Below are 138,045 nucleotides of genomic sequence, written 5' to 3'. Positions count from 1 at the left end.
CATTATTATATGTTTGATTGAAAAGGAAAACATTTTTCCTTCTTCTTCTTCTTCTTCCAAGAGTGACCGAACCTATCAAGGGAAAAAGGGCCTTAAGTTTTCTTATTTTTCTTTGTTGGTTTATGCTCTTAAGATGATGTTTGATTATTTAGTATGTGGTAGAAATCTCTATCTTGTATCTTTTGTTTTTCAAACTCTTTTCCATGACTAAAGTAAGTTAAATTAGGGAAAAAGGGGAATTAATGTGATTGATGCATGATGAGGATTTAAATGTGTTAATGGGTGTGTTTAAGAACTGTTTTTCTATTCGTTTTATTTTCCATCTGTGTCTATGTTCTCCATGAAAGTTGTAGGTCTACTTCTTAGCTTTCTAACCCATCCTCTTGTGTCCAATTTGCGTACATATAGCTCAACTTATGGCTAAAACACCCAAACTGACTCTGTTATGTCAGGCCACATGCATTTTTGAATTGATTGCTCATTTTGACCACTATAATAGCAAGATTATGTCCTGAGTTCTTCATGAAAGTTGTTGCCCTATATCTTAAGACTTCATGGTTTTGCATTGGTTTAATTTGAGTGTTTGGATAAGTAGGAATTTAATAAACATTGGACTTGGTTCTGCTGAATTGGGTCTGGACTGTTGGTCTATGTTCCTAGCTTTTGTTTACCATCTTATGGATTGCTTTGGGCTATGGTCCCTTCACAACATTTGTAGAATTTTGTCTTAGATTTCTAATGAACTAAACTTCACTCAATTTGGAGGCCTATAACCCAAGTTATGTCCTAAAAACATAGCAAAGGTCAAGGTTACTAAATTGCTGAAATTTCTTGATTTAGATCATTTATTCATAAAACTCTCAAAATCTTTTCCAATTTATAAACAAACCTTAATCAAATGATTTACATATAAAATTACTCATGAAATATTGAATATTATGGGAGTAAATATTTATTTTGTACCTATTACATAAGCTATGACACTTACTTGTCTAGCATAATAATATGCTTATTTGTACTTACGAAAAAGTTATGCTATGTATATTCTTGAGTAATGTAACTTGAATATTTGTTATGATTTGGTAATTTTTCTTATGATTAAAAATGTAAGAAAATTTGGGGATTTGGCATGTTCAGGTTTAGTGAGGTGAATTGATGCTATGAACATGTTATTGAGACTAAATGCATGATGTTAGATAGGTTAGGGAGTTGTTTTGCTTATGTAAATAAAATATGAGAATTTTTCCTACTTATGCCCATGTTATACTTGAGGAATGAGAAAATTCCTATATCTTGAATTATGGAAATATTAAGAAATTGCATCAAAGTGTTTATGTTTGACCTATGGATATGCTCATATATATGTCTAAAGGATGCTTTAAATGGAATCTTTTGATTTATATATATTTTACAATGCTATAAGTGATTTTTATAATAAGAATTTATTTATGATAAATCTCATTATAACTTTAAGTAAGTTTTCAAGATAGTGAGTTTATGAGAAATTTCGTATGTTAAGTAATTATGTTTAAGTATGAGAATTTTCACGAATTACGTGATTTCTGAACTAAGTTTACATTATGATTTTGCGAAAACTAAAGAAAGAGACAAGTTTTATGAGAAGTGTTATGACTTAAGAAATAAAGCTATGTTTTTGGGCTCTAATATACTTGGTGTGAATTTGATGCATGATATGATTTATTATGTAAGATGAATATGCTCGGCATTTAATGCCATTATGATAAGAAGCTATGATCATATGCTAGGAACGTGGGTGTCTTATGTTAGGGCGGACGTGCTCTATATGTTGTGATAAGTTGCCGACTTAAGGCCATTATGAATAAGCTATGAAAACTTATCTGTTTCTCTTTCCCCTAAATGTACGCGAGCCCTTTGGAAAATATTTTTAAGGCAATTAATGAATGATATTATATCATTTTAGTAAACCTTAGTTTGGAAATAAATGATTATGTTATCAAATGAATTTTCAAAGCATGATATTTCGGTACATGGTTTTAAAATAAATAGTATGTGTATTGATATAATAAATGTCCAAGTAATGAATTTATGATTTGGAAGAAGTAAATTATTTATGTTATTAATTATAAGTTTATTTGATATTTCTTTTGCTATAAATGTAAATGTATGTTGAAGCGTTAATGATTTTATGATTGTAAATCTTTTAATGAAAATTTATGTTTTAAGTGTGTTGCCATTGCAACATTTGTAAGTTTGTCATGTTTGAGTACTACTAAGTTTTATACTCAGCGCATTGATTTTTATCATGCGCAAGTTAAAGACTGTGGTTACTACTTGAAGAGCAAAAGAGTAGCTTCAGAACATAAGAGACTATTTTAGTAGTGGTAGAATTAGTTTGATGTAATTAAGAATTATGGCATATATAATTATTACATTTTCGGGATTATATTATTTGAATTATAACTTAAGCATGTAATTATAAATTATTTTGGTGTATATATTTGGAGATAAGCATGAGATTTTATTTAATATTTGGATCTAAAATATGTTTAAGATAGTTGGTATGATTAAGAACATAAGGACTTGATATATATAATGAATGCATTTAATTGATGATCATTAAAATGCTATTGAGGATTTATATAGTTATGAAGATATAGAAGTGTTGTTATGTTGCTTAATTGTTATTGGAGTTGTTGGGATTTGGAATTTGGATTAGGAAGTGTTTTGGTATTCACATTTTTTGTGAGCTCAGTTTAAGGGAAACTCTTGCAGTTAATCTGTAGGATTTTTCCCAAATCGTTTTTCATAAATTATATAGATTTTAATGACAAAGAAAAATTACTCGCTAAACTTGTGAATACTTAATCACATATAATTTATAATCTGATTTTATGATTTATATAAGTTAGGACGGTGTCTCTGGTACCTAACGTGGCATCCACCGTCGAGTCTCTCGGGACTGGGCAGTGGATGTTACATGTATAGTATTTTTTATTCTTTTTTCTTTCCATGCATCTGCTTATTTTTCTTCTAAATTATCTGAATTATCTTTTTATTCTTTGATTATTTGCACATTGCATGAGATGTCTCTTCACCTTACTATCAACGGTAAAAATCTCAAAAGGTAACTTCTCTCTTTTTTAACTTTTCCATTTCAATTCTTACCCTGTACTTTAAGCCTCTAATTTATCTAATTTATTATTTTTATGTAGCAAGTTTTTATTCATTTCACTTTCCCTGCATCTACTTCTTCTTCATCTTAATTTATCTGATTTATCTTTGTATTCTATGATTATTAACCCATTGCATGAGTTCTCTCTTCGCGTCATTCCCAACGGCTCTATCTGAGTGGTAATGTGACATCCTACCGAGTCGAGTCTTAGCATAGAGTTGAGTAGTCGAGTTGAGTCGAGTTGAACCAAACCCGATTGGGGTAGAATGGGTTATTAAGTGGAGTTACTTGATTGAGAGAAAAAGATTAAAGCACATGGGTGAGGATTGATTTGCATTAAAAGATCAAGCTTGGGTATTAAGTTGTAGCCTGTTTATAATTGAGGTACCATTTAGAACTTTTACACACAAAGTCATGGATCTTTTAGAGCCTACCCGTGCATACCCATTTCACTTTCCCATTTTCATGTTTATCTTCATCTTCTTCCTTTCCTCTTCCACCTTCCTTTCAATTTTAATGGTAGTTAAGCCTTAACTTCAATTTTTCTTCTATCCAAGTAAGTAAACCTTCTTTAAGTTCATAATTGAATCATTTGGTGTTATTATTTTAGAATTCATAAGAATTCTTATTTATAGGTGAAGGGAGTTCTAAGACTGTAGACAAAAGAAGCTAAAGAGAAGCTCAAGCTTTTTGGAGCAAAGGTTTGATATCTCTTGTTATTTTCCATTTCTTTGCATGAGAATTGTGTGGTGTGTTGCTAGTGAGACAATATATTGCTTCATGTTGAGTGGGAGGACTGGTAATGGTGAGAAACAGGGGAGAACAGGGGAGGTATTGAATAAATGAAGTGAATAGTGAGTTTATGTTGAAACAGGTTTTGCTGGAAATTTTACCAGTAACTTCATCTTGATTTTGACCCCATTTAATGATGGAATTAGGAAGTTTCATAGAAGAGTTATTTGTTCCTCTATGTGTTAGCATTACATGGGTTTTTGAATCATCCAAATCGGAGTTGTATATTGAGAGATATGACCAAAAGAGTACAGACAGTGCAGGCTAGAAGCGCGCGCGCGAATTGCATGACGAGTTCGCGTTGCCTTCTCGCGCTCGCGAATTTGAACTACGCGCTTGCGACTTTCACCTGAAACTCTCTGACTCTTATTTGGCACATCTCGCGCTCGCGACTTCCAAGTGCGCGCTCGCAACTTGTGCTCGCAAACTCTCTGACTTTCATTTGGCACATCTCGCGCTCGCGACTTTGAAGTGCGCGCTCGCGTACTTGGCCCTTGGCCTGTAAGCGCTCGCGACCTTCATCGCGCGCTCGCGAATTTGGCTTGGGAACTTACTGTCTCTCATTTGGCACTTCTCGCGCTCGCGACTTTCAAGTACGCGCTCGCGACTTGTGCCCGATAACTCACTGTCTCTCATTTTGCATTCTACGCGCTCGCGACTTGTGTTTTCATGCACTTTTGGACTTCTTTTTCAATGCAATTGTATTCCTTTGCTTCACTTATATGCCTCCAATCATTTTAACATCAAATACAACATTAGAACATGTATCAAAACAACATTCAAGCATGCAAATGATGTGAAATCAAATAAACATTATGAATTATGACGTTATGACCTATTAATATGATGTTGTGTTATATTATTGACATACCAACATTATGCTCCATTGAGGTTAGGTAGAAACCATGTAGATAAGGCTAAGTCGCGACATAGGATAGCAGATCTGCACCTCATACAGTTTGACACTCCGGCTACAGGCCGTTGAGTGGATATGATTTTATGGGCCATAGCAGCCAAGCATACAGTATTCATCCAGTTTCATACAGTTTTTCTTATCACTTCGGTTTCACTATAACCTTATGGAGCCATACAGATATCTTGACATAACATTTCATGAATTATACAGTATATAAACAGTACAAAAGATAAGTAAGGTATCATGAAAGTATCATGATGTGTGTGCTTATATGTGTTTGCATGGTTCTTTCTATACATGTATGTGCTTAATTGTTTCTTTATATGTTGAGATATCCACTGAGCATTATTTGCTCAGCGAGTTACCTGTTTAACTCGCAGGTTTTGAGTTTGGACCATAGAGAGTCGGCTTACAACTGCTGCAGTTCATCTGTAGAAGACTCAGTCTTCAGGGTAGCTACTCATTTTAATATGTATCTTTGTCTACCCTTTTTATGGCATGTACAGGGCACTCAGTTGGGCCCATTTCATTTTGACACTAGTATCATGTTTTGTAAATATAAATTACATTTTTTTTTTGTATACAGCATCAGCATGCTATTATATTCAATATACATTATGACTTCAGCACGTCAGACCATACAGTCAACCAGTTTGTAGCTTCTCGACTCGGTTTATTCGGGTTTACTGGTGGACCGGGAAGGGATGTTACAAATTTTGGTATCAGAGCCCTAGGTTTAGTTTCCCCGGGCTTGTATTCATAAGTTAGTATAGTGTACATGCCATGTCTACCCTGATGAACTAAGCAGTTGTTATTCTTTTAGGAGGATGTCACAGGAAGGTGAGAGTGAGTCACACGCCTCCAGGCTAGTGGAGGGTGAGGCTCCAATAGCATCAGGTCAAGAGGTGTTGTTAAAGCAACTTGCAGATACTTTTCGACAGATTGCAGGGGTGATACCTCAAGCACCAATAGTAGTCGAAAGAGAAAGAAAGCCCCCACTAGAGAAGCTTCGGAAATATGGGGCGAAAGAATTCAGTGCTAACAAGGATGATAGTCCAGAAAGAGCTGAGTATTGGTTAGATGGGACATCGAGAGTTCTGGAACAATTACAATGTACACCAGAGGACAAGTTGATTTGTGCCACATCATTGCTCATAGATGAGGCATATACATGGTGGACTACTGTTCAGTAGCGGGTATCAGCAGAGCAGCGTACATGGCAATTCTTCTTGGATGAATTCAAGAAAAAGTTCATCACAAAGGCTTACTTAGATGCGAGAAGGAAAGAATTCTTATACCTGAGGCAGAACAGAATGTCAGTTGCCGAATATGAGCGAGAATTCACCAGACTCAGCAGGTGTGGTAAGGGGATAGTGGCTACAGAAGCCGAGAGGTGTAAAAAGTTTCAGGAAGGCCTGAACGATGAGATTCAGATGGGAGTGGTAGCTTCCAGATTCAGAGAGTTCTCAGCTTTGGTAGAGGCAGCTCAGGAGATAGAGCAAATTCAGGCCAGTCAGCGTACCAGACGCCAGCGGTCTCAGCAGAGGAGAGACCAAACACAGAGTGCACCCAGTACCTATCAGTCAGAAAGCAAAAGATTCAGAGGTGCTAGTAGTTCAGCTAGTGCTAGACCTTCCTTTAGCCAAGGCACAGCTAGGGGTGCTAACGCGCCAGCAGTGTCAGTTGTGGCTAGTTCTGCCGGTGGTAGTCGAGGTTCAGGCAGAGGAATTGGTAGAGGCACCAGTAGAGGTGCAGAGTCAGCCGGTTATACTTTTCCACCTTGTGAGCATTGTGGCAGACGGCATGGTGGAGATTGTTGGTTGGTGACTGGTAAATGTTGGATATGCGGAGCATCAGACCATCAGAAGAAGGATTGTCCGAAGAGGGCAAAAGTTCCTACACAGTTCATAACAGGCAGAGGAAGAGGTGAGAGCTTCGGAGGGTAGAGACAGCAGTCAGAGACTGTGGACAGACCTGATACTAGAGGTCCAGCCAGGGTCTATGCTATGCGAGCCAGAGAAGATGAGGAAGCCCCAGATGTAATAGTTGGTGAGTTTTCCTTATGTGATTATACAGTTTATGCTTTAATTGATCCTGGCTCATCTCATTCATACATTAGTGTACCTAAACCTTGGGTTAAAGGGTTAGAAGTTGCATATGTGAGTCAGGGTATGTTGGTTACTAATCCATTAGGAGATGTAGTAAAAACTCATACAGTGGTCGAAGGATGTCCAATTGTTATTCATGGAAAAGAGTTTCCAGGAGATCTTATGGAGTTGCCATTTAGAGAATTTGATGTTATTTTGGGTATGGATTGGCTATCCAGACATCAGGCTATAGTTGATTGTGCAAAGAAAAGGGTAACATTATATACAACAGTAGGGGAAGAGATTACAGTAGTCGGGAAGCGGCGAGAGTTTCTGGGTAATGTGATATCAGCCATGGCAGCAAAGAGATTAATTCAGAAGGGTTGTGAAGCATACTTGGTATGTGCATTATAAGCAGAGAAAGAACAGTCAGAAGTGCAAGATATACCAACAGTGTGTGATTATCCAGATGTATTTCCAGAACAGTTACCAGGGTTACCACCAAGGAGGGAAGTGGAGTTTACCATAGATGTCTATCCTAGAGCAGCACCAGTATCAATTGCACCTTACAGAATGGCACCAGCAAAGCTAAAAGAGTTAAAGATTCAGCTACAGGAGTTATTGGATAAAGGCTTTATCAGACCCAGTGTATCACCTTGGGGAGCACCGGTGTTATTTGTAAAGAAGAAAGATGGATCATTCAGATTGTGCATTGACTACAGACAACTGAACAAACTGACAATCAAGAATAAGTATCCATTGCCTCGAATCGATGATTTGTTTGATCAGTTAAAAGGTGCAGGTATGTTTTCTAAGATCGACCTTAGGTCGGGATACCATCAGTTGCGGATAAAGGAAGAAGATATCGGTAAGACTGCATTCAGGACCCGATATGGTCACTATGAATTTTTAGTCATGCCATTCGGTCTCACAAATGCACCAGCGGTTTTCATGGATCTCATGAACCGCGTGTTTCATTCATATCTGGATCAGTTTGTGGTGGTGTTTATAGATGACATTTTGGTCTACTCCAGAGATAAGGTCGAACATGATAAACATTTGCGGATTGTACTTCAGACACTGAGGGATAAACAGCTGTATGCCAAGCTCAGTAAGTGTGAGTTTTGGCTGGAAGAAGTTTCTTTCTTAGGACATGTGGTGTCATCGGAGGGTATCAGAGTGGATCCTAAGAAGATTGAAGCTATTGTTGATTGGAGACCACCCAGAAATGTCACAGAAGTTCAAAGTTTTCTGGGTTTAGCCGGTTATTACAGAAGGTTCGTAAAGGGATTCTCCATCATTGCATCACCTTTAACAAGATTGTTGAAGAAAGAGATTGTATTCCAATGGGATGATAGATGTCAGCAGAGTTTTGACACTTTGAAGAAAAAGTTGACTGAAGCACCAGTGTTGACTCAGCCAGTGTCAGGTAAAGACTTTGAGATTTACAGTGATGCCTCTCATATTGGGTTAGGATGTGTACTCATGCAAGACAGGAAAGTGGTAGCTTATGTCTCCAGACAATTGAAGCCACATGAATTGAATTATCCAACCCATGATTTAGAATTGGCAGCCATTGTTCTAGCATTCAAAGTATGGCGGCATTATCTGTACGGTGAAAAGTGTTACATTTACACAGATCATCAAAGTTTAAAGTATTTACCGACACAGAAAGATTTGAATTCAAGACAACGGAAGTGGATGCAGGTTCTGGCTAATTATGATTATGTCATTAATTACCATCCGGGCAAAGCTAATGTGGTAGCTGATGCCCTTAGCCGAAAATCATTGTTTGCTTTGAAAGCAATGAGAATTAGCATGGAGTTGCAACAGCAGGGAGTTATTCTAGCACAGATGCAAGTACAGCCATCTTGGGTTCAGGAAGTTGCAGAGGCACAGAAGAAAGATGCACAAACAGTACTATGGGTGAAACAGGTACATGAAGATCATGGTGGGAAATTCAGATTGGATAACAGTGGAGTCTTATTCTATGAAGACAGAGTTGTTGTATCACAGATAGGGGAGTTTAGACAAAAGATTCTGCATGAAGCTCATAACAGTCCATATACAATGCATCCAGGTAGTACCAAGATGTATCAAGATTTAAAGAAAGGCTATTGGTGGCCAGGCATGAAGAAAGATATCGGAAATGTTGTAACAAGATGTTTAACATGTCAACAAGTAAAAGCAGAACATCAACTGCCATCTGGGTTACTTCATCCAATAACAGTGCCAACATGGAAGTGGGATCAGATCACAATGGATTTTGTTACTGGATTACCTCAGACGCAGCGGAAGCATGATGCAGTATGGGTGATCGTGGACAGATTAACTAAGTCCGCACACTTTCTACCAGTTCGGATGGACTATTCTCTAGACAAGTTAGCAGACATGTATGTGAGCGAAATAGTTCGACTACATGGAGTTCCATCATCCATTATATCTGATCGTGATCCAAGGTTTACATCGAAGTTTTGGGGTAAACTGCAGGAAGCATTAGGGATGAAATGGCATTTCAGCACGACATTTCATCCTCAGATAGATGGCCAATCAGAGAGAGTCATTCAGATCCTGGAAGACATGATGAGATCATGTGTGATAGAATTTGAAGGCAGTTGGGACAGATATATACCTCTCATGGAGTTTGCCTACAACAACAGCTACCAATCGAGCATTAAGATGGCACCATATGAAGCATTGTATAGTCGACCATGTCGGACACCTGTGTGTTGGACAGAACTGAATGAGAAGAAGATTTTGGGTCCAGATTTGGTTAGAGAAACAGAAGAGAAAGTGGAAATCATCAGAAAACGGCTGAAAGAAGCAAGTGATCGACAGAAGTCTTATGCTGATTTAAAGAGAAAGGATATTGAGTACTCGGTTGGTGATAAAGTATTTCTGAAAGTTTCACCATGGAAAAAGATCCTAAGGTTTGGACGAAAGGGTAAGCTTAGCCCTAGGTTCATTGGTCCATACGAGATTGTTGAACGTGTAGGACCATTAGCCTATCGCCTAGCGTTACCTTCAACCTTAGATCGAATTCATAATGTCTTTCACGTATCAATGTTAAGGAGATACAGATCAGACCCATCACATGTGTTATCAGATCTTAGCCAGAGAACTCAAAGAATTGCGGAACAAGAAGATAGCATTGGTAAAAGTTCTTTGGAGGAATCATAAGACAGAAGAAGCAACTTGGGAATCTGAAGACACCATGCGACAACAGTATCCGCAGTTGTTCACAACAGGTAAACTTCGGGACGAAGTTTTTATTTAGGAGGGGAGAATTGTGACATCCTACCGAGTCGAGTCTTAGCATAGAGTTGAGTAGTCGAGTTGAGTCGAGTTGAACCAAACCCGGTTGGGGTAGAATGGGTTATTAAGTGGAGTTACTTGATTGAGAGAAAAAGATTAAAGCACATGGGTGAGGATTGATTTGCATTAAAAGATCAAGCTTGGGTATTAAGTTGTAGCCTGTTTATAATTGAGGTACCATTTAGAACTTTTACACACAAAGTCATGGATCTTTTAGAGCCTACCCGTGCATACCCATTTCACTTTCCCATTTTCATGTTTATCTTCATCTTCTTCCTTTCCTCTTCCACCTTCCTTTCAATTTTAATGGTAGTTAAGCCTTAACTTCAATTTTTCTTCTATCCAAGTAAGTAAACCTTCTTTAAGTTCATACTTGAATCATTTGGTGTTATTATTTTAGAATTCATAAGAATTCTTATTTATAGGTGAAGGGAGTTCTAAGAGTGTAGACAAAAGAAGCTAAAGAGAAGCTCAAGCTTTTTGGAGCAAAGGTTTGATATCTCTTGTTATTTTCCATTTCTTTGCATGAGAATTGTGTGGTGTGTTGCTAGTGAGACAATATATTGCTTCATGTTGAGTGGGAGGACTGGTAATGGTGAGAAACAGGGGAGAACAGGGGAGGTATTGAATAAATGAAGTGAATAGTGAGTTTATGTTGAAACAGGTTTTGCTGGAAATTTTACCAGTAACTTCATCTTGATTTTGACCCCATTTAATGATGGAATTAGGAAGTATCATAGAAGAGTTATTTGTTCCTCTATGTGTTAGATTTACATGGGTTTTGAATCATCCAAATCGGAGTTGTATATTGAGAGATATGACCAAAAGAGTACAGACAGTGCAGGCTGGAAGCGCGCGCGCGAATTGCATGACGAGTTCGCGTTGCCTTCTCGCGCTCGCGAATTTGAACTACGCGCTCGCGACTTTCACCTAAAACTCTCTGACTCTTATTTGGCACATCTCGCGCTCGCGACTTCCAAGTGCGCGCTCGCGACTTGTGCTCGCAAACTCTCTGACTTTCATTTGGCACATCTCGCGCTCGCGACTTTGAAGTGCGCGCTCGCGTTCTTGGCCCTTGGCCTGTAAGCGCTCACGACCTTCATTGCGTGCTTGCGAATTTGGCCTGGGAACTTACTGTCTCTCATTTGGCACTTCTCGCGCTCGCGACTTTCAAGTACGCGCTCGCGACTTGTGCCCGATAACTCACTGTCTCTCATTTTGCATTCTACGCGCTCGCGACTTTGAAGTATGCGCTCGCGACTTGTGTTTTCATGCACTTTTGGACTTCTTTTTCAATGCAATTGTATTCCTTTGCTTCACTTATATGCCTCCAATCATTTTAACATCAAATACAACATTAGAACATGTATCAAAACAACATTCAAGCATGCAAATGATGTGAAATCAAATAAACATTATGAATTATGACGTTATGACCTATTAATATGATGTTGTGTTATATTATTGACATACCAACATTATGCTCCATTGAGGTTAGGTAGAAACCATGTAGATAAGGCTAAGTCGCGACATAGGATAGCAGATCTGCACCTCATACAGTTTGATACTCCGGCTACAGGCCGTTGAGTGGATATGATTTTATGGGCCATAGCAGCCAAGCATACAGTATTCATCCAGTTTCATACAGTTTTTCTTATCACTTGGGTTTCACTATAACCTTATGGAGCCATACAGATATCTTGACATAACATTTCATGAATTATACAATATTATAAACAGTACAAAAGATAAGTAAGGTATCATGAAAGTATCATGATGTGTGTGCTTATATGTGTTTGCATGGTTCTTTCTATACATGTATGTGCTTAATTGTTTCTTTATATGTTGAGATATCCACTGAGCATTATTTGCTCAGCGAGTTACCTGTTTAACTCGCAGGTTTTGAGTTTGGACCATAGAGAGTCGGCTTACAACTGCTGCAGTTCATCTGTAGAAGACTCAGTCTTCAGGGTAGCTACTCATTTTAATATGTATCTTTGTCTACCCTTTTTATGGCATGTACAGGGCACTCAGTTGGGCCCATTTCATTTTGACACTAGTATCATGTTTTGTAAATATAAATTACATTTTTTTTTTTGTATACAGCATCAGCATGCTATTATATTCAATATACATTATGACTTCAGCACGTCAGACCATACAGTCAACCAGTTTGTAGCGTCTCGACTCGGTTTATTCGGGTTTACTGGTGGACCAGGAAGGGATGTTACAGGTAACCTCTCTCTTTTTTCTTTTCTTGCATCTACAACTGCTTCTTTTTCATAATCAATTTTATCTTTCCGTTTCAATTCTATCCCTATATATAAAGTCCTTGAGTTATGCGATTCAAACTCAACTCCTCTTTACATGTATTCATTTTCTTCTTAATCCAGTTTTCTTGAATACCAAATAGAAATTTTTTTTAAAAAAAAAAATTAAAATTTCAATTATTGGGTTGGATATAAAATGGTTTTTTTTTTTAGTCATGCTACTATCTTTCACACAGTTTGATTATATTTATAATGGGTTATTTTACACTATGGGGAGTGGGGATCCAAGAATAGAAATTAATGATATTATGATACTAGAATGAAAATGAACAAAACCTCATAGTACTGTAGTTCTATGATTCAATGCATGAAGTATTCCACAATATGAAAAAAAAAAAATTTCCTTCATCCCTTAAGTGTCAAAAATCCTTACACAGAATTTTAAGGAAAATTTCTAAAATATTAATTATGATTAGATGCTTAGGGATGTCTATTGTTAAGGAAGATTAGAAAACTAGTTGTATATCTTAGAGTCCTATTAGGCATTAGATTCCTAATTAATTTGTATATCTTGTATGTGTGTGTGTGTGTGTGTGTGTGTGTGTGTGTGTGTATATATATATATATATATATATTATTTCCCTATTGATGAAATACAAGAATTATAATATTTTCCTTAATTGATTTACATCTAGTACCATGAACTTGGCCTTCTCAGTCCTAGTGTGTTCTCCATCTCTGAGCTCCAGTGATATCTCTCTGCTACCTTCCATGGACACCTATCTTCCAGTTAACCCTACTAGGTTTGTTCATACGGGTTTGAGCTTTGTGACGTCGTGTTTGAGAGCTTTGAAGACTTCTTATCAAATTGACCAAGGTACCATCATCCACTAAGATCCTTCGGTATTTATAGCCTCCATCACGCCCTCGACCACTAAGGTATAGGAATGCGGAAAGTGTACAACCTCGACATCCTCTTCAAAGATGGTGATAGGCTTACATAATGCCTTTGTCATATGTTTGATGTGAACTTTGTAAATCCCCTAGCATGTCATTTTCTTGCCGAGCTACTATCTTTTCCCTACGACGCCACCAAAGATCATGTTAATCGTACCAAGAATTTTGAATCTTACCAGCTATTTGCCTACTTTCTTGGATGATTCGGCTAAAGGCTCAATAGCACCTTCTAGGTTTCCATCTCTTGTGACAAATTTCTTTAACACTCTTCTTTGGATTAGGTGTTCGATTTCCTTCTTCATCTGCCAGCAATGATCGGTGCATGGCCCACATCTTTGTGGAACTCACAGTATTTGCTTTTGTTCCTTAGTGCTGTTGATTCTTCTCTTAACTTCTTTGGGTAATTAAAGTGAACTTCTTCTTTATTCTCCTTTAGCCATTGCAGGATGTCTGCTATGCTCTTTACTAAGGGAGTGAAGTCTTCTTCCCATATGATTGAGTTGTTGCTTCCAGTATAGGTGAGCTACTTGAATAGCTCGGTTTAGACCGGCTCGATATGTTAAATCTTACTGGGGAGTACCTTCTATATCTATTAGGCCTCTTTCGGGATTCAGCGTCCTTGGTTTGTGCTTGTTGTGCCTTCCATGCTTCATCTAGTCTCGCAAAGTTATTGGCTCGAGCCATCATCTCTACAAAAGAATAAGGCATGTCAATGTTTAATAAGTTAAGGAGTGTTCATACTTATAGTTTTTAGCGGTGGCACTTATGGCAACTTCGGTGTTGAGGTCTTCTATTAGCATAACAAGTTTTTGGAACTTAGTGATGTAGTCTCGGAGCAACTCGTCCTCCGTTCTCTTCATGTCTATCATGTCCAAGGATAATTTCTTACTCGGAATGCATATGATGATCGAGCCTTGAACGAGGCTGTGAGCTGGGTGAAGTTATTGATGGAACCTGCCTTAAGCATTTGGAACCATTATTGAGTAGATCCTTTCAGGGTGATGGGGAATGCTCAGCACAGTAAAGTATCTATTGTCGTTTGGATGTGCATTATCATTTAGAAATTTGCAAGGTGACTCCAGGGATCCATGGTTCCATCGTAAGTCTCGAACCTTAGCATCTTAAACTTGTCAAGGAAATTCACCAGCATGATCTCAGGACTCAAAGGCGAGTCGTTTCTTAAGCTAAAGTCGATGTTGTCTCCTGCCTCTTGAAATTCTTTCAGGACTTATAGTGTTTTCGCTTGAACTTCTTCTTCATCATTGTGACATATGTTTCCGAGCAAGGGTGTAGATTGCACCTGCGCGTTAGTCCTATTCTGGGTGTCTATGTGTGTAACGCCCTAATTTTTCTGTGTCTAAAATAATAGTTTTACCGGTCTGTGAATAGTACCACCGGTCCGGGAGTCAATATTATTTTTGTCCAGAAAAATTACTATCTATGTTTCATATTTTATTTAATATTTTTGGAGTAAGCATACATGATTTTTATGGGTAGAAAATAAGTAATGAATATTTTTGGAGAATTTAGATAATTAGTGAATAGTGAATTATGGTGTTGTATTAAGTAAGGAAATTTGAGAAATTATTTTTAAGGATTAAATTGGAGAATTTTATGGAGATAAATAATATTTTGAAGGAATTTACTTGGAGATTATTTGTAGCCATTAGATGAGATTACTTCACTTAATCCTAGCCATCCAATTAGGGGAAAAGACTAAAATACCCTTGTTGCTTTATATAAGTCAACCATCAATTATTGTGCAACCATTTTTCTTTCTTCTTCTTTTCCCTTACACGTCTCCTCCTCCTCCTCCTTCTTCTTCTTCTTCTTCTTCTTCTTCTTCATTTTCTTCAATTCTTCCTTACTAAACACATCAAATTCACCCCTACCAACTTGATTTAAGTTATTAATCCTAGAGATTAAAGCTTGGGAAGTGATTTTTGATGAATTATTTCAAGAAATTTGGAGATTCTCTACTTGAGCCAAAGGTTGGAGAAACCTCTACCATGGAGTAAAGGCAAAGTGAGAGCTTAGAAAGTTTTAATTTAAGCTTGCTAAAGCTTATTTTTAAGGTTAGTGTTCATAAACACACTTGCCTTACTCAAATTTTTGATTTTGTGCCTTTATGCTCTTATGTGGATATTTTGGGATTTTGTATGAAATGATTGATTTGTTGAATTTCGTTGCAATTACATGCTCTTGGGTGATATGTGATGAGTATTTATGTTGTGGTAGACATTTCTACCTTGTATCTTTGTTGTTCATGTTCCTTTCATGGTTAAAGTAAGCTGAATTTGGGAAAAACGGGTTATTGAGTGAGATTAAGGACCATTTTTCGATCCTTTCTAGTTTCCATTTGTGTCTGAGTCCTTCATAAAAGTTGTAGGTCTCTCTCTTAGCTTTCCAACCCATCCTCTTGTGTCCAATTTGGAGATATATACCTCAACTTATGGCTGAAACACCCAAACTGACTGTGTTATGACGGGCCACATGCATCACTGAATTGATTGCCCATTTTGACCACTATAATGGCAAGATTATGTTATGAGTTCTTCATGAGAGTTGTTTCCCTATGTCTTGAGACTTCTTTGGTTTTGGATTGAATTAATTTGAGTGTTTGGTTAAGGAGTAATTCAATAAACATTGGACTTGGTTCTGCTGAATCAGGTCTGGACTGTTGGTCTGTGTTCCTAGCTTTTGTTTGCTACCTTGCAGATTGATCTGGGCTATGATCCCTTCATAACATTTGTAGCATTTTGTCTTAGCTTTCTAATGAATCTAATTTCGTTCCATTGGGAGACCTATAACTCAAGTTATGTCTTAAAAACTCTGCAAAGGTCAAGGTTATATTAATGCTGGAAATTTCCTATGCCTTGAATCATGGGTTTATTTGGATCAATGTATGTATGAATCATGTGTGATGAGGTTCTCTTGATTATTTGTATGTGTGAGGATTTATTTGACAAAAATAAGATATAAGGTTGAAAAGTGTTATTGTGGATATGTTTAAATGGACATAAATGGGAAAAATTGTTGGAAATTTTGGGATAAAGTGTGGAATTAGTTTAGATAATGCATGATGAGGATAGAAATGGATACCTTGGTGCATAAGAGTTATGTTAGTATGCTTGGTTGGAGAAGGAAATTCCTCCCCTTGGTTTTCATTAAGAGGCCAAACCACTCTAGGGTGGTAAGGCTTACTTAATTATTATTTTTTGTATGGTATGCTATCTATATATCTATGACATCAGTATGATTATTTTGATAACTTTCATATGTTTAGAGTTTTAAAAAAAAAATGGGTATTTAAGATGTATGTGCTTTGAATTTTGAATAAGGAAAGTATGATTTTATATGATAAGAAGTTTCTTATGATAAATTTCATTATGACTTCAAGAACGTTTTAAAAGAAAAGGAATTTATAAGAAATTTCCTATATTAAGCAATTATGTTTAAGTATGAAGTTTTCATGAGTCACTTAAGTTCAAAAGTAAGCTTACATGTATGATTTCATATGATAAGAAATTTTCTATGTTAATTTTCATGAGTTACTTGTGTTCTAAAGTAAGCTTACATTATGAATTTAAGAATACTAAAGAATAAGACAAGTTTTACGAGAAGTATTATGAATTAAGAATTAAAACAAGGATTTTGGGCTCTAATATACTTGATGTGAGATTTGATTTTATTATGTATGATGAGATGCTCGGCATTTGATGCTATTATGATTCGAAGCTATGATCATATGCTAGGCACGTAGGTGTCTTATGTTAGAGTGGACGCGCTCTATATGTTATGAAAAGGTTGGCGACCTAAGGCTATTATGAATAAGTTATGAAAACCTATCTGCTTCTCTTTCTCCTAAGTGTATGCGAGCCCTTGAAAAATATTTTTAAGGCACTTAAATGAATAAGATTATATTATTTCAGTAAACCTTAGTTTAGAAATAAATGATTATGTTCTCAAATTAATTTTCAAGGCATGATATTTCGATACATGGTTTTAAAATAAATAGTATGTGTATTGGTATAATAAATTTCCAAATAATGAATTTGTGATTTGGAAGAATTAAATTATTTATGTTATTAATTATAAGTTTATTTGATATTTCTTTTGCTATAAATGTAAATGTATGTTCTTTTGATGAAATTTATATTTTAAGTGTGTTGCCAGTGCAACATTGGTAAGTTTGTCATTTATGAGCAACACTGAGTTTTATACTCAGCGCGTTGATTTTTATCGCGCGCAGGTTGAAGTTCATGGTTGCTACTTGAAGATCAGAAGGGTAGCTTCAGACCAGAAGCAACTATTTCAGTAATGGTAGAATTAGTTTGATGTACTTAAGAATCATGGCATGTATAATTATTACATTTTCGGATATTATGTTATTTGAATTATAACTTAAGCATGTAATGATAAATTAGTTTGGTGTATATATTTGGAGATAAGCATGAGATTTTATTTAATGTTTGGATATAAAATATGTTTAAGATAGTTGGTATGATTAAGAACATAAGGACTTGATGTATATATATAATGAATGCATTTAATTGATGATCATTAAAATGCTATTGAGGGTTTCTATAGTTATGAAGGTGTAGAAGTGTTGTTGTGTTGCTATGGTGATTACTGGAGTTTGCTGGGGGTTTAGAGTTTAAAATTGGGAGTGTTTTGTATTCACATGTTTGGCGAGCTCGGTTTTTAAAGGGAAACTCTTGCAGTTTTGTTGTAGGATTTTTCCTAAATTGTTTTCATAAGTTATATATATATATATACTTCAAAAACAAATTGAAAAAAATTACTCGCTAAACTTGTCAATACTTAATCACTTCTAATTCATAATCTGATTTTATGATTTATATGTTATGTTAGGACGGTGTCTCCGGCACCGAATGTGGCATCCGCCGTCGGGTCTCTTGGGGCTGGGCGGCGGGTGTTACAATGTGCTAAGAGGATTCACCATCTTACATCCCGTCACCTGCTTGCCTATCGGCGGTGCCTCCTTCTTCTATCGTGCATTACCTCGCCGCTTGCTGCTAGGAAGTATCCGAGATATGTTGTTCCTTGATTTTGCCATTATTCTTTCTAGCACGGTTGTGAAATTATTATAGGCTTGGGTCAGTAGTGCTGCTGCTTGAAGATCTAGAGCAGACACATCAGGGGATGTGGGGATTATCTATCTTCTCCACTGAGTTCCCTACTCTGTCTATCTACCCAATTCCTACAGCAGGTATCTTTTCCATTTGTTGTGAGGATCTAACGTGTTGTTCAACAGTTAAGTGTGAGCATTCTTCATTATGAATCTAAAGGCGTGAAAATGGTTTTCAATCTATGCTCACTGCACCAATTTGATAGTCTCAAAGTAAAATATTAACAGTGATGAATGATGATTGCAAATGTATATTGAAATATAGAAAAGCATTAACCCTTTCCCTTGGGGAACTTGGGCCCTATATACATGGTTGAGATATGGTTAGCTACATGAGGGATTTGGGGGAGAGATATTAGGGGTATTATCTCGTAATTTCAAGCCCATATCTACCTATTTACAGATTGGTCATGTATTGGTAGTTTAATTCCCTTTTAGTAGAATATTGTTATTGTCTATCAGTTATTTTCATGTTTGATATGTGGTCAGCGTGTTCATTGGATTCTTTATTGTATTTGCCTTTACAAGCATAATCTTGATAAAAATTTAACTATCTTTTTCAATTTATGGCGAGTATTTTGCTCATTTAGATATCACAGTTAGAAGAAAAAGTGTCCTTATATTTTTGAATTTAATACAAATGAAGCTTTCAAAAGAAAATAATATGAAGTAAAATCATAAAATCACCAGCCATTGTCTTTCTACTACTACTGATAAGCTTAAGGCCTCTAGTGTTCCTACTTCACTTCTTAAAATTGGAAATCAAAATGTTTGTGCTCAAGTGATAATTTATAGCTAAATTCTCATATTATTTTTTTAAAATTTTAAAATATTAATTGATTTTCATAAAGAAAAATAGTATAAGTCAAGATATAATGGGAATTTGGTGCGAAAATGTAATTTTGCAAAAGCTTGCTTGATGGTGGTGTTAAGAATAAGATTCAAATTCAGTGGTTGGATGTTGTGGCTATCAGGGATACTTTCCTTGATGATGGACTTGAAAGTTTGGGTCTTATGGTTTTTCTTTTTGTCTCTAGAATAGATCTTTCTCACAAAGACTAATCTTAAATACTATGATGATATAAAAATGTTTTCCTAGCTATAGTTGGCTAGCAGCCTTTTTGTGTAAGGAGAGCAACCCTCATCCTAGGAAGCACACTTTGTGGCATGTAACTTCAGATTTATCGGTGGACAGGCCGACAAAGACATGTATTATTATTTATTTTTGTGAACTTTTTATTTGCTAAATCTTTGGGTATTTTTCCAAATAAAACTTGGATTAAATTCAACCATATATCTTTGGTTGTGACTTGCTTTCACTTTTATATGTTAGAAGTTATGGATTTAAGGATTAATTTCTATAATTTTTAGTTAATAACTTTTTATATACTACAGTTAATTACTTTCACTTTCTATTTTTCTTTTTCTTAATTTTATAAATTTCTTTAATTATGATTTATTATTGCCTTATATAAGCATGGTTCCGAATCATTTATTTGATGAGTATTTTTGAAATTTTTGCAAAATTATCAATTTTTTGATTAGTTATCTTTGTATTTTTTTTTTTTTTTGTAAGATAAACATATTATGAGTTATCTTTGCACTTTTCGCAATATAATTATTTTTTGGAATGCTCTTTATTAGCTTAACTAGATGTCGGTTTCTTTAGCTTTTTTTTTTCCCTCCTCTCTCTATATTTTCCTTCATTTCCTATATTTTTTTCTAATTTGAAATATGTTGTTCTTTCAACAAGGCCGGCAACCCTTTGAGACTGATATTGTAAATGGATTTGATGCTTCCTCCAGACGCTTTGTGTTAGATTTAATTTTGAAAGACATAACAATAGAGGTAGAAATTCAAAAAAAAAAAAAAAAAAGGCTTAAAGGTGATAACTTTTTTTAAAGTAGAGTTCATACTATTGAAATGAGCATTTTTGCACTCTTTTTAGGTATTTGTCAAATAGATGTAGAACATTCAAAATTTTAGAAAAAAAATAATTTTTTAATGATGAGAGATCTTATTATTGCAATTAAAAACATTGAGAATAAGACTAAAAATTCATGTTATACATCCCATATTCAGGTTTCATCTTTGTGAATAAAAAGGATACACACAAATTTATAAATATGATAGGAAAGATGCTTGGCATTTAGGAACATTAAGCTTTATAGAAAAACTGAAAATGAAAAGATAGCAAATATGTCCAAATAGCCATTTTTTTCATTAATTCAAACTTTTATAGCCTATTTTTCAATAAGATTTCATTACACTAAGAAAGGAAAAAAAAATTTATATGATATTAGTCAAATATTATTATTTCATAATTCCATTATTTTTGCTAAATTAGAATTATAAATAATTTTAAAATACAATAATGTGCAAATAGTCCAAATAAATGTACACCATTATCTCCAAAGAAAATCAAAGAGAAAAAATATATTTAAAAATTTTATTTTTATTTCATTGTGTTTAACTAATAGAGTATGATAGTAAAGTGTTTACTACCATTTTTTAAAAAATTAAGAATATAATTAATTAAAATTTTTTAAATTTTATTTCAATATGTAAATTAAGATTTTCGATTTAACTCCTATAAGGCAATATCACATGAGACCTTATAATTAAAAATATTGAAATATATTAATTATAAAAATAATTACACAGTAATGATGCAAAATCAAATAAAAAAATGTATATAAATATTTTCTCCGATTAAAATGCATAAAAGATACTCAAAGGATAAATGGTATTTTTTTTTTCTCCAATTAAAAGGCATAAAAAAATATACAATTAAAAGGATTTTCAAAATGATAAATGAGCATATTTTCTCCAATTAAAATGCATAAAAAATCTAACTAAATGGATATATTAGGATTTAAAAATTAATCTAAGGCTATTATAGAAAATCTCATTATTCTCTCGTTCCCACGTTTATACATAATACTAGTCTTTTTATGACGTGCATTGCACGCTAACTATATTCGTTATTCGTACTTGTTTAATTTTTTATGTCATTGCTCACTTTTATTTGTTATTTATACTTGTTTTTATTTTTTAATATTAAATATTGATTGTAATTTTTGTCTTATATTATTTAGATTTTAAAATATTAAAACAAAATTTCATATAAAATTATTGTGAATATAATGATTAATTACTAAAATAGCACCACATTTCAGTTTAATTTGTATCGTCATTTATCTAAAATTCATTATAACTTACCATTCTACAGTATCATCCAATAAATATGTCTCAATATATATATATATATAGATATAACAATAAAATATTATATATTTTTTTGAAATTAAAATTTTCAAAATTGTCATTCCAAACAGACATATATTCATTTTTTTAAAAACTAAAAATTTAAAAATTTTGAAAGAATTAATTATGTATATTCTATTTGAAAATTTAATTTTTTTTTTTAAAATAATCAATCAAATTATACAAGCACAAAGAAAAAAGAATATTATGAAAAAAAACTTTTTTTTCTTTTGTTATATCTCTCTCCTAAATAAAATATTTTAAATTATATAAAAATAGAATCAAATATTTAAAAAATAAATTTGAAAAATAAAATATAAAATATCTCATTATCATATATATTTATTAAAAATAAATTTAAAAAATAAACTTAAAATTTTGAAATAATTAATTATCTATATATATTTATTTTAAAAATAATTTTAATAAATTATATCTAATCAACTAATAAAATATAATTTTCTAATTGGTCATGTCAAAAGTTATTTTAGAATATTTAAATTTTATTAAAGGCACTATCGAAAATCTTATTATTCCTTCATATTCTCATATTTATATATAATATAGACCGATAGATACTATTACTTATTTTTGCTATAAAAATTTATATAAATTTAATTTTTATTAATAATTATAAAAAATAAAAATAAATAAAAGTGCAGTTGAACCGAAATGACTGGTTTATTCACAACTCAATTATCAAGAGAGATATTGGCTTCAAATTGGAGCTGAATCAAAATTGAATCGATCAAAACGGATACCAAATTATATCAACTGTTTCAAGTTTTAAACCGTAACCAAAACTATGTATTTGCAGTTTGATTTTGGTTCTTCATTTTTTTGTGTAAACCACTTGTGTCCGGATCCTACTCTCAGGGACCACTTAATCCGGTTCGGGACATAGTCACAGTTAAGGCTTTTCACCCCTCCCTACAGGTGCATTTAGTGGGATCGAACTCGAAAGCTCTTTCCACATACTCAGCCTACAGATGCATTTGGTTCTTCATTTTTTGAAATAGAAATAGATAATTTTAGTTTAAATCAGTGGTTCCAGTTTAAAATCGTGAAAAATATTTTCAAAGAAAATTTCAATTTATTTTTGTTTCATTATAATTTTCTAAAATAAATTTTTAACTTTTATTAAATTAGTTTAGCCTTTTTAAATATTACAATTTATTGTTATTTTTTTATTCAAGCTACAAAATTTAAAAAAAAAAAAAAGGAGAGAGAAATTTAACAAACTTGAAAACACTATCCAATTTCGATTCTAAACCAAAATGAACCGTAATCCAACAATTCTAAAATCGTACGGTAAAACCACATAAAATAAGGAAAAATTACTATTTTGTCCCTGTATAATTGAAAATACAACTAATTCATCCCTCTATTTCATGAAATACATTTTGTAGCCCCTTACTTTTATTTCCGTCGTATGATTGAGTCCTTCCATTCTAAATTACCCATCTATTGTCGTTTATTCAAAGATAGACTAGTCAGAGGAGTGATAATAAAAAAATATCAAAGTACCCTTCCCCACACTTCGTGATATATAAAAGGGCGTGTTATATAATTGTTTTACCTCTAATTGAAATTTACAACTCTGTCTCATAAAGAAGAGAGATGCTAGGGTTTGAAGGAAGAAGATGGCTTCTTCAAGTGGTGGAGATAGTGCCTGGGAAGGCAGGTTCTTCAATACCATTTACAAATGTGAGAGCAAGACTAGCATTTGGATCTTAGATACTAGCAAGAACAAGAACCGATTATACTACTATTGAGTGAATAATGAATATGGTACATTTTTGGGATGGTGCAAGCCAGTTGAGACATTTTCTAAGGCAAGCATTAGGGGTGTTATTGTGGATTCCCACCCCATAGTTAGAGATATTTTGTAAGTTAAAAGGGAGGTCTACACCATAAAGGATGCGAACAGGTGACTTTTGGGAAAATTGGAAGGGATGGATGGGGTTGAAAGGCATATAAAGCTACTGAATGTGATATGCATGTGTTGTATATTTGTGCTTTTTGTTGTGTTTGCTGTTTAAGTAGAGGTTGTAAGGTTACTTTAAATAGTTGTAATTGATTGGGGTATAATAAAGGCAATGGTTGGGTGATGTTGTAATGAGTATTAGTGGGTAGTTAGGTATGTAATGAATGGTTGGGGCATTTTGTTAGATGCTTGTTGTTAGTGTTGGCCTTTGCACCCATTGTGAAGCAACTTTTTGTATGAGCAATGAATGATAAATATTCAAGGTTTCCTAATATGAAGAGTTAAAAGTAGTTTGACATACAAAATTGCAAAAAGAACTTATATTTTGCATTAATATTGGTAATTTGTATCAAAATATTAAGAGTACCTGTAAATCAATAATGGTGAGATTTACAAGTAGGCACAATCAACTATTAAATACCACTATTTGTATGACATTGACATCCCATCCTCACTGAAGTAAAAGAAAACAAAAAAAGAACAAAAAAGAAGTTGCATGTGCCATTTACCAAAAAAATATCCCAAAATATCCCTATAATCACTATACTATCACTCCCTAACTAGAGAGGTCACTGTTGTTTATACAGGCCTAGTGCAAGAAATTCTAGACTGAGGTTCCTCCTAATATTACCTTTGATATTGCCTCTGAGATTGCCCCTGAGCTTCCCCTTGAGACTGCCCTTAGATTGCACCTAAGATTGCCCCTTATTGTTCCTCCTTCTCTAGCTTGATATAGGAAAAAATATAGAAAAGTTAGACCAATTGATAACACTATTTAGAAGAAAGGACAAAAAATGGATAGTAAGTACATAGTCACAGATATGTAGATCAACAAGCAGAAACACAGTCACAGTAAACCAAAACCAAAAATGCAGAAAATTGACAGATGCATATCATCAAGACCAAAAATAAGTCAGCTGCAACAAAAAATTTATGTACACCAAACATGCATGTCACCCAACCAAAGAATGCAGAAACTCAGACCTGCACTTTTTATTGCCAGAAAACACCCAATACAAACCACAATGAACACTCTTGTCAAAAATCAAAAATTCAATAAACCAAAACAAAACACATAACAAACCATAAAACAACAAAAACATAAATTTATACTAAGCACAAATTGAGAGCTGCTGAATCACCAAAAACATAATCCAGCGACCATAACAAATCATAAATTAGCAAAAACATAAATTTATTCCAAAAGCAAATTGAGAGCTGCCGAATCTCCAAGAACATAAACCAACTAACACCAATTAAAACAGGAAATACCTAAGTTTGCAATGGTGGCTGAGATTGGCATGTTCTCTTGTTATGTCCCAATTGAGAGCGTTGTTTGCATCTAACAGCGGTTGACTCGTGCTCTTGGTCATAGCTGGTCCTTCACCCTCTTGTCTATTTCTTCTATTTTTAGGCTTGCCCACTCTTCTCTTCACTTTAGGTGGCCTAATCATTTCACTCTCAAATTGCTTGGAACTCAGTTTCAAGTATTGGATGAACGACACCCCTATAACACTCAGTATATCTCTCAACTGTGTAAAAGTCATGGCAAAAGTCTTCAATTTTAAGCCTCTTGTAACCAATTACAAAGATAGCATGTTTACATGGCAAGCCTGTAATCTCCCACCATGAACAACTACAAGTCTTCTTGCATAAGGATGAAATGCATGTCTTCTCCACTGATTGATAGGTATATTCATTAGCCATGCATGTGATTTTCCATTTAGCTTTTCAGATATTTCTTTCATATGCAATTTGAATTCATCACTATATGTGGATTTTGCATTAGCCCAAAATTCATTCCTGAGAGCTAAACTAGAAAACTCCTTAAAGTTCATCTCAATATGCCTACAACAGAACCTATGTAATGCATCGGAAAATCAAGTCTTGACTGCATCTATTAAGCCATGTTAAGCATGCCATTAAAAAAAATAAACATTCACACAAAGTTAAATGATAGTGGCAGACAGATATTCCACATGCTATATAAACATAATAAATTAAAGTGCATAAAGTTAAAGTGAATAAAGTTAAAATGCTTAAAGTAAAGATTCTAACATTTTGCCTATCAGACATAAATTTCCATGGCTTGTCTGTTTTTAAGTGACCAATGCATTGGTATAGACAATCTAAAAAGAACCCTCAAGACTCTTTACACTTAGACTCAACTATTGCAAAAGTAATGGGAAATACCCCTCTATTTGCATGTAAGGTCACAGCGGGCAAAAAACCTCTCCAAAAGGGCATTTTAGGTGCACCGATCCAATCCTATAAAAGGCCTACAAGCCTTGATGAGTCCATCTCTCAATGTCTTGAAGCATACAAATAACCTCCCAAATACAATAGGGTCAGCTTCCGAGTTTCTTGGTTTTGGTCTAAATTTTACAAAGGTACCTGGATTGTACCTTTGTAAAGCTATAATGTATCTTCTTAAATGATTATAGCTATCAGCATGAGAACCATGTATGTATGTTTTGGCTTGGGCTCTTGCCTTATACAACTGCCAACCTTCAACTTGAATCCCGTTTTTCTTTTAAAGTTCACCTTGCATTAACTCATAGCTCATGTTTGAATCTGAGTGAAGTTGATCTTGCAGCTTCTTCTTAACCCATCTAGTGGTGGCATTGAGATTCTTATTCCTAATTGGTCTTACACATAAATGTTCATCTTGTAAGGTCTTTACCATAAAAGCCATGTTGTCATTCATCTTTGATGCATGAAATCTCCAACTGTAACCTCCTGAATTGCATGACACAGTTACTCTCAGTATCATTCTTGTGTCATTTAATGATATATTTACCCTTCACAGCACAACCTCTCAAGGCCTCCCTCACTTCATATACACTAGAAAACACTTAACCACCCCTAAATGTGATATCCCCATCAACTAGTGCGACAAATAGATCATCATACATACTTCTAAATGGATCATCAGCACTATCATTCTTCTGCCTTTCATCAGCTTCAGAATCAATACTTCTTGAACCATCATCGGAGTCATTAATATCTTCATCAACAACACTAGAATCCCTAAGATTTACCTCCTCACCAACATTTTCAAATGATGGATTACCTCTCACAGGTGGTTCACGAATGATAAAATCATCATCCAATTCAAATTCATCTTCTTCATCATTTATGAAGCTAACACCATCATAGTCGCTATCACTACTATCACTGTGATTCACTTCATCCTCTACACTAAATCCCTCATTTCGAATACTTCTTTGCCTCCTTAGTTTGTAACTCTTAGTTTGACTTGCAGTGTCCACCTTTTCTTTCCCTTTTCTACTCTTCTCATTTGCTGGTCTTTGCACTTGTACATCTTTAGCAGTAGAAGTAGGAATCTGAGTTCTAGTAGCACGACCCTTCCTCTGCCTATGGACCTTCCCCTGCCCCTATCGATCCCTCTCTCAGATGACTCCTATATGTCTAAGACCCCATCCCAGATTTGAGCACTAGAAACATAACTTTTCCTCCCTTGATCTTGAACTTGTACCTATATTTTTTTTCAACCTCCACCTCATTTTGATAAGGAACTTCACCCGGATCCGCTGATGTGTATTCATTAGCCCCTACCTCAATATATGGTTCATTACCTCCTAGTTCAATATCCCCAACCTATTACCCCCTACTTCAGTACCCACAACCTCATTACTCCCTACTTTAGAACCCCCAACCTCATTACCCCCTACTTCAATACCCCGAACCTCATTACCCCCTATTTCAGTACCCCTAACCTCACAACCCCCTATTTCAGTAGCCCCAACATCATTACCCCAATTTCACTACCCCTAACCTCATTAACACCAAAATCAGTATCCCCAACTCTATTAGCATCAAAATCAGTGCCCTCAACTCCATTAGCATCAAAATCAGTACCCTCAACTCCATTAGCACCACAATCAGTACCTCCAACTTCATTAGTAGGCTCATTAGTAGACTCAATTACATTAGGCTCAATAAATTTAGATTGAACTTCATTTTCATTTACTTCATTACTCACACCTCTGCCCTATCATTAGGACAATCAATGATCATCACTTCATTTGGATTAGGAGGAGCAGCAGCTTCAACTACTATAGGTTGCACATTATTTATTGTAACATAAAGTTCAGCTTGACCAGTTTGCTTAAACATCTCAAACATGTGCATCAACTCCCTATCAGATTCTATTAAAAGGTTTCCTCCATATCTTATGTCAATGAATGTTGAATCAATATCAAACATTTTATATATATCATTCACCAAATCAAAGTAACAATACTATAAGGGTCAAAGCAATAGTATTAACAACTCCATCAAGATGGATGAAAAGATAATAGTATAATGGGATATCCATTCTAAAAAAAAAAAAAAAAAAAAAAAAAAAAAAAACACAAAAAACAAATCATTGAAAAAACTTAGTTTCATTCTCACTATAAAAATGCTAACTGTGTTTGAGTTCAACTGCAGCCTACTGAAGGGGAAAATATCAACCATTTGTGAACCAAACATGCCAAAATCTTTAATAAATTCACATACTTTATATGTAGTTTAGTTATTGTCGAAACATACTTTTTCTAGTTCAAACCCGGGCTTCGTTCCTTCAAATAGATTTCTGCCGAAGCTTTGCCCACCGATACAACCTAACTAGTGCAACGAAGTGGTTTTTGTAAGGTTTTTCCTGACTGAGTGCTATCCTGTGGTTTCCCTTAGCTTCAGTCTACGACAGTTGAAAGTAAGAGAGAGAGGAAAGGGAGGGAGAATGCTTGGCTTTTTTTTTTTTTTTTTTTTTTTTTTGTCCTAAGCTTTGTTTTTGTCATTTTTATTATAAGGTTATTTAGGTCTTTTCGCTTTGAATAAACGACAAAAATAGGTAATTTAGGATGAAAGGACACTGTCATATGACGGAAATAAAAATAAGAGACTAAAAAATGCATTTCATGAAAAAAATAAACTAGTTGTTTTTCCAATTATACATGAATGAAATAGTAATTTTCCCTAAAAACAATTTGATTCTGATTTCATCATCTTAAGGAACCGGGGTTATATCAAGCGGTTCCGCTGTGCTGTTTAAAAATGTTGTATAAAAGCCTTAATCGGTAGGGGAAGCACCGAAAGGAACAGATACGCAAAGTCAATTGCATTCGTATACAAAGCTTGAAAGAAAAGTAAAACAGGGTCTGAATTAATAATCAAGGCTGGGATTCTAGGAAAATGGCGTTGCAGTGGATGATACTCACTTACGCCGTGGCAGTGGAGGCGGTTCTAGCTGCAGTTTTAACCCTGCCCTCGCCGAAGCTGTTGAAATATCGATTGGTGTCTCTCGTCTCCCTCCTTCTCCAACCTGCTCTCTTCATCGTCCCTTTCGCTGGGTTTCAGCTCCTGGGTTTTCCTCTTTTTCTGTTTTTTCTTTGTTAATAGGAAATTTGAGTTTTTGGACATGTGATATGGAGGTGGGGTTCTCATCATTTTGGGGTTTTGGATTTATCAATGTGTGCAGATATCTACTGGAAGAATGAACATCGGTTGATGTGCACCTCTGAGATCTGCACTGCCGCAGAAAGGGATCGCTATGAGAAATCTGTGAGTCTTCCTTTCTTATTTAATTTATAACTATGATTTTGATGAGAAATTTGAAGGTGGAAATGTTTTTCAAAATTAAGCTTAAAATTCTGTTGAAAGTGATGAATAAAATTAGTAGTGATTGTCTGATTGGTGTTAACTTGTCCTTTGATTCCCAATTTGATATTAATGATATTGTGAGTGTAATTAGACTAACTAAATTGGATGCGTGGAAAATGTCTCCTGTTTTAAGCTTACTATTGCTGGATCTTACCAGAGAAATGAAATAGTATTTGAGTGTTTTCTGAAACCTGAAAGTTCATATCCCAACGAATAAGTACAAAAGCATGTAGGATGTAATCTTCAAATGCAGATCTGATAGTTCCGCAAAAGACACTACAGGCTGAATTAGATATGGTAACAGAAGAAGAATAAAATTATCTAAATTTTTTATGGTATTGTCCTTTATTCTTCTATTGTTCTTTCTTTTTGGTTCTAAAGCGTGCGGTGGTACCAACTGGAATGCTCTATAGGAGTCATCTTTTGTCCTTAATTCCTGGTAGAACCCTAAGAACATTAATAGCATGCTCTTTATTCTTTGTATTAGACATAGATAGGGAGCTGAGTTTTTATATTTCCGAGCATTTTGGTGTAGCATTGCACTATTTGTTGGATGACATGCTTGCACCTTAAACCCCATAAAAGGTGGTAGTTTTACTGAAGTGCAGGGCTGGCAATTATAGAAGCAGAAGACAAATCTTTGCTACTTCTTCATTTAAGAACAAATAGGAAAGGGGAAATAACAAATTATGACAACTGATTAGGGGCAAACCATGTCTCCAATCCTCCCTAATATTTTAGGATGGTTACCATATAGTTACAAACTTCAATCTTCCTCTAGACAATCAATTGATTAGGCAAAATCATGTCTCTAATCTTTGGATGACTGCTATATATGTATATAATGCAATATATATCTAGCCTATCAACCAATTAAGGGTTGTCATGTCCAAAATCTTAGGATGTTTACCATTTACACACATTGTACACTTTCTCTTAGTCAACAAATTAATAAGGGTGAATCATGTCTCCTATCGTCTCCCAAATCCCAAGATGGTTGCAATATATGTGCAGTTATAGACCTTTTCATTTCTATGACAACATGTATATCAATTCAACATTAAATTAGTAATGCAATTCACAATTTATTCTCTCTTTTATTTTTAGTGTTCTTAGTTTTGCTAAATTTCTAACCGTCATCCCTGTGATCAATCAAGAGGGCTTAATGAACAAAAAAAGCCTAATCTTTGATTTTCTTTTTAATTTTGGTTAATACTTTTAATTTTGTCAATAATACCCTAAACTTATTTTTCTTGGTCAAGTTTGACCTTCATCCAGATTCTGTTAGAAAGTAGCTTATGTTGTCATTAGTGGGCCCTAGGAAGCCACCTCACGCCATGTCATTGTATCAAAAGGGCTCAACCTGACATTTTTTTTTTCAATTTTGGTGAATACTTCTAATTTTGTTCATTAGTGGACCTCACACCAAAATAATTTTGAGAAAATAGGGAGATGATAGTAAAAAGAAATTGTCTTCAACAAAATGAAATATAAATTAAATTTCAAAATGAACCAATTTTGAATAAACCAATAGTTTTAAAATTTAGTGAAAATATATAATTTTTTTATAAAAAGATAAATATACTCATAAATTTTGAAGAACTAGAATTATTAATTTTCATACAATAAAAATAAGTGTATAATTTTTTTTCTCTCCCTTTATATACAGTATATATTATTGCCTTTTCTTCAATGAGCCAACTTTGACACTCCATGTCCTCACACCCGTGCATCTTCATTCATTCAAATTCCCATTTTATCACCGTTATTCACTTGCTAGTTTCTTATGGACTCTAGACAGAGGTCGAAATTGATAGGGAAAAATAAGTTCGAGATACTGATTGAAAAATTAAAAGTATTGGTTAAAATCGAAAGAAAAAAGCTAAAGTTCAGGTTTTTTTGGTCATCAAGTCTTTTTGATACAATAACTTGGCGTGTCCATGTGGCACTGAGGTTACAATATGTGGGTCCCACTAACGGTGACACCTGTTAGTTTCTAACAGAATCTGGACAGAAGCCAAATTGAAAAGGAAAGATAAGTTTGGGATATTATTGACAAAATTAAAAGTGTTGGCCAAGATTTGAAAAAGTGCCAAAGTTCGAGGGTTTTTTTGATGGTTAAGCCATCAAGAAACCACAAAATGCATCCTCAATTCCAGTTGTTTCCTAACTCAATTCTTCTACTCCAATAGCTTTATAGGTTATTCAAGTGTAGTGGAATATAGGATTATGCGCAATACTTTATACCATCATTTTTATTTTTGTTTTGATTTCAAAACCATTGATGCTAGAATTTGGAGCTTTTTATGTCAGTATTACAAACACTGTTCTTATGTAGGATTAGGCATCTTCTTTTATACTAGAGTCCCTTTCCAGCTTAATAGGCCTTATTCTAGGATCCTGTTGCAGCTTGATAGTCCTTACACCTATAATAACTATTATCATTAAATGGATTAGAGTTATGGGTGCATGTGTCTGTTTTATGACTTTTGAAATATGTTAAGAAGTTTGTGATTTTTTCATTCTTACAACTTCGAATGGGAAACAGTGAAACCTTGTGATAACTTTGATTGGGGATTATTGAATTATGAAATGGATACAAAGCAATGTATTAAATATACCCCCCTCTAGCGCAGGGCCATGCATGGGGTAAAAATAAGGCTTACCCAAGTTTGATTTTAGCTTGTTAATGACAGACATTGACAAATTAGATGTTTCGTGCGAGACTATGCCTCCAAGTACATGCCTATACTTTCAACCAAGTAACAACCATACTTTAATTTTCTTTGTTTCTCATGCTATGATACCTAAAATGCTCTCTTTTTGATTTAATCAAATCCTGAAGATCCTCTTGATCACTTTCTTCATTACATATATGAAGATTGATTTTGATCCCATTATCAAGTTTAAATAACTTATTGCTTTTTCCAAATTTTGGCTGTGGGGGTAAAATTGCAATTGAACAAATGAATTGGGATGCAATTGTAACAAGCAACAAAGTTTGGGGTAAATGAATAATGAAGCCATTTTTTAATGGTAAACGGTAATTATACGTATAACTTTTTTCCCCTCTAATCTGAAAAGCTTTCTATTATTTCCTCTCTCTCTCTTTTCTCCCTTGTCTTAGTTTTCTTCACTAAACCCTAAGCTAGCATTCTTTTTCTCTTTCAATCTTAAAATTCTTGAAAACTCAATCCATAATCAGCAATAACAAGCAAATTAGAGCCACAAAAGCTGTACATCATAATAATGATGAAGCTACTGCGAAGGTTACTAACTTAGATATAAGAAATTACTTGAAATCTTTGTGTATTCACCCTGAATTGAATTGTTTGGGATTCTTAAGTGAAAGAATGATTTTCTTTTCAACTAAGAGCAACCTCTATGAACTGTGTCCTAGCCTGTTATGGGTTACTTATGCTATACCATTCTCTAATTCAACACTGAGGTGAATTTAACTATGAATATCCTGAATTTTGCTCTCTGTTGCCCTAGCGGGCTCCTTTCAATTCTCTTGTGATTGTGCTGATTTATAGGATTTACAGCAAAAGCAAGTTGTCATGTTCTGTTTCAAGACCGAATCCTGGTAGAGTTTTTTTTTCTAGATGGAGCCTCCTTTGGAGGTCCAAAGAGAGTAGTGGGATGGAATTATGGTACATGATTTGTAGATGAAGAAGAAAGGATGTCTAAAACAAATAGAAATCGATCTAATGAAGGCCAAAGAGAAGAGTGTGAATATAGTTAAAGATGAATGCTCTTTTATAGGTATATGAGAATGAAGATTTGTCCATTTTGAATTTGCTTAGCCTTGATCGAATGTGGTCAAGATGAGACATTTGCTTCCTTTGGAAGATTCTTGAGTAAAAATGTGGGAATGATAGATGAAGAAGAAAGGATTAATAGAAGAAACAAATAGAAATCATCCCAATAAAGGCCAAAGAGGGGTGTAATATAGCTAAAGATGAATGCTCTTTTGTAGGTATATTAGAATGAAGATTTATCCACTTTGAATTTACTTTGCTTGATTGAATGTGGTAAAGATGAGACATTTGCTTCATTTGGGACATTCTTAGCAAGGATCCAATTTTACCTGACTCGGTAGGTACCCAATCCGGTCTGACCCAATTTCGGTTATATTTAATATTGACATTATATTTTTATTAAGTCAAAATATAATTTTCTAATATTTACGTATTTTTATTTTTAAAAATATCAAAATGAAGAACATATATTTAATGTTAAACGGGTATTTAAATGGGTAATTGTAATAGGTTTCGGGATGGATTCAAGTAATAAAAGTAAATTTCCAAACGGGTTGAACACCTAATGTATAATCGGGTTTGGGTTCGGGTTCTACATTTTAAGCGGGTACCCAACCCATTGCCAACCCTATTCTTGGGTGAAAATGTGGGGATGATATTTTTGAAGATTTATTTTATTGATTGATTGGTCATATAGGATTTGCATGGAGATTGATATTGGTGCAGTTGGTGGTGAGGAAGATGATAAGGAAGAATGCATTCCATGATGAGATAAAAAAACAAGAGACTTATGTGGTTTAACTTTTATTAAAAAAAATATTATTAAATTTCAGTATAGAGTCCCAATCAACATTCCAAGTTATCTTTGGCTGGAATGTAATGTTACAACTTAAATAGATGTTCAATCATTTTCATGTCACAAGTTAAAATTTGAGGTGATGATGTTCATAAGTGATAATTTGAGGTATCATTGGTGAAATTGAGCCTTTATCTACTAGCACATAGGGATGAGCATTATTCCGTTAATATTGAATAACCAAACTGACCTGATGCTATTTTGTCTATTCGGTTTGTTAAATATAAAATTTGGTTTGGTTTAGATTTTAATATTGAGAGTTTCGATTTTTGATTTTCGGTTTGGCTTTGAGTTCTCAAGATTGTAGAAACTTTGTAAACTGAACAACTTCAAATAAATCAAGACAACATGAGTGGATGTGTTTAATTCAGATGTATATGATGTGAACTTAATTATAGCTTCTAGATTGAATCCCGAGCAGTATAATCAGCTTGCTGCTATTGTATATGCTTCCTAATTTTTCTCAGAATATTTAAGCAGCTTTCATAATTGTATGAAATATGATAAACGTGCTTGATAAAATTAATATTTTTCGAGGTCACCTTGAAGTTTCCACAGTTTGATTTGAAATGGGAAATGGGAAAATTTAAAAGGGTTTTACTTTTAGTTTTATTATTGTTGTTTTTTTCTGCTCATTCCCTATGCTCTCACCTGACAATCCCTCAGTAGAACGTTCTCATAAATCAAGTAATGCACATATATAACATATGCAATCCTGAATTTATTAAATGTGGAGTACTTCTGTTTTTAGTTGGGATGGAAGCACATGTAGGCATAGCATAGCTGTAAGTGAATATATGACTCAAGGCATACCTAGGTTTGATTTCCTCCTTCCCCAGAATCAAGAAAATAAAAGGCCTAGGATGAAAGACTGATTTTCAGCCATTTCAGTCCCTTCTATTGAGGAGTCTGTGATGATGGTGTATATATATCTTTTGGATAATTAAGATGGGAGACTGAGTTTTATTGACTTTGGTCGCATCCATAGAGACTATGTGATAATGGAGATTATATCTTTGGCCAAATGAATAAAATTGCTCTTGAACTTTAAAGTTTAGTCCCTGAAGCACCCTGAAGATTTTGAGACTCATCATATGCCCCATTGAAGTTCCAATTTTTGTTATAAACAAGTACCTTCAAGGGCACACAATAGTCTCCAAAAATTTTTACTAAAAATTGGATCCATCAACCCTAAGGTGCAAGATTGTTACTGAAAATTGCAACTTTAGGGACATGATAGATATCTCAAGAACTTGGAGTGTCACAAGAGTAAATTACTAGGCCATTTTGTCTTACTGCAAACTTCCAGTTAATTATTTTGTGTTGATGAGCTTTACCGTTGTGCAGATTTACAAATCCCAAAGGAATGTGATCTTATGTGCTTCAGCTTGCTTGCTCTACTGGTATGGGGCAATTAACTTGGCATATATACTTTACAGTTTAGAATTTTACTTGAAAGTCTAAACTTGTGTGTATATGATCATAGGTGTATCTATCGTATATGCAAATATCATAAAGAGATTCAGAGTTTGGAGGAGGTGGAGAAGAGGTACAAGGACCAGTAGTTCAGTTCTCTGTCCCACTTCAGCATTGGGAGCACACAACAAATTATACTTCTTGTTGTCAGTGTTTTGTTATGAACTTGGATTTGTGAATTCATGCCCTTTGCATGTTTTTGTAATTGAATCAAAAAGTCATATGCTGGGTTGAACGTAACTACTATTTTGGTTCTGTAATCGAGCTAGAATCACTCTGTATTTGGATTGTATTGAACTGAACCAAATGACAATCTATTAATTTTTTTTAAAAAAATTAGTATATAAACAATCATATTTTATTATTAAAATATACTTTTTAAAAAAACTTGGATATATCAGATAGTCTGCAACAATCATATTTTACTATTGAGAAAACATTTGACGATTAATTAGTTGAAACAATTCATTGCATTATAACTAATATTTTAATAATATGGCAATTCATAAATGTATAAATTTATATTATATACAATCTCAAATATATTTAGATCATGATAATATATTTTAATCACATATATTTAGAATGCTAAATGTAAATAAAACAATACCAACGCCAGTTATTCATTTGTAATAAAAAAAAAAAAAAACAATACCAACGCCAGTTATTCATTTGAAATCTAAGTTGATATTAACTGGGAAAAAATAATATGGTTATAAAGGATGTTAGATGAAAAAGTTTGTGTTTTGATTTGTATTATTCTAGTTTGTGTTAATGTCATCGAAATACTTGGAATATATTGAACACGATATTAAATGGTGAAAGTTGGTGTTTTTAAATTTCAAAGTGTTGCTTAAGGAAAGTCGTTGTAAATTGAATTTCTCTAAAATCTAATGGAACATTTTGAGTTATCTTGACATAAACTTGATTCTCCATGAATAATGATATTGTGGAATAATCTAAATGATTTGAATTTGAGGACATTGGATTGTATTTAATTAAAGCATTAATTATAGTTTATATATTTTAGTGAGATTTACATGGATTTTGGTTAATGGGACTTGTTATAACTACAAAAGGCAAACACTTCCTTTTTGATGAATTGAATAAATTACTTAAATAAATTGAATAAAGTTTGAATGATACATGGTTTTGTGTGGTTCACATTGACTATGAGAAATGACTACCTTCCATGAGAAATGACCTTAGGTAGTGTAAAGACTTAACATTTATAAGTTATATGGGTATCCAACACTAATAATATTGTCCATTCTCTACCAACCTTTAATGGACAACCATAAATCTTGTAATATATGTAACTGCAATTATGTAAATAAACAGTAATGAAGTCCCATTTATATGTATTCTCACTTTATTCTTATAGAAAATCTAACTTCAAAGAAAAATTGATCTACAAAAGCCAATTACAGGTTTTGTAGAAAATCCAATTATATGAACCTATTTATCTATAAGCAAATAATACAACCAAATTCATCTACAACATGTTGAATGAACTAAATGGTTCCTGCTGAAAGGGGTCCAACATAGACTTCGCTAGAACATTTCACTAAAAGTGGAATTGAACGCTATGAGGAATTTACTGCTATAATTGGGTGACCATTACTTTCAACAATGCAGGTGGGGATCAAGTAAAATTTTCAGTTCTTTACTAGCACAGTCCCAAATCATTTATTGACTTATAATATCCAATTTAACAATTGCATTCTAATAGAACAGTTTACCTTTTATAACGATTTACCTTTCCTTTCCATTGGGTTCTCTCTTGCAGCATGGAACTGAATTAAATCTACACCTACAACGATTAATGAATACGTTGACTGAAATAACCCCTGCTAAACATACCCGTGTGAGATAACATTACTTTATATTTAAATTGATAACATAAAATTTTGCATATATTGGTATAAGTAATATTAAATGTTTTCGGTCTTAACTAGCACTTAAATTGTTTCCCATATTTGCTACTTCACAGTTCTCGCATTCCTTCCGCTTTATAGATGATGTAGATTTTTTCAAACTATAATCATCACCTGTAGAAGATTCCTGGTTCAATTTACATACTTTAACTTGTTCCCATTTCGTCTCATCAACCTCTAAAGGATGGGGCTTGCCATATCTAATTGGCAACACCTAACAATCGTAAAACAAATACTAGAGAAGATTATTCTACTCAAACACAGTACTTATAAGTATAACCTCTCTTCAGCCATAGCCACCAGCACTTTGCATACCAGAAGCATTAACATCCTGTATATCACCCTTATCCCAAACGCAAAGCCTTGGGAAAACATTCCACTTCATTGACCTACTTAAAATCAAGATGATCAAGATAGAAAATCTACCGAGAGTAACAGTACCAATTTTATCAAATAATATGAAAATCTACCGAGAGTAACAGTACCAATTTTATCAAATAATATAGTCATATTTATATTACAATCACTTTCATACAAAAAAACCATAAATATTTTGATTCAGAAGTTAGGTAATTAGATATCATACCTTTAAGAACAATACACAATCTCCTAGGTCGCTAGCCTTTCCAGACTTCTGCATTGACTCCTTAAACTATTCAATGCTTCTAACTAACTGTAGCAACACAAATTCAGCCCAATTAAATTCCTTTATAGCTTCTACATTAGTAACAACATCCATTAATTGCATGCTAAACCTACTGCATTTTGTTGGACATGGAAACACACCAAGTGTGTACAACAAGAAGTGTTGTTGGAACTGCAGTTTTCGCATACTATTCCTTATTCTCTTCATCGCCTCCGCCTCCATCACTGCTTTACATCCACCATACTCAGCTGTGATGCGTCTAAGTAGTTCTTCATGACCAATTTTTGGCCCAAAACCAAAATGACCACTTCTTCCAGATGGGATGCCCAATACCTAACCCACATGATTAGAACAATGTCCAAATTGATACTCCATTTGGTAGACTAATGCACACTTTCTCTGTGTTGAATTTCTCATACAACCAATAGCAGAACTTCGATTTATAACTATTTCTTGCATTTTCAATAGGACTTCAAACCCCAAATCCTTTCACAGCTCTTCGAACCCCCAAATCCTTCACCCACTTCTTTAGTTTTTCTGTCAACTCACTAAGCAGTGCTCTTAGTGCCATTGGCCTACATCTTATGTTTAGGCTCCGTATTGAGACAAATATATTATCATGTCCTTTATACTTATAGCTGCCTAACATACTTAAATAAAAGAAACCTATAATAATGCAACATGGCCTCAAGAGAACACACACCATATTATTTTTCTTTGTTCTCACATATGACCCATAACGGTTCTTGCAACATTCATCCGACTCGATCGGCACAACTACACAACTATGCCTATCATTATTATGGATGCTTAAATTTTGCCCTGGCAATGTTACTCAGCATTGATAACCTTTTTTGCTCTAAAATAAGATCGGGTCATCTGATAGACTTGATTCTTTGACCGTGATCTGAGTTTAAAAAATTGAGTTGTCAGGCTATTTTTGCATTTTAGGGTTTCCTGGGGTTTCACATCGAAACAAGGCCTGGGAAGCGCCTCGGGTTTGCCCGGGAAGCATCCTGATACACTGTCTTGTTTTGCATGCCATCCAAACCATTTTTGCAGCCTGGTTTTGGGATGTACCATGTAGACCCCAAAATTAAGGCCACCTAATCACACCATTTACCTATAAATAGGCCAAAGGTTAAAGGTTAGGGGTTGAAAATTTTTCTAAGGGAGAATTCTTGCATAATATTTTCTAAGCTTTAAGATTTGAGATATAAACAAGTTTTGTATTCTCTAATCTCACAAGCTATGCATTTTTCATCAAACTTCCCTTGGATTTCATGTTTGTTTTCCATAAATACTCATCTAAATCACTGTAAATCGGATTAATCACCAAGCATCAAGGACTTTGGGTGTTCTCAACAATTTTCATTCAAATCTTGGTTTTTTCTTCAAGGCAAGGTAAATCTGAGAGTCTGATTTCATTTTCTTCATCCTTTTCTTTTCCTTGGTGATTAAAATCACCTTTTAGAAGCCTGGTTCTGAGGGAAGCCCATGATCAACCAAACAGAAGTCTATCTGCACAGAAGTGGCGTGCCTTATAGCTAAGTGGCGCACGCCACTTCCCTATAGCCAAACACTCCGATATTTCCTTTTCTGTGTTCTGGTTTGGGTAAGCCCCGTATGCCACAAGAGTTATGGCACATGCCATAACGTATAGTGCATGTGGCTTCATTTCGGAAACTCAGATTTAATTTTCATGCAGCCTAACTCTAATATGTGGGCCTTTTTGAATCTAACACTAAGCGTTAATGCTTATTATAATGCCATAACGTATAGTGCATGTGGCTTCATTTCGAAAACTCAGATTTAATTTTCATGCAGCCTAACTCTAATATGTGGGCCTTTTTGAATCTAACACTAAGGGTTAATGCTTATTATAATATTCTCAATTCATTCTGACCTTAATAAACAACAATAATCAATAAATAGATTGCGATAGTCATATTTTTTCATCATCCATGATGAACATCAAATTATTGAATCTAAATCTTATTTTAAATTGAATCTAAATCTTATTTTAAATTGAATCTAAATCTTTTTATCTTACTATCCTTTATATTTCTGCACTTTAAATTCCCATCATTTAAGGTTCAAGCATTTTATTTTTATGCTTTATTTATTATTAACTAACCCATTAGCTTTTAATTTAGTCTTTAATTATTTTGTCATTTAAATATTGTTCATACTTCCTTTTGTTATTAATTATTATTGTGATCTATGATTCTATGATTATCTATAATTAGTTTGTTTGTGTATGGTTTGATATCATTTAATGCTTTGTTATTATATTGAGTATAATGTAAAGAGTTCATAATGAGCTCTAATTAATTGCAAATTATAATAGATAGGGGGTTTGAGAAATGTTAATGGGATTGAAAATGTATTTTAGGATTTGGTTTGTAATTATTTTCAACTTCCCCTTTCTTTACATGGTTTTGGTTTGATGTTTTGCTTTATGATTAATTGCTAATAATGCATTTGAGTGTCATGTTTTATAAAAATGCATTAAAATCATTTTTAGCATCTCAATTAGAGTTATACCGATATTGTGTTGTGAATAATTGGACAAATGATGGAGGTCAGTTTATGGCTGGGCAATCTGGGTGCCTAACATCTTCCTGAGATTATACCTAACTTCTGGTTAAAACTGATTCGATTATTTCAAATGAAATGGTCGATTCGGGATTTTCCTTAAAGAAGGTGGCAACTACAAAAATAAATTCTTACCAAAGTAAGAGCCTTCTTTCTCAAAACTCCCATTTTCAAAATAAAGACGCATTTCTAAAGGTGAAACGGGTTTAATAAAAAAAATCGATTTTATAATTAAAATAAATATAACCCTGTTCCCCATCCCAAAAGACGCATATCCAATTATCTTCTTTGTTTCCTTCCTCTCTGCATGTGAAAACAAACATAAATTCTATCTAATTCCTTTCATTGAATTATTAAGTTATTCCTACACATTCACATTGATATGTCTCACACATTCACATTCAATATAATCCTCTTCATTATAATTCCTTTATAATCACATTACGATGTTCTAATTCCATGAACAATCATTTCTAATTACATCAAATTTAAAACTAAACTTTACAAAGTTAAAGACCCAAGGCTCATGTACTCTAAGCCACCATAGTCACCTATAATCAAAAGTTTAGCTACAAACAAAATAATTCATATTGATTATACTCGGCCTCGCGAATTTGCAGTTGACACTAACCCAACTCATATAAAATCTCACAGTTGAATAATGAAGTGCTTACCTCGACATGCCTATTTGTTCCACTTGCTTGCTCCTTTGCTCAATCATTCAACTTAATCAAGTTCTCTCTTTTGATTTCTAGGGTTTCTTCATCCATGGTTCCCTGCTCATTGAGCCTTGAAGATACAATAACCCCTCTTTTGCATATTCTGTTTACTCGCAATACAACTGCTTACTTTTACTTTGTACCCTTAATATTTAATACGTTCATACGCTCTACACGTAAATATCCTTTATTGTACACTACAAACTTAGACCCCACTTTGTAATTTTTCTTCTTTAAAATGTCACCGTGTCATGGCCCGAGTCGTGTCATCTATCACCACCCTTTCACAAATACAGGTTTGGCAGTTTTGACTCTAAAACTATAAACCAACCAAAATTTTGGTTTATAAAATTTTCAAGTTAAACCAAATCAAACTATCATTTTTCTAAAACTATGGTTTTAAGTCGGTTTGGTTTGATTTGAATATATTTAAACGTTTTGAGCTGTTGGATATACCAACATACATGGTTGTGCCATCATGACAGGAATAAAAATGACAAATCAGCAGCCAAGGATGAACGGTATCTTCAAGTGATTTTTGAATTTGTTTTGAGTAAGAAAAGTGAACTTGAGGGTTTTAGAGTAGTGTGCAAAAGAATTTGTGTAATAGTAAAGCGAATTTTAGGGTGTATTACTTTATCGTACTAAAGTTTTAATTTGTCACCTAAAAACACTTTAAATTCTATTTGTGTAATAGTAAAAGAAATCTAATTATAATCTAGTAGAAACTATACTAAAATGCTGATATTTACTATCCAATGAGTAATGAAATCAATTTTTAAAACAAACTAAATAAATACGAACAAATTAGGAAGTAAAGAAATATACGATTACAACTCAAAATGGGAATAACAAAAATTATAATAATTAAAATAAGAAATAAATCGAAAACTTCCAAAACTAATGAGCTTAACATGACACAGCCACACCAGGTCATGTCCAACTTCTTTGTGCTGGAAAAGGTGTAGTGCATAAATTTCACTATGTATTTTCAGCAAGTATTTTTGTTGCACTTGAACTTTGCGAAGAACACATCATGATTCTGTATTTTTACATTTCAATAATAACTGTGACTCTCAATAAAATGAAATGTAAAAGTATAAGGTTATGATTGAACCCTTGCAAAGACATTTCATTTTGGTAAGGGATATAGTTATTACTAAAATATAAAAGTGTAGGATCATGATTTAACCCTCGCAAAATTCAGAGGTCACAAAGATATTCAGTCGATGTTCATGCTCAAATTTATACATTAACCCTGTTTGATCCTCTATAATAACATCTCATTACGTTTGATGTCTAAATATTGATTCTACTGCTCAGGAGTTATGGCCACTTTGTTGACTGCCTTAGGCCAAGCTCTAATGTCGTGGGCTGAGGACCATAAAACTATAATCATGCAGGAATGAGGTAGCGTCTGCCATCAGTGCTTAGGGTGGTCATGTGCCCTGTAAGGGTGTCTTAAATCGAAATATCAACACTTGACTGATAGCCTGAGCCAACGGAGACAGTGATTAATACACTTAGTAGTCATTTTTTTTCTATTTATTAGAAAATTGTATTTAATGATAACTTTTAAAAGCATATTTATGCTTGAAAAATAAAAATATTAATGAGTTGACTTGTCCTGAATTCTGGACCTTGATTTGATTGAATTAATGCAGCTGTCTTTCTGGCAAGCAGATAGAGTAATCAAAAAACAAATATTTGACCCTTTTTGTTTTGAACTGATCAAACCATATGAAGTCCGTGGTATATGTAATTCCTTAAATCAACAGGTTTGAAGAGAGACTTATTCCTCATTTCAATTGCTGGGACTAGACTTGGTAAACCTAACTTTGATTCTTCATTAATTTACTCAAACAGCAATTATTTAATGGCCTTGGCAGATGCTATGTAGAGTGGTGGGAACCATAATTGAAACCTAGAACACCAAAAAAAATTCAAAATTTAGAAAAGTCTATATACGTGAAAAAAATCACTATTTTAACAAATAAAATTTAAAATTTCACTATTTTAAGGAAAAAAAATATATATATAAATATTTGGACTAGGGCCACATCCAGCTACTCATGTTCGGGCCACCACGCGCGCGCGCGCGCGCGTAGTATATTTGAAAATGTGTTAGCAAATGGTTGCATGTGTACACAAGTTGGCACACATTTTACATGTACAACATGTTTTCCCGGTTTATATATCCAATTATATAACTTTTTTTTTTTTTTCTGGTAAATGTAAAAGCAAATGCTTTGCTCACTTTGTGAATCTGGGAATTAACTCTATTAAGTGCTAAGAATCAAATTCAAATAAATATAATATTTAAGAATAAATAAGTCAACCCTAAGATATTTGCTCAAACATTATTTTATATATTATTACTTCTAGGGATAATTTTAAGGGCATAGTTATATTTAGCTATAAATATGCATACTTGGTAATTTAGCTAGATACATCCAATTGTCGAGCACCGGATTTCATACTTGGGATAGTTTTAAGGGCATAGTTCCCTGCATGAGCGTGGTGTATTCAATTTTGCACAGGACTGACACACACAGAGCCTGACCTTGGTCCCCAATATTAAAAAAAAAAAAAATTCAATTTTTAGTATTAAAAAATTAAAATAATATATTTTAGTTTGACCTCTCATTAATCAAAATTATGATTTGGCCCCTGATTCTTTAGGTTGGATCGGCGCCTCATTATGCAAGCTTGTTTCATGGAATATTTTATAGGTCACAAGTTTTGGTACTAATTAATAGCTAAAATTAGGCTGACTGAACAAATTTAAGAAAACAAATGGCTATATATAAACTATATTATATTCTCCAAAAATTGAAATGGCTACAATTTTAACCAAATGTGCACATATATATATATATATATATATATATATATATATATATATATATATATAAAGAACTGAATATAATTGTTAATTCAAAATGATCGTTTTAAATTCTTGAAATCTAGAGAGTCGATGCATTCCGATCCATCCCTGTAAGGATTCATGACTTTCAAAAGCTCAGTTGCTTTCTCTTTTGTGTCATCACTACAGCCAACCTGCAAAAGCAAGACTAGCTTTTGAAAAGCACCAACTTGAAGACACTCAACCAGAACTCTCTCTTGTCTTCCACATTTATGGAGCTTCCAAATGGATGAAACAGAATACTCCGTGGCCAGTTGCGAAACTCTCAAGATTTTCTTCACTAGTACTGGCCATGTCAGGGCATTACCGTAAGCCTCTTCTCTTCCCTGTTTCCAATCACAAAGTTTATCAAAAACCCCTAAAGCTTTCTCGCACGTGCTCCTCTCCGAGTCTATGATGATTTCTATCAGTAAAGAGACCAAACCCATCTCCACCAATGCAGATTTGATCTTGTCGCTTGATGATGAATGGGTTGAAAGTAGATAGAAAATAACCATGAGAGACGCTTTGGTCATTGTAGGAGAAATCGGCTCTTTAATGAACCTACACAACACCTCAATATTTACTCCTTCAATGGATGCTAGAGCTTCTGCATACTGTTGATCTGAAGAAAGAATCTTTTTAAGTGCACTAATGGAGTTATGCTTGGAGGAAATTCGGTCTCTGCTTTCTAATAGCCAAAACATGCAACGTAGAGAATTGTTTGAACCTAAATAAAATTGTGTTTCCATATCAAGTGGAAACGTTAATGAATTCATTGTAGATAATATTTCCTCAAAAACTTTAGCATTTGTTTCAAAGGAATTGTGAGTTGCAAATGCATCAAAAGTTGCAGCCAATGAAGCACTTGCTCCATTGGCTACAATGCAACTCTTGTTTCGGTGACTCTCATTGGCCCAACTGTTGATCTTTTGAATCAAATCAAGACATTCGAATTGATCCAAGCGCTTTGTTGCGGCTTCAAGACTTGAAAGAACATCAGAGATTTGAATTGGAGAAACAGGAACTCTAGGAGTTGGGATGCGTTGGATACCGTAGTTTTGATTGTCCACACACCAATTTTGAATCATTTTCCTAAGAGAATGATTAGGAATTTGATCGAAACTCCTCAAGATTTGATTGGTTACTGGGCAAGTAAAATTGCCAGCCTCAAGCCATGCCTCTATGTTTTCTCGATCATAAGTTATCCCGGAAGATAAAGTTACAGGATCTTTCATAAGTTGAAGAGATATCGGACAAATAAAATCATTTGGGATGACCAACTCCTCCAAATTATTCGACTTGCCAGCCTCTTGCTTCTTCTTCTTCTTGCCACCATTGTTTCTATTTCTTCTCCACCCAAAAATCATTTCTGGAAATGAAGCAAAACTTTGTATTTTTTTATCTCTTTCTCTTAGTCTACTTGAAATATATAATACAAAAGAGAATTGATTTTATATATATATATATATATATATCTATATATATATATATAGAGAGAGAGAGAGAGAGAGAGATGGGTTATGCTCAAAGTGCGGCTTTCCAGAGTTCTCACACACGGCATTCAAATTAAGTTAAGACCTTAGCACAGACGCTGAAAGAATTCAATGAAGAAACGTTCAAATTAGAGAGTTTTCTTTCTTTTTCTGGTTTTTTATTCTTTGTGTTTAGTGTGGGGTTTTGAATATTTGAATGTTGAACGTTTGAAAGGTTAATATAAATATAATTAACGTCGAAGGAGACAGAGGGAACGAAAGACGTGATTTTGGCGCGTTGACTAATTGTTGATATACAGTCAAAACAATTAATTGTTTTCAAACCCCGCAACTTCTTCAATTTTATGGTATCAGCCCCTTATGCAGTTATGCTTTTTTAATCGCTTGTGCAAACAGTTCGCACATATCAACATACATTTTGTTGCATTATCCCTAATTCAATAATTTGATACCTTTTAGTAAGTCTATGAGCATATAGTTAATTTTATGGGTTTTTTTTTAAAAAAAAAATCTTTAACTCTATCATTTGCTAATATAATGAGTTATATCATAATTTTATATTATATATATATATATATATATATTTCTAGGGAGTTTTTTTTTTTTTTTTTTTAAGTTTTGGGGAAGAGAAGAGAGATTCCAATCTGAATCTATTGTTAGATCGTAATACATTTACCACTAAATTATATCTTGATGTGCATTTCTAGTGAGTTTTATTTTCTATTTTATATCAAAAAATACTCCATCCGTCCTATTTTATTTGCTTGTTATTTTCTTTTTGGATGTCCCAAAATATTTATAAGGTTTCTAAAAATGTACATTTAAATAATTATTTTTTCCATTACAACCTTTATGATTATTCATTAAATGAATGATTTTTATTAATATCTTAATGAGAGGTGAAAAAGGGTAAAATAATTTTTGTTGACTAAATTCTTAATATGCGTATTTTGTCGAACCATGCAAACAAAATGGACGGAGGAAGTATATTTTTTCTATATACATTTTTTATTAATGTCACGATCCATTTCCATGGGCCAGACCGTCACTAGGGCCCAAGTAAGCTTAAGGCCTCCGAGGCTTGTAGTAAGCCAAATCACTAAAATTTCACTTTCTCAATATAAATTTCAAACATTCAGCCCATATAACTATGCAAAACAAATTTCATAATTATATTATATCTCGACCTAAATTTTACATCTTAAACATTTCACATATCGAGCCAATTTACAATACATCTCTTTTATAATATAGGCTCACAGAATTATTTCTTCTATATTAATACACGACTAAAAGTTTATAAATTCTACAACTGCGGAGTTCACAAGCAGATAGATTCTTGTACATATAGCTACATAATTTAAATAATTGCTAACTCTAAAATTTATTTTCTAACTCTGCGAGGAAAGAGACAGAGTTTTAACTGGGTTTAGAAAAATCTACTTCCTGAAAGGTTAAACAGAAGACATGTGAGTTTATTAATGAATAATAGTTATTGCACAACACATGCATTCACACAAATGTGCAAATGTTTCAATCTAGTCATTCTACTAGTTATATGCTCACGCAGACAGCCACACAAATGGCATCACAACAGCACTCACAATTATTAACATCTTCACATAATCACATCACGTGAAAATTAGTCAGTGGCATCACCGAAACCCCCAATGAGCTGTCCTCCCACATGCCCGTCCTCTTATGATGTGTGCAGGAGGGAGCCGATCCCCCATACATGGCCGACCGGTCTAATCCTCACTTGACTAGCCCTCTCATTGTTTTTCCATTCTCTCTTTTCTTTTCTGTACCAACAGGAGGCCATCCTCTGGTTTATCCATATTATCCATATCATATCATCAGGTGCACATTGGGGCGCCGATCTCCCATACGACCAACGGTCTCGTAGACCGCCCTCACAAATCCATAGTAACCCACTTCATCCCAACTCCACACAAACAAAGCATATCATTATCACATCACAATTAATCAAACACTGCAATTAAATATAAGCATAACAAATAAGTAAATATCATGATGCAAGTGCACAATTAGACATTTACATTCAATTACAATTAAGTAAAGGAGTAGTAATTTAACAATATAATATAATAATTGATTCTTGGAATAAATAAATAAATAATAAAATAGAGAACTTTATTTTTTATATATCAAGTTCAAGAATTAATCTAAATAAACCTGATAACTTAATTATTAATTATGACTAGCCTAGATTCTATCGAAATTCCAGCAGAACATCCCCTAAAATTTGACTAAACCACAATTCAACAATATAATATCAAAGCTCATCCGTCGGGCAATTCACATCAACTCATCCCGTCCGCCATAACCTTATTTATCAATCATTCGATTATTCAATTCACATAGCCCATTCATCGGGCAGTCAATTCAACCAACCCATTCGCTTTGGGCTACATCGTCATCCATCGCACAAACACACATATGCACTTAATAACTCCCAACCAACTAATTAATAAGTCATATTAGCCTTCGAGCATATTTCAATGATATTAATAAGTGTACTATATCTGATTACCAAATAACTAAACATTTATAATAAAATTTGATTCGCCAAGTTAAATACAGGTACTCTCATTGATAATTTCTATATTATACTTACTCGTCTAAGTCTTAGATTTTAATTTCTCCCTAACATTATTTTAATAAAATTCCTAGGTTAACCAACATAAACATTAGCTAAAAATTCTCATTTCAATATCAAATCTTCTAATAATAACTAATATTCATGAAATATAATCAACAATATTCAAAATAAATTGCTTCTTACAATACGCCCCTGACTAATTCCTAGCAAGAATTATATCTAACTAATTATTTGTTCGAATTCAATTTATTCAACTATAAATTTTAAATTTGGAATTTATACTGAAAATAGGAAAATAGGTCTTAAGGCGTACCGCTTGAGAATCAGACTACAATTCCACGATCCGCGCGAAGAGGAGGTCATTCTGCGTCTTGAAGCTTCGCCGGAGCCTCATCAGACCGCCGTCGTGCACGGTGGTCGGAAAATCGTGGCTTTGCTGGATTTGAGGGGTGCTTATACCCCCAGACTCGAAAATTCACCAGGAATTCGAATCCATGCTTCGTTTGTGCATTTGGTGAGCTGATCGGTCGGAATCAAGCTTGATAGCCGCTCCACCACTGCCTTCAATGGCAAAATTCCACCATACGGGCTCCATCTTCAAAGTTAATAGAGGGAAAACATTTTGGAGGTAACTAGGAGTCGATTGGGACCCTTCCCGGCATTTGAGATCGACGGAACGGCGGGATTTCACCGGAAAATCAAAGGAGAGGGTGCTGTCGATGGAAGCTGTACCAATTCACGCCGATCGAAGCTCGTTCCGCGTGCCAGGCGACCGGCAAAGGGACTACCGACTCTAGGAGGGTCGACCGCCGCCTTGCTCTCGTCGGGCGGTGGCCGGAAACGCAGTGCAACGAGGGAGGGGGGTGTCACGCGACGCAGGAGAGGAATAACAGAGAGGAGAGAAAATGGGGCCAATGATAATTTGGCAATATTCTAAGGGCTTCTAGATCATTCCGGTTCGATTCGAACCGGTTTGGTTCAAATTAGCGATTCGACTCGATTTTTATTTGGTTTTCGAGTTCTTCACTTGGTTTTCAGAAATTTTAAGCCGATTTACGATTTTGGTTTGACAACGATTAAATATTTACCGTATATTCTCATTTTATTCTTACGGTCAATTTATTTAATTGATTTAATCAAATTTTATACCTTTCTTCAATTTATTCACAATAGTTGCATTATAATAATATTAGAGTTTAAGATCATCAAGTCAAGTAGTAAATCTAATTTTTATTGTTATTTTGAGTGATTTAATATAAATTTTTAAGAAGTTTAGATTGTTTCTAACTAGAAGTTCCAATATTATGTTTTGGGCTTGAGCCCAACCCCGTAAACTTGGGTTCGGATCGAAATTATATGGTATTTGCAGCCATACAGTCAAAATTTTTGATTTTTTATTTAATAAAAAATTTAAAAGTTTTGAAAATAAAATTACGGGGTGTTTCAATTAATTGAGAGGGTTATAATTTTACACAGAAAATATTTAAATTTAAAATTTCTCATTATTCACAGAAACGATAATATCAATTAGCCACAAATTTACTTAATTGACTGCGCCTTTTTTAATTGATTATAACATTAGAGTCAAATTCTTATAACATTAGCCTCAATTTATGCCGTTCATCTGCAAAGAAAAAAAGTTCCCATCATGTTCATACGCCATAGAAAACCCTTCTATTTTATGCTTTCAAATTCTTCCTCAGTTTATTTGGCATTAAAGTTATATAAATTGAAAAAAGGAAAAAAAAAAATACAAAAGACAAGTTCAAAGTCTTTATCTTTATTAATTTCCCTTGAAACTAATCAAATTAATTTCAAGGTAATGGTTACATTTTACTAATTATTGGTTAGCTTCAATGGCGAATCAAGGACAACCACAAACAGGATTTTGACATTTGCAATTTTCATTTGAACACAAGTCGCCGCATTTACCATCACAATCTTTTTCTTTGCTACAATGGAATGAAACCACAGGCCCACGTTTTTCACCAACTCCTATTTCACCAGCTTCCACTTGCACATCTGCATTTTTTTTTTTTTTTTTTTGCCAACATCAATATATTAAAATTTATGAAGATTATTTAACAAAATTACTAACTTGAATACTGCATGAATAAAATTACTGTAGAAACCTATAAGGAACACTTTAAGTGTAAGACGCACTTGATTTTGGTGGACTGTTTATGTAAGATAACGGGTTTGATCTATGAAGAAAATATATATGAAGAAAAACAACCGTGGAACCTCAAAATGTTTAATAATCGCATATCTAAAGAGTTTGTTTGGATATGGAAAACTCATAGTAATAAAATTATTATAGAACATAAATGTAAAATACAAAACAATAATTCAAAATAAATAATCATAATACTAAAATCATATATATTGAGTGAGAGAAGAGAGATACTAACAAGAAGCAACGAACAAGAAAGCAAGTAAGAAAGCTAGCTTCAATGATAAGTTAGCGATCTCTATATTGTATTGATATGCTACCAGCTGCTTGACCTAGGGAGAGAATAGTGTATGGGCTCCTTCAGGGGATTGTTCATGTATAGATGAAGTTGTGTGACTTATAAAGTAAGAAAATCAAACGAATTTTAGGGATTCACTTTTAAGTTTCTGCTTGTTATACTTAACAATAGTAATTGATTGGAGATTCATTTTTCTATTAAAAAATCTCGCCTTACTTACAACATGATTTTGGTTCTATTTGGCAATTCTTTCTACTTCTCGGGGTATAATGACAGACCGAGAAGTTCGACTAAAAAGAATTGGTGGAGAAATCTTGTGTTATATATGGTAATCTGTGTCGAGTGACGATTGCTCCATCTATTAAGAACTATTAAGAAAGGACGCAGGGGGGCCTGTCTTATTATAAAGGGGGGTACTCTCTTCTCTGATGTGCAAATATTAGTTATTTTGTGGTTGTTAGTTGTTGTAGTAATTATTAGTTGTTCTATTAATGGTCAACTATTTAATTAGTAGTTTAACTTAAAATTTCAAAAAAAATGATATTAGCACTTTAATTAGTTGTATTCAGGGGAAAAATAATAATTGGTATGATTATCAAAAAAAATTAATTAATCTCTATGAAATGTCAAACATTAGAATGTTTAACATTTCATCAAAAACTCTCTTATTCTATTAAAACTATATTACTGAACGCTATAATTAATAGAAATAACATTTTTAGTTGGTCAAATTGTTATAAGCTAGCTCAAAATCTATTGCCGTACAAGGCCTTTTAAGAAATTATTGAATGTAATTTGGTGAAATTTATTTCTTCAATTATTCAAAATATTTTAAGATTCATTCCTAATTGAAAATATTGACTTAGTTATTTATTTTGCTTTGAGATTTAAAGACATTTCAACTTGAATTAAATAGATTATCTTTATTTTTAACAAGATAATTGTTATACTAATCAAAAGTATTTTTTGCCTTATGAACATTTTTATTGTATTTATATTTTATTGGATGTGTAAGTTTAGTAAATGGTGTTAAGTGTTATCTCATATAAAATGGAAATGAAAAATACAAAGGGATGATTAGTCATTTTTATTAATTCAAAATTATAACCAATGGCCCAAAAAAATATATACTTTTATGAGTAATATTATAAAATATATTCTTTTTGAGAGTAATATCAATATGTAACATAAGGATTAAGTGTTGGAGTTGTAGTGATGAAGAAAAAAAAACACTATTTTAAATATTGGGGCAAGAGATTTTATATTTAATGAGATTTAAAAATAAAATCATTTTTAAATAGTTTCATCTCTTCTCTGCCACTAACTAAAGTATATTAATATCTGTTTTAATATTTTAGTGTCAATTTTGAAATTACTCTCATGAAATTAAAATTCATGCATGCTCTTTAAAATATTAATCAATTTTATTTGTTCTTTAATTATTATTTAAATTGTCGCCACCTAGGTTATTAGATTTTTATGTTTAAATTAATGAATGTCGGAGGAAAAAAAATCATCACTCTTACTTAGAATGGTGGACAGCATATCTAGTCTATGTATATATATTAGTTTTCTGCATGTTATTTATACTCTTTAATTTTTGTTTATTGCAAGTAAATATAATTTAATATATATTTATAATTTTTTGTTATTAATTTTTTGTTATAAACTATAATATTATAAATAGTTTATATTACTAAAAAAAAATTAAAATATTCACAAAATAAAAAAAGAATATTTTATAAAATAATAAAATAAAAAATAACAAATTTTCCAAAACTGAGGATTAGCTTGACTAATATTTTGAAGTATTTTCAACTTTCGACTTAAAATGTATTTTTAATCAATTTAAAAATAGGTAATTAAAGTGTTTGGGAAGGACATGTTCAGTAAAAATAATTGTCCTAGTAGTAACTCTGTTTTAATAGTTGTCGGCTGCTAAGTACTATTTCTGTAAGCAATTGTATATGATCGCAAGAAAATTAATGTTATTGGATATCCATGGAAATATATATAGATATAAGAAAACTAGGTATTTAATGATGTGGTGAAATTCTGGGAACTTAATTTTATGAGGTTGAGATAAACTTTTTTATTTTCTTTTTAAGAAAATTCATTTAACACAAAATAATTAGCAGTAACATTGACAACTCAATTACCTGTCATCTATTAAGTAGTATTTTTATAATCAATTATATAAAATTGTAAGAAAATTAATGTTATTGAATATCCATGTGAATCATTATGAATATATAAAAACTACCTATTCAATGATGTGGCCAAATTTCGGAACTTAATTTACTAAGGGTGGGATCAACTTTTTTTTTTTTTCTTTTTAAGAAAATTCATTTAATACAAAATAATTATTAGTAATTTTGACAACTCAATTACCTTTTATGTCATTAATTAATATAGTACAAAAATTAAGGAAGTGTTTGATTTAGTTACTTTCAATATTCAACTTAAAATGTATTATTAATTTATATGTCAATTTAAAAATAAGTAATTAAAATATCTAATAAGAACATATTCGGCAAAATTAATTGTCTTAGTAGCTGTCAGCGGTTTAAGTAACATTTTATCAAATGGTAAATGAAATGTTGTTTCATTATCCATTCTCTCAAATTCACTCTCTCAAATTCTAAAGATTAGTATAAATGCTACACTGCAAGCACTATGGGCCTATTTGATAAAATTAGTTATTTTGGTAGTCGTTAGTTGTTTTACTAACTTTTCATAAAACGCTAAAAGTTAAACAGGAATTAACATTTTGTAATCATAACTATACCTATTTGTATAATCAATATTTTTATTAGTATAATAATCCCTAATATATAATATTTATATAAATATAATACTATTATAACAAATAGCTCCAATAGTAATATGATTAGCTGGCCATTCGAACAATATTTAGTATTTCAGATATCTTATGTCCTGTAATTATAACAAATTACTAAGCAATTTGTATTTATTTAATAAAATGCTAAAGTATGTTTAAATTTAAACGACACCATATAAGGCATCACTAGTTTTTTTTTTTTTTTTTTTTTTTTTTGGCATATTGAAGAAGGAGATTCACACCTAAATCTATTATGAGATTGTATATGCACTTATCACTAGGCCACGCCTTGGTGTGCATCATCAGCCAAATTTTTAGTATAAATAAAAAATAGATAGTGTTATTTTCAAAGCATAAAATGTAAATACTGAAGCAAAATTTATTGTTTAAATAAAATTTCGCTTTACAAATATCGAATTTTTGATAGAAAATTTAATAAATTTTAAATTGAAACTATCAATTTTCTCCCATCAACTAAAATATCCCGTAATTTTATTTTCAAAAATATCAAATTTTAATTAAATAAAACATGGACTTTTAATCTCATGTGCTCTAATTGCCGAATAATTTTGTTTTAAGCCTGAGTTCAATTCAAGCCCATAGATATATTGCCGAAACTCTAAGGCTAAGAGCTCAATAAATTATTCCAAAATAAACAATAAACATTAAAATTTATTATTAAAAATATTACTAATATTTAATTTATTTATTCCAACTCAAATTATTATTTGAATAATAAAATCTTCCAATGAAATCTTAAAATTTAAGGATGGAAGACTCTAGAATGTGTTAAACCAAAATAATTGAACGTGAACCATTGAACATCAAGAGAAAACCAATTGATTCCCTGTCGAACCAAACCAAATCAAAATTGAATCAAACCGGGTGTATAAAATTCAAGCACGAGAGAAAAAATAAAGAATTTTCTCCTCCTTCTTCCTTATCAACGCCGTCAGTCCCCTCCCCTTTTCCGTCCTGTTTTCCGGCCAAATGGCCATTTTTCCCGGTGAATGAAGGCTCTAAACTCTAGAGCTCGGCTAGACGAACACATTGTTGGCCTCTGTTCGCCCAATAAAAGCCGGACTAAGAGAAACCATGAATAAGTAGTGTGATACCGTAACATCACATTTTCCGGTGATTCCCGCTGTCACCGGCGAAGACAATCATCAAGGAGGCTTTTGATGACGCGCCATCACCTCACGAATGATTTCCTTCCATCAATTCTGGCGATGAAGCTTGGATGGCAAAACCACCAAGAATGGCGGTGGTACAACGACTATCGGACCTATTTCAGCAAATTGAAGCGGTGACTCAAAAAATTGACATCAGAATTGGGTTCCCTATGAAATTCCGAGCCAGGAGATGTAAAAATGGCTCGGTTCCGGTGAGGCCCGGTTTTCCGACGCTCCGGCAAGGACCCAAGGGACAGAATTTTTCCCTTTTTGCGGTAATCGCGAATCTTCAATCCAATTTTTAATCGGTAAGCCCTAAGTCCCTACACTGTATTTTCTTGTAAAATTTAATTAGAATTGGTTAGTTCAAGTTAGTCAAGTTTAGAACTTAGTAAGTTAAATTAGAGTAAGATAAGGAATGTCTAAGAAATCTGGATCCAAAATGGTTAATGAATAATATAGATTTTTTATATTTAAAATATGATTTACAAACTTATTAGGTAGAAACTAGAAATTCTTAAAATTTAAAGTTAAGTTAGTCAAGATTAGTTAAATTAAAAGCACTTATAGGATTATGGAATGCGAGCACTAATTACCTTAAGAGATTTATTTAGTTAATCCAGTTAAACTCTAATTTATTTTAGTTCAATCTAGTCATATTAGACGATAGGACTGCCATGTTATCTAGTTCAACTTTAATGATGCAATTTACTAATGTATAAGTGTAGCACTCGTTGACTCGGATGTTAACACTGAATAACTCGAGAAAGGAATTATTTACATAAACTGTATAGTGAATTGGAGTACTGATGGTGAAGTGAATATATGATTAAAGTCTAAGGGCATGAATTGATTAGTGATATATAACCATAAACACGTATAAGTATAAATATAGAAGTATATATATATATATATATATATATATATATATATATAAAATTGAATGTGCATAATTGTGATGTAACTGTAATTAACAAATAATAAAGGTGATTGTTCATTTTGAAATGCTGGAGGATGGGCTTGTATTAAGTGATTTTGCCTGATGGATGGGCTGTGTTTATGCTGATTATTTGTGATTATAAAATAGGTGGGATGTTTAGATTACAAGGTAGATGCTTCTGGATTTTTAGTAGAATAATTAGAATAAAAACAAAATAAATCTAACAAGTTATAATTGTAACACCCTCCACCCAGTCCCGTGAGGCCCGACGGTGGATGCTACATTTAGTACCGGAGATATCATCTTAACTTAATATATAAATCATAAAATTAGATTATGAATTAGAAGTAATTGAGTATTCACAAGTTTAGCGTGTAACATTTTTTTTTTTTTTTTTATAGATAATCATTTCATTTCGTTTTCATCTCTTTTTTTTTTTTGAAAAATAAATTGGGAAAAATCTTACAAAAATACTGTAAGAATTTTTCTTTAAAAACTGAGCTCGCCAAACATGTGAATACAAAAAACTTCCAATTAAACTTCAAACTCCCAGTATCTCCAAATAATCATCATAACACAACAACACTTCTATATTTTCATAACTATATAAATCCTCAATAGCATTTTAATATTCATTAATTAATTGCATTCATTACATATATCAAGTCTTAATAAACTAATTATACGAACTCTCTTCAAATATTTTATATTCAATCATTTAATGAATCTTATGCTTATCTCCAAATATATACACCAACATAATTGATAATTACATACTTAAGTTATAATTCAAATAACATAATCTCTGAAATATAATAATTATACATGCCATAATTCTTAATTACAAAAATCTCAATCTACTGCTATCACAATAGTCTCTTCTGCTCTGATGCTACTCTTCTAGTCTTCAAGCAGCAACCACAGTCTTTAACCTGCGCGTGATAAAAATCAATGCGCTGAGTATAAAACTCAGTGGTGCTCATAATTCACGTACTTACTAAAGTTGCGATAACAACTTACTTAAAACACATATTACATAAATCATTAAATTTCAACATACATTTACATTTATAGTAAAAGAAATATCAAATAAACTATTAATTAATAACATAAATAATTTAATCCTTTATACCATAAATCCTTTACTTAAACATTTAATCACCATAAATATATTAGTTCTTTACTTAGAATATCAAATAAACTTATAATTAATGACATAAATAATTTAATTCTTTCAACTCATAAATTCATTACTTGCACATTTATTTTATCAATACATATACTATTTATTTTTAAAATCATGTACTGAAATATCATGCTTTGAAAATTCATTTCATAACATAATCATTAATTTCCAAACTAAGGATTACTAAAATAATATGATCTCATTCGTTTAATTGCCTTACAAATATTTTCCAAGGGGCTTGCATACACTTAGGAGAAAGAGAAGCAGATAGGTTCTCATAACTTATTCATAATGGCCTTAGGTCGCCAACCGTTTCATAATGACCTTAGGTCGCCATCTTATTCATAACATATAGAGCGCGTTCGTCCTAACATAAGACACTTTCGTGCCTAGCATATGATCATAGCTTCTTATCATAATGACATCAAATGCCGAGCATGCTCACCATACATAATAAAATCAAATCTCGCATCAAATTCACACCAAGTATATTAGAGCTCAAAATCCTTGTTTTAATTCTTAATTTATAACACTTATCATAAAATTTGTCTTATTCTTTAGTCTTCTTAAATTTATAATGTAAACTTACTTTAGAACGTATGTAACTCATGAAAGCTTCATACTTAGCCATAATTTCTTAACATAGAAAATTTCTTATCATATGAAATCATATATGTAAGCTTACTTTATAACTTAAGTGACTCATGAAAAATTTATATTTAAACATAATTATTTAATACAGAAAATTTCTTATAAATTCCTTTTCTTTTAAAACTTTCTTAAAGTCATAATGAAATTTATCATAAGAAATTTCTTATCATATAAAATCATACTTTTCTTATTCAAAATTCAAAGCACATATACCTTAAATACCTATTTTTTTAAAACTCTAAACATATGAAAGTTGTCAAAATAATCATACTTATGTCATATATATATATATATATATATATATATATATATATATATAGCATAACATAAAAAAATAATTAAGTACGTCTTACCACCCTAAAGTGGTTCGGCCTCTTAATGAAAACCAAGGGTAGGGATTTCCTTCTCCAATCAAGCATGCTAACATAACTTTTATGCACCAAAGTATCCACTTCAACCCTCATCATGCATTATCTAAACCAATTCCACATTTTTTCCCGAAATTTCTAACAATTTTTCCCATTTATATCCATTTAAACATATCCACAATAAAACTTTTCAAACTTGTCTTATTTTTTTTTATGAAATAAATCCTAAAAAATACAAATAATCAAGAGAAACTTCCTCACACCTGATTCTTACATACTTTTATCTAAATAAACTTATGTTTCAAGACATAGAAATTTTCCAGCGTTAAAATAAACTTGACTTTTGCTGTGTTCTTAAGACATAACTTGAGCTATAGGTCTCCAAATTGAGTGAAGTTAAATTCACTAGAAAGCTAAGACAAAATACTACAAATGTTATGAAGGGATCACATCCCATATCAATTTGTAAGATGGTAAACAAAGGCTAGGACCACAGACCAACAGTCCAAGCTTGATTCAGCAGAATCAAATCTAATGTTTATTAAATTTCTACTTATCCAAACACTCAAATTAAACCAATCCAAAATCAGGGAAGTCTTAACATACAAGGCAATAACTTTCATGAAGAACTCAAAACATAATCTTGCCATCATAGTGGTCAAAATGGGCACTCAATTCAAAGATGCATATGGCCCGACATAACAGAGTCAGTTTGAGTTTTTCAGCCATAAGTTGAGCTATATATATCCAAATTGGACACAAGAGGATGGGTTGGAAAGCTAAGAAGTAGATCGACAACTTTCATGAAGAGCTCAGACACAAATGGAACACAAAAAGGATCAAACAATAGTCCTTAAGCTCACCCAATAACACATTTTCCCCAAATTCAGCTTACTTTAACCATGAAAGAACATGAAAGACAAAGTTACATGGTAGAGATTTCTACCACATACTAAATACTCATCAAACATCACCCAAGAGCATGTTGTTGCAACCAAAGTTCAATAAATCAATCATTTCATACAAAATCCCAAAAAATATACATGATAGCATAATGCACAAAATAAAAAATTAAAGTAAGATAAGTGTATTTATGAACACTAACTTTCAAAACACACTTGGATTAAAGTTTCCTAAGCCTTTGCTTTGCCTTACACCTTGGTAGAAGGTTTTCCCAACCTTTGCTTCAAGTGGAGAATCTCCAAATTTCTTGAAATAATTCACCAAAAATCACTTCTCAAGCTTTAATCTTTAGGATTAATTACTTAAATCAAGTTGGATGGAAAAGATTTGGTGGATTTAGTGAGTAGGAAGTGAAGAAAAACAAAGAGAAGAAGGAGAGGAAGTTGGCGTTGAAGAGAAGAAGAAGAAGAGAAAAGTGGTTGCTCAATTATTGGATTTGACCTTTATAAAGCAACTCAGGGATATTTTGGTCTTTTCTGAAAATTGGATGGCTAGGATTGAGTCAATAGTAATCTAATCTAATGACTACAAATATTTTCCAATTAAATTCCTTCAAAATATTATTTATCGTCACAAAATTCTCAAATTTACTCTATAAAAATGATTCCTCAAATTTCCTTAATTAATGTAACACCATAATTCACTATTCACTAATTATCTAAATTCTTCAAAAATATTCATTACTTACTTTCTACCCATAAAAATTATGTATGCATACTCCAAAAATATTAAATAAAACATAAAACATAGATAGTAATTTTTCCGGGCCAAAATAATATCGATTTCCGGACCGATAGTACTATTGATAGATCGGTGGTACTATGTATAGACCGGTAAATCACTATCCATCCATAGTTAATCATACTCAATATCTTCCTCCAGTCTAAATAAAATATTATCCCCCTCTCTGCAGCACCATTCATGACCCGATAAAATAATACTATTGTAATATGTGAAAATTTTGGAGCGTTACAATAATGGTTAAAATAAATTAAATAATCAAAGTAGTTCAAATAAATCATGCTAATTTGGATAAATTAGAAACTTAACATTAAAGGTTAAATGTTTAGAAATTATTGTTTAAAGTTTCCTTTTATATAATTCTCTATAAGGGGGGGGGGGGGGAGGGGAAGCATTTCAATAACCAATAGCATGTTAGATAATTCACATCATCCACTTGCATTTTTGCAGTTATGCATGCACGACTAAATTTTATACATGCATTACTTGATATATTGCTATTTGTACTGCACTCGTTGCTATTGAATATTATTTGATTAATTGTGGCATGCTACTTACATGTTTGTTTGTGTGGAATTGGAATGGTGTGGGTCACGGTTGGGTTTGTGAGGACGGTGCTACTTACATGTTTGTTTGTGTGGAATTGGAATGGTGTGGGTCACGGTTGGGTTTGTGAGGACGGTTTTTGATACTGTCAGCCATGCATGGGAGATCAGTGCCCTTTTATGTATATGATAAAATACGATATGGATGATATGGAAAACTACAAGGTGGCCTTTTGTTGGTATGGAAAAGAAAAGAGAGGTATAAAAAAATGAGAGGTTAGTCAAGTGAGGTGGAGACCGATTGACCATGTAAAATGGATTGGCTCCCTGGTGCACATGTGATGAGAGAATGGGCTATGTGTGAGGACCGCTCGTCGGGGGTTTTGGTGGCACCATTGACCAATCTCCACTTGATGTGATTATGTGAATGTGCTAATATTTGTTATTGTTGTTGATATGCCATTTGTGTGATCAACTGCATGATCATATAATTAGTTAGATGACAAGATTGGCTTATATACTCATTGAGTGATTGTGTAGGGTGAGAGGGTTATCTAACCTTACTCACTGAGTTTAGACGCTCATCCTTGCCTTAATATTTTTTTCAGGTTACTGGTATTCCAATAACACGTTATCCTCTATCACCGGATGCTTAGAAGAAACCTCGATAAATATTTTGAGATTGTTCCGCAATTACGATACTCATGAACAGTAGATTTAGAAATTATCAATGTATGACTTATTAAAGTTTTTACCATGTAATATATTGATTTATTATTGAACATGATGATACATGCCAAGCGAGCCCAACACTTATGATATGTGAATGATGATGATATTGGGCCTAAGGCCAATTCTATTGAACATGAAGTTTGTTTGTTATATTTTTGGCTTACTATGGGCTTTGGTGGCTTTAAGTCTACCCAAGTTCTAGTGCCAATCTGGCCTAAAGTAATGGGTAGTGACATCAACATTTAAGATAAACAGTTTGAATAATATTGTTTACACAAATTTGAAGTCTTATTTAGCTTCAAATTAAATATTAAGGAAAATAATGAGATATTTGTAAATATTTCTCTTTCACTATAACGATTTTCATAACAAGGATACAATCATACAATCTTAATTATGGTTGTGTTCGGTAATAGCTTTTTAAATAATTTTTAGTATTTTGACCATTAAAATGTTAAATGTTATTTTTTATAGTGTTCTGTAACATAGCATTTAAATTAACTTTTAGATGTTAAGGTAGCGTTTTATAAAAAGTTAATCCATGTAATGTTTAGCTTTTAGTTTTTTATGAAAAAATACTCAAACAATTTTTCTAAAAAATGGAAAAGATTTAAACTGGAGACTTTTTATTATCCACATAAATAATAATATCAACCAGACACAAATTTATTTGATTGATTGTGTTTTTTCTGTAGTGATTATAACATTAGCATCAAATTCTTATTCATGAACAACAAGGAAAAATTTATGTCATTCACCTGCAAAGAAAAAAGTTCCCATAATGTTCATGAGCCCTAGAAAGGCCTTTGTATTTTACGCTTTCCAAATTCTTTCTTAGTTTGCTTTGGCATTAAAGTGATGTAAATTGACTGACAAAAGGGGAAAAGCCAAAAAAAAAGAAAAGACAAGTTTAAAGTCTTTTATCTTTATTAATTTCCCTTGAAACTAATCAGATTAATTTCATGGTAATGGTTAAATTTTACTAATTATTGACTGACTTCAACAGACAATGAAATCCAAAAGCCTGGTTACAATAATGTTATATTATTTGCTACTTAAATCAACTCAACTAAATAGTTACAAGTTTAATCTTGTCGATTAACTATATGCTATCCTATTAAATCAAATAATTGGCCATATTGAATAAACAATACGATAATAATGGAGATAAAATTTCTCATTATATGTAGAAAATACACAAATACTGATGATATTAAACAAGAAAATAAATATATTAAGATCTCACAATCATAGAAGAAATTTTACTTTGAATTCAACCTTTGATTGAAAAGAAAAACTTAGCTACACATGGTCATAGAGAAAACTCAAAGAATAATAAATCCTAAAAACAATTGTTGTTGAAAAGAATTAAAGATCCCCTACTCAATAGACTTAAAGTTCTATTTACAGGAGAGGGAAAAATTCTAAACTAGGAAAATAAATCTCAAATTAATTATAAATATAAAGTATTGGAATCTAAGTATCTTCCTAATTTCCTAATTAGTTGTCTAGTTCCTTTAGAAGAGTTTCTAGAGTAAGCCCGAAGTAATCCCAACTAGCAAATATTTTAATCTTGATCAGCTTTGGACGCGCCTCCCTTAGCCTTGCCCAAGGCTAAATTGCCAACTTCCATGAGGTTTTAGTAATTTCTTGTAATTCAGCTTCAACTTAGCATATTTGTCCAAAACTTTGAGAATTGACGTCATAAGCTCGTTGCCCAATGAATTTAGCATAATCTAAGAAAATATATGAAAACCAAGTGAAAGTTCTCATTTTACAACAAAAATATCCACAAATAATATTCAAATATGGAGCATATTATGCTAAAACTCTCATATTCCCTCACACTTATCCCATGCTTGTTCTCAAGCATGACTAAAACTCACAATCGACCTTAGATAAAAGTTCACTTCATCCTATCACAATATTTTTTTAGCAAAAGATTGAAAAATTGAGAGGAAAGATGACGCGGAACCCTATGGAAATTTATTCCAAGAACTCTATGACAAGATTTGGAATAGATCAAAGATCAAACTAAACCCTCCCTATGGCACTCCTCATTTATAAAGAAACGGAAACACCAATAGTAGAGTAAAAGAATAAGATAAACGCCACAAGTAAATTGATAAGTTTACCTTGATTCTTGATGCAATAAGAGGAATGCAATCTCATATTCTCTCCAAAGCAAGGAACACGCCTAAGCATGAAAGAAGAATTTCTATTTCATTGATTGATTGAATAAAAATACAATATAACAAGCTATTTATACTAGTTCTAAGAGGTCCTGATCCTTAAAGGATTTAGAATAGTTAGTCTAAATCAGCTAAGGATTAGGTTTTAGTAAATCTAAACCAACTACGGATAAGACTAGTAAATCTAAACAACTTTAGGATTTGGTTAACTAATCCAAATCAACTAAAGATTGACCAAATCTAAACAAATCAAGGAAAATCACCAAGGGGGGGCCGAAATATTGGAGGCCCAACCCATTAACATTGTTAAAACTCAAAATAAACTAACTAATCTAAGTAGAGGCAGAGGCGGGCGCGGTCTGGGGCGTGCTAGTTGGCACGGGCGTGCTCCAAGGCAAGTGTTTCCTCGCGAGAGTCAGAGGCTTGCATGGTCTGGGGCGTGCTAGTTGGCACGGGTGTGCTTCAAGATAAGTGTTTCCTTGCGAGAGTCAGGGGCTGGCACGGCCTGGGGCGTGCCACCTTGCACGGGCATGCTAACCTAACACGGTCTGGGGCATGCCATATGTTGAAATTCAGATTCAACATGTGCTTCCATTAATGTGAGAAACTTAGGTGTTCCTTCAAGTTCTTCATAGCACTTGTTGAAAGCAAGGTCATGGAGCTCTTGTGTGACTTGTTCTTGAATTTATAAGGACATGGTTGCTCCATATTTCTTTGCACGTCTCCTTGTAATTGGTCCACTAGGAAGTACTAATGGATTGCCATTGTTGTGGTCCTTGTTCCTTTGAGCCCCATAGGTGATTGGTGATAGTGGATCCGTATCATCCCCCCCTTCTTTAAAAAGATTTGTCCTCAAATCTGCATCCATGTCAAAGGGAGACAAATCACTAATATTGAAAGTAGCAGAAACACCATACTCACCTGGCAAGTCTATTTTGTAGGCATTGTCATTGATGCGCTCTAAGACTTGGAATGGACCATCTCCACATGCATCGAGCTTATTCTTCCTTTGGTTGGGAAACCTTTCCTTGCGAAAGTGTACCCAAACCCAATCACCTGGCATAAGCACCAACTTCTTCCTGCCCTTGTTTGCTCTTTCAGCATATTGTTTGTTCCTCTTCTCTATGTGGGCTCTAGCTTTCTCATGTAAAGATTTCACCAATTCTGCCTTTTGAGTACCATCTAAATTAGAAAGTTCATTCAAAGGTAAAGGAACAAGATCTAATACAGTTAGTGGGTTAAAGCCATAAACAAGTTCAAATGGGCTAAAACCTGAAGTAGAATGTATGCTACAATTATATGCAAATTCAATGAATGGCAAACAATCTTCCCAAGTTTTTAAGTTTTTACCATAATGGTACGAAGCAATGTTCCTAAAGTTCTATTCACAACTTCAGTTTGTCCATCTGTTTGAGGATGACAAGTTGTAGAATAAAGTAATTTAGTTCCAAGCTTACCCCACAAAACTCTCCAAAAGTGTGAAAGAAACTTTGCATCCCTATCAGAAACTATAGTTCGTGGTACCCCATGTAGTCTTACCACTTCTCTAAAGAATAGATCAGCAATATTATTGGCATCATCAGTTTTATGACAAGGAATGAAATGAGCCATCTTGCTAAACCTATCAAAAACAACAAATATGCTGTCCTTACCTCGCTTAGTCCTAGGTAAACTAAGTACAAAGTCCATGGATATATCAGTCCAAGGTGAACTAGGAACAGGTAAAGTGTAACAGACTGATTTTTCTTTTAGTGTCGGTAATAGTGATTTACCGGTCTGTGAATAGTACCATCGGTCCGGGACTTGGTATTATTTTAGTCCGGAAAAATTACTATGCATAGTTAATATTTTATTTACTATTTTTGGAGCATGTTTGCATGATTTAGGTGGGCAGAAAATATTTAATGAATATTTTTGGAAAGTTTATGTATTAAATGCATAATATTTCTAGTGTGGTATATTAAGAAATAAATGAGGAATTATTTTAGTGGAGTTCATTTAATTAATTGGTGGAGTTAAATAAGAAGTAGAAGAGATTTATTTGAGGAATATTTAGAGCCATTGGATGAGATTACTTAGGACTTGATCTTAGCCACACATTTGACATGAAATTTGGAAGTCAAATTTGACTTTGGCACTTAAAGTAACACCACAACACTTTTTGTTTTCTTCTCTTCTCTTCTCCACGCCATTTCCATCTTCTTCCTTCTTCTTTCATTTTCTTCATTTTCTTACCTCCAAATTTACCACCAAACTACCTAATTAAACCATAGATTAGTACTTAATCCTTAAGAATTAAGAAGTAGAAGTTGAGTTTGGTGATTAAAAGCAAAGAGAAGTGAAGTTACCATTGAAGCAAGTAAGTTGTGGTTTTTGAGTTTTGTGAATTGTTAAGTAGAATTCATGGTTTAGACATGTTATTGATGCATTAAATCATGCTCCAACTATTTCTTTTGTCAAGTTTTGCTTGTAATGTTGATTTTTCATGCTTTGAAGAGGTTGGAGAACCATCCTCAAAGGGGAAAGAGAAAGCCAAGGAGTAAGGCTTTCCAAGCTTATTCAAGCTTGTTAATAAGGTTAGTGCAATCATAATTTCACTTGTTTAAGTTGTTTTTACATGGTTAGGGTTTTGAATATATTTTGGGAACTTTGTATGTTTTGTTGAAATTGCTGAATTTTAATGTGAGATGTGTTCTGCCGTGGGATTGGAACTCATTTTCGACCCCTTTATCCTTCCCATCTGTTTCTGACTTCTTCATGAAAGTTGTAGCTCTATTTCTCAGCTTTCCAAAACATATTCTTATGTCTAATTCCAATACTTGTAGCTCAACTTATGATTTAAATACCAAAACTGGTTCTGTTATGATGTCTTACCTGTCTATCCGAAATGATTGTCCATTTTGACCACTCAAATGGAAAAATAACGTTTTATGTTCTTCATAAAAGTTATAGCTTTACTTCGTATCTTTCCAACCCATCCTCTTGTGTCCAAATTGGATATACATAGCTCAACTTATGGCTGAAACACCCAAACTGACTCTGTTGTGTCGGGCCACATGCATTACTAAATTGAGTGCCCATTTTGACCACTATACTGACAAGATTAGGTTCTGAGTTCTTCATAAAAGTTGTTGCCCTGTGTCTTGAGAATTCTCTCGTTCTGGATTGGTTTCATTTGAGTGTTTGGTGAAGTAGGAATTCAAGAAACATTGGACTTGGTTCTGCTGAATCAGGTCTGATCTGTTGGTCTGTGTTCTGAGCTTTTGTTTGCTATCTTACTCTGTGATCTGGGCTGTGGTCCCTTCTGAACATTTGTATAATTTTGTCTTAGCTTTCTAATGAACCTGATTTCATTCAATTTGGAGACCCATAAGTCAACTTATGTGTTAAAAACCCTGCAAAGGTCAAGTTTATGAAAATGCTGAAAAGTTCTTGATTTATGTACTTTTATACTATCTTAAGTATATATACATCTATAGTGTTTTGAGTAAAAATTTTGAACTAATGAGTACTAAATGAAGAGGTTTTGACTAATAATTATTGCTTTTGTGAAAGAATGATTTTGATTTGGGCTCTACTATGCATGATTGAGACGTGGTATGATGAGATGGATTTTCTTATTGTGAAGCTATGATCATATGCTAGGGTTATCAGCCCTTATAAATAGGCGGACGCGCTTATTTGTGTGATAGGGTGGTGCTTTCATAGGCCACGGTGGTGCTTTCATAGGCCACGATTGTGTGATGGGGGTGGTGCTTTCATAGGCCACGGTGGTGCTTTCATAGGCCACGAGTATGTGATGGGGGTGGCGCTAATATAGGCCACGATCAAATCTGCTTATGTTCATTCTGCATGAGTACGAGCCTCAACAAAAAATGAAATTTTATTGTTGCTATAAAAGAATGAAGACATATTTGTATTTATAATCTTCTCATTGCTTTCAAAGTATTTGAATTAAATGAATGCGATTTCGGTATTTACATAGTTGAGTAATTTCATATTTGACTTGGCTTTTCTATTTAATTTAATTGTTGGTTATTTAGCACCACTGAGTCTTCCACTCAGCGCGTTGATTTTTATCACGCGCAGGTTAGGAGCGGAGGGTGTTCTTCAAGACCAGAGGACAAGCATCAGAGTAGAGATCACATTTTGGGTAGGATATTTTGTAAATGGTGATTTTTGGCATGTATATAAAGATTGTATTATGGAGGTTGTATATAATAAGTTTATAATGTATTAAGAGTTATGATTATTGAAGGAAATAACATCTTATTATATTTTTGGTGTATAATGATTATATATTCCTTGAAAGGAATGTGTTTAGACTATGATGCGTATGTTGATGGATATTTAGAAGTGCTTGTGGTATGTTATGTTGAATTGGAGTTTTGGGGTTTGGAGAAAATTGGAAGTGTGTATATTTTCTTTGTGTGGCAAGTTAATTTTTAGGGGAAACTCTTGCGAAATTTTCGTAGGAATTTCCTTAAATATTATTTTCGTTAACAAAAAAAAAAAAAAAACAAAATGTTAATTACTTGCCTCCTTATGAAAATTTAACCACTTCTAATTTGTGATCTAGCTTTAATAAGTGACATAAGACGGTGCTCCGGCACCGATTGTGGCATCCGCCGTCTGGTTCTCCGGGATTGGCCGGTGGGTGTTACATAAAGGCATATATAATCCATGAGGCATAGACTTAGATTTGGCCTGTTTGCAAGCAATACAAGAATTACAAACTCTTTCTACATCTTTATGCATATAAGGCCAGTAAAAATGTTCATTCAACATATCATAAGTCTTATGTATCCCAAAGTGTCCCATCAATCCCCCACAATGAGATTCAAGTACAAGCAATTCATGCATAGAACATTTAGGCACACAAAGTTTGCTGCCCTTAAACAAATATCCATCATGTCTATAGAACTTATCAAATGCTCCATGCTCACATGCCACATATATGTTGCCAAAGTCAGAATCATTCACATATAAGTCTTTAACATACTCAAATCCAAGCAGTTTAGAACTAAGAGCAGCAATTGGAGTATATCTTCTTGACAATGCATCAGTAACAACATTATCTTTTCCATGCTTGTATTTAATCACATATAGAAATTGTTCAATAAATTCAACCCACTTACCATGCCTTTTGTTAAGCTTACCTTGACCCTTCAAGTGTTTTAGGGCCTCATGGTCTGTGTGGATAACAAACTCCTTAGGTAGTAAGTAGTGTTGCCAAACATTTAGAGTTCTTACCAAGGCATACAACTCTTTGTCATAGGTTGAATAGTTGAGTTGTGCTCCATTCAATTTCTTATTAAAGTAGGCAATTGGTTTCTTTTCTTGCATTAGGACAGCCCTAATTCCCACACCAGAAGCATCACACTCAATTTCAAAAGTATTTTCAAAGTTGGGTAAAGAAAGTATAGGTGCAGATGTTAACTTTCCTTTAAGTGTTTCAAACGCCCCTTGTTGTTCTTCTCCCCACTTGAATCCAACTTCGTTTTTGATAATTTCTGTTAGTGGTGCTGCAATTGAAGAGAAATCTTTTACAAATCTCCTATAAAAGCTTGCCAACCCATGAAAGCTCCTAACTTCAGAAACTGATTTGGGAGTTGGCCATTCTTTGATAACTTTTACTTTCTCCTCATCTACTTCAATACCCTGTGCACTCATAATAAATCCAAGAAATATAAGTCTATCTATACAGAATGTGCATTTGTTAAGCTCAGCATACAATTTTTCAGATCTCAAAGTTTGTAATACTATCCTAACATGCTCAACATGATCATTAAGAGACTTGCTATAAATGAGTATATCATCAAAGTATACAACCACAAACTTTCCTAAGAAGGCACGCAATACATGGTTCATGAGCCTCATAAATGTACTAGGTACATTAGATAGTCCAAAAGGCATAACTAACTATTTATACAAACCATACTTAGTTTTAAAAGCAGTTTTCCATTCATCACCTGGTTGCATTCTAATTTCATGGTAACCACTCATTAAATCAATTTTAGTAAAGTAAGTTGCCCCATGCAATTCATCTAACATATCATCAAGTCTAGGGATAGGGTGTCTATACTTTACAGTGATTTTGTTGATCGCTCTACAATCAAGACACATGCGCCATGTTCCATCCTTTTTAGGTACTAGAAGCACGGGAACGGCACACGGGCTCATGCTCTCTCGCACCAAACCTTTTTCCATAAGCTCATCAACTTGCCTTTGCAACTCCTTTGTCTCCATTGGATTGCTTCTATAGGCAGGTCTATTTGGAATGGTGGATCCAGGAATGAAGTCAATTTGATGTTCTATTCCCCTTAAAGGTGGTAAACCACTAGGTAATTCACTAGGAAAGACATCATCAAATTCCTGCAATATAGAAGGTAAACTTTCAAGGTTAGTGTTAGTTTCAACAAATAAAACCTCCTTATACCTAAGAAGCAACACGGGCTTCTCCAAGGCAATAGCACACTTAACCTCCCTAGCTCTTGCATAAAAGGTTTGTTTCTTTTTTTCCTCTCTCTGTTTTTCACTCACAATTAGGCCATTAATTTGTTTTGTTATTTTTGTGGCCTCTTTTCCTTCATCCTTACTCTTTTCTCTCTTTTGTTCTTTTGAATTCTCACTCTCATTCTTCCTCAAGGCCGAAACCTCTCTCTCTCTCTCAACTATCTTCCTTTGATCTTCATATACTTCTTGAGGTGATAATGGTACAAGAACCACCTTTTTACCCTTATGAACCAAAGAGTATCGACTGTGGAATCCATCATGAAGTGCTCTTCTATCATATTGCCATGGTCTTCCCAACAATAAATGGCCTGCCTGCATAGGTACTATATCACATAAATTTCATCTCCGTACCATCCAATAGAGAATGGCACAAGTACCTGTCGAGTCACCTTCACTTCCCCACAATCATTCAACCATTGCAACCTATAAGGCTTAGGATGCTTGAGACATGTTAAGTTCAGTTTGTTTACCATATTTACACTACCAACATTAGTGCAACTACCCCCATCAATAATAAGAGTACATACTTTTCCACTAATCAAACACCTAGTGTGAAATATGTTCTCACGTTGCTCAAGGCTTTCCTCCTTGACATGCATATTCAAAGCACGCCTAGCAACCAAAGCTTCACCATGTTCAGGAAGTATTAAGTTATCTGAATCATCATCATCATCATTAATTAAATTAGGCATATCATCATAATCACTACATTCAGATTCAGAACTAATGTTTCCATCATCTTTAGTAATCATAACTCTTTTATTAGGACATTGAGATGCATAATGCCCTTTCCCCAAACATTTAAAGCATTTAATTTCTCTAGAAGGGGTTGTAGAGTTAGAAGTACCTTTGTTGCTTTTAATTGGAGTTTGGATAGCTTCTTTACCTTTTGAAGTTGATTCTGTCCTTTGGAAATTGGAACCCTTAAAATCCTTCTTTTCACCTTCTTTGGGCCATTTAGATCCCCATGTGTTGTTAGAATATTTGTTGGTGGATCTCCCCTTTTTCTGCCTTTCAAGTTTCATTGCCATATCTATCATCTCCTCCAAGGTATCATAGCGATACATCTCTAAAGCATCAGCAATGTCTTTATTTAGACCTCCAAGGAATCGTGACATGGTGACTTGCTCATCTTCCTCAATCTTGGCTCTAGCCATGCAAATCTCCATCTCTTTGTAGTACTCTTCCACACTCTTCCCTCCTTGAACCATTCTAGCTAATTTATTGTGTAAATCCCTAAAGTAATGAGTAGGGACAAATTTTTGGTGCATTAGCTCCTTCATGATCTCCCATGGTGGTACAGGTCGCAATCCCTTTCTTCTTCTTTTCAATAGCAATTGTTCCCACCAAAACATAGCATAACCTTTGAATTCAATAGCAGCAAGATGGGATTTCTTTTCTTGAGAATAATTATGGCATTCAAAGATTTGTTCTACCTTTCTCTCCCATTCAAGGTACTCTTCAGTATTGTTGTTACCTTTGAATTCTGGAATCCTCATCTTAATTGATCCCAAGTCTCCATCAATTCTATTAAGATTGGTCTCTTCAGTCTCTTCATCATCATGGTCTTGAAATCTAGCTTGTGGACGAGCTCTTGTTGTATTAGAGTTTTGTGAAACTTTTATCTCTTGCAATTCTTCCCTCATGTCTTGGACAAGATTATTGAAGGTTCTAAATTGTCCTTGAATTGCTTCCATGAAAAGTTTCAATTGAGGGTCTTTAATTGGAATTTCATCCCCGTTACCATCTCCAAATTTGCTTAAACTCATTGTTAAGAAAGAAACAAAAAAAAAAAAAAAAAAAAAGAATAGATTTGAGTTAATAATAAACACTCCCTCGCGTGTTTAACACTCTTATAATCACTCCTTGCAATTCCTCCAATTGTACTTCAGAATCTTAGGTGAACAAACCAACTCAAAAGCACGTTTAGAAACAAGGAATAAATCTTAACAATAAAAGCAAGCACAACTTCTAGAAAGAAGACTCAAAAACGAGTTGGATAGCAGCACAAGAACAAAAACAATGCACTACTTAATTATCAATTAGAGTGTAGTAAACAAGCAAACACACCCTAACAATGTAATAGAAGCAAAAGAAAGCTCAAACAAGAATAAAGAAACTAGAATTTAAAAGACAATTTCAGGATATAATGTATGAATTTAGCTTACTACAAAGCAAACCAAATATGGACCTAATTAATTCTAACCAAAACAAAGCAAGCAATCAAAGAATTTTTTTTTAATATGGTCAGAACCGAGCACAGGCGTGCTAGATGGAAGCACGGGCGTGTGCGTATAACTTGATCCGACAATTGAGAGTCAGAACCGAGCACGGGCGTGCTTATGGTGAAGCACAGGCGTGCTGCCTTGTATCCTTCCCTTATCCTTTCAATGTAACCCAATTTAGGTAGGATTTAGATTTTGACAAAGATTGTAGTGGATATGCTTAAGCTCAAAAGATATGGACAATTAATTCTTGTTATCTTATGCACAAAGTAGTTAAGATTAGATTTTATCAAGAGAAATATGGTCAAATCCCTAAGAATTAGGAAAAATCCCTATGAATTAGGACAAAATCCCTAAGAATTAGGAACAAAATCCACACAACACAATCAAGCTTCTTTAATGGTGGACGAATTTTTTTTTTCTTACTCTTTTTGTTTTTTTTTTTTTTTTTTGCAATTCTAATCAACAAGATCTAAGATCACAACTTCCAGAATTTTTTTTTTTTTATCAAGAACGAATTCAATAAACACAATTGATGAAAATTCTAAATTAAAACTAACAAACAAGAAGACAAACACGAAAACAAGAAGAAACAAGAAAACAAATAATCACAAACCCTAGAACTAAGATAAATAAGAATTTACCTTAATCTTTGGCTCTGATACCAAACTGACGCGGAACCCTATGGAAATTTATTCCAAGAACTCTATGACAAGATTTGGAATAGATCAAAGATCAAACTAAACCCTCCCCTATGGCACCCCTCGTTTATAAAGAAACAGAAACACCAATAATAGAGTAAAAGAATAAGATAAACGCCACAAGTAAATTGATAAGTTTACCTTGATTCTTGATGCAATAAGAGGAATGCAATCTCACACTCTCTCCAAAGCAAAGAACACGCCTAAGCATGAAAGAAAAATTTCTATTTCATTGATTGATTGAATAAAAATACAATATAACAAACTATTTATACTAGTTCTAAGAGGTCCTGATTCTTAAAGGATTTAGAATAGTTAGTCTAACTCAGCTAAGGATTATGATTTAGTAAATCTAAACCAACTAAGGATAAGACTAGTAAATCTAAACAACTTTAGGATTTGGTTAACTAATCCAAATCAACTAAAGATTGACCAAATCTAAACAAATAAAGGAAAATCACCAAGGGGGGCCGAAATATAGGAGGCCCAACCCATTAACATTGTTAAAACTCAAAATAAACTAACTAATCTAAGTAGAGGCAGAGGCGGGCACGGTCTGGGGCGTGCTAGTTGGCACGGGCGTGCTCCAAGGCAAGTGTTTCCTCGCGGGAGTCAGAGGCTTGCACGGTCTGGGGCGTGCTAGTTGGCACAAGCGTGCTTCAAGATAAGTGTTTCCTCGCAAGAGTTAGGGGCTTGCACGGCCTGGGGCGTGCCACCTTGCACGGGCGTGCTAACCTAGCACGGTCTGGGGCGTGCCATATGTTGAAATTCAGATTCAACATGTGCTTCCATTAATGTGAGAAACTTAGGTGTTCCTTCAAGTTCTTCATAGCACTTGTTGGAAGCAAGGTCATGGAGCTCTTGTGTAACTTGTTCTTGAATGTATAAGGACATGGTTGCTCCATATTTCTTTGCACGGCTCCTTGTACTTGGTCCACTAGGAAGTACTAATGGATTGCCATTGTTGTGGTCCTTGTTCCCTTGAGCCCCATAGGTGATTAGTGATAGTGGATCCGTATCAAAAGACAAAGAAGATAATAACCATTCATAATATAATCCCTCACATACTAGTGTATAGCAACCTCAAGCCACCCTTTTAAGCACAAAACATAAAGACTTGGAATATTTTCGGCATGCAATAGATTAAGCTCCATAGAAACTTAAGTTGTCGCACATCTCAACATAAGGCTAACTTGTTAAGGCCAATACTCTAGGATTTGGTGCAAACATTCGAAAGGAAAGAAAGAGCATTTCTCTCTCTCTCTCTCCTTTTTTTTTTTCTTTTGCAAACTTTGGAGAACTCATGTGCATTACCACTTTTTTTGTTCTCCTTTATTCTTCCTTTTTTCTTTTTTCTTTTTTTTTTTTTTTGAGAACACATGTGCATTACCGCTTTTTTCATTCTCTTCTATTCCTCACTCTGTGTATTACCATTTTCCTGATTTGCGTCTTTCAATCCCCAATACATGCAGCCAAGAGTAGTGCCTCAAATAGGTTAAACAAAATTGTGAAATATGCACAAAGTGAATTAACACAAACAAATTGATGATTTCACCTCTTAACTCAAGCCTAAATAAAGAATGATTAAGGAATACCATCCACAATATGGAGAAGAGGGAAATCTATTATTAAGGTTACTATTACCTTACCTAAAATCTCAGAAATTCAGAAGATAGCCTTGAAAAGGTTACTCTATGCATAGAAGAAAATATTGCTTGTAATGATTTAAGGACTTGGTTCTCTTTACTCTACAGAAGGAAGCAAAGGGTTAAACCAAGATTCTGCTTTTCTTCATCAGGTTAGTTAGTATTTAACAGGTTGTCTTATCTTTTCTCTTGTAGAAGTTTTACTGATTGAAACTTCTTTTCTTTTTCTGTTTTTTCTTTTAAAAAAAGGATTATGGAGTAGAAGATGGAGTTTTGTGTGGAGTTTCTTATGGTCATGGAAAGAATGGTCATATAGTGAGAAAGATTGTAAGAAACAGATTGCCATCACTGTTAATAAATCAAAAGAATGTCTTGGCTAAGACAAGGCCAGTTGAAGATGGCAAAAATAAGAAAGTTGAAGATGATTTAATACCAAGCAGAAATTTTTACATCTAGAAAGAGGTTTGTATTAATGCTTTCAAGGCTATGGACGAGGAAGTCAAGCTTCAAGAGAACTTAGATTGCTCTTTACAGTGGAACCACAGCAGTTGTTATAAGACAACTAATCATGAAGTTTGGAAAAAAAATTGTGCAATTTATGATAAACTTATGTTTATGTTATTTCTTATCTTTTTGTGTTGGATTTAAATTTTTTTTTTTTTTTAAAAGGGTGAAGATCTTATCATAGCTAATCTTGGAGACTCAAGAGCAGTGTTGGGTAAAATAAATAAGAATAAAATTATGCCAGTTCAATTAACCACAGATTTGAAGCCCAATGTACCAAGTAAGAAATTTCTCTCTAATTAATTAGAAGAGATTATTGGTTTCTAGCAAAGTTGAAAACTCATTTAATACCTCCAACTTCAAATGTCTTGCTTAAATTTAATAAAACAAATGTGGCTGAGAATATTTATAGATTTATGCTAAATATATTTGGATGTGCTGGGAACTTCAACTAATAACACAAAGTGTGCTAATAATTAAAAGATCTCAAGAGTAGAGTAGTAGCGCAATGTTTATTATATGAAGTGGGAACTTTATTACATGAACTGCAGTATTTTTGTTCTATTTTGGGTGTTCTATGCTTTATTTTGAATTTTCTTTTGGTATTGCATTGCGGGAAGGAATTTAAATATGATTTCAAGTCTAGCTCAAAAGCAAAAACAATTTCTGCTTCTGAAATTGGACACCGCAAATCTAATCGGAATGCATTTGTTTACAATGCGTTCTGTAGTGGTTGTAGGTAATTAGTTGTTGTTATTATTATTTTTAAAAAAATGAGGTCATTAAGTAGTTTAAAGAAGTAATTATTTTTCCAAGGTGTTCTCTTAGAATATATGCTCTGATAATGAAAAAAGGGTTAAAATTGGTATCGGAACTCATGAAAAGAAAGTATCTTGAGAAGCTATTCAAAAAGGAAATTGAGAAGCTAAGAAAGAGGTAAACTTTATCGTGTTTAATTTGTTTACAACTATGTATTCAGATGCATGCATTTCTTAATAGGGGTAGACTAAAAAGTGCCTGACTACAATACGACATTGATAGTATGTTTTAATTCTTTGTAAAAGATTAGATATTTTATTGTAAATGTAGTCTATAAATGCATTGTATAAACTACTGTAAATGTTTTGTTTATTGTGCGGGCATAGACAATAGCTTTGATGCAAGTTCTATTCGGATATTAAGAAACATTGATACACATGACCAAAAGTGAGGCGTGCACTTAAGGTTTTCTTTTCTTACAATTAAATAACAAACTATTATAAACGTATATTTTTCTTTGAATGATTTTGATTGAGGTCAAAACTCGAATGGTCATAAGTTGTCCATGCAGGTATAATGATGTGAATGTATGAAGGCTAAATGACTTTATGATCAAGGCATATATATTTTTTTGGATTTTACATTAAAATTTTCTTTTGCTTCCAGTTTTATTTATAGAGGCCATAAATCATAGACAACCTTGAAGACAAAATTTCATTCTTTCTTGACGAAGATTTTCATCCCTCTGATCCTTCCTTTGATTGTGAGGATGATGGTGATGATTTGCAGCACTCCATGGAAAGAATCTTATATTGGGAATCACAGAAAGCCTTCCTTTAGGTACATTTTTTTTTTTACAATGCATTTTGTAATGGTTGTAGGTAATTAGTTGTTATTATTAATATTATTTAAAAAATGAAGGTCATTAAGTTGTTTAAAGAAGTAATTGTTTTTCCAAGGTGTCTCTTAGTATACATGCTCTGATAATGAACAAAGGGTTAAAATTAGCATCGGAGCTCCTGCAAAGAGAGTATCTGGAGAAGCTATTCAAAGAGGTTTAGAAGCTAAGCAAGAGGTAAACTTTATCGTGTTTAATATGTTTACAACTGTGTCTTCAAATGCATGCATTTCTTAACAGGGGTAGACTAAAAAATGCTTGAACGCTTAATTCTTTGTAAAAGATTAGATATTCCATTGTAAATGTATTCCATAAATGCATTGTATAAACTATTATAAATATATGTTTTCTTTGAATGATTTTTAGAAGTCAAATAAAAAATGAGTAATAAGTTGCCTATACATTAGACATTCAGGTTCAAGATATACGTGCTCGGTTGCTGATTGACATGGTTTGATTTACCTGGCGAGTGTGTAAATATAATTTAGTAATTTTACAAATGTACCATGTAAATTATTATAAATTTAATGTAAGAATATACTACATAAATTATTGTAAATTTATAAAATTATTTATTATATAAATTTACTCAATGCAAAAGCAACATTGCGCAGTATCCATAAATCTTAGTATTACTATAAGAGAGAATAAAATATTTCTGTTAATACTACTTGAGCGTGCGCATGCGCACATATATATATATGTATATAAACGCAATAACCGAGTTCAAGTTCAAGCAGATTTTTTGAATTCTTACAAGTTGTCAAACTCCAACATATTTTGGTGCCTACAAATAATCCTCCCACAATTTAGAAGAAATCTAGACAAATGATTATAAACCCAACTTTATTAGTGATGAACAAGGTAAGCTATACAGATGGATAAATTAAGGAAAAAAGAACCACAAAATCTCCCCACATTTTATTGAGCTTGTTTATAAATCAATCTCTACTCTAACCACCAAAATCACACAGCAGCACCATCATTGAGAATCAATTATGTCAACTTTTCTCACCCTACTCACACAAAATCTCATCAATTTTTCAATCACTGGAGATTTCAGATTCTTGAGCAAATGTCAATAATCTCCCAGTTGACAACACCGGCTTGCCAGAACCAGGAAAGGGTTAGGGGGTTTACAGCCTTACATGAGGAGAGGAGCTCATTTCCGTACTGTAAAATGAATCATCCCCGGTGATTCCATAAATGTTTTCATCCTTTTCTTCATCCCACTTAAGGACCTCCCTTATGTACTTGAATGCCTCATCAACTGAGGTGCGCTCCAGAGCTCTGCTCTGCCACACAAACAACTTGCGGCCACTGATTGAGAAGTATAGCTCCTTGAATTTTACTGCCACATAGTAGTAAGCTTGGTGAGCCAGAGTCTGATTATTGTGATGGGCTTTCAATGGGCTAAAGTCCCTGAACCACTCACAACTGGACAAAGGAACTTGGTTGATTTTGTCCTCAAAGGCATCATATTTACTCAGCAAAAGCACAAAAGGCGTGTTCCTAAAACAGGGGTGCCTCGCCAAGCTCTCAAACATGTTTCTGCTAGCCAGCATTTTATTACAAGACTGACCTGAACCATACGCCCATATTTGATCATAGTCACTCAATGCAACAGAAAAGATAACCGCTCTCACATCTTCAAACATTTCCAGCCATTTGCAACCATCACGCAGTCCCTTGGAATTTATGCGAATTAGTTGGTACCTGAGGCAATATGAAATTCAACACAACACGCAAGATTGAATACCTACTAGCAGCACCACTGTAAGTACAATATTAGAAGAATGAATGAAACCTTACTTGGCCAGAGGAGGCAGGCAGTCAAAGTCTTCATTATATATCTCAGACATGGGGCTTCTATCATCAAATGAGAATTCCATAAAGGCCAGGCCATTACTCGGAGTGACTCCTTCAGCATATAAGATGTCCTTCTCTGAAGGTTCATACTCATTGCTTGATATTTCAATGGCCTGAATGAAATGATAACCATATCAGCCAACGGCATAATTTTGTCAAGAAGTAACCTAATAAAATATAAAGTTCTGATAAAAATTTCCTACAGTTAAAACAAGCAAAAAGCAATCCACACATTGGTGCGGAAGTATTAAGTGCTATTTTATAAATTTATTGTCAACATACAACAATTTCAAGATATTTAATGAAATGAGATTAGCAATAATTAATAATTAATAATATTATAAATGAAATTAATTTCACTAATGATTTATTGCTTAAATCATAGTTTAAAGACAATTAATATTAGTAATTAGCAAAAAGATAAATGCATGAAATAATATAGATATTAAGCAACATTAATTTCTTTTTTTCTATATCAAGTGACATTTACATTTAGATAGTAAGGTCAAATTTAGTTTCAAACCTATTATATATGGAAAAACATACCTACACCTGGTGTATGACTCACCTATAAACTAAACTAATTACAAACAATATTTTGATTCAAATGAGGATATTTTTTATCCAATGCTGGGGAAAAAAGGACAAAACAGTAATACTTAAAAAAAAATTCCTTTTATTGGCTTAGTGTATGGGACCATCCATCATCGGGCGTAAGCAAGAAATTTCCATTATATATAACATAAAAAGGCTAACTTTTTTTTATTATCTCCTTCTTCAAAATATTTGATACAACTAAAAGTCTTTAAAAATTTATGTTGATACTTAATTGAAAAACTAATGATAAAGTCGGAGTTTAAGATATTCAAAACTAAAATGACGAAGGTTTTAGTTTCATTTATATGGTCATTATACTTGATCTTTTTAATCATTTGTAAGCTGGAGTTTGCCTGCTCATGTTTCATTATACAGTTAAGACAGGTATCCAAAACAACCATATAGCTCAGCATATAGCTCAACATAAAATATCCTCAGAACTCATCAGAATCTTCTATAAGCCCTCATCACTTTCAGCTCAACCATCTAAGTAAGTTTACCACCTCCTGTTTTGTCTCGAGTGGCCGAACCTCAACCCCTTTAAAAATAGGTCGTGAAGTTCAGGGACTTGTACTGGCCCTTGACTAGGTTGACTGCTCTTGATTTTCAAGAGTTCCTACTAGTTTTCCTAACACCATATGCACAGCACCTCCTTGTTAAGACACTATTATGATCACATACAAATTATTTCTGTTTGGCAACAGATTTTGCTGGAAAAGCAGTTGAGACACAGAATCATTTGGAAATCAAGCTTTAGCATCGCAAAGTGTGAAAAACAGATTTGCTGACAGTGTTACCAAGGCACTACCTAAGGAAGTTTGAGAAGTTTCAAGAATAATGCTTTGCACATAGAAGATAATTCTCAAGAAATGTTACTGTTGAAATCTTTGTAATTAAAGTAAATATTATCTTTCCTAGTTTAGGTTTATTTCCTATTTAAATTTCTTCCTATAAAGGAACGATTTTTGTATACATAAAGAATAGAGTAGAGATTATGTATTCATAACACAATATAGAGAAATAATAACTCTCTTCTTCAAAACTAGATGGTATCAAAGTCGTTGCCGTGATTTTTTTGGCATCGGATTGGGTCTGCGCAGCTCTGAGATACACGTAGCGTTGCCAGGAGTTGAAGTTGGTCATCACCACCCACCTCAAAAGGAAGAGCAACCGCTGATCAGCCCTCCGTCGCCATCCGACCACACACGTATGCACACGCGCCACAGACATTTCTAGCCTTTCTTTACGTGCCGGCACGTGCGGTGTTTTCTGGTGACCTCTGCCGATGATTCTTGTTCCGGTGGTCTCGTTTTGGTGCTGCGACTCAGAACCACTGGTCCCTCAGCCCCAAATTTGACTTTGATTTTGTCCCTTTTTGATTACATCCCACGTACTGCTTGTGTGATTTCCTATTTCCAATTTCCAAATTTGAACCAGCTATCAATTTTCCTTTAGTTTGACAGTATAGTTGACGAAAAAAAGGTAGAGGTAGCTTTTTCACTTGGAGAGTGCTTCACTTCAAATTAGTCCATTGAAGTTAGATGACACAAATTACCTGGCTTGGTCTCGGTCCTATTTATTATTCATTGAGCTAGAGGTTTGTAGGGATACCTTGACGGTGGAGCGCAAAAACCAGATTCGGCACATCCGACTTTTAACAAGTGGAAATCAGAGAACTCTCTTACTATGTCTTGACTAATAAATTCTATGCAGCCAACCATTTCACGAGGGTATTTACATTTTGATAAAGCTGAGAAGATATTGGATGCCGCTTCATAGACTTATTCACAAACTGGAAACTATGCTCAAAGATATGAATTGCGACAAAAAGTTCATGAGACCAAACAGGGGGAGATCTGACTATCGGTCCGTATTTTGCTGAACTCAGTGGGTTGTGGCAAGAACTGGATTATTACCAAGATTTTCAAGAAAAATGTACTAATGATGCAACTCAAGTTCAAAAGTTGATTGAAGTAGAACGTATGTACGATTTTCTTGCTGGCCTAAATAAAGAGTATAATTAGATTTGAGTTCAAGTTCTTGGAAGGGACATTTTTCCATCCTTGTGACAAGCATACTCATTTGTACAAGAGGAGACTAGGAGTGCCATGGGTCACAGATCTAGAATTGATAAGGTAGGGTTGATTGCTAATTCTGCTAGAGAACAAATACAGGTTCCGAAGAGTGGTTCTTCGGATAGAGACCAATTATTTTGTGACTATTGCGGTAAGAACAATCACGCTAAGGAGTTCTGCTGGAAATTACATGGACGCCCAACTAAGAGGCGCAGAGGGAAACAGCTTAGTTCTTCTACACCACAAGTACACATCCGATGGTGGAGCTTTATCTGAGAAACCATCTATTGCTGGTAGCTTTTCTGATAAGGAAATTTAGTCCTTGAAACGACTGTTGTCACGGCTTGATTCTTCCTCAACTCAGACTACAGCCTCTAATTTTGTTACTTTCCTTACCTCTCTTGCCAAAATTGCAAAATCATCTTGGGTTATAGATTTAGGAGCAAACAGACATATAACAGGCTCCATAAAACATTTCCTCACATATTCTAAGTATCAAGGCACAGACAAAATCCGCATTGCGGATGGCTCCTTGGTACCGATTGCTGGCACAGGTTCTATTGATTGTACTTTCAATCTTAAACTCTCCTCCGTTCTTCATGTTCCTAGATTTCCCATTAATCTCTTATCTGTTAGCTTAATCACAAAAGCGCTTAATTGCAAAGTAATCTTTTATCCTACTCGTATATTTCAAAAACTGAACTTAGAGAGAATGATTGGCAGTGGTAGCTTGCGCGATGGACTGTATCTGTGGGATGACGTTTGTCATTTTGCAAATCTGAGTACTAGTCAAGCTTTGTTAGGAATATCTAGAAATCCTTCCCATGAAGTTATATCAATGGCATATGAGATTAGGACATCCTTCTTTTTCTGTTTTAGGACATTTATTTCCCACTTTGTTTACTAAGTGTGATTTTGATTTATATGTGATGCTTGTAAACTTGCCAAACACACTAGGCATTCTTATTCTCCAATTAATAATAAAAGTTAGGTACTTTTTGCTACTATTCATTCTGATGTATGGGGTCCCACTAAAATTGTCTCTATTTCTGGTTATAGATGGTTTGTGACCTTTATAGATTGTTGCACTAGATTGACTTGGGTTTATTTGATGAAAGCAAAAAATGAAATTTTTTCGTATTTTCAGAACCTTCCATAAAAGGATTTGTGCTCAGTTTGATGTGCATGTTAAAATACTAAGAATTGATAATGGCACTGAATACATGAATGCATATTTTCGTACCTATTTAGATTCTATTGGTATCATACATCAAACTAGTTGTGTTAATACTAGTGCTTAAAATGAAGTAGCTGAAAGGAAAAATAGGCATTTACTGGAAGTAGCTATGTCTCCTATGTTTACTATGAATCTTCCTAAACCATATTGGGAGATGCTATTTTGACTGTTGCTTACCTTATCAATCGTATGCCTCTTCGTATTTTAAACTTTAAAACTCCATTAGAGGCTCTTCAATGAAAAAACTCTTATATTGTACTCCCTCAGTTCTTTTTATATAGGAACAACTAATTTTTCACCAAGATTAAGAAAGTAGTTTAACCAATTTTTTTTGTCATTTTTTTCCTAATTTTCCTAATATCTCTTTTATTCCTCCTTTAATATCAATGCATGTCTTAAATTATTTGCAATCTTCAATGAGATTTTAAATGTTTAGTTAGAATGAAAGGAATACAAACAATTGCAAAAATGAAGTTAATGCTCTGACATGCAGAGAAAAATTCATTTTTTGTCCTTTATTTGGAAAAGCTGTGCGGAAATATGAAAATTTGTATTCATTTAATCTTCCGACCGCCTTTGATTATTGTAAACGTACTTTAAATATTGCACAATTTTTTAAATATTCGGCAAAGTCCATAAGAATTTGTTTCAATGTGGTTATTTTGCTTCAATATTCGGCGAAGTCCATAAGAATTTGTTTGCGACTATCTTGAAAATCTCCCACACTAAAAGCTTCACAAAGGACTAAAACAAGAGTAAGATAGACTTTTTACATTGGCATGGTTCTCAAAGATATCAAATTAGGCAAAATTTCGTATATAAGAAGCACACCCGACATGGAAACTTTTCCTATATAAAAAGAACAGAGGGAGTACCTCCTAAAGTCTTTGGATGTGTTTGTTTTGTTCATCAGAATGATCTAGGCAAATCAGATCCTAGAGTTTTGAAGTGTGTTTATTGGCTACTCTAATACTCAAATGTTATTGTAATCCTAGAAAATACTTTGTGAGCATGAATGTTACCTTTAGAGAATCTGAGTCTTATTTTCCTTCCCAGTCACCTCTTCAAGAGGAGAAATATCATATGGAAGAGGTGATGGATAACTCTATGGATATTCCTTTCCAGAAGAGGATTCCTGTAGACATAGATAATAAAAGAGACCAACCACCCAAATCTCTAGGAAGAATGGATAGACCTGATTTGAAAACCTACATACAGCGGAGTAATACAAATACAACCATGGAGCATGAAACCTCTGATCAATCGTCCTCTCCAATTTCAAGCCCTAAAAATACAGAAGAACAAGAACCTGGTGAGTCCTCTTTAATCCCTGTTGATTCTGATCCTAATATTGATTCTAAGCCTTCTAATAATGACCTTGATAGTCTTATTTTTCTTGGAAAAGGAGTTAGAACATTCACTAAACATCCTATCTCCCATTTTTTCTCCTCTAATGCTCTGTCCCCTTCTTATACTTTGTTTTGTTTCTTTCTTCTGTTTCTATACCGCAGGGCAAGAGGCATTACAGGACTCAAGATGGAAGGCTATATAATGGTTGAGGAGATGAGGGCTTTCGCAAAAAACGAGACATGGGATCTTCTAATTGCTTCACCGGGAAAGCAGCCAGTCGAATGTAAATGGGTGTTCACAGTTAAACATAGGGCAGATGGTTCAATGTAGAGGTACAAGGCTAGAGCGGTAGCCAAAGGGTTCAGTCAGACCTATGGAGTTTATTACCACGAAATGTTTGCCCCCGTAGCCAAGATGAACACAATTAGAATTTTGTTCTCTTGTGCAGCCAACCTGGACTAGGAGTTACATCAATTTGATGGTTAAAACACCTTTCTATATGGTGATTTGAAAGAAGAGGTGTATATGGAGATTCCTCCTAGATTTGATGATGACAAGACCAGAGGAAAAGTTTACAAGCTGAAAGAAGTCATTATATGGGCTAAAGTAAAGCCATGTTTTCTTTCATGTACATTCAGAGCGATGCTTTTAATCAATTCCAATTTTGTTTTTCACCAAAATGCTGGTCAACTTTACCAATGCAATATACCAAAGTGGAGGGAAGAGAATTTTAAAGCGCATCAAAGTTCAAGAATTCATATATTTTTTTTTGTTTGTTTTTCTTTTAATAAGTTTATATTACTTTGCAACTTCAACAGAATTAACGTCTTTTGCTTAGTTTTTAAATTAGTATATATTATTTTGGAGTTTCTATTATATTTTATTATTTGAAATTGATATGTCATGTGTAAACCGTTTTAACAACCAAACTAAACCGCATTATTTCAGTTCAATTTAGTTCTACCTATAATTTAAAACGGTATAGTTTCAGTTTGGAAAATTCACAAGCCGCAATTTTCAATTTGGTTAGCAAATTCCTTCAAACTGCCTTAAACTAGACCGTGTATACCCCTAGTACCTCATTATATAGCCGGCAAGCAGAATTCAAGCTCATGTATCAGAGCTCCTATATGTTTCTACAAGCTACCACAAACACCTAAACAACACAACAGTCGGTACATATTCGTATAGGTTTCTCCTGCAGATTCCTTACTTCAACTATTCACGATCTGCTCATGCTAGAAACTCAAGCCTTTGCTAGAAACTCAAGCCTTGCTCCTTCAAACCTTTTTATTAGAAGGTCATCTAGATCCATTATATATCCAGGTATGGGAAAATACCTCGGGACGTGCTTCAAAGTTTATAGTATAGATGTTGAGTTATATATTTCTATGCCAGCAACAAAAACAATTAAGCAAACCAATTTCTTCAGCAAAGCATACAGTAGAAAATGTTTAAAGAAATCAATTGATGAAATATCCACACTCAGTTTATTCCATGCCTCTCCATCAAAGATTCAGTCATTTAGAAGAGATTCCTCCTCCATTTCTTGTTATATAACATATACTTTTTGAAATTCTATCTGTATGAAAAATGAACGCTCAAAGCAAAATAATCAGATAGATAATTCTAGTTGGTTGTTCTAGTTGTATGAATTCTACATCTCCTGAAATATCAATAATTCATTGAAGTAAACAAGAACAACCAGAGATAGGTATAGGTAATACTTAAGATAGTAATAAACAACCCAAACTAAAGCCAGTTAATGCATACCTTATCTAGAAAATATTTGGCAACATCAGGAAGATGCAGTTCATCTCTTCTCTTGTATGTCTCCTGAATGGCAGGATCCTTCCATATCTCATCAACAATAGGAGCATACTCTCTTGTTGCGGCAGGAAAAAATGCATCTAAGTCTCCTCTAGCCATGATATCCAGTAACCAGTCAGAAAAATGCTTGGATCTTTGGTTGATCGAATAGATGCTGGGCTGACTTGCTTCATGTTCTGTATCACCTGAAATTATTCCCTCAACCAGTTAATATAGCTTACTGAATCCATCAAGTAAAACTACCTTTGTACATATTTATTTCTTTAGGGTCATGGATCCTCCTAAAAAGGGTTGTTTTAACATGTGCAGTTTTTCAAGAGTAAAGAGTCAACTTTTTTGTCGCACTGAAAAAGAGCCCACAACTTGGAAGAAAATTATCTTCTTTTTCACAGTGAGCAAGAATAATATTTTTATTCTATCAATCTTATTAGTGTTAAGTAGTTGTTCATGAAAGGAAAATTATCATATAAGACTAGTATATCCACTGATTTTAACAATAGTAACTGGGAATGGATGATTACTTTTGAATTTCCCAGCTACAATGTATAAAAAGAAGAAGAATGTTTGCAAGTTGGCCCCTCTATTGAAAATAGTATTGAGTTATGTTAAGGAGAGTTAGAAGTCTTTTGTATATAGAGTCCTATTAAGAGTTAGAATCCTAATTATTTTGTAGTGTCTGGTGTGTGTATATATATACGTGTTCCTAATTGATGAAATACAACAGATATATTTTTCCTTAACTGAGTTTACATGGTATCAAAGCCTTCGGCTCATTAGCATTCTGCGATTGCTCTGTTTTTTTGCTGGTTTCTGTGATTGCGCTGTTTTTTGCTGGTTTCGGTATTGACAGTCTAGGTCACCTACCTAGACTGTGTTTTTTGTCTCACCGCCACCCAAGGAAGCAAGGCGACCAGACTTAGTTCTCCGGCGTCGATTTGCTGTCAGTAGTCTACTCCAGTGGGTATTTTCTGTTCCGGAAACATTCAGTAGGTGCCTTCTCAGTTTTTTGCTGCTGTTAGTTTGCTGGCTTTCTCGGTTTCTTTTGCTACTATTCTGTTGGGATTCATGCTATCATTTGGTGTTTCTATCTCTGAGTTTCTGTTGGGCATCTAGTTTTATTAATTATGGGTACTAAAACTAAAGCTGCTATTACTGTATTGATTCCAGCAATGACTAAAATCACAGAACATAAATTGAATGAGAATAATTATTTAGATTGGAGCAAGACAATTAAAATTTATTTGAGAGTTGAAAAAGATGATCATCTAATAATTAATGATCCACCAACTGGTGACACTAGGTAGAGTTGGCTAGGGAAAGATGCTAAGTTATTTCTATAGGTTCGAAATTCTATTGACAATGAAGTGGTTGGTTTAATTAATCATTGCGAATTTGTTAAAGAATTAATGGAATATCTTGAATTTTTGTACTCGGGAAAAGGTAATCTGTCTCATATGTATGAAGTCTGCAAAGGATTTTATCGGGCCGACCATCAAGATAAGCCTCTTACAGCTTATTTCATGGAATTTAAGAAGATTTATGAGGAACTTAATGTTTTATTGGCTTTCAACCCCGATGTCAAGGTTCAACAGACTCAGTGAGAACAAATGGCTGTGATGAGTTTTCTTGCAAGCCTTGCTCCGGTTTTTTAAACTGCCAAATCACAGGTTCTTTCAGGCAGTGACATTACCTCTCTTCAGGAGACTTTCATTACATTACTGCATACTGAAGGATCTCATACCCCTTCACCTTCTGAAAATAGTGTCCTTGTGAGTCGTAATCAGGTAACTAGGCAGCCAGAAAATAGAGGAAGAGGAAATAACCATAGTAATGGAGCAATTAATCGAGAGGTGAGCATTATTATCTACCATTATTGCTATGAACCTGGGCACACTAAACGGTATTGTAAGAAACTGATAAATAAGCCGCCAAAGGCAAATATGGCCACTCAAGATTCTGCAGTTGCTTCTTCTGACAGCACTGCAACAATTTGCGCTGTGGAGTATGTTGAGCTCTCCAGATACCGATCTCCTAAGTCTGCTGATTTCTCAATTGCTACTGCTGCCAATTCAGGTACTCCTAATACATGTCTTATGTCTACCTCAAGAATGGGTCATTGATTCTGGTTGCACAGATCACATGACAGTTAACCCTAGTCTCTTATCCTCATTAAAAGAACTTGAACAATTTAATCGTCATGTTAGTCTAGCTGATGGGTCCACATCTTCTGTCAAGTGTATTGGCACCGCTAATCCCATCCCATCTCTTCCATTGTCTTCTATTTTTTATTTGCCTCGTTTTTTGTTGAATCTAGTCTGTTAGTAAAATTACTCGTATACTGAACTATGTGTCAAATTTTATCCTACTTATTGTGTATTTCAGGATCTTTTGACGAAGCAGATTATTGGTAGAGGATGTGAATTTAGTGGCCTTTATCTTCTGGATGAACAAGTTTCGTTATCTCTGGCTTGTGTTGGTGCTCTATCTCCTCTTGAGGTTCATTGTTGTTTGAGCCATCCTTCATTGTCTACTTTAAAGTAGTTGTGTCCGCAGTTTCAGTCTTCATCAGTTTTAGAATGTGAATCTTGTCAATTTGTCAAACATCATCGTTACCTTTAGTCCCTCAAGTCAATAAATGGGCTTCATCCCCTTTTGAGTTATAGTTCATTCTAATGTTTGGGATCCATGTCCTCTTATTTCTAAAACTCGATTTAGGTATTTTGTTACTTTTGTGGATGATTATTCTCGTGTTACGTGGTTATTTTTAATGAAAGCTCGTCCTGAGATATTCTCTATTTTTTGTTCCTTTTGTGCTTAAAACTCAATTTAATACTTCTGTTTGCATACTGCCAAGTGATAATCCTAAGAATATCTATCTAGTTCCTTCCAATCTTATATGTCACAGAATGGTATTCTTCATCAAACATCTTTTGTTGATACTCCTCAAAATGGTGTTGCAAAAAGAAAAAATCGACACCTTCTTGATGTTGTTAAGGCACTTCTATTCTAAATGGAGGTCCCTAAACACTTTTGAGCTAATGCGATTTCTACTGCATGTTTTTTTGATCAATCACATGCCTTCTTCTGTGATTAATGGTGAAATTACATATAGTGTCTTGTTTCCTTCTAAGCTTCTATTTCCCATTAAACATCGTATTTTTGGTTGTACTTGTTTTGTTCGTGATGTTCGTCCACAGGTCCCTTCGTTGCATTTTCCTTGGGTATTCTCGACATCAAAAAAGGTATCGTTGTTTCTCTCCCGATCTTAACCGTTATCTTGCTTCTGTAGATGTCACATTCTTTGAGAATACTCCATTTTTCCTTCTATATATAAGAGTGAAGGGGAGGATGATGAGCTTTTAGTCTACACTATCCAACAACTTCCTAGCTCTCCTGCTCCTCCTATTCTTGTTCCTGCTCCTGCTACAGCATCTGCTGCTCTTGTTCCTATTCCTGCACCAGCATCTGCTCGCCCTCATGTTGAACAAGTTTATTCCAGAAGACCAAAGACTCTTGACTCACTTCCCCCACCTACCGGTTCAACAGAAGATTTGGTCCCTTCTGTTGTTATGATCATCTCAGTCAGACCTTGACCTTCGAAAAGGTAAACGCAAGTTTACCTATCCTATTTCTTCTTTTGTCAGTTATGATCATCTTTCTTCTTCATCTCGTTGTTTTGTAAATAACCTAGACTCTATTTCTACTCCTAAAACTGTTGTTCAAGCTTTCTCCCATCCTGGTTGGTGTGCAACAATAAAAGAGGAGATGGCTACCTTAGATACTAATGGTACTTGGGATCTTGTGCCTCTCCCTGTAGGTAAGAAAGCTATTGGTTTTAAGTGGGTTTTCACCGTTAAAGTGAATCCTGATGGGTCTGTCGCTCGTCTCAAGGCTCGTTTAGTTGCTAAGGGCTATTCTCAGATTTATGGACTTGATTACTCTTAACACTTTTTCTCCTGTAGCCAAATTGTCTTCTGTTCATTTGTTTATTTCTTTGGAAGCTACCTTAGATTGGCCTTTACATCAGCTGGATGTTAAGAATGCCTTTCTTCATGGGGACCTTTAGGAAGAAGTTTACATGGAGCAACCGCCAGGCTTTGTTGCGCAGGGGGAGTCGGGCAAAGTGTGTAAACTTCGCAAATCTCTTTATGGTCTAAAACAGAGTCCTCGAGCTTGGTTTGGTAGATTTTACAAGGTGGTACACCAATTTGGCACGCAGAAAAGCACTTCTGATCATTCTGTATTTTTCATAAGTACTAAGATTGGTTTGACTCTACTTGTGGTTTCTGTCGATGACATTGTTATTACAAGTAATTCAGCCAGCATTATATCACTCAAGTCCTTCCTCCAGACTCAGTTCCAAACAAAAGACTTAGGTTCATTAAAGTATTTTTTGGGTATTGAAGTGTCCAAGTGTAAGAGATGCATCTTCTTATCTCAGAGGAAGTATATCCTTGACTTACTTAAGGAAACTGGAAACTTAGGTGACAAGCCATGCAGTGCTCCAATGATTCCTATTTTGCAACTTATAGCTGATGGTGAGTTATTTGATTATCTTGAGATGTATAGAAGATCGGCGGGAAAAATTAATTATCTTACGGTAACACGTCCAGATATTGCTTATTCTGTGAGTGTCTTAAGCTACTTTATGTCGTCTCCTACGGTTATCCATTGGGAAGCTTTAGGACAAATATTGTGCTACTTGAAAGGTAATCTAGGTCGTGGCCTCCTTCATAGTAATCATGGGCATTTGGACATTGAGTATTTTTCAGATGCAGATTGGCATATTCGAAGGTTGATAGAAGATCAACTTCAGGGTATTGTATCTTTGTGGGTGGAAACTTGATATCATGGAGGAGAAAGAAACAAAATGTTGTCTCTTGACTCAGTGCTAAATTAGAATATCGAGCTATAGCACAGTCTACTTATGAAATAATTTGGATTCGCCAGTTGTTAGAGGAAATTAGTTTCAAGACGTCTTTGCCTGCAAAGTTATCGTGTGATAATCAAGTTGCTCTTCACATTGCATCAAATCCGGTATTCCACGAACGAACGAAACATATTGAGATTGATTGTTATTTTATTCATGAAAAAATACAACAAGGTGTTAACTCTACAGGGCACATCAAGACAAGTGAATAGCTAGGAGATATTTTCACAAAAATTTAAATGGACCTCAGGTGGACTATTTGTAACAAGTTTGGCATGATTAACATCTATGATCCAACTTGAGAGGGTGTGTGTGTGTGTGTGTGTGTGTGTGTGTGTGTGTGTGTGTGTCTGTCTATATATATATATATATATATATATATATATCCCACTTGATGAAATACAACGGGTATATTTTTCCTCAACCGAGTTTATAGGTTACAAGACTCCAAGCTTCACCTTGGGGGAGGCAAATTGCATTAGGGATTTGGAATTACAGAATGATCAATAAATGCATGTAGAAAAGTTGGTACATCCTTTCATTTTTGGATGATAGGGAAATTCAATTGTTTTCTAATTTTGTTTTCACAACTTTTGAGTCTTTTTCCCAAATGTGCATCTGTTTAGCTCCCTGTTAACAAATACTATATTGATAAAGCATAAAAAGAAGTTGGCAAAATTTAAAAAACAATTATTAAATTAAATAATTAAATAGAAGAAAGAACTAAATTAAACCGAAATAAGAGACATTGACAACATAAATAAGAAAATTTGGAGGTTGGAATACAATGCCTACTTGGAAAGTGGTAGTTTAGTTTATATAAACCACAGGAAAATAATGTACATTATCAAAAAGAATTAGCAACGGGGTTAAGCTCCAAATTAGTAGATTACTTTTCTATCATTAAGTTATGATCCAAGCCATAGAGGGATGAATTGAATTGAAACAGTATGGTAACCCTTCATTGCATGACTAAGGATTTTTAAACTCGAGTATTTTCATTTTATTGTCTGATACAAGAAATGTCTAGGTTTATTTCCTCTTTTTAGTTTAGAGTGGTGCCTTTTAGGAGTATATTAGTTCAAATCTTAATCAACACGTTCAATCTTACTATGCTCAGAATCTGCACAACCATTAATGTTCTTAGTTTAATCAAACATTAGGTTAATGATGATACCTTTAATTATTCTCAAGAGATTTTTTGGAGGAGATATTTTATGTTATATTTCCCCATCATCTATAAAATATCTACTCTTGATGATGCATAACCAATTCATTTTTCTTAACCAATTCATTTTTTTTGCTTTTTAAATTTTCTTTGTTCTAGAACCTCAGTGATCAAAATTTAGGAAATGAGATATTTTACTAGGTCACTTAATCAATTTGGATCTTTCAACTTTCTGCTATATTTCTAGAAAATGCTTATAGAATTGGATAACAAAATGAGGAGGTTAGGATCCTAGTTGCAAGACAAGGTATAGGACTCGTCTTGGATCCCTCATTGGAAATATGGGACCTCAATGTGGGGTTTATATGAACTTGCCTCTCCAACATTAAAATCTAGCTTTTGAGCTATTGTTCCTCCAAGGTCATAACCATTGGAATTAGTGCCAACCACCGCTTCTCCAAATTGCAATTGAGCGGCATGGATGGTGACGTCAAAACTGTAGTGTTCGCTCAGGCTAAAAAAAAAAACTAGTGTACAGCCACCCTAGCAAAGCCAACCCGTCGTGGGCGCCGAGACTGGTGGAGCATAGTGGGATGTTTAGGATCCTAGTTGCAAGACAAGGTATAGGACTTGTCTTGGATACTACATTGAAAGTATGGGATTTCAATAGTAGGGTTTATATGAATTTGTACTCTCCAACCTCATCGACTTACTTTTGGAGTATGGTTCTCCCAAGGTCATAACAGTGAAAAGCTGAAGTTTTCTATCTAATGTTTAAATATTTAGTTGTACTGCAATTATATCTAGAGTTAATACTTGTTCACTTTAGCTAATATGTCTAGACCTAATAACACTGTCTCCATATGCATTATAAAGATTATGAGGTATATCGCCATTTTTTACTCATTTTACTGTTTTATGCTCTTTTTGGAGTGAGCATTTCAGCATCTTTTGCAAGATAAGGTATATCAAGAGCTTCAAAAGGGATTAGCACAAGTTCAATTTAGCAGTTTTGCTACTACTTGTACTTGCTTTAGGGTCTAAATTAAAAGGGACATGGAATACTAAATGTTATGAAATTGCAGTACATTTGCAATTTTTTTGAACATACAGTCAAAGAGGAACTCTAGGATTTGAAGAAACAAAACTGCCCATGTGATCAATTTGAGATAAAAGAATATTTTTCCTTAGCCGATATTCCACATGAATATGCAACTGAAAGACATTATTGTGATAGTTGTTTCCAGTTTCTTCAATTTTCTTGCTACCTCTTTGAACTTTTATCCTCCACTTTGTATTTCCATACGTTTCATTAATAAATCTTTTAAATGAAAAAAAATCATAAATGAGATAAAAAAAAAAAAAGGTGAAATTACTAGCAGTGAAACCTGAAGCAGATTCTTCAGTATTTACTGCAGTGGATATAGTTTCCATCAAAGCTTCCTCTTCAAACCTCTCTCGTCCTTCAAGTAATATGCTAAGATATTTGTACATGTTACTTTGTATCATAAGCTTGATATTCTGCAACTCTTCTGGAGTGAACTTATTCCCATATAAAAATTTTGCCTGTTCCAGAGGGGATAAGAAATATACAACAGTCATTCAGTGAAACATGACAAGACACTAAAGTACAATATTGTTGCCATGCAAAGAAATAAAGCTATTGACGCGTTGTCCTTTCAATTAACATGTTTGAAAAAGAAGCATGTACAGAAAAAGACAGACACCACAAGGGAAACATTTTCCAACCACTAATTAAACGGCAATGCAAAAAATTGCAGACTAGGGTGAGGATAATGTAATAAACCCAAAAACAAAAACTGTTTCAGGAAAGCACTGGCAGTATCAAGCTTACCTAATATGTTACCAAATACCAATGACTAACCTACACCAATATCTTTAGAAATTAAGCAAATAAATAGATCTGGTCTCAGGCCTCAAGCCTCAACCAAGCTTAAAAGCAAGGAATAGGGTCTTAGTGACATAAGAGGAGCACACAGTGACGGATGTACATTAAGAAAAGAGGTGTCAATTGACCCCTCTTTCTTTATAAATTTCCCTTAAATACCTATGAATTTTTTAAAATTGACCCCTCATAAAATTAAAATAAAACTCTTTTCATAATATTTTATTTGCATATTGACCCCAGAAATTTTTTTCCTAGATTCGCCACTGAGAGCACATTAGACAACATAAAACAATTAACCGATTTACTTTGATAATAGAATTTAAAAAAATAGTAAATAAGTCAAACAAAATAAATGCTTGTGTTATGAACCAATTTCCAGGTCAGCCCAGAGCCTATTTCAGGAAGAAAAAGATTGAAAAGAAAAATTCCAGCCAATTAGCAGCAAAGGATCAGGATCAGGAAGATAAGCATCAGTGATTAGAGAGTTGTACTATAAGAAAACAGTTGTTAGAGACTTTTACTAGGAGACAACAGCTGATCGTTTTAAGTGATAAGTAAGATAAATCCTATAAATAGGGGAAAAGAGAGAAATAAGGTATCAACAGTTTTTTTTTTTTCTCTAGTAATCTGACTATAGAGGCTGTGAGCAGTGACTGGCATCCTGCTAGTTGGCTGGAATTTTTCTTCTCAAGTTTTTTCTTCCTGTAATAGACTCTGAGCTGACCTGGGCTCTGGTTCATAACAGCTTTTTACATATATGTGAAATGAACCAAGGAAGAAGCTCTGAGATATGAGTGGACCTGCTTAAAAATGGTACTTGTTCCAGATCCTTCCAACCCCAATAAAAGAAGTTTCTGGACTCTTCCCTGTTCCAAATACTCAGGCACTGACCTACCTGAAAAAGTAGTTGGATCTTCTTTTGGCCCAAAAGGACTTCCAGGTGGTACAGGCAGTGAAAATAATGAACAGATGAAACGAGTTGATGCCTGCCTACCAAAAATCAAATGCCAACTGTATAAAATTCAATTCCAAACCATTGGTTGAATTTGGAACTTAAATATAAAAAATTAATATCCGAAGATTATGAGACAACCTTCCCCCATATATTTCCTTTTATCTTGTTTTGGCCTTCTTCTTCATAGGATCCATCGTCATACACCCAAAAATGTGTATCTCGTGGGCACTGTACCTTCGCTAGCTGAAATGAATTACAATATGAATTTAAGTCAAGCCTCATCCCCTGAATCAACAGAACTATCATGAAATAATGCAGTTACCAATATACAAACCTATCATCTAAGTTTGTGCAACAGAAGAGTAAAGATATTCCATTTAAGACATTAAAACAATCAGTTTGAGTGGTATTGTTACTTCCACAAACAAATGAAAACCAGAACAACTAAAATTTCGTGGCTATATGTAATCAAGTTAGCAGATCATAAGTAAAGCGCCAAAAAAACTTAAATAAACCTAAAAAAGAAAAAAATTAGATAATGCACAACTGTATAGCACAAATCCTCAAAGTTATTTGTAAGATACAAGGTGATACGATGTATATTCATTAAAAACAAGATGCAATACATGTTCCTGAAGCAATCATTAGTTTTAATATCATAAACTGCAAACCTTAACTTCATGCATCAGTGGACAAAATTATAATGTAATATGAAGATCTTAAAATGTATATCAAGAACCACAAAACTGACATTACGAATGCACAGAGTAGCAATCCTCTGTTGTTCAGGCCTCAAGATATGTTACTAGTGAAAAAATATATATCCAAAAGATATAAAAGAAAGATTAGAAAAAAACAAAAAACAAAACACAAAAAGAAAAGGCTCTAAAGGGGAATATTTAGCTTTATATTAACAGTGAAATCAACTAATTTTTTAGCACAGAATACCAGTTCAACAGAGAAATTTTAGTATTGACTAGAGTTACTTCATTTTATGATATTACGTATTTGCATTAGCTTCCTATTCTAAATTTGCATAATACTTCCTATCAAGGTTTATGCTTGTATATAAATACTGCTTTGTACAGATTATATAAGTGTGAAATAAGCATCAAGTTTTTTCCTCAAAACACTAAAACAACATGGTATCAAAGCCAAATCAGGCCTGACTTCCCTATTTCAATTTTTTACATCTGTTTACAGTTCTGAAAAAGCAAAGCATCGCTGTGATTTTTTCCTCTTTTCTGTTTTGAAAAACAGAGTATTGGTGCAAACTGAAGTTGTTGGATCTGTAGAGGTGCGTTGATGACACCACCCAGCCAAAAGCGCGTTGCTGGAACCCTCTCCTCTCACCTTCGAGTACACTCAACTGTCTAGATGCTTAGTACACACGCCAGCAAATGAACAGTTTTTTCAGCCAGCTCTCTTGCCAGAACCTACACCAGACAGGTCACACAAGGCCAGCAATCTTCCTCAGGTACAGTTGTTAGCCTGGGTCTCATATGAATAGTCTTTTGTGTTTATTTTATGCATGAGAATGTAGGTAAGCTAAAACCTAGAGCCTTTTAATGTGTGTTTTTGGGTAGTTTACTACTCAAAAGAGGTATAGGTTTTATCATCCTCCATCTAGAAAGTATATTGTCAGTATGGTGAATCTCCTTTAACTTCTGATGATTTTAATTCTACTTCTATTACTAATGATTCTGATGTTCTTATTGCTATCAAAAAAGAGTTAGAGCTTGCTCTAGACATCCTATTTCTAACTTTGTTTTCTACAGCTCTATCTCCTTCCTATAGAGCCTTCCTATTGTTTGTTGCTTCAGTTTCTATTCCACAGATTTGGCAAGAAGCATCTTGTGATCCAAAATGGAAAGAAGAAATGGTTGAAGAGATGAAAGTTTTGGCAAAAAATGAGACATGGAAAATTGTTACTCCATTAAGCAAGAAATCAATTGGATGCAAATGGGTGTTTACAATAAAACACAAGGCAGATAGTTCAATTGAGAGGTACAAAGCTAGATTGATTGCAAAGGGCTTCACTCAGACATATTGAGGGACTATCAAGAGATTTTTGATCCTGTTGCAAAAATGAATACTACTAAAAATGAAGATTTCTCATCTTACCTCAGAAAAACAATTAGTTGATGTGTTGACCAAGGGTCTTAATAGCAAATCATTTCACACTTTAATTTGCAAGTTGGGCATGGGTGATACCTATGCACCAAGTTGAAGGGAAGTGTTCACTAGAGTTACTTCCTATTTTATGAAATTCCATATTCCTATTAGCCTCCGATAATAGGTTGGCATAATACTTCCTATTCTAGGGTTATATTTATACATAAATACTTGCTTTGTATAGATTATCATAAGTATGATAATTAGGAAGAGAAGAAGTCTTTGAAGCACATTGCCTGATTATTCCCTCAAGCTCTTGGGGATTAAATAGTATGAAGAATGATATAAGGAAGGAAATCAATACAAACAAAATACAATCCTTAATTACAGCCCTAATCAAATCATATCTAATCATATAATAGATCATAGCAAATCATAACACTCCCCCTCAAGCTGGAGCGTACATGTTGTATGCTCCTAGCTTGCCACAAATGTGTTTCAATTCAAGGCCCTCTTAGAGATTTAGTAAGAATATCCGCCAACTGACCATTTGAATTGATGAAGGAGGTAGCTATGCATCCGGACTCAATCTTCTGTCTAATGAAATGAAAATCTATCTTTATATGTTTCATTCTTTCATGAACTATTGGATTCGAAGCGATATATGGTGCTGCTTGATTGTCACATATTAGTGTCATTTGTTTCACTTCTCCACATTTCAATTCCTGAAGAAGTTGCTTTAGCCGGATAAGTTGACAAGTAACTAATGCCATAGCTCGATATTTTGCTTCTACACTTGATCTAGCCATAGCATATTGCTTTTTTACATCTCCAAGATATCAAATGCCCTCCAATTATAACAATATGCTGAAGTGGATCACCTATCAAAAGGAGAAGTTTCCCGGTCAGCATCAGAATAGCCAACCACTTGTTTGTGACCTCTGTCTTCATATAGCAATCCTTGTCCAGGAGCTCCTTTGATGTACTGAAGAATGTGTACAATAGTATGCCAATTGCCATCACAAGGACATTGAAGAAATTGGCTAATCACATTTACTGATAGTTTAAAGGACCTCATCATCTAACTAAATACTATGATTAGCTTTCTATTAGAAAAAATTCTTCCCTATCATATTCCAAACCAACTTTATGTTGAAACTTTGCTCTAACCAAATTCCCTACTACCATTTTACCTTGCTATTCAATGTTATCAGTCATATAAACAAATATTTTTTTCATTCCATTGTTTTAGCTCTCTGTGTGCAGAAATTTTGCGTTTCAGATATAATAAAAAAAAACTTCAAAAAATGAAGGAAACTTGTCATAACTAGTAGTGAGGAAGTGTTAGGATCCTAGTTGCAAGACATGGTATGGGACTTGTCTTGGACCCACATTGGAAGTATGGGATTTCATTGCGAGATTTACATGAACTTTGGCTCTCCAACCTCAACAGCTAGCTTTTGAGGTGTGGTTCTCCCAAGGTCATAACAATTAGTATCAAGCCAACCATTACTTCTCTGAGTCATGATCGAGCAGCACGGGTGGTGACACTAGAATTGAGTGTTCGCCTAGGCTAGGAGGTGACGCGGAATTGTAGTTCTCGCTCATGGCTAGTAAAAAGAAGGAAAAAGAATAGCACACAGCCACCTAGCACAAATCCAACCATGATGGACGCAGGGACTGCGGTGTGCGGTGGGACATTAGAATCCTAGTTGCAAGACAAGGCATGGGACTTGTCTTGAATGCCACATTGGAAGTACAGGATTTTAATGTAGGTTTATATGAACTTAGGCCTTCTAACCTCAACAGCTAGCTTTTGAGGTATGGTTCTACCAAGATCATGACAGAAAGCACTAAAGCAAAAAATTTCTGAAAAATGGGAAGATTTTAAAAGTCTTGATACAGCATTAAAAACAACTAAAAAACAGCTAAATTCAATTTTGGTGAATATTTGAGGTGCGCAATTGTGCGCTCAGCCCAAACTAGTTGGAGTCAGCCATAGCTAATAGTGCTGTATAGTTACTTGGATGCAAGATCTAGTAAATTCAATTTCCCTTTCCAAAATAAAAATATTTGAGGTGTGCAATTGTGCGTTCAGCAAAAATTCCATTAATATAAGAATGAAAAGCATGGACAAAGGCGTCTTAATACCTTCAGAACTCTGAGCTCAATCTTGGTGATTTCGCGGCCATTGATGTAAACCTTTGTGGTTCCATGGCTGGCATCCAGCTGAAGCTTACCCCCAACATTAAGTTTGGAACTAATAATCCTATCAGGCTTCTCTCCCTCCTGAAATCCAACAAGCAAATTGGTATATATTTTTTTAAAAAATAACATCAACTCTGAACCAGATAAATATTTTTCTTGTAAAAAAATAATTCACCTTTCCCCATAGCCCTGAATCCTTGTCATACCAATACTTTCCAGGCTTCAAATTCTGAGGTGGGATTGGACATCCTAAAACCTCAGCCAATTCCTCTTGCCTAAGTGGCCTTCCGTTCACAATCAACTGCTCGGGTCTCAACTGATTAGCTGGACATTCTTTCTCCGCTTTCATTATCTGTCTAACCTCCAACGGACTGCACACTTTGGACAAGACTCTGGAACATTTACCAAGAGCAGACCTCTTAGACTCATCTATTGGATGCCCAATGCAGCTAACACATTTCCTCCCTTCAGGCATTGATCCCATGGCCTTAAGCAAGCAATTGCTACAGTACTTGGCATCGCATACCAAACATGCCTCTCTTTCTTTCAATCTATTTCTTTTCCCACACCTACTGCACACTCCTCTCTTCCTAGACCCTTTTGGGGGCCCTACAGCATCATTTGCAGCAGTTGACTGCGTAGACGAATATCCATCGTCATCCTCCGTTTCGGAGTCTCTCGGAGTATTAAATGTCACTACATTCGCACGCTTTCCCTCATCTCTCCCAAATGATGTAGTTTCGTCTTCTGATTCTGCCTCCTTTCCTGTATTTACTCCTGTTTCAATTGGCGGTCTCGAACTGCCCGACTCTTTAACTAAATTATTTGCATTTACTCCATTCCTAAATCGACTGAATTTGGAAATATTTTTAGCACTGATCGGAGCAGCCAAGGGAACAGAAAGATCCTTCTCATCGGAGACCGAGACTAGAGAAGAAGTGCGAACGGAGAGAGAATCGAGGTTGAGTGGATCAACACGCGGGACATCGTAAGGAACTGGAGGGCCTTCATATTCCACTGCTATCGAGTAATCGAGCTGCTCTTCGTCTGGCAATGGTGCACCCGCTGGTAACATCTTCCTCAATACTTCCTCCCATGTGTTTTCTTCTTCTTCTGTCTCTGCAGTTGCCATTTGCAACAGATGACTAGGTGGGTTTGAACGAAGGTAAAATATGGTTAAAGTACTTAGGTAGGAGTTGGCTGGAAGGGAGCAGACGGAATTTGAGTTACGGAAGACTTATCATTAACGGACCTCAGTCATGTGATTCCGTTTAAAAATTTAGCTAGGTTCGACGTGACATCCATTTACAAAATTAAGATATTTTAAAAAAATCTATATCTATCTAGATATATATATAATTTTGAAGTAAAAAATAATTTTAAAAAAAATAAGTTGGTACTATGTGTGAAACACCCTTAATTTTTATTTTCGAAACTTTTGAATTTTTATTAAAACAAAAATCTGAATTTTCGACTGTCTGGACTACAAATACTGTTTAATTCTAATTCGAGCCCAAGTTTACGGAGTTGGGCTCAAGCCCAAATCATATTATTAAATATTTGTCGAGTGGAGAACCTTTAGAAATTTTTAAGAGTAACTAAGGAGCATTAATTATTAAGTTATTAAAAATATATATGTATATGTGTGTAATTACTATATAAATTAATTAATATAAAAATCTATTAGTATTCTTATTATTATTTAGTAAATTGAGGAAATGTTCTAGAACCTAACTAAAAGAATCAAAATAAATCAAATCGGATTAGAAAACCAAGCAAATCGAGCCGAATCATTGAATTAGACCAAACCGGTTTGAATCGAACCGGAATGGTCTAGAAGCTCCACGATTTCTCTTTTTCTTTTCTTTTCTTTTTTCTTTTTTTTTCTTTTTCTCCTTTTTCTTCTTCTCCTTCCTGGCGCCAGTACCGGCGCGACCCCTCCTCCTCCTTCCCTCCCCATTCCAGCCACCGGAGCCGATCTAGTTAGCCTCCTCAACGCAGCGGATTCCGGCAACCCTTCTCTCCTTTCTTTCGTTTCTGGCGTACGCAGAAGGCGCAGGAGAGCCGCGACATCCTTCGATCGGAAAGTCGCGTTGAGCCTCCTGCTCCTTGATTTTCCGGCGACACCAGCCTCTCTCTTTCGACGACGAAGCTTGGGTCTCCCTTTTTGCTCCCTCCTTTCCCGTTCCGGCTGACACAGCAAGCTAGCGGAGCTGCGATCATGGTTTGCGATCTGGACAAGCGCTATCTGCTTTCCTTTTTGAATTTCCGGCAAGTAGAGTAAGTTATTTTCAACCCTTTCAATACATTTCATGAATTTTGATCCTGAATAGGAGAAGTGATATAAAAATAGAATTTCTTAGCTACTGTTATGATGATTAACTAAGAAATTTTGATAAATAAAAATATAAATGGAAGCTATAAATTGAATTTACATATAAAATAGTTAGATTATTGAATCTATTATGAGTTTTTGTAAGGAAATGATGATTCGTTATTGTAGGTATTATTGGTCGTTGGTTGAATCATTGGTATGTTATGAAAGAAACCTTGATTGTACCATTTAAGTTGAACTATAAAATGAAATGGCGAAAGAATTGAGAAACTTGAAATTGCAGCATGCCATTTTAATTAATTAGCTTGAACAATTATTGCGGTATAATGCAAAAGAAGTTATATATTAAGTTCTCGGTGGGAAATGGGTTAAGTAGCATATGATGCATGAGAATGACAGCAGTAAGCTTCAATCCAAGCTATTATATATATATTTTTTTATATATATATAAATGAAGGACTTAGTTTATAGAACTTGAGGGGTTGAGTAAGAACCTAATTTTTTTATGATAGTCCATTATTAAATGTTCCTATAAATTTTTGTAATGATTTGATGAAAATAAGTTGCATATTAATTCTATAATAAGAATGAAGTAAGTAGTGTATAAATCATAAGTGTAAGTGGAAAACTTGAAGAGTTCTCATGGTGGCAGCAGCTGTGAACTAATAGTTAGCTAACTTTTCTGTAATAAATAGTAGAATTCTAGAATCGTCTAAATGGTTGCCGAATTATTCAGCTCTCTAAATTGTAATATGCTTAGAGACTATTTAAGATTGTAAGTTGATGTTTAATTTGATGGGAACAAAGATATGATGTCTAGCTAAGGATTTTGATAATATATTAAATTATGAGCTTAAACTTTTCTTAGGTATAGATTTGGCAAATAATGAGTTTAAGTTTTTTGAAAGTGAGTTGTTGAGCAAAGAGTAACAAATAATAATTGTTAATTATTGGTATTGCTATGTAAAGGAGGATGGGCATTTGATTGATTGATTGCCCGACGGATGGGCTGTGTGCATTGATTGATAATTATATATAATATTGTGATATTTGAGCAGGTAGATAGTCCAATTTTTAGGGGAGGTGCTGCCGAAATTTCGATAGAACTTAGACTAGTTTAAGTAATGACACAATTAATAAGTCTATTTAGACTAATTCTATAACTTAATAAATATTAAATAGAGTGCTCTAACTATTTAATTATTTTCATTATTATTCATCGAATTATTCAATTATTTATTTATTTATTTATTTATTTCATCATTGTTGTTCATTGTTAATTTTTATTTATTTATTAAGATATTTGCATTGAGAATGGATGTCTAATTGTGCATTTCATTTACGATGTTCAACTGATCAATATGTCTGCATTTGATTGCAATGTTTGATTAATTGTGTTGTGAAAATGCTATGCTTTGTTTGTGTGGAATTGGGATGAAGTGGACCACCATGGGTTTGTGAGGACGGTCTGTGATATGGATCCTGAGTACGATATGATACTTGACCGTCGGCCGGGAAAATGGGAGATCGGCGCCCCCTTGTGCACCTGATGATATAGATTATATGGAAATTCACAGGATGGCTTCTTGTTGTTGCGCACCTGATAATCTAGATTTGATTGTAGCCCGCAGGGTGGCCTCCTGTTGTGAGCACTTGATGATCTAGATTGGATGGAGACCACCGGGTTGCCTCCTGTTGGTATGGAAAAGAAAAGAGAGAATGGAAAAATAATGAGAGGACTGGTCAGTGAGGATTAGACCAGTTGGCCGTATGGGGGATCGGCTCCCTGGTGCACATGTACGAGAGGGCGAGCCATGTGTGAGGACGGCTCGTTGGGGTTTCAGGTGGTGCCACTGACTAATTTCCACGTGATGTGATTATTTGAAGGTGATATTGTTTGTGAGTGCTGGTGACATGCCATTTGTGTGACTGGCTGTGTGAGCATATAACTAGTCGGATGACTAGATTGATATATATATTTATACATTTGTGTGAATGTCTGTGTTGTGCAATAATAATTACTCCTTAGAAAGCTCACATATCTTGTTTAATTTTTCAGGAAATAAGTTTCTCTTTAATTCGGTTAAGCTATGTTCTTTCGTCGCAGAGCTAAAAAGAAAATTTTCCTAGACCAATAAATATTTTGCTATGTATCTAGATGTATAAAAATCTATGTATATCTATGAGTTAGTGAATCCGCAGTTGTAGAATTTACTTACATTTAGTCGTGTATTATCGTAGACGAAATGAATTTGTGAGCCCATATTAGAATTGTGATGTATTGTAAATTGGCCCGAACTGTGGAATTTTGTAGAAGATAGATTTGGGCCGAGATGTAATAAAATCTTAAGGTTTATTTTTTTGTAATATGGGCCGAATATTTAAAATTTATATTGAGATAGCTAATTTTAGTGTTTCAGGCTTACTACGGGCCTCAGGGGCCTTAAGCTTACCTGGGCCCTAGTGCCGGTCCGGCCCATGGAATCGGGTCGTGACAATGTGCTTTTAGTATTTTCTTTTTCTATTTTTTACAAATTTTCTAAATTTTTGATATACTTCCTTCAAATTTTTCCTTTTATTTAATAAAATTTTATTTTTATAATTTGATTGAATTAGTTATAAAATTTTATCTGTTACCTTTAACAAAACAGTTTTTTGAAAATTAAATTTAAGAGCTGAAACTCATCTATGGAACTCATTTATCTCTTTCTGTTCTTATTCAATCACAAAAATTATTCTTTTAGTGCATACTTAGATTTATCATTTCTAAGTGTAAATGAATTTTCTGTTCATTTCCTAAAATTTTGTCCCTTTCAATGAAGTTGGAGATTTCAGTGTCTTGTGAGATTAAGTTTATCATTTCCAAGTGTAAATGAACAATGGAGTTGCAAACTTTGATTTTAAGCTTTATCAAATATAGAGTTGGAGATTCCTGGGTTTGATACTTTTACTTTGGTATTTTCTATTTAGTATAATTACTATAATTTTGATATATGTACATCTCTCTTTATCCACTATATATATATATATATATATATATATATATATGTTGCACTTGAATTTATTTATGAATTAGTAAAGCATAATTTATCTGTTGCTCACCTCTTTATTTTTAGTTTTTTATGACTTACTTTATCATTTAATTTGAATTTTCCACTTTTTATTGTTAGTTAATGAGATAATTCTCTTTTTTTTTTTTTTTTTTTTTTTGTCTTTTCATCAACTTTTGTCAATTTGATATAATGATATGCCTAGTTAAAAATTTTATATGCTTAAATTAAATGAAAAAAATATTTGGTGTTCAGTTCAATTTTTAGCCTATTTGCTATGATTTACCTCAATTTTGATCTTTGTTTTGTTTATTGTTAAATTAACATATTAAAGCCAAAAAATAAATAAATAAATAAATAAAAGGCCTTATAAGCTTGATATGCCAAACTAAAGTTTTTTTTCTAATCCTTTTAGAATTTTTAATTTTTTAATTTTGTTGTGTTTTATCACATGTTCAATAAGTAAAAATGAATAGTTTAATAATAAAATCCTTCACAAGCTAAAACGAAAGCAATGAAAGATATAGAAGTTGGACCTTTGAAGAAGCTAAGATTGTCAAGAAAGAAATGTGGTTAATTCGCGAACATGTATAAAATCTCGAAATCTCAAAAAGTCACTGGCTATCAAATTTTAACTAAAAAAAATAGATAGGGGACAATGAAGTTAATAAGCACTTATTTGAATTTCAAAAAAGAATCTCAACTTATAATTGTAGTCGGCAATATAATTTATTGTTTAATAATAATTAACTACTTCAACGCACGCAATGCGCAGCTTTTACTTAGTTGATAATAATAAATCGCGTATAAATTCCACAAAATCTAGTTCCTTTGAACTTTAAAATAAATAAATTCATTTCAAGGGGTTTGGTTTGTTCAATATTCTATTTTTTTCTTTTTTTAGAAAAATTTTAAAATTTTTTATTTTTCTATATTTTGATTGGATAATTTTTCAATTTAATATTGTTTATATAATACTGATATTTTTTTTTCAATTTAATACTCAAAAGTTTTTAAATCTCAAATAATTTGATTTCTGAACACTTAAATAAATAAGAATTAAATATTATTGAAAATCAAAACTTTAAATAAAATATTTTCAGTTATTTTTATTCATAAATCAAAAACTTTTTACAAATAATAACTTTTCAGTTATTTTTATTCATAAATCAAAAACTTTTTACAAATAATCACACCGCGCACTAAACGCGGAATAACGACAAGTTTTATAAAAAAAGGTAATTATCGACAGTTCGATGCGCCCCCAGTTTCGGCTAATATAAAATAAATATAAAGCATGGTAGGTCTCTAAAAATATACAACTGTATGATACTACATAAAGAGGTATAAGACGCACATGTATAAAAATGAAAAGGGCAAACTGGTAAAAGAGAGTTTTCCCCTACAGAAAAACTGCAAGAGTTTTCCCCTAAAAGCTGAGTTCAAAACACTCTCAATTTTAAACTCCAAACCCCTATCAAGCTCCAGTAATCAACACAGCATAAACATCACTTCTGTAACTTCATAATCATGTAATTCCTCATTAGTATTATAATAATCATTAACTAAATGCTTTTATTTATATATCAAGTCCTAATAATCCAACCATGCCAACTAACTTTAGAAAATATTTTATATCCAATCATTTAATAAGTTCCACACTTAACTTCAAATATATATACCAAAATAATTTATAATAACATGCTTAAGTTATATAACTCGAATAACATAATCTCCAAATAGATAATAATTATACATGTCATAATTCTTAATTGCATAAAATTAATTCTACCACTACCAAAATAATCTCTTCTGCTCTGATCCTACTCCTCTAGTCTTCGAGCAATAACCACGGTCTTCAACCTATGCGTGATAAAAATTAACGCTCTGAGTATAAAACTTAGTGGTACTCATAAAACACATGCTTAACAATATTGTGATGGCAACATGCTTAAAACAACAATAATTTAAAAGAGTCTCATTTTCTATAATAATAATAATTAAAACACCTGGATAACAAAACATGATTTCACATTCATAGCACATAATTTCATATTTTACTCACAAATCATTAGCAATCATAATTACAATCATATCACATCATATATTCATTACTCTTGACGTTTATTTCACCCTTAAACATGCTTTTCATTTTAATTAATAACATATTCACACATATTCCAAAAAGAAAGATCATAAGATAAACTAAGATTAAATATATATAACATAATCTTTTTAATTAATTTAATTTCCTTAAAAACATTTTTCTTAAGGGGCTCTGATACACTTAGGAGAAGATGGAGCGGATAAGATTTCATAACTTATTCATAATGGCCTTATATGCCAATAAAATCATAGGGGCTTCAAGAGACTATCATAACATATGGAGTGTGTCTGCTCTAACATAAGGCACCCACGTGCCTAGCATATAATAATATCTTCATATCAAATGGCATCAATGCCGAGCATGCTCATCTTATGTAATAAATCAAATCACAAATCAAATTCACAACAAGTATATTAGAGCCCAAAAACATAATTTTATTTCTTAATTCATAACACTTCTCATAAAACTTATTTTTCTTTAGTCTTCTTGAAAGCATAATGTAAGCTTAGTTTAAAATTTAAGTAGTTCATGAAAATTCCATACTTAAGCACAATTACTTAACATAGAAAATTCTTATCGTAAAAATGACTTAGTTTAAACATATATCAATCAAACGATTCCATTTAAAGCATCCTTTATATACATGTGAGCATATCCATAGGTCAAACATGCACACTTTGATGCAAAAATTCTCAATATTTTAATAATTAAAGACATACAAAATTTCTCATTAAACTCAATTTTCTTTTAAACTTTCTTAAAATCATAAAAAGATTTATCATAAATAAAATCTTATCATATGAGTCATACTTTCCTTATGCAATTCAAGGCATATATACTTTAAACACCAATTTCTCATAAACTTTAAACATAGGAAAATTATCAAATTATCATACCTACGCAAAGCAAGTTACCATTACTCAAAACATATATTTAGCATAACTTAGAAAACCCAAGCATCAATTAAAAAGAAATAAAAGTAAGCCTTACCACCCTAGGTGGTTCGGCCAATATGTGTAAAAAAGAGGAAAATGAGTTTTCTTTTTGTTTTAACATGCTAACATCTCTAATTAATATTCAATAGCATAACTATATAGTCACGTTCCCTAATTACATACATGGAGTCGAGGATTCCAAATTCTGCTAAGTTTAAGACATAGGAATTTTACCAAAAGTCCACATTCATGTAAACCAGCTTTATCAATACTTAAATACATTTATAGCATGACATTTAGAAGCATAAATATGAACCAAAGAAACTAGAACATAAAGCTCCACCATCCATGATGGTTCATCCTTTCTCCTTCATGCATTTAATTATACTCATAGCTTATAAATTCACCCAAGAGCACAATTATTTAGTCAAATTCCAACAATCAAAGCAATTCATACAAAATCTCCAATTTTTACATAATAGCATAAATTCTCAGAATCAAGAATTGTAAAGGGGAAAATGTATCTATGAACACTAACCTTAAAAACAAGCTTTAATAAGCGTAGATTAAAGATCTCTTCGCTTTAGCTTTGCCTTTATCTTTGGTAGAAGGTTTCCCAACCTCTACATAAATAGAAAATCAAGAATCAAAACCAAGAAGTTAAAATTGGATGGTTAAGCTTAAGTCCATGGTATTCTAATCCAATGGCTAAAAATATTCTTCAATTAAATTCCCTCAAATTATTATTTATCTCTAAAGAATTCTTAAATTTACTCCATAAAAATAATTTCTAAAATTTCCTTAATTAATAAAACACCATAATTCACTATTCACTAATTATCTAAATTCTCTAAACAAATTCATTATCTATTTTCTACCCATAAAAATCATGTATGCATGCTCCAAAATATTAAATAAAATATTAAATATAAATAGTAATTTTTCGGACCGAAATAATATCGATTCTCAATCTGGTGGTACTATTCACAGACCGGTAAACTACTATTTCAGACACAGAAAAATAGGGCATTACAGTCCTGGACTCGGACAAGCAACCAGTCAAACCACTTACCAGCTGCATAGGCATTACCGCTGGATTTTTTGCACTTTGCACTCTTCTGCAAAATAAACCACTAAAGTATATTAACAAATCATTGCAAGGTACAAATTTATACATTTTGGTGCAGGAAATCGACAAAAATGACAAAAAGTAAGTGTTTCACAACCATTGTGGTGCACGCCATTGAGTAGTGGCGCAAGGCACTACTTAAGTGGCGTGCGCCACTACTGCTGTGGAGCACGCCATAGTGTAGCAGACTGGTTAAATAGTAAGCAAAATGGCGCGCACCACAGCTACTATGGCTCACGCCACAACGGCCTGGCACAGCCTGAAAGGTAAATATTTACCTAGTTTTTGATTTTTGACGAATTTGCATGTTTCTAGTATTCGTAATTCTCCTTGTTCTCGATTCAGACTCATGGCTGCTGAGAATGCTACTGAGTAGCTTCCCGGAGGCACAATAACCGATCTCGTGACTCGACCTGTGAGCCATGACATGAAGTTGCAGGAGTTTATCCCCAATGGAGGGAATTCTATTAGCCTGCGACACGATTTACCAGCCACTCTCATGGGGCATATCTAAGGTAATTCGAAACTCTTTTTCTTGGTACTCAGTGACAAATGAATGTCACTTTCACCTATTTATAAGGCTGAGTGGGCCTATGGGCCCAATCTGGGTCTTTTGGGCTCAAAACACCCTGACAACCCACTTGTTGCAACCAACTCTCATGCTTTAGCCGACAACCGGCCAACGGCTGGCCGACGAAGCAGGGGCAACACACCACTAGCTGTAGGTAACTTTTAGCGTAATAAGTAAGTTTCCTTATTTTGCGTGCCATGGCACAGTTTTGAATAAATTCAAACAAAAATACACAAACTCACATAAATTCACACAAAATTATGCATTTTTATGCGCATTCAATTTTATGCAAAATTGCGCTTCTCTAGGCCTACTCATGGATATTTGATTTTAACCACCGACCAAGGTCTGTTTTCCTTATAAGTAAAATTACTTTTGCAGGTACCTCCCCAAGTGGAGCATCTTAGAGAAGTCCTCCAGAAGACACCCATCCAAAGAACAACCTCCCCAAGTAGAGCACTTTAGAAAAGTCCTTCAAAAGGCACCTAAAGTCCTCCAGAAAGCACCCGTCCAAAGGACAACCTCCCACAGTGGAGCATTTCAAAACCAAGTCGTCCTAAGTGGCACACCTAAGCCTTTCAAAGAAGGCACACAACCATTGAAGCTGACGACAATCATCATGTTGCAGTTCATCCACATTCTATATCCTTAGCGACAAACCTCCCAAGTCATCAATCGACACCTGCAAAATAAGACAGGGGCAGGGGGAGACAATAAGCAAGCGGAATAATAAAAAGAGACAGATATAAAAATAAAGGATAGAAGTTACTCACATGAGTGCAACCAAGCGGTGACATCTGGTACGGACTTATAAGATGCATCTCTAGCATGCCTTAGGTAGTTTGACTTTTGCGGTCTAGAATAAAGGAGAAAGAGGCATCTGGCCCATGCTTTGGCCTGCCGACAGCAACAACTGTATCCGGAGCTCTAGGCTTGGAACCTCTCCTCACACGCTTGCCGCGTTGTTGTTACTACAAGAATAAGACACTAGGGCAAAGCCAACAACAGAATTGCAAAAGGATATACACTCACCTGTATTGGGGCAACGCCCTAACCTCTGTCTAGCTCCTTCTCCTCAACGAAAGGATCAAACTCAGTTGGAGAAGGGACGTGAACTAGGAGCTGAGTTTGTGCAAATATAGCATAAGCGCCGGCCATAAAAGCTGCTAGATGTTTTGTAGAAGCTAACCCTCTCTGAGTAGTTGCAATGTCCTACGCTAGCTGGATGGATGTCATGGATAACATATAATACGGGACATCGTGAGGGACTCCCCTCCGATCTGGGCCAAGCTTCCATTTGTATACCCTCTCACCGAGGTAATACATATCGTAGAATAGTCCCGGAAGGAAGAGACGTCTATGCTGATAGTCGACAGCTACTTGAACAAAATCAGAAAAGATAGTTAACTACCTCACACCATGGATATCTCTCTATCTGAAAAAACAAAAAGAAGAAAGGAAAAATCATCAGAAAGAAAAAAGAAAGAAAAAAAAAAGGAAAAAAGAGAAAAGGAAAAAAGGAAACAGAAAAATAAAGAAAAGAAATGTGATATACGAAGGGAGGTAGTGACTTAACCGATTGTAGTTCAAGCCATTCAACAGCTATTGGAACACCCTAGTGTCCGAGGCGGTATGAGAATACCTCCTGCTGTAGCGCCATGCTCAACCTCGAGGTAGAGTCATCACATTTACCCCATCCTTGAAGCCAAACAAGCCGGACATGGGGAGGACTTGTGTTCAAAAACCTAGATCTACAACAAAGCAAGAAAGAAATCAGTGAATAAGAGGAAAAGCAAGAGTAAAAGCAAAAGAACAGACAATAACCAGAAGATGGGATTTTGTACCTCAATAGCCCGTTTATAACGTATCTTCAAGTGAGCTCCTCGGACACACAGGTCCATGCTATAGTACGGATAAGATAGGGCAGTAGCTCCCTAGTTAAACTGCCTAGTAGCATCCAGATCCTAGGGTGGAGGTAGCAGTGCCAAATCTGCATCATTACCATGGTTTATGAACAAAGCGGTCGATAGCAAATAGAATAAGTAGGCTTGAGCCACTACATCCACGTCCATCTCCATCACCTGTTCCTGAGGTAGCTCCAGATAATGAGAATATATACTCTCGTATCTAACCCTCTTATCAGAAATGGTGGGCTCCATGTCAATAGTAGCCCGGAGACTCACCCGTAAGCCCAGACGGTCCAATGTCCTCATCCTGTCATCAAAGACCATTGACCGTCCTCCAAACGGCAATCTAGTGATAGTGGCAAAATATATTGGTGTGATAGTCATCTCGCCGAATGGCAGATAGAATGTACGTGTGGAGTCTATGCAAAGCTCCATCAGTGCCAGAATGTTCGATGGCAAGGTCCGCTACCCGGGGTAAAGTATCCATAAAGCGACCGAAGCCTGCCTCTTGGATGCGCTTTTGTACTCGCTCAGTTAGGCGATCAAACCACTCATTGGCTGCAAAGGTGTTACCACCAAATTTCTCGTGCCTCGCGCCCTTCTATAAAAAATAAAACCGCTGTAAGTATACTAATGTGAATACCCAATTTTTGAGGCTCAAAGAGCCAATTTTCTCGGACTGCAAACAGTCCAGCCGGACGGGAGGCCATTCGGAAAATTTATCGGAAGTATGCCAATATGGTACTTAAAACGTCCGGGACGTCGCGAGGATCGCGGAACTGGTCCCGGAATATATTTTGGAGGTCCAGAACTCCCGAAAAAGCCTCTGGAATGGAAAATTAGCAAACCCACAGGCCCCGGTGGCTCAGGCCGCCGGACGCGGCGGCCCCGGCCGCCTGACCCGGTGGCTCAGGACGCCGGCCACGGTGGCTCTGGCTTCTGGCCCCCGGCGGCCCAGGCCGCCGATCATGGCGACTCAAGCCGCCCGGACCCGGTGGCCCGGGCCGCCGGACCCGGCGGCTCAGGCCGCCCGGACACGGCGGATCAGGCCGCCGGACCCGGCAGCAGAGGCCGCCCTACAGTCCGATTTTGCCTATAAATATTGTCCCCGGCACTCAGTTTGAGGCACTCAGTCTGTGTTGACGGACGCTCCTTCTCCCCTACGCTCCATGCGATTCTTTACTGCTTTTCTGCATTTTTTAGTTAGCTTTATTGCTTTGTTATTTGGTCATTAAAATTGAATCAATTAATATTCCCTTAACGAGGAGCTTAACCTGGATTTAAGAAGTGGCCGTCGATTAAATCAGGTACATAAACTAAACTCTGCCTATTTAATTTTAGCACTTCATGCATGCTTCTCTTCTACTCTTAATTCTACAACTGCATAAATGCATTCACGTCATCAATTTGGCAAATAATTGCCTCAAATAATTAAGTTCAGGCTAAGATGCCCGGTTAATCAATAATCGTGGTATTAAAGCCTAAAATCCGACAATATTGGCTAGAGAACCTATTTAATTAATAACTACGGTTTAATCGCCTTTATTTCGAACAATCCGGCTTAAGTCCAATTAATCAATAATTGTGGCTAAATAGCCTTCATTACACACGTTTTTTTCTTGGCAATCGATTGCCTACATTGCAAATCAATTGATCTCTTTTGGCAAACAAATTGCCTATAAGTAGATTAATCTTTTTTTAAGCGACAAATCGCTTAAATCGAAATTTTGGCTAAAAAGCCTTTAATTAATCAACCTTTTGGCTAAAAGCCTTAAAACCAACCAATTTTGGCGACAATCGCCCAATCAACATTTTTTGGCAATAAATTGCCTAAATCAACTCATTTTGGCTAAAAGCCTTCAAATAATCAATTTTGGCGACAATCGCCTAAATCACATCAATTTTTGGCAACAATTGCCTAAATCATTCTTTTTGGCTAAAAGCCTTAAATCAACACTTTTGGCATCAAATGCCTAAAAATCAATTTTTAGGCAAAATGCCTAAACAAAATGCACAAAGCATACACACACTCATGCATTAAGCATACCCATTCAAAGCCCTTTAAAAAAGGCCTATCGAACTACGTTGACTTTGATCTTCCATTCAGACGGAAGTACGTAGGCACGTTTGGGATTTAACCCCGAGCGGCAAGTCGAAATCATTCAAACATTTCATTTGGTCCAATCGCATCAAATTACCTTGCAAAGCATTCATTCATTGGTTAGTTAATCAACATGACATAGTCTCGGGATCCACCTCGGGTTCATAGACCATGCCTTAAACATTGGGATAATTAATCTAATAATTAGGTTAATTAAAATCGGAGTCAACTCAGGGTTTTTTCCTAGTTTACCCTAAAAAAATTAAACAAGGTGGCGACTCACACATTCACGTGCATTTCTGCCCTTTAGTCATATTCATCATATGCACTAGTTTTCGGGGGAGGGGTTCACAGTTTGGCGACTCTGCTGGGGACACAGGTAATCATTTTGCATGAAGAGGACTACAATTGTTGTGTAAACTAACTTGCCATTCTTTAGGGTATTATTTTACTATGCTTTGTATTGCAGGGTACCCCAACAAAGATTAAGCATTCTTTCTTTAAGAATGCTTAATAAAAAGAATTTGGACCTAATTGAAATTTATTTTAAATCATTCAAATTTGTTTATTTATTTGCACGATTGAGAATCTTTTTCTCCATTGCATAAAAAATGAATTTCTTCTCTTCTGTTCAAGCTTCTGAGTCTGGATAGCAAGTAGCGCTGATCGGCAGGTCTCTTTGATTATGTCGACGGACAGCCAAAGCGTCCTCCCTGTTACTGCAAACCGTCCCTAATCCTTTTGGGGGTGGCCCATGAGTATGCATACTGTCGGACCCACGCGAAACTCCTTGTTTCACATGTGGTTAGGTATATCCATGCTCAAGGTTCAAGGGTCCCTTAATAAGCCAATCCTTTATTTGTGTCATAGCCTATAGAACCTATCCTTTAGGGCTGTATGCACCCAATGATGCTGAATCATTCCATTAAAAATGAATTATGTTGTGATGTTGTGCGCATTCACACATTCATCCCATACTTCACAAAAAAAAGGGGTCTGGAAAATGATAAAAAAAGAGAATCTTAAAAAAAAAAACATTCCATTTCAAAGCTGAAAAATCACATTTTGGTCCCTGAGACCTAAAAAATCACATTTTGGTCCCTGAGACCTGAAAAATCACATTTTGGTCCCTGAGACTTGGAAAATTACATTTTGGTCCTTAGGCCCAAAAATTCACATTTTGGCCCCTAAGGCCCAAAAAAAAAATTTCTTTGAGAACTTAAGGCCTTTCGAAAAGTCGAGGTGTCCAGCCCTAAGCACTCTACCTTACATATCACATCCTATTGGGTCCTATCCTAGGTGTCCTAGCATACCAACATTACCCTACCACACAGGGTCAAACCGTCCCATCTCATAGGGTCAAGTCCAAATACCTTACCCATACACTACCCTACCTCACACTATCTCACATACCCTATGAAAACACCTTATATAGGATAGTCTAATCGTTTTGACTATGTCCTTTCACAGGTACCCCTCCAAAGACCACCTGTACCCAAAACACCGACTGAGCTCTCACCCACAAGTCCAGCAACCCCGATTGCACCAATGGCATCACTGTCTGACATCCAAAGTCTCATGGAACAACTCGAAGCCAGAATAAAGACTAGAATGAATGAGGCATTAGCTGCCCAGAGAACTGCCCTAATAGCTGAACTAGGTAGTGGTAATGGAAATGGGGCTTCAGCTGGGGGAGATGATCCTGCTGCCTCCAATCAGGGACCCGGTACTGCACCGACGTCCTCAAACCCTGCCCTAGATGACATGCCCTCTAGAACTGCTTCTGAGCTGGAAGCTCAGAAAATGAGAGAGAAGCTGGAATTGTTGGAAAGGTCTATTACTGCCCTCAAGACACACAAGGAAGTGGTGGACATGGACTCCTTGTCCTTATTCCCCGAAGCAAGATTACCTACAAAATTCAAGATGCCTAACATGGACAAGTTTGACGGAACCACTTGTCCCACAACGCATCTGAAAATGTATGTGGGTGCCCTCAACCCATTTGGCCTGAACAGCGAGCTCCTTGCTCGGTTGTTTCAGCAATCATTGACTGGTGCTGCATTAAGATGGTTTGTAAGCTTGGATCGTTCCAAAATGAAGAATTGGGAGGACATATGCAATGCTTTCAACACGTAGTACCATTATAATATCGAAGTGGATGTTACCCGGAGGGAGCTGGAAACCACTAAACAAAAGAACAATGAGCCCTTCTCCTCGTTCCTTTCGAGGTGGAGAGCCAAAGCTGCTCAAATGATCAACCGACCCTCTGAACAGGAACAAGTTGACATAGTAATCAAGAATTTACTGCCTGTCTACCAGTCACAGCTTCAAACACAGTACTTGCCTACGTTTCAATCACTCATTGCAACTGCAACTAAGGTGGAAGACTTAATCCAATTGGGTCAACTCAAAGAAGACTCATACAAGAAGCAGAATCATGCTGGGTCCAGTGAGACAAATGAAATAGCCAGTATAATCCCCACGAATCCTTTACGTGTCGGGAATTTGGGAAACAATCAGCCAAGGAGGCAATATACTGATCTCGGCATGCCAATCCTTTTGGTTTTCCGAGAAGTAGTGAAAGCAAATTTACTGAAGCCCTTAGAAGCAAGGCCATTGCCAAACCCCCTGCCCCGGAATTTCAAAGCCAATGAATACTATGAGTACCATCAAGGACATGGGCATAAGACCGAATCATGCTGGACTTTGAAAAACCGTCTACAAGACCTGGTTGACAATGGGTCCATCATCCCCAAGAGCAAGCTGAACATCAACCAATCCCTTGCCTAACCATGGGATTAATGCAAAAAAATTGCTGAACAAGAATCGTTCGATCCTTTCAAACTTTTCTTAGAAATGAATGAAGTTTGTGTCTGAGAAGGTTGACATCAAACCTCCAAAAGAACAAAGGAATTGTTCAAGACCAATAACAACCTGTCTGATCGATTTAAGCATCGAGAAGAACAAAGTCACTACAGTCAATCCAATCCTAGTCCATCACAGTCCACCTAGAGTCTATCTTTTAGGGTCTAGTTTTTTCTTTTCATTTTCATTTCCATTCAAGTTTTCATTCAATTCAAATTTGTAAATCTAAGTGTCTTTTGTACACAAATTTTGTCTTATCAATAAAAAGGGATCAGTTTACGTTCCAATCCTGTTTATACTCTTTCCCTATCCTTTCCTGTGAAAGCACAAAAAAAAAAAAATCGAAAAAAAATAATAAAAAATTAAAAAAAAATGATGATAAAAAAAAAGGATAATAAAAATTGGCAAAGAAAAATGCATTCATTTGCTCTGCATCAATCGAAGCTGGGGGCATCCTAAGAAGCACCATCAAAGGGGAAGTTTTGAAGGGTAATCATGGAAAGGATCCAGCAAAGGGTACGCAAGATTTCAAACAGTACCGAGGCAAAGCCGATTGAAGGGGTTAGGGCCAGAATGGTTTCTCCGAAAACCCAGGAATGGAAGATGCTCCGACAGAGAGGTGTTTGAATTTTGAGCTTAAAAGCGACAGAATAAAGAAGTTATATTTGGAATTGGGTTGGGTCTGCACGAAGTCGCAATGCTATCCATACACTACTCAAGTCATCTCAGAATCAAGTTGCCTCGAAATTCTTTATGGAGAGGCTGCTTCTAAGCAAGCAAAAGGAAAAATGGGACAAAAGGAACCCCTGGTCAAAAGGAAGCAAACAAGCAAAAGAAAAAAAAAAAGGGTCAAAAGGAACTTCTGCACAAAAGAAAGAAATCAAGGACAAAGCTACAGGAAATCAAGTTGTCAAAAACGGGTCAACTGCAAGCTCTCCGTTAAATTCAAGCCCATCAAGGGTAGATGACAAATCATTTCAGCCATAAGGACAAAGACCAAGCGGCTGCTCACATTTTGAAAAAACAAGTTAAAAGAAGCAGTCATTTCCACAAATTGGATGACAACAAACACCTTGAAAATCAAGCGCCAAGCATGGCACAAGTACAAGTGTCCTTATAAACAAGGATCATTTCTCAAAACAAGGAAAAGGAAGAGTCTCCTCAAAATTCCTTATGGAGAGGAGAACCATTGAGGAAATAAGTTTCAAATTCAGAGGAAGATAAAGTTCAAGAAAAGGAATCAAATTAACCTCAAGAATTCAAACATGGCGAAGCCACAAACTCAAAGCATAAAAGCTTCTTCAACACTCAAGCCACTCAAGTTACAACCACAATGTGGGTATTCAAAACTCTTTGTGATGAATACAAGTCATATTTCAGTCAACCAGTGGTAAACCACTACAACAACAAAGTCAGATTCGCCTAGGGTCATCACTATCATACGAGCTCAAGTCAATAAGTTGATTCAACATCATCAAAGTCGGGAATGAATCCCGTAAAGACATCATGCCGGGAAGAAATCCCGCGAAGAAATCAAGTCAGAAATGAATTCTGCATCAACATCAAGTCGGGAAGGAATCCCGCAAAGACATCAAGCCAGGAAGGAATCCCGCGAAGAAATCAAGTCAGAAATAAATTCTGCATCAACATCAAGTTGGGAAGGAATCCCGCAAAGACATCCAGTCAGGAAGGAATCCCGCAAAGACATCAAGCCGGGAAGAAATCCCGTGAAAAAATCAGGTCAGAAATGAATTCTGTATTAATATCAAGTCGGGAAGGAATCCCGAAGAAATCAAATCGGAAATGAATTCCACAATCAGCATTAAGTCGGAATTGAATTTTGCCCCAACAGCAAGTCGAAAATAAATTCCGCACCAAGACGGAAAGGAATTTCGCACTAACATCAAGTCGGAGATGAATTCCGCACCAGCCGAGAACGAAGTTCGCATCCCGGAAGGAACTACGAAAGACCTGATTCTCCCCATTCCCCGAAGAGTTCTTGGAGATACGTAGGCAGCCGCAAAGGCACGGTCACAAACATAAGTTGGCATCATAAAAAGCATTTTCTCTTTGCCAATATAAAAAATAAAAAAAAATGAGAAAAAAAGAGAAGAAAAGAAAAATAAAAGCTGGAGTTGAAAACCCGAAAGGACGGCTTCAGGCAAGAATTGAACTCGCTAGGCTGAAAACCCGAAAGGGCGGTCTAGGCAAAAGTTAGGGCAAAAAGCCTGCTAGGGTCGAAAACCCGAAAGAGCGGCTACTACGCAAAAGTTAAGGCAAAAAAAAAAAAAAAAAAAAAAAAAAACAAACAAAAAGTGCTTCCATGAATTCTTTTAGAGAGTCCATTTTTGTAGGATAAACAACAAAGTATGTCCTTAAAAAAAAAAATCCCTTTCAAAGGTCTCCTTGGGAGTATATAAATCATTTTTTCCAGGAATCACTGAGTTCCTTCGAGTCAAAATTCACTACAAGAAAAATTTGAGTCTCTAAATCGAGTCTCCAATGAGTCTCTAAAATCAAGTCTCCATCACCAGTGGTCATTCCACAACGAGTCACAAAAATCGAGTCATTCTCAAAAGTTCGTTTTGAAAGCGTCACTCTTTGAGTCATTCCTCGAAAAAAAGAGAGAGAGAGGAAAATGTCAATTCAATCCCCGGGGTTTCCAAAACAACCCTAAAAAATGTCAAACATAATCGTTGAGAGGTAATTCTTTAATACCTCGTCTCCACTCGGACCATCGTTTCTTCAATCCTTTCAGACGAGCAATGTCATCCACATTGTCCGTTTCCTCGAGTCATATAAGTGGCTTTGTTCTCTTTGATTCCTCAATCGATTGGACAAGTACAACACCAATGTTTTGAAGTATTCCATGGTCAGCACCATTCTGGGGGGCAAGAAGTGATGAGAACCTTCACCATTCTCCCATCACAGAAATAATCACGGAATTTTTAGTCTTTCATTAAGAAGAAATTTTATTTCAGCTAATAAGGGTATCAATTCTCTCAAGCAGGGGGCAAAATCCTCCAAGTTGGATTCAGGGGCAAGTGTTATAAAAAAGAAAAACATACACAACCTAGGGTGAAACCCAACCATCGTCAATCTCTTTTACACAAACCCAAGGTAGAACCCGGTTAATGGTTAACCTTTTTTTTACATGAAACCTAAGTTGAAACCCCAACCAATAACCAACCATTTTTCATCCAAAACCAAGCCATTTGATCATTTCGACTTTAGGTGGACTCTTGGTTCTCAAAGAAAAAAACAAAAATAAAACAAATCTCTTTTCAAGCCCTCATTAAGAGGCAAAATATCTTTTCAAGTCCTCTAAGAGGCAAAATCTCTTTTCAAGCCCTTATTAAGAGGCAAAACATCTTTTCAAGTCCTCTAAGAGGCAAAACATCTTTTCAAGTCCTCTAAGAGGCAAAATCTCTTTTCAAGCCCTCATTAAGAGGAATCTCTTTTCAAGCCCTCATTAAGAGGAATCTCTTTTCAAGCCCTCATTAAGAGGCAAAACATCTTTCCAAGTCCTCTAAGAGGCAAAATCTCTTTTCAAGCCCTCATTAAGAGGCAAAACATCTTTTCAAGTCCTCTAAGAGGCAAAATTTCTTTTTAAGTCCTCAAAGAGGCAAAAACATCTTTAAGTTGCAAACATAAATCCATGCATTTGATCATTTCATTTCAAAAAAAAAAAAAAAAAAAAAAAACCAACGGCGGGGTTTCCTCCTCTGCCCATCCTCAAAATTTGCTTCTTCAGACAGCCACTGGCTCTCATAAATCATTTTTATGATAGCTAGTGGGGGGCAACTGTGAATACCCAATTTTTGAGGCTCAAAGAGCCAGTTTTCCCGGACTGCAAACAGTCCGGCCGGACTGGAGGCCATTCGAAAAATTTACCTGAAGTATTCCAATATGGTACTTAAAACGTCCGGGACGTCGCGAGGATCGCGGAACTGGTCCCGGAATATTTTTTGGAGGTCCGAAACTCCCGAAAAAGCCTCCGGAATGGAAAATTAGCAAACCCACAGGCCCCGGTGGCTCAGGCTGCCGGACGCGTCGGCCCCGGCGGCCCAGGATGCCGGACGCGTCGGCCCCGGCCGTCGGCTCAAGCCGCATGACCCGGCGGCCCGGGCCGCCGGACCCAGCGGCTCAGGCTACCCGGACCCGGCTGTCCGGGCCGCCGGACACGGCGGATCAGGCCGCCGGACCCGGCGGCAGAGGCCCCCCTACAGTCCGATTTTGCCTATAAATGTTGTCCCCGGCACTCAGTTTGAGGCACTCAGTCTGTGTTGACGGACGCTCCTTCTCCCCTACGCTCCATGCGATTCTTTACTGCTTTTCTGCATTTTTTAGTTAGCTTTATTGCTTTCTTGCTTTGTTATTTGGTCATTAAAATTGAATCAATTAATATTCCCTTAACGAGGAGCTTAACCTGGAGTTAAAAAGTGGCCATCGATTAAATCAGGTACATAAACTAAACTCTGCCTATTTAATTTTAGCACTTCATGCATGCTTCTCTTCTACTCCTAATTCTACAACTGCATAAATGCATTCATGTCATCAATTTGACAAATAATTGCCTCAAATAATTAAGTTCAGGCTAAGATGCCCGGTTAATCAATAATCGTGGTATTAAAGCCTAAAATCCGACAATATTGGCTAGAGAACCTATTTAATTAATAACTATGGTTTAATCGCCTTTATTTCGAACAATCCGGCTTAAGTCCAATTAATCAATAATTGTGGCTAAATAGCCTTCATTAAACACATTTTTTTCTTGTCAATCAATTGCCTACATTGCAAATCAATTGATCTCTTTTGGCAAACAAATTGCCTATAAGTAGATTAATCTTTTTTTAAGCGACAAATCGCTTAAATCGAAATTTTGGCTAAAAAGCCTTTAATTAATCAACCTTTTGGCTAAAAGCCTTAAAACCAACCAATTTTGGCGACAATCGCCCAATCAACATTTTTTAGCAATAAATTGCCTAAATCAACTCATTTTGGCTAAAAGCCTTCAAATAATCAATTTTGGCGACAATCGCCTAAATCACATCAATTTTTGGCAACAATTGCCTAAATCATTCTTTTTGGCTAAAAGCCTTAAATCAACACTTTTGGCATCAAATGCCTAAAAATCAATTTTCCGGCAAAATGCCTAAACAAAATGCACAAAGCATACACACACTCATGCATTAAGCATACCCATTCAAAGCCCTTTAAAAAAGGCCTATCGAACTACGTTGACTTTGATCTTCCATTCAGACGGAAGTAAGTAGGCACGTTTGGGATTTAACCCCGAGCGGCAAGTCGAAATCATTCAAACATTTCATTTGGTCCAATCGCATCAAATTACCTTGCAAAGCATTCATTCATTGGTTAGTTAATCAGCATGACATAGTCTTGGGATCCACCTCGGGTTCGTAGACCATGCCTTAAACATTGGGATAATTAATCTAATAATTAGGTTAATTAAAATCGGAGTCAACTCAGGGTTTTTTCCTAGTTTACCCTAAAAAAATTAAACAAGGTGGCAACTCAGACATTTACGTGCATTTCTGCCCTTTAGTCATATTCATCATATGCACTAGTTTTCGGGGGAGGGGTTCACAACTAACAAAGTGCAAAGGCACATCTTCCTGTGTTTTGACACAGGTAAGCAAGGAAAGCTGACAAAAGTCACAAAAACAAGGCATAACACAAGTACTGTGGTGTGAGCCACAGAGAAGCGGTGCATGCCACAAGCCCTATGGAGCACGCTGCAGGCTTGTAGCAAGCCAAACAGCACCAAAGTGGCACACACCACACGCAACGGGGCACGCCATAATGATCCTTCACAGGCTTAGAATACCCAAATCATCCAGTGAAACCTAACCTAATTTTTGGTTTCTAACTTCATATTTGCATGTTTCTAGTACTAATAATACAAGCATTACAAAGAAAAGGTTTCGAAATACCTCCATTGTGCCTAGCAAAGGTGACTGGGCAAATGTACCACAAACTAATTGAAGTTCCCGTATCCGAAATGAACTCCCGTAGCTTCATGCCATGGCTCACAGGATGTGTCACGGGGTCGATCACCGTATGACTCAGAAGCCAGTCCATGGCATTATCGATGGCCATGAGTTTCAGTTGTAAGAAGCAAAGAGAGTGTTTGAGGGAAAAGATGTTTCAAAGTTAGGTTAAAAGTAACAAATGGATGTCATTTTCACCTTTTATAAAGAATAATGGGCCTATTTGCCCAAATTAAGACTTCGGGCCTGATTTTGCCCAAAGGCCCACTTATTGTGTCTAGCTCTCATACTTAGCTGGCAACCCATCAATAGTTAGGGGAACACACCACTGGCCACAGGCAAGTCATCTTATTTTGCGTGCCACGGCACAATTCTCAATAACACACACAAGCACACACAAATCCACGAGTAATCAAATACATGCAAACTCTCACACAAATTCATGCATTTTTATTAGAATCACATGACAAATGCACATGCTTTTCTAGGCCTAATCACGAAAATTTCAAATCATAACCGTTTAAAGTGTTACTTCCCTTGTGTTGCAAGAATTATTTTGCAGGAACTCCTAAAGCGGAGCATTCCAGTTTAAGTCATCCGAAGTGGCGCACCTCTCGAAGTGGAGCATCTCAATTTAAGAAGTCTGAAGTAGCGCACCTCTTGAAGTGGAGCATCCTAATTTAAGCACTCGAAGTGTCACCCCTCCCAAAGTGGATCAGCCCAGTTTAAGCCGTCTGAAGTGACGCTCCTCCCGAAGTGGAGTAGCCTAATTTAAATCGTCCAAAGTGATGCCCGTCTCAAAATGGAGAAGTCCAGTTAAAGCTATCAGTAGGCGCAAGATAGCCGTAGAAGCCTCTGACAATCACCATTGCGCAATCTGTCCGCCCGTCAAATGCTGTAATGGCACTGGGTCGGTCGAAGTATCACACCCATTCATCCGTTGAAGCCGTTCAAAGTGGAGCACCCAAGAAGCCGCTCGTGTGGTGCATTTCATTCTGCTTTTCACTAATCGGGTTGGTCAAAGTATCGCACCCATTTATCCGTTGAAGCCATCCTAGTGGCGTGTTGCGTCTCTTTTAAGTTCCCGCAAGTATACGGATCGCAACGTAGTAATAAAAGATCGATCCCACGAGGAACGGGTTGAGTCCACTTGCTACTTTATTCTTAATGATGTGTTTACAGAAATACGAATACAGAAGTGATTGATTTCTATTTATGCTAAGGCTAATGTTTAATTAAATTAAAAGACAAGTGCATAGTCAAATACTTAGAATAATTAATCACAAAGACAAGTGTGTAGTAAAATACTTAGAATAATTAATCATGCACATGATTTTCTCTTTTCTATTCAAAAGCTTGTAATATGCAATAAAGAATTTTTTAACCACATATGGTAAGTTGTAATTCAACTTCTCAGTATAGAATTATATTATCTATTATATGTATTCCTACATATAATAAAAACCTTATCTTGTTAAATATTAAACCTAATTCTTATTCTTTGATTATTTCAATAAGACAGATTTAATCTCAACAGAAATAAGTGAAATGTGCATATGTAAACTCAATTCAATGAATTAAATCTCTTTGATCTTTACTAAACTATTTCCTTCTGAGAATATAATCTAGTAACTTTGATTAAACAAAGACCAAAAGATAACTTAAGGAATTTTTATTGAATACTACCAATTAAAAATTGTTGCTTTGCATAGAAGATTTATGAAGAACAACAAACAACAAGTCTATAAAACAAGAGAAAGAAGTAATCTAACTCAAGCCTCCGGAGGGCGTCACACCTCGAGGAACTTCTTGGTGTTCTTGGCACAATCAATAACAAGTGACTTTCGTCAATCTTGCTCTAAGTACTACTAACACACTTCTCCTAATACAATCTAAGTGTTTTGTGAATCTAACTCTGAATAAGAATCAATTCTATATCTTTTTTGCTTCACTTTGATTGCTATTTATAGAGGAGGAGAGTGATGGTAGTTTTGGTAGTGATTGGTTAGCCAAAAGGTGCTTGAGGTGACTTCTCTTGGGAAGAGTCCCGACCCTTGCATGGAAAGATATGATTTTCTGATGAAAATGTAGCAATTACGTCTCTTGGAAATCTCGACTCACGCTCGCGCTTGTAAAGGTCGCGCTCGCGACTTCTGCGCCAAGTGCTTCTGCCTCTCAAAAGTTCTTTTCGCGCTCGCGCATATGGAAGTCGCGCTCGCGCTTGTCGCTGGCAAACCTTCTGCCTTAACAACGTGCTTTCTCGCGCCCGTGCAGATGGAAGGTGCGCTCGTGACTTTTGCTCCAATTGCTTCTGACTCTCAGATCTGCTTGTCGTGCCCGCGTATGTGAATGTCGCGCTCGCGACTTGCTTTTTTTGGGTGTAGGTTGCACGCGCGTCCTCTGGTAGCGCTCGCGACTTGGGCTTTTTTCTTTGTTGCGACTTGCTTCGTGGCGCGAGGGCTGGATCAAGGAATTCTTCCATTTTTTCAACTTGTTTTGGCCCTATTTTTGTATAGCACAATTCTTTACTCCAACTGTGTTCCTAAAAATTACTTTGAAACAAAACAACACGAACAAACGTAAAATGTACAAAAACAATCATGCATTCATGCAATTTATATCAAAATAACATAACAAGATTTGCCCGCTTTGCGAGGCTATCATGGCGTAACCCTCAAGTCATCCCGTATAGCGCATCTCATTTCGCCTCTATCATTCGAAGGGCAACCTATTGAAGTGAAGCATTCTTAATTCAAAGTTTCATCAACTAGTGCAAGATAGCTGCAGAAGTCACCGACAATCACCATGGCGCAATCCATCTGCCTCTCAGACGTCGTAATGGTACCGTAAGTCCTCAAGGGTAGGTTTTCAAATCCACATCAACAAAGCCGCCAGAATGGCACACTTCATCCATCAAAGCTGCGCGTGCACGCAAATCAGGAAAGTATTTTCTTGCTTACGCGTCTACTTTACACTTTGATGACATTCCACTTGAAAAGCAAATATTATCAAAGTGGGGGCAAACTGTAGACGCTTAAATTTTGCCCGTAAAAGGTTCAGTGATGATACACCATTTTTCACATAGAATTGGATAGGGATTCCCGATCGCCCTGGTTTTTGGACCGATGGTCCGTGGCTGAAATTATCTATGTATTTAGCCATTTTTACTTTTTCGGGTTACTAGGCGTTTTACGATGAAACCAGGCCTGAGAAGCTTGTCGGGTCCGCCAAACGCACTTCCCAGTGCACTACCTTATTTTACGTGCCACAGGAACTGATTTTATAAAAGTGGACCCCATCCATTGCAAGGCCTGACAGTGGCATTTTTACCACATCAGCCCTAAATTGGGACCACCCTCCCTCATTTGCCTATAAATAAGCATTGGAGGTGTGCCATAGGGGATTTATTAGGGGTAAAACTAGGAGAGACTCTTGCATTTTTAAAACTCAACCTTAAAATCCTAAGGCAACTTGTGTTTACCTTGGATTCAAGTTGAGATCTATCATTGAATCAATCATAAAACCCCCTGTGATCAACCTGAAATCTTAGAAAGGCTAACTTTAATCTAAAAACTTGGATCATTGGATTGAGGACTAAGAAGTTGGGTTCTTCATCCATTTTTTATTCAATCTTCAAGGGAAACCATCAAAGGTAGTTTATAGGAACCTTTAATCCATCTTTTCATCTTTTTCTTTTCTTTTTTGATGTTTAAAACACCTTCTTTGGGTCTGGTTGTGAGGGAAACCTAGGATCAACCAGACAGGGAGTTCTACACCTCTATGGTGCGAGGTTAACAAGAGTGGCATGCGCCACTTATAGTGCCTCACGCCATTATTGCCCAGATCCTTGTTTATACCCAATAAACACCAAAAGCTTTCCTAATCCGGGAAAGGCCCTGCGTCACTGCGTGTTGCGTGTGCTCTAAGCATGAGGCGCATGCCATAGTCCCCTATGGCACAAGGCCTTTCAATTCAGTGGCTCTGAATGAATAAAAATCTAATAGATGTCCTGATTCGGAGGTCTAGTGGCTAAGCTCTGACCTTAAATGGTTCATGATGCGTATTAGGTCATAAATGGATCAGATAAACAAATAAAACAAGATTAAGAGCCATGAATCGTGGATTTGTTCATCCATATAGGATGAACATCAAGACCATGAGCTTAAATCATATTAAAACCTTTAAATTGGTGTCCTTTAATTACTGTCTTTTACTTTACAAGCACTTTACTATTACGGTTCCTTAATTATTTTTGTCTTTTAATATTTTGCCCTTTAGTTTAATGCTTTATGCTTATTACTGTACCAACTCTATTATTCATTAATCTTGCATTATTAAACATTCATCATTATCATAGTTATTGAATGATTGTGTGATATTTGCTTCTGTGAATGATTGTTATTATTTATGCTTGTTGTTTCCTTATGTTTGGGGTTGTGATATAATTCTTATTACAAAATGTAAGGGGTCCTTAATGGGATTCCTATTATTGCTTGTTGTAATAGCTAATTAGGTTTGGAAAATTTGGAGGGTTTAAGGTTAGATTGTATTTTAAGGGATGGATTGTAATCTTTTCTCCCCCCTCTTTCTTTGTGGATGCCTATTTTATCTTCTATGCTTGCAATAACTTGTATGAATGATATGGTTTTCTAAAAACTGCATTAAACCATTTTACACCTTAATTTTTAATTAATCGCATTATTAGATTATTGCGAATGTTTGGACAACATGGAGGCTAGTCTAACCGGATGAAATGGGTGCCTAACACCTTCCCATTTCGCACTTAACTCTCGATTTCGTCTCTAGTTAAAAACCGGGTTATTTGATCCCAAAGAATCGATTAATTCGAGAATTTTTCCTAATAAGGATGGCGACTCCAAAATAAATAAAACCCTTACCAAAGTAAGGGAACCATTTTCCGAGGATTAAATGGGTTTAATAAAAGAAAGCCATTTTTAAGTGAAGTAAATCAAGCCCATTCGATTCAGTTTTTCCAAATCATTCTTGGGAAAACCTTACGTCCTCAAAGGGGACACACAATCCCAAACCGTCGGATACCTCTAAAAGACGTGGCGAATGATACTCAGATCCTTCAGGGCCCCTCTAGAATAGAGGGTCGCCTAAAACAGGCACCACAATGCAAAAGTGTTATATGTGGTAGAACTAACAAATCATGCAGGAAGACAATAAGTGAGCACGCTAATCACGAAATAATAAACTCAAAACAGGGTCTCTAGACCAACTACCAAGGTATCTAGGTCATCGATAGGGTTTCCAAACTAACTACAGTGTAATCAGCCTTAGAACAGTATTTTCTAACCAACTCCAGACAAGAAATAGGGTTTTCAGACCAACTACTGGATAATCAACCTAAGAACCGGGTCTCTAGACCAACTCCAAACAAGAAACAGGCTTTCTAGACCAACTACGGGATAATCAGTCTTAGAACAGGGTCTCTAGACTAACTCCACACAAGAAATACGATCTTTAGACCAGCTATCGGGGTAACTAGGCTCGAAACAGGGTTTTAGACTGACTCCAGATAAGAAACAAGGTTTCCAAACCAACTACAAGATAGTCAGCCTCAAAACAGGGTTTTCAGGCCAAGTCCAAATCAGACTGAGAATAGGGTTTCAAGACCAACTACAAGATAATTAGTCTCAAAATAGGGTTTTCAGACCAAGTCCAAATCAAAAATAGGGTTTCCAGTCTGACTGCAGAGTAATCAGACTTAGAACAGGGTTTTCAGACCAAGTCCAAATCAGAAACAGGGTTCCTAGGCCAACTACAGAGTAATAATATCAGAACATGGTTTTTAGATCAACTCCATACAAGAAACAGGAATTCCAAACCAACTATAGGATAATCAACCTCGTAACAGGATTTTCAAACCAACTCCAAACAAGAAATAGGGTTTTCAAACCAACTACAAGATAGTCAGTCTCAAAATAAGGTTTTCAGGCAAGTCAAAATTAAACTTAGAATAGGGTTTCCAGACTAACTACAAGATAATAAGTCTCAAAATAAGATTTTTAGACCAGCTTCAGACAAGAAACAAAGTTTCCAAACCAACTATAAGATAGTTAGCCTCAAAATGGGGTTTTCAAGCCAAGTCCAAATTAGACTTAGAATAGGATTTTCAAACCAAGTCCAAATCAGAAATAGAATTTTCAGACCAACTCTAGAGTAATCAGATCAAAATAGGATTTTTAGACAATCTTAGATAATCAGAGTCCTACCGGGACTGGCAACAGGTCTAAGGTGGTTACAACTTCGATCAGAGCTGAAAATAGGCCACCACGGTAAAAGAACAGTTTTCTCGATAACCAAGCATAAAACAGTAATTTTCAAATAATCAAACTCCTGTTGGGATAGCCAACAAGGTCTAAGGAGGTTAAAGCTTTGATCGGAGCTGAAAAATGCCACTAGGGCAAAAGACTAGTTTTTCTCGGTAACCAAGGATAAAATAGTAATTTTCAAATAATCAGACTCCTATCGGGACTTCCTACAGGGTCTAAAGGAGGTTATAGCTTTGATCAAATTTGAAAATAGGCCACCATGGCAAAAGGCCAGTTTTCCCGACAACCAGGGGTAAAAAACGGTAATTTTTAGACAATCAGACTCCTACCAAGACTACCTATAGGATCAAAGGAGGTCATCATCATCCTATGACTACTTATAGGGTCAAAGGAGGTCACCATCAGACAATCAGACTCCTAATAATACTACCTATAGAGTCTAAGGAGGTCACAAGGCCACGGAAATCAGCCGAATCGGATTAGCTCTAGAAAAATATTCTCAGAATCAGATAAGGCTTTCACTGGATGTTCCAAATGTTGCCACGACCTGCTAGTGTGAACCTCTCCCCCAAAAATAGGCATATAATGAATATGACTAAGGGCAGAAATGCATGTGAATGTGTGAGTCGCCACCTTGTTTAATTATTTTAGGGTAAACTAGGAAAAAACCCTAAGTTGACTCCAATTTTAATTAACCTAATTACTAGATTAATTATCCCAATGTTTAAGGCATAGTTTGCGAACCCGAGGTGGATCCCGAGACCATGTCATGTTGATGAACTAACCAATGAATGAATGAATGCTTTGCAAGGTAAATGATGTAATTGGACCAATGAAATGTTTAAGTGATTTCGACTTGCCGCTCGGGATTAAACCCCAAACGTGCCTACGTACTCTCGTTTGAATGAGAGATCAAAGCCAACGTAGTTCGATAGGCCTTTTTAAAGGGCTTTGAATGGGTATGCTTAATGCATGAGTGTGTGTATGCTTTGTGCAATTTGTTTAGGCATTTTGCCAAAGAATTGATTGATTTGATTAGGCGTTTGTTGCTAAAAGTGTTGATTTAAGGCTTTTAGCCAAAAAGATTGATTTAGGCAATTTGTTTGCCAAAAGTTGATGTGATTTAGGCAATTGGTTTGCCAAAAGTGATTATTTGAAGGCTTTTAGCCAAAATGGGTTGATTTAGGCAATTTATTGCCAAAAATTGATGTTTGGGCTTTTTGTCGCCAAAATGGTTAATTGGGCAATTTATTGCCAAAAATTGATGTTTGGGCTTTCTGTTGCCAAAAATTGATGTTTGGGCTTTTTGTTGCCAAAATGGTTGATTTAGGCAATTTGTTTGCCAAGAGTGTTGATTGGGCGATTGTCGCCAAAATGATTGATTTAAGGCTTTTAGCCAAAAGATTGATTAATTCAAGGCATTTTGCCAAAGCTTCGATTTAAGCGATTTGTCGCTAAAAATGGCTAATCTTATTTATAGGCAATTTGTTTGCCAAAAGTGATAAATTGAATTGCAATATAAGCAATTTATTGCCAAAAAAAACGTTGTTAATTAAGGCTTTTAGCCACAATTATTGATTAATTGGACTTTTAGCCGAACTTGTTCGAAAGAAAGGTAATTACACCGTAGTTATTAATTAACTAGGCTTTTAGCCAACATTTTCGGATTTAGGCTTTAATACCACGATTATTAATTAACCGAGCATTTAAGCTTAACCATATTTAATTGAGGCAGTTTATTTGCCAAATTGATGACGTGAGTGCATTTATGCAGCAGTTTAATTCAGAATTGGAGTAGAAGAGAATATGCAAAAAAAAAAATGCTGAAATTAAACAGGCAGAGTTTCGTTATTTACCTGAGTTAATTGATGGCCGCTTCTTAGCTTCAGCTTGAAAATTCCAGATTAAGCTCCTCTTTCGGGGAATGTTAATTAGAATTAATTTAATTAAGTGACCAAGTATCACAACAGCAGAATAAAAGCCTACACTAAATGCAGAAAAGCAGTAAAAGAACCGCAAGGAGCATAGGGGAGAAGAGAGCGTTCGTCAACACAGACTGAGTGAGTAAAAAAGTCGCATCGGGGCTGATTTTATAGGAAAAACTAGGGCGGAGGGCGGGCGCCGCCGCCGCCATCGCCGGCAGGCGACGCCGCCCTGGTCCATAGGCTCAGACCTTGATAAGCCACAATCTTCTAAAGGGGGCAAACTGTTGACCATGATTTCAGCATCGGGGTATGGAAACGGGCCTGATTCTAGGTTTCCAGGCATAACAGGTCTGACCTATGGCACTATAAGCTCCATCCATGATATTGAGACGTAGGAAATTTTTTTACGGTTCCAACAGAATGAGAATCAACTCGATCGAATGTCTTTTGGGCCTTGAACGGATCCCTGGAAGCCGGAAAATCCTAAAAATAAGGTCCAAGGGCGGGGCAGTAAATTGCCCTGGTCGACACCAATCATCCCAAATCTGTACCAATCCAGTGCCTGTCGAGCACCTTAATCGGTATCGATTTGGACCAAATTGGTACCAATTTGAAGGACCCTGGTATCGCCATGTTTTTGGTCCAGCAGCCCCTTGGCCTATAAAAGGCACACTCCCCCCTCATTTTCAACCAACTCTTGTTGCTTGATTGAATGGTTCTCAAGCATCAATGACACTCTCTCTCCCTCAAATATGATCCTAAGGCCATATAGTCCAACCTTAATCTTCTTCCTCAATTGAGTTAAGGCCCGATTTGGTTCTCAAAAGTCGATTCTTTCGACTTTAACTTGCGCTTTGATCTTTCTTAGACCAAAGCTACTAGTTAATTATTTTATTATTAATTAATTTAATAATTCGTTAATTAACAATATTATAAAGACTATATTAGGGTCCTCGTGCCCATCCTTTGCTTTATTGGAGTAAGACTCGATCTCCTGGATCAAGAAGGCGAATTGTGGAAGCCATGTGAGTTCAAGCCGACCTCTCAACCCTGACCAGACATAGAGTATAATAACTAAACTCAGACCTTTGTCAATTCAAGCCCGGTCTGTCTGACATTCAATATCTGTCAAGCCTGGTTCGTCCAACACCTAATATTTGTCAAGCTCGGTCCAGCCAGCACCAAGTGCATGTTAAGCCTAATCCGTCTGACACCCTTTAAGCCCATTCTAAGAATGGCAAAACCCTACCATCCTAATCGATGGTAGAACTTTGTGCACCCTGATCCTTATGCAAATGAGGTATGAAGGCATACCTATGGATTTCAGCTTAGGTAGCGGGCCCTCGACCAAACTGACTGATCGAGATTTAGGGAAATGTGTCGCACGACCTACAATCCTCAATAATCGAGGCTAGAGTTGGGCTCCCCTCTGAATTACACCATTTATCCATTTATTACTTTGAATGCACTATATTTTCAATATTTTCGTGCATTATTAGTATGTTCATGGATTGATAATTTGACATTCATGCAAAAACACTGATTTTGATTTCTTTATTAATACCCAAATTGTTAATTCATACAAAAGGAAGCCAAAAATGTAGTACCCGAACCCAATGATTCGAGGCTAATGCTTTTATCCTTGTGGTAAACTAAAAAAGAGTCAAACACGGGGTTTTTACCTTATATTTTCCCTAAAAACAAAAACAAATTAAGTTGGCGACTCTAAACACACCGCACACAGTCAAAGCGCTCCAAAGAGCCAACCCAACACACTTAAGCACTAAACCGAGCCAATCAAAAACCAAAAAAGGAATCGTAAGGAGTTCCTCCAATTTTCCGTGATGAACCGACCAATGGGCCTGACTGGATTAAAGGACTCCATCATTTAGACATCCTTTCCCTCAGTGCTTCGATTAGGGCAGCACATAAAGATAATTCTATAGTCCTCAAATTGGCTGTGGTCTTATGACTCAATGCATCAGCTACTACATTAGCTTTTCTTGGCTGATAGTCTATAACACAATCATAATCTTTTATCAGCTCAAGCCATCTCCCCTGCTTTAAATTCAATTCCCTCTGAGTTCCCAAGTACTTCAAACTCTAATGATTTGTGAAGATGTAGCACTTCTCTCTAAAAAGATAATGTCTGTAAATCTTTAAAGCAAATACAATGGCCGCAACTTCCAAATCATGCGTAGGATAATTCCTCTCATGTGGCTTAAGTTGGCATGATGCATAAGCAATGACATTTCTATCCTGCATCAGTACAAAACCTAACCAACTATGAGAAGCATCACTATACACTATGAATTCTTTCCCTAAAATAGGTAAAGTCAAGACTGGAGTCTCCGTTAAACACTTTTTCAGCTTATCAAAGCCCTCCTGGCACTAATTAGTCCATTCAAATTTAATATTCTTTCACAATAATTTTGTTAAGGGCAAAGTAATTATGGAAATCCTTTAACAAATCTTCAATAATATCCAACCAGCCCTAGAAAACTGTGAACCTCAGAGACATTCTTTAGTGGCTTCCAACTAAAAATAACGTCTACCTTACTGGGATCTGCCGGAATTCCTCTACAGATACTATGTGTCCAACAAAAGCAAGTTGTGCTAACCAAAATTCATATTTAGAGAACTTAGCATACAACTACTTTTCTCGTGAAGTCTGGAGAACAATCCTCAATTATCTATCATGTTCTTCTGTATCTCTAGAATACACTAGTATGTCATCAATGAAGACCACAACAAATTGATCTAAATAAGGTTTAAAGATTTTGTTCATCAAATCCTTAAATGTAGCTGGAGCATTAGTTAACCCGAAGGGCATAACTACGAACTCATAATGACCATAACATGTCCTAAATGTTGTCTTTGGTATACTCTGCTCTTTAACTCTCAATTGATGATACCCCAATCTTAGATCTATCTTTGAGAACATAGAAGCTCCCTTTAACTGATCAAATAGATCATCTATCCTTGGTAAAAGATATCTATTCTTGATCGTGACCTTATTCAATTGTCGATAATCTATACATAATCGAAGATTTCCATCTTTCTTCTTTACAAATAATACTGGAGCTCCCCATGGTGACACACTAGGGTAAATAAATCCTTTGTCGAGTAACTCTTATAATTGAATTTTCAATTCCTTTAGTTTAGCTGCAGCCATCCTATATAGGGTAATAGAGATCAGTTCAACTCCTACCATTACCTCAATCTCAAATTCTCCTTCTCTCTCTGGAGGCAATCCTGGTAATTCATCTGGCAAAACATCCGAAAAATCACATACAGTAGGAATATCCTTAAGACTAGGGTTCTTATTTGACTGTCAACTATATGTGCTAGGTATGCCTTACATCCTTGATGAATTAGCTTTTGAGCTAAAGCAGTTGTGATTATAGATGAAGGAAGTATCTATCTTTCACCTTGCATGACTACACTTGTATACTCTAGCAACTTAAATACAATCTTCTTAAGGTCACAATCGACTACTCTTTGATATTTCTTTAGCCAATCCATGCCCAAAATGACATCAAAATCTCTAATGGGCATTTCTATCAAATTAGAGAATAATATGTGATCTTGGATCTCTAGTGACAATCCTGATATAACTTATTCACAATGACTTCCTATCCTAAACGACTCGATACCAACACATCATAATCCAATTTTACACAAGGAATAGAAGCATAACATGAAATCACAACACTGACATAGGAATGAGATGATCTAGGATCAAATAGCACATATGCATCATGACCAAATAAAGAAAATATACCAGCTAGCACATTTGCTGAATCAGCATCTTACCTTTGCCTCATAGCATAAACTCTAGCTGGTGCACCTATAGGCTCCAACTGATACACTGTTCTTTAACTGCTAGATGCACTACCTCTACCTCTGCCTGCAGTCTGAGAAGATTCATAGCTGGTTGCAGGTCTCCATACTAACCTCTCTGTGGTTGTGTAGGGTGTAACTACCCTAGGTCTAGGGCAATCCTTCACAAAATGCCCAATCTCACCATAGTTAAAACATCTCCTATAACTAATTTACACATCCCACCATGGACTTTACAATAATAAGTACAATTGCGACTAATTGGAGGAGCTCGTTAGGGTGGCAGTGGAGATCGAAACTACCTCTGATGATAAGTTTCCCCCTTTTCGATTTATGATCCGATTCATTATGTTGGCTCAAGGGTCAAGTTCTAATCTCAGAATTTTGATGATTAAAACAAAATAAATAAATTTAAATTATGTTATTTGTGCTAATATTATTTTATGCATTATTCTTATGGAAAGAAAACATGCAAGGCAAGTCCTACATAGTGTGTGAAGATATTCGAAGACCCTAGTGGTTAGGTATTTAGGATACATTATAGGATAGAGAGAGAATTCATATATAAGCACATAAATTTATTGTTTTCCCTCATCAAAAAAATATTTTTCGAAAATTAAATTCTTCAAAATAATTTCTTTCGTCAAAAATTAATTTTCGAAAATATGCTTTAATCGAAATGATTTAATTACCTAAAACTAAAGAGATGTTATCTCTAAATGATTTTGGTAATAAAATCATACATTATTTGTTTTGGAAATATCTTTTTGACGATCTAAGGGATTTTAATTTATTCTCTTATCTAAAGTGAATGAAGATCTTGTTCTTCTCGTTTTAGTAAGAAGAATCCTTTCGAAAAATCTTTCCAAATGCTGCCGAAAAATCTTTATACTTAAAGGAAAGGAAGATCGGCTTTTATTTTCTTACCAAAAGGATAAAACAAATTTTTTGGTAACTAAAGATTTTCGTATCTTCTAAATAAGGAAAGCAAATATTCTGATTTCAAAATAAAATCTACTTTCCAAAAGCAAGAGACACGGAGCTTTCTATATAAAGGAAATCTTCACTCTTTGAACGTGGTGAAGTAAGAGTTTTCGTTTTAAGAGCATTCTCTCATTGATCACATCTTTATCTCTCAAAACTTACTCTCTACCCCCATTTTTCTTTTCATCTTTACATTTCACGTTTTTATCTTTAAAGAAGAAAAGAATTTTGTTAACTACTTTTGAAAAACGATTCTGTGTTCTAAACGATTTTCTAATCTGATATACTGTTTTTCCTGTGCTTATATGTGTGTTTCTTTCTGTCTATTCAGATTCTATAATCTATAGTAGACAGGTTTTTATTTGATGAACATCTGTGTGTAATAGCTTAGGTTAGAATCTATTGTGAAAGAGGTTATCAAGCGACCTTCTCCTTGTGTGAGATTCTAATGTCTTGACTTGAGTTTCTGTACTCTGCCAAAAACAGAAAGGGTTGAGGTTAACTAGAACCTTTGGAAAATCTAATGGGATAAAGGGTAGATCTAGGTGTTGATCTATTGCCTTGTACTGTTGGTTTGTCTCTTACCCTTGAAAAGAGATAACATAGTTGAGGATCTCAAGATGAGTCTTAGGGAGTGGATGTAGGCGAGTTAGTGTCGAACCACTATAAATCACTGTGTTGATCTTTTAATTTCTGAAGTTTGCTTGATAATGCTTTTATTACACTTTTGTTCATATTTTAGAAATGCTAAAATTGTTAATGTTTCTGATGTTCTAAAACTGGAATAAGTCTTATCTTCACAGAATATTAGAACTCTGGATTTCTGATAAGTGAATATACCAAGTTCTAATTGTTCTTCTATTCACAGTATATTTCACTACTTGGGTTTCTAATTTATTTTCTAAACTTTATGAGGAAGTTCTAATTACAATAGATTTCCATCATAAAGTAGTTCTGATACTTGATTAAGGCTTTGTGAAGCAGTTCTAATTTCAATAACTGTCTCTCACACAGTCTTATATGTTTTTCTAAACTTTATGAGGAAGTTCTAAATACAATAGCTTTCCGTCATAAAGATGTTCTAATATTGAATAAGACATTGTGAAGCAGTTCTAATCAATAGCTGCACTTTGCATAGTCTTTCTATCTTTTATGAATAGAACATTGTGAGGTGATTCTAATCCATAATCTATTCTCATAAGTTCTATATTTTTCCACTGCACTTAGAATTCTATATTCTGTTTTTTAAATTCTAAAATAATTTTAGAAAACACATTTCACCTCCCCTCTTGGATTGTGCCAAACATATATAGGACCCACAATCTGGTATCAGAGCTTTGGCTCTTGACTTACCGAAGCTTAACCGCTTAAGAGATAAGATCCCATGGCAATCCCACTTCCTCTTACTTCTTTAGAAGGTCAATCTGTTTCTAGACCTCCTTTGTTCAATGGTTCTAATTACTCTTATTGGAAAACTAGAATGGAAAACTTCATGAAATCAGTTGATATAAACTGCTGGAGGAATGTTATCACTGGTCCTCATATTCCCATGAAAGTTGTAGGAGATGAGATAGTTAGAAAAACAGAAGAAGAATATACAGATGCTGATTGGAATGATATTGATATAAATGCAAAAGCAATCAATATTCTTCATTGTGCTTTAGATGCAACAGAATACAACAAAGTGTCTGGATGTAAATCTGCAACAGAAGTTTGGGAAAAACTTAGAGTTACCTATGAGGGTACAGATAGGGTAAAAGAATCCAGAATAAATATCCTTTGGAGAGAATATGAAATGTTCAGTATGAAGGAAGGAGAAACTATTGCAGAGTTAAATTCTAGATTTACTAATATAGTTAATTCGTTGAGAACTCTCGGTAAGGAAATTTCAGAAGATGAGCTTGTTAAGAAAATCCTTAGAATTCCACCTAGAAAATGGGATTCTATAGGAACTGTCATGAATTACAAAGAGACTCCCGTCACTTATGATTATCTTATAGGAGCTCTTGTTTCAGAAGAAATGAAATCTTCTTTGACTATAGAAGATAAGAAAAAGAAAGGACTAACTTTGAGAGTAGATTATAGTGAAAAAAGTTCTTCTGATCTTGATAGTGATGATTTAGCACTTGTTGCTAAACGATTTAAAAAGTTCTATAGAAAGAGTGGAAGGCCACAGAAAAAGTTTAACAAAAAGAACTTTCCACCCAAAAATAGTAACTTACCTAAGAAAGAACCTTCTGAAGTGGTTTGTTATGAATGCAACAAACCTGGAAATATCAAGCCTAATTGTCCTAAATTGAAAAAGAAGTCAATGAAAGAGAAGCTGAAGCAGGCTTTTGTAGCCGCTTGGAGTGATTTAGATGATTCTAATCCTGAAAGCCACAGTGATCAAGAAGAAATTGCTAATATCTGTCTAATGGCTACAATCGATTCTGAATCTAAAGAAATCAGCACTCTGACTTCAACACAGAAAGCTGGAATCAACGAAACAAATGCAACGGTCCATGAGAATGATGAAAGCACTGTAAGTATTTCTGAACCTGAATCAGAAAACGATCTTCTAAATACTTACAATAACCTTTGCAATGAGTTTGAAAAGATTGTTAGAAAGCATAAAATTCTAAAGACAGATTTCAGAAAATTAAAATCTGAAACTAATCATCTAAAAGATGCTTTTTATCAAGAAGTTACATGCAAATATCTCATTACAGAAATCAAAGATCTTAAAAGTTGTAATAATCGATTTTCTGAAAATTTGACACATCTTGAGGAAAATTGTAAAAATTTGAATTCTGAAAATGAATATTTGAAAACTGAGATTAGAATTCTAAAATCAATTTCAGAATCATTTTCTAAGGAGAAGACAAGTTCTAGCTATGATAGCATTTCTAAACTGAATCGTGTTTCTAATCAGAAAAATGCTGTTTCTAATGTTGTGACTTTAGAACATCAAAGTTTCAACAGAAAGAAAAATCATAGTGCACCTGTTACCACTAACCCTCCAGGACCCAATATGAGTTGGGTACCTAAATCTGCTTGATCTTTTTAGGTGTGCCTAAGGAGCGAGCTGAAAATAGAGATGTGGTACATGGATAACGCTTACTCTA

General features: G+C 34.9%; 3 protein-coding genes, 2 long non-coding RNA genes and 1 pseudogene across 6 annotated transcripts; 3 read left to right on the top strand and 3 right to left on the bottom strand.

Annotated features, from left to right (window-relative positions):
- Positions 1 to 24,202: 24,202 nt before the first annotated feature.
- On the bottom strand, positions 24,203 to 41,708 carry LOC149494247 (uncharacterized). Its single transcript, XR_016322173.1, has 2 exons — positions 41,513 to 41,708; positions 24,203 to 24,623 (listed from the first exon to the last, which is right to left on the bottom strand). It is a non-coding gene; the product is annotated as an uncharacterized LOC149494247 (long non-coding RNA).
- On the top strand, positions 28,914 to 35,893 carry LOC105634642 (uncharacterized). Its single transcript, XM_012217529.4, has 4 exons — positions 28,914 to 29,268; positions 29,383 to 29,465; positions 35,529 to 35,584; positions 35,668 to 35,893. Exons 1-4 carry the CDS (start codon positions 29,097 to 29,099, stop codon positions 35,744 to 35,746), a joined length of 390 nt encoding a protein of 129 aa, XP_012072919.1. The 5' UTR covers positions 28,914 to 29,096; the 3' UTR covers positions 35,747 to 35,893.
- Positions 41,709 to 44,494: 2,786 nt separating the features above from the next.
- Positions 44,495 to 45,870, bottom strand: LOC105634643 (U-box domain-containing protein 21). The gene has a single exon (XM_012217530.4). It carries the CDS (start codon positions 45,830 to 45,832, stop codon positions 44,495 to 44,497), a length of 1,338 nt encoding a protein of 445 aa, XP_012072920.1. The 5' UTR covers positions 45,833 to 45,870.
- Positions 45,871 to 54,697: 8,827 nt separating this feature from the next.
- Positions 54,698 to 61,342, top strand: LOC110009496 (uncharacterized). Its single transcript, XR_002284399.3, has 2 exons — positions 54,698 to 55,374; positions 61,069 to 61,342. It is a non-coding gene; the product is annotated as an uncharacterized LOC110009496 (long non-coding RNA).
- A 10,830-nt stretch (positions 61,343 to 72,172) lies between these two features.
- On the top strand, positions 72,173 to 75,279 carry LOC149494246 (putative protein phosphatase 2C 72; annotated as a pseudogene).
- A 2,175-nt stretch (positions 75,280 to 77,454) lies between these two features.
- On the bottom strand, positions 77,455 to 100,091 carry LOC105634644 (extra-large guanine nucleotide-binding protein 3). 2 transcript variants are annotated; one of them, XM_020679490.3, is made up of 8 exons: positions 99,052 to 100,091; positions 98,820 to 98,957; positions 94,692 to 94,796; positions 94,399 to 94,584; positions 93,066 to 93,255; positions 85,535 to 85,776; positions 78,446 to 78,615; positions 77,455 to 78,349 (listed from the first exon to the last, which is right to left on the bottom strand). In XM_020679490.3, exons 1-8 carry the CDS (start codon positions 100,006 to 100,008, stop codon positions 77,770 to 77,772), a joined length of 2,568 nt encoding a protein of 855 aa, XP_020535149.1. In that variant the 5' UTR covers positions 100,009 to 100,091; the 3' UTR covers positions 77,455 to 77,769. The 2 variants fall into 2 exon arrangements, with proteins under 2 accessions (XP_020535149.1, XP_012072921.1); XM_012217531.3 differs by having other exon boundaries at positions 93,078 to 93,255; positions 99,052 to 100,090.
- Between the last annotated feature and the right edge of the window lie 37,954 nt (positions 100,092 to 138,045).

The sequence above is a fragment of the Jatropha curcas genome, chromosome 8 (genome assembly GCF_041381405.1).
Source record: "Jatropha curcas cultivar XTBG-Jc1 chromosome 8, XTBG_Jcur_1.0, whole genome shotgun sequence".
NCBI classification, from domain to species: Eukaryota; Viridiplantae; Streptophyta; class Magnoliopsida; order Malpighiales; family Euphorbiaceae; genus Jatropha; species Jatropha curcas.
Note: the sequence above shows the minus strand (reverse complement) of the source record. Positions and strands in the feature narration are given on the sequence as shown.

What these genes read in the sequence shown, in the direction of transcription:
- LOC105634642 (XM_012217529.4), top strand. Translation starts at nt 29,097, where the DNA reads ATGGCGTTGCAGTGGATGATACTCACTTACGCCGTGGCAGTGGAGGCG. An exon ending in CGCTGGGTTTCAGCTCCTGG is followed by an intron (nt 29,269 to 29,382) that starts GTTTTCCTCTTT and finishes CAATGTGTGCAG; the next exon opens with ATATCTACTGGAAGAATGAA. An exon ending in GGGATCGCTATGAGAAATCT is followed by an intron (nt 29,466 to 35,528) that starts GTGAGTCTTCCT and finishes ACCGTTGTGCAG; the next exon opens with ATTTACAAATCCCAAAGGAA.
- LOC105634644 (XM_020679490.3), bottom strand. Translation starts at nt 100,008, where the DNA reads ATGGCAACTGCAGAGACAGAAGAAGAAGAAAACACATGGGAGGAAGTA. An exon ending in ATTCAGGGCTATGGGGAAAG is followed by an intron (nt 98,958 to 99,051) that starts GTGAATTATTTT and finishes GTTGGATTTCAG; the next exon opens with GAGGGAGAGAAGCCTGATAG. An exon ending in CAAGTACCATTTTTAAGCAG is followed by an intron (nt 93,256 to 94,398) that starts GTCCACTCATAT and finishes CCTCTGGAACAG; the next exon opens with GCAAAATTTTTATATGGGAA.
- LOC105634643 (XM_012217530.4), bottom strand. Translation starts at nt 45,832, where the DNA reads ATGATTTTTGGGTGGAGAAGAAATAGAAACAATGGTGGCAAGAAGAAG.